This window comes from Petromyzon marinus, chromosome 62 (genome assembly GCF_048934315.1).
Source record: "Petromyzon marinus isolate PM22_M1 ecotype Great Lakes invasive population chromosome 62, UKy_Petmar_22M1.pri1.0, whole genome shotgun sequence".
NCBI lineage: Eukaryota > Metazoa > Chordata > Hyperoartia > Petromyzontiformes > Petromyzontidae > Petromyzon > Petromyzon marinus.
In genome coordinates, this window is record NC_133728.1 from 1276682 (window position 1) to 1420860 (window position 144179).

Below are 144179 nucleotides of genomic sequence, written 5' to 3' on the forward strand. Positions count from 1 at the left end.
CGGGCGCGGCCCGGGCTAGAGAAGAGATGGAGTGATGTGGTACAGGAGGACGTGGAGCTGAGTGGACTTGCCGATGACTGGTACCAGCGGTGTCAAGATCGGCCTCTGTGGAGGAGGCTCGTGAAGGACGCTACTGGGCAGTTGGAGGCAGTCGCCCTCCAACAACAACGGAGGGCGGAGGAGCGACGCTCACAACAACGAGCGGAGCGCCGGGTGGCTAAATCACAGCAGGTTGGCACAGTAGGGGGCACAGGTGGTGCATCAGCCACTCATCTCAGTCATCTCAGTCAGTCGACCCGTGGCACCTGCTGGGTCTGCCCCGTGACCTCCTGCCAGCGGGCGTTCGACACTTCACGTGGCCTCAAGGTGCACATGGCCTGGCACAAGCGTCGTGGTGACGTCACCGCCACTTAGTGGCGAATGGCGGTTATTGTTGTTGTGTGTGTACGTGTAGCGGTCGTGTAGCGGTTACCGCTACGCTGCGCTGTGAACCTGGCAATCCGGGTTCGATTCCCGCTCACGGCCAACACCGCCGGTGACGATGATCCGAACCGGCCCTGGGCCTCCCCTAGGTCGACTCGGCCTCAAATGAGTACCTGGTGCGGTGTGTAGTCAACATCGCCACTGGGGAGACAAAGGCGGCCGGGCGTGGTGCTGGCAACCCACTTCGCTAACAGCACTTGCCCCTACAGTCTGTTACAGGCTACACGGGCGATCTTTTGTCTTTGTTTTGTCTTCGTGTGCACAATTTCTCTCGCACGTGGCCAACCGACGCTCACGAGAGGTGTTCGCCTCTTTGACGTTTTTCTTTGCTGTGACACTGGTGGGGAGGCGATGCCGTCAAAAAGGATGCTGCTGCTGCTGCCTCTGCTGGAGGACAGTCCGTTTCAAAGACAATGCATCATGTATTATTATTAATAATAATATTATCGGAGCACGTTTTGTTTGCACGTTAAACACAGGCACCGTGGTGTGGTTAACGCAGTCACTTGATTCCTTGCAAAAGCCATAATCTATTTGGTGTGTGCGCCTCTTAACACAACTGCTGTTTGAGTGCCAGAAAGGGCTGCATACTTTGATACTCGCAAGGTAGAAAAAAAATTGTTCCAGGGATATTGTAGAGCTCTTGTCGTGCTGGTGACCCAGGCGATCCTTGCAAATGAGCTTATCCCTTCATTACTTGCATTCTCGACTCGTTTAAAAAAACATTTTTTTACCAAAGATAATTGAACGCGATGTCCGTGTGCGCTTATAGTGTGGTTGAACGTACAGTGAGGGGGATAAAAAAGTATTTGATCCCCTTGCTGATTTTGTACGTTTGCCCACTGACAAAGAAATGATCAGTCTATAATTGTAATGGTAGGTTTATTTGAAGTGTGTGTGTTAGTGCGCGTCGCACGGACGCTGTGAGATTCAGAGGGAGAAGGACTTCACCCATCACTGCCTCGTAGCGGCACTCGCTGGCATCACACGGAGGCAGGACGGCAGGGAGAGGGTCTCGGCGGCCCGGAGGTTGAAGACAAGAGACCAAAATCGTCCCGGGCCACTCTTTATATTCCCTTTACTTCAAAGGCGTGTACCTACCTGTACTTACCGCCTTACCCCCCCACCGTTACCTCGTCCTCCCCCCCCCCCCCCCCCCCAATGTCGTGAGTAACTCATTGCAGTTGGCCCAGGGAATCTTTTTATTTCTGCGCCCATACTTGAAGCCAATTCTAATGGCACCGCAAAGTGACCAGTCTTGTGAGGGGCGGTCAGTTTCCCGGCGCCGGGAAACCCTGGGACTCTCCCTCTAAGGGCCCTTCGGATTAAAATTCCTGCTGCTGCTGTATATTTGGAGTTTGCGTGTCGCTGTCTCTCATCATCATCACGGTGGCTAGGAGATGTTAACTACCTCGCCTGGTGTACAGGAGGTCGCCTGCTGTATATTTGGAGTTTTCGTGTCTCTCTCTCTCTCATCATCTTCACGGTGTCTAGGAGATGTTAACTACCTCGCCTGGTGTACAGGAGGTCGTGGGTTCCATCCCTACGCTGACTGATGCCTGCTGCTGTATATTTGGAGTTTGCGTGTCTCTCTCTCATCATCATCACGGTGGCTAGGAGATGTTAACTACCTCGCCTGGTGTACAGGAAGTCGTCTCTCTCTCTCATCATCATCACGGTGGCTAGGAGATGTTAACTACCTCGCCTGGTGGTATGCAGGAGGTCGTGGGTTCGATCCCTACGCTGACTGATGCCTGCTGCTGTATATTTGGATTTTGCGTCTCTCTCTCTGTGGTCGCGTGGATATTTCTCCGTGTCCTCCGGTTTTCCCCTCCACATTTAGACTCCACATCACCACCACCACGCCTTTGGAGTATTTGACTGCTGTGAATTTCCACACGTTGATGACGAGCTATAATGTGTGATGGCCAGGTGGCTTCACGGCTCAGTGAGACCCGACACCCAGTAACAATAAAACGATTTTAGTTCCTGGTAGAGTATACGTTTATTACTCCCAGGCCGTACCGGTCTAGCTACCAGCCTCCTCCCCAGTGACCGGTCTCGCATAGCGGCAAACACAAAGATCCCCCATGCAGCCTACACAGACTGCTGTCCGTGAGCACCTATTAAGGCCAGGACGGTGGCGTGGTCGAGACCGCCGATGTTCACATACCACGCCAAGCGCTCGTTCTAGGCCCAGTGGATCCCGGGGGAGGCCTCGGGCAGATTCAGATTCTTCGCTGGAATGTTGGGGCCCGTGAGCGGGAGTGGAAGTGGCGTGGCCGGGTTCGAGACGCGGCGCGCATCTCTGCTGGGCCACCGTTCCCAACCCACACCGCGTCACGGAGGCGCTGCTCGCTAACAGCACTCGGCCCGAACCGACACGGGCTGATCTTCGTGTTTCGTGGCCAAATAAAACACACAGACAAAAGCCCCCCCCCCCCCCCCCCCGTGTAGCCTTAACAGACTGTTGGGGCAAGTGCTGTCAGGGAGTAGCAGCAGCAGCAACTATGAAGGCCGGTAGGGCACACGGGGGGGGGGGGGGGTGGCCAACACTACGCCCGGCCGCCTTTGTCTCCCCCACTCACTCATTCGCGCACACGGACTCACAAAATGAAGGCAAAGGTCCCCCGTGTAGCCTTAACAGACTGTTGGGGCTAGCAGCACCCTTGAAGGCTACCGGCACTGTGGCACACGAGGGGGTTGGTGGCCAGCAACGCGCCCGGCCGCCTTTGTCTCCCCAGTGGCGATGTTTACTACACACCGCACCAGGTACTCAATTGAGGCCGAGTCGACCTAGGGGAGGCCCAGGACCGGTTCAGATAATCGTCACCTGTGGTGTTGGCCGTGAGCGGGAATCGAACCCGGGTGGCCGTGTTCGTAGCGCAGAGCGCTAACCAATACCCCCTATCGTCTTTACACAATACACACCCTCAGCACACACAATCACACACGCAGGGGTGTCTGTTGGTATAATGAGGCTTATCGGGCAAGTGGTGTTTGCGAGCGCCTATTAGCGCCAAGACAAACACGGGCTCGCACTCGAGCACACTCAGCAGACAGTCGCTACCATCCAAAAACAATATTTACTTTCGGCATTTCTTGTTCCCTTGCAACACTTGGCACGGGAATTCTCCCGCCCGTGGGCGCGTGGGGGGTGGTGAGAGAGGCAATGTCACCACCACAGAGCCGTCAACCCCTTGTGCCTCACCCTTACGACAGACCAAGTGAGACAAGCCACTCCGGTGCCTCTTGTACGTCTCAACGTTCATCCTGCAAAGTGCCATCACAAGGGATAAACACAAACACATCGACAACTAAGTTCTTGTTGTTGTTGCTGCTGCCCGCATTGATTGAAGCGGCCGTGTGCCGCATGGAGCTGCACGGGGAATGTCCCCGTGCAGGAAGACGCGGGGGTGAACCCCGCGGGGGTCCTCACGGCACGGGGGTCCTCACGGCACGGGGGTCCTCACGGCACGGGGGTCCTCACGGCGCGGGGGTCCTCACGGCGCGGGGGTCCTCACGGCGCGGGGGTCCTCACGGCGCGGGGGTCCTCACGGCGCGGGGGTCCTCACGGCGCGGGGGTCCTCACGGCACGGGGGTGAACCTCGCGGGGGTCCTCACGGCACGGGGGTGAACCTCGCGGGGGTCCTCAGGGCACGGGGGTCCTCACGGCACGGGGGTCCTCACGGCACGGGGGTGAACCTCGCGGGGGTCCTCACGGCACGGGGGTGAACCTCGCGGGGGTCCTCACGGCACGGGGGTCCTCACGGCACGGGGGTCCTCACGGCACGGGGTGAACCTCGCGGGGGTCCTCACGGCACGGGGGTGAACCCCGCGGGGGTCCTCAGGGCGCGTGTTGCGAGCCGCGTTAACGCGACGGGACAGCGAGGACGTTGGGGAAACCACAATGATAATAAACGTCTGGGGATGAGGGCGTTGGGACCAGTGGATGGGTTTAAAACAAGAGAAAACACATCTTAAAGCACGTGCCCTCTTTACATTGCCTTTTTAATTCGGATGCACCTGACGGTGTGCTCAGTGCGCTTTTTATTACACCTTTATTACACCTTTACTTCATTGTAACGTCTCTCTTTGTTTTTGTTGTTCACGTATTCCATCTTATTGTCGCTGAAATTGTGTCGGTGGCTTTTGAGTTGTCTTGTAAAGCACTTTGCGTTGCCATTTCATGCACGAATTGTGCTACGTGAGTCGAGTTCGATTTGATTCACAGGCAGCTTGCTTCTCAACCTTGACAGAACCTCCTCTTAACGACGGCAATTGGAGCGATTCCGTCGTGAAGCTCGTCATTGGCAAGTGCAAGCGACACCTGCAATTCAAGAGATATTTGTACACTTCAAAGCACAGCGGATGTCGAATGTAAACTATTCCCCCCCCCCCCCCCCCCGTTACAAGGCTCATGAATGGACGACGCCGATTGGCCGAGGCTTGGACAGACCACTTCATAGCTCACCGATTGGCCGAAACTGGCGATTGCATGCTCGTCATTAAGCCACGAGTCGTGAACAGGGGGATGGTCACTGAGCGAACAACACGGGGCTCTAAGGAGGTCGTTAAGCGAACAACACAGGGCTCTAAGGAGGTCGTTAAGCGAACAACACGGGGCTCTAAGGAGGTCGTTAAGCGAACAACACGGGGCTCTAAGGAGGTCGTTAAGCGAACAACACGGGGCTCTAAGGAGGTCGTTAAGCGAACAACACGGGGCTCTAAGGAGGTCGTTAAGCGAACAACATGGGGCTCTAAGGAGGTCGTTAAGCGAACAACACGGGGCTCTAAGGAGGTCGTTAAGCGAACAACACAGGGCTCTAAGGAGGTCGTTAAGCGAACAACACAGGGCTCTAAGGAAGTCGTTAAGCGAACAACACAGGGCTCTAAGGAGGTCGTTAAGCGAACAACACGGGGCTCTAAGGAGGTCGTTAAGCGAACAACACAGGGCTCTAAGGAGGTCGTTAAGCGAACAACACAGGGCTCTAAGGAGGTCGTTAAGCGAACAACACAGGGCTCTAAGGAGGTCGTTAAGCGAACAACACGGGGCTCTAAGGAGGTCGTTAAGCGAACAACACGGGGCTCTAAGGAGGTCGTTAAGCGAACAACACGGGGCTCTAAGGAGGTCGTTAAGCGAACAACACGGGGCTCTAAGGAGGTCGTTAAGCGAACAACACGGGGCTCTAAGGAGGTCGTTAAGCGAACAACACGGGGCTCTAAGGAGGTCGTTAAGCGAACAACACGGGGCTCTAAGGAGGTCGTTAAGCGAACAACACGGGGCTCTAAGGAGGTCGTTCAGCGAACAACACGGGGCTCTAAGGAGGTCGTTAAGCGAACAACACAGGGCTCTAAGGAGGTCGTTAAGCGAACAACACAGGGCTCTAAGGAGGTCGTTAAGCCACGAGTTGTGAACAAAAGAATGGTCAAGAGCGGTTCTACTGTACTGTGACCCCACTTTGTTGAATTTAGTTTCAACCGAGTAACCAACCCAGCCTCTCCCTTTTCCTGACCCAACATGGTTCTGAGAAACAAATGTATGAATTGATGAACATCGACATTTTCATAGCCAGTTGTCCATTTGTGAGGTATATCCCTAACTAGCGACGCAACTTGCAAGCGAATACAAAAACTAAATTTAAACGGACCACATGCATGACGTTATTTGTGTACTCTTTGAAACCACATTGTTTACGAGTTTATAAAAAGGTCTTTTTAGATTGTTCTAGGTTCCCATTTTACAATTTTTTTTCATCATCGTCATTTTATTGCTGGCAGATTCGTACAACATGACCATACACCAATGGCTCTCGCGTGCGACGACTTCACGCACATTTATCAATCACCTCGCGTACCACCACCCCCAATAGGGGTCCCACCACGTAGCCTCCCCACCTGAGAAGCACACCGAGTTACACGACCCTCCCCCCCCGCCTTCAATCCGCTGCTGGATGAAGGCACCACCACTTAGCCGCTTTGCTCTGTAGGACCGCCATCTCGTTGGCTCAACATTGCGCCAACGTTGGTTTTTAACTGCTGGACTCACGTTGGTCTGAACGTTGGCATGTAGTTGGAACCACTAGGCCAAGGTTAGTTCAACGTTGGGATATGGTTTGAACCGATAGACCAACGTTAGCATGTGGTTGTAACGGCGAGACCGACGTTGGTCCAACGTTGGTCCAACGTTGGTATGTGGCAAGAACCGCTAGGCCAAAGTTGGCATGGGGTTGGAACCGCGAGACCAACGCTGGGCCCACTTGCCTCCGCAGCGCAACCGATTGGCTGATAGCGATGATCCACTACATGGAGTCTGGCTCCGCGTGGCTTCGCGTGGCTCCGCAAGTCTCCCACTCGAATCACATTCCTGTTATCTTTGTGCTCTGGTCTGGCTCTGTGAGCCACAGGTTGTACAAAACGCTTGATATATATACCTTTCTCATTTAAACTTAAACCACAACTTTAAAAAACAACACGAAATTAAAATATATATAAAATCATCCGAATCCATATTTGTAAAAAGCCGACGAGATTGCCACGTTTTCACAGGCATCATAGTCCATATGTGCCGGTTTATCGACCGGATATGTCGGTCACATTCAGATTGATACATTGGCCACACGAATACCATCCTTACATCTATGGAATCGTGCCAATCTTTTGATATACGGTATATATCAGTCAGATTCTGGTTGATAGACCGGCCATGTGTAAATAATAACGATGATGATGATACTACTATCCGCGTAAACTTGGTTGCTGCTTTAGCGGCAGTGTGTGACCAGAATTTGTTGACATGAAAAACGACCATGGACCGCGTGGCCTAACTCTGGAGAGAAAACAAACATCATTGCATCGACTATGAAATCCTATGCTTTAAATATTATATTCCAAAATCCCTTTTATGTACATAAAAAAGTATTCCCTTCAGAACCGGGGTGGGGAAACTACACCCCACAACTTCATGCGGCCTACACGAGGCCTATGGGCCTTCATGAGACTTTTGGCCTATGCGAGGCCTGGGGGGGGGTGACACGAGGCCTATGGCCTACACGAGACCTATGGGTCTACACGAGACCTATGGGTCTACACGAGGCCTATGGGCCTACACGAGACCTATGGGCCTACACGAGGCCTATGGGCCTACACGAGGCCTATGGGTCTACACGAGGCCTATGGGTCTACACGAGGCCTATGGGTCTACACGAGGCCTATGGGTCTACACGAGGCCTATGGGTCTACACGAGGCCTATGGGTCTACACGAGACCTATGGGTCTAAACGAGGCCTATGGGTCTACACGAGGCCTATGAGTCTACACGTCATCAGCAGCATTAGCAGAAGCAGAAAACCTCTCAGCCTTCTAAAGACAGCCTTCTAAAAAAGGATGTTTCTCTTCAAAGGAATGCTGTCTCTGGTGTAGGTCAATCAGTTTCAAATACAATACATAATATATTATCAGTTTCTTTGCATGTTCACCACAAGTACCGTGTGTGGTTAATGCAGATGTTTCCTTGCAAAAGGTGTCTATTTGGTGTCTGAACATCTTAACACCTGTTTTATTGACAGAATGAGTAAAATCTATTTTTATTTTTCATAACGAGCAAATTGTTCGCAGAACCTATATCAGTTGTTAAGCGAGACGCTGCCCGTGTAATGTCTATAAAATAAAAGTCTACGTTCGGTCAGGCCACGTGTGGTGGGGGTAAAGCGGCGGTAACTCGCACGCCCTCTTCGAGATTCTCCCACACCCCCTGTTATGTACACAGAAGAACCACCAGCACCACCGTCACCACCACCACCCCCCCCCCCCCCCCGGCTGCTGCTGCTCTTGCCAGATGGGCAACTGCAGGGGCTTGCTCCTTTAAGCTTCCACCACAATATATATTTTAAAAGTATATCTAAATCACATTTTAAGACTTTATTCACCCACTCTACCCCACACACGCACGTCTTTAACCCCACAAGTAAACATCCCGAAATGTGAATTAATTAACAATCGTTACATAATTTTTAGAAATAATAATTATATTAAAATTCATAAACGCCATAGGGAAGTATATGGGTGGATCTTTGTACAATGGTTTGGATGTCTACAATGGGGGAGAGTGTCATACCTGGAGTTCATCCCCTAGGGTTCACAGTGGTTTGGATATCTAACATGGGTGGAGTGTTGTATATGGAATTCATCCCCTGGGGTTCAGTGGTTTTGATGCCTACAATAGGGGAGGGTCATATCTGAAGTTCATCCAGTGGGGTTCACAGTGGTTTGGATGTCTCAATAGGGGGAGTATTGTAGCTGGAGTTCATGCAGTGGGGTTCACAGTGGTTTGGATGTCTCAATAGGAGGAGCATTGTATCTGAAGTTCATCCAGTGGGGTTCACAGTGGTTTGGATGTCTCAATAGGGGGAGTATTGTAGCTGGAGTTCATGCAGTGGGGATCACAGTGGATGTGCATCTTGACAGTAGATGGTGGCAGTTGTTGATATATGTTGAGTGTGTGTTGAACCTCTTTCGCACCACCGTACGTAGCCAACCGTGCTAATTGCAGGTGCGGGGGAAAAGGACAAAAAAACTGTCGGATGATGCGTCAACACCACAGCCGCTGTCATCGTTACCACCATCGTTGTCATCACCAACAGCACCATCATCAACACCACCAACATTATCACCACCACCATCACCATAATCAAAGGCACCATAATAGTGCGTCTAATGCAGCTGCTGGTCCCGATTCTGCTGCTGCTGCTGATGTTGTTTGTGTGTCTGATGTAGCAGCTGCTGCTGCTGATGATGATGATAGTTGTGCTCGTCGGGTTTGCTGCTTCTGCTAATGCTGCAGCTGCTGCAGCCGACGCCGAGACAGGAGAACCCTCGCTCAATGAGGAGGTGGATGAGGAGGCGGAGGAGGTGGCGGTTGCTGCTGCGTCCCGGTTGAGCCGAGCATCCACTGCTCCTCCGCAGAGTCGCCCGGAAGGTCTGGCGAGCTCTGACCTTCGACCCCCGTGAAGCCATAGCCAGTGCTGATTGCTCCAAATATGTAGCCCTAGAGGAGGAGGAGGATACATCAGCATCAGAATAAGGGACTCCTCTACGTATGAACGAGACGGGGAGAGAGAGACACGGGGACAGAGAGACGCACACGGGGAGAGAGAGACAGAGTGAGTTAGCGAGCAAGTGATGAAGACTGTGATGGTACTGCTGATGATGACGCTGATTATATTGATGCTGCTGCTACTGATGCTGCTGCTGACACTGCTGATGCTACTGCTGCTGCCGATGCTGCTACTGATGACACTGCTGCTGATGATGACGCTAGTGACGACGCTGATAATGAAGCTGCTGGTGATGCTGCTGGTGATGCTGCTGGTGATGCTGCTCCTGCTGCTGCTGGTGATGCTGCTGGTGATGCTGCTGGTGATGCTGCTCCTGCTGCTGCTGGTGATGCTGCTCCTGCTGCTGCTGGTGATGCTGCTCCTGCTGCTGCTGGTGATGCTGCTGGTGATGCTGCTGGTGATGCTGCTCGCCTCACCTCGGGCAGCGTCTCCCTGCCCGCGTCCGCGTGGCCGACGCTCAGGTCCAGGAGGCCATCGTGGACCTCCCCCTGGGGGCTGTAGGCGGATGGGCCCCCCCCACTCAGGAACCCCTCGAATCCGGCGTAGGGGGCCCCCAGGCCGACCCGGGCGGACGCGCTGTACAGGGGCGCCTCGAACACGCGCGCCTGCACGCACGGACACGGGAATGACAGATTGTGTAGCCTGTGACGCACTGTTGGGGCAAGTGCTGTTAAGCGAGCAGCATCTATGAAGGTGATGGTGCTGCTGCCGATGATGGTGGTGGTGTTGATGATGATGGTGGTGATGTTGATGATGGTGGTGGTGTTGATGAAGATGGTGGTGGTGTTGGTGATGATGGTGGTGGTGTTGGTGATGATGGTGGTGGTGTTGGTGATGATGGTGGTGGTGTTGGTGATGATGGTGGTGGTGTTGGTGATGATGGTGGTGGTGTTGATGAAGATGGTGGTGGTGTTGATGAAGATGGTGTTGATGAAGATGGTGGTGGTGTTGATGATGATGGTGGTGGTGTTGGTGATGATGGTGGTGGTGTTGATGAAGATGGTGGTGGTGTTGATGAAGATGGTGGTGGTGTTGATGAAGATGGTGGTGGTGTTGATGATAATGATGGTGGTGGTGTTGATGATAATGATGGTGGTGGTGTTGATGATAATGATGGTGGTGGTGTTGATGATAATGATGGTGGTGGTGTTGATGATAATGATGGTGGTGGTGTTGATGATAATGATGGTGGTGGTGTTGATGATAATGATGGTGGTGGTGTTGATGATGGTGGTGGTGTTGATGAAGATGGTGGTGTTGATGAAGATGGTGGTGGTGTTGATGAAGATGATGGTTGTGTTATAGATGATGATGGTGGTGTTGATGATGGAGCCACTGCCTCATTAATCCGCGCAAATAAACAACTACGACACTCTCGATTCTCCGTGCTCATGACGTGGAGGATGGGCGCAGATTATTAAAAAATCACGGGGATAAAAAAAAAGGTCTATCTGCCAACAACCGCCAATGCAGGTAAACATGTAAGTTAAGAAAGTTGAGTTTCCTAATGAACAAAGCAAACATTTGTAGTAAAGAATGTATTGATCTCGTTTAATTAGTCCATATACAATGCATTCTAGCAATGTATTTATAATATAATTATTCGTAATTTGATTGTTATGCTGAGTGTCTGCTGAGTGGATGATTACAGAGCTGCAGCCAATCAACATCCATCAAACTCAGCCCACTAAGTGGATGATTACAGAGCCGCAGCCAATCAACAGCAATCAAACTCGGCTCACTGAGTGGATGATTACAGAGCCGCAGCCAATCAACATCAATCAAACTCAAGCCCACCGAGTAGATGATTACAGAGCCGCAGCCAATCAACATCCATCAAACTCAGTCCACTAAGTGGATGATTACAGAGCCGCAGCCAATCAACATCAATCAAATTCAGCCCACTGAGTAGATGATTACAGAGCCGCAGCCAATCAACATCAATATTTTTTCTTTTCAAGTGAAAGACTTAAGGACTGACCTCCAACACCATCTCCTCCTTATAAGAATAGGTTTTTACCCTTTTTGGCAATAAAACTGTTGTGTTAAGATGTTTAAACACCAAACAGAAACCTCTTTGCAAGGAATCCTGTCTGCATTAACCGCACGTACTTGTGGTGAACATGCAAACATAAAACGATGCTCTGGCAGTACATGATGATGCGTTGTCTTTGAAACCGATTGGTACACACAAGAGACAGCTTCCTTTAGAGCCTCGTCTCACTAACAGCGTTAGAGACCAGAGGACAATGCCAAGAGGCGAACAGCACAAAGACAATGCCACTATCAGGGCATTGAGAGCTCGGGGCGGGCAGCTCCATCATGAGACCTCCCATCTCCTCCTTTACTGCTGTGCTTTTGGCTCATGTTGACTTTCGCCAGTAAGACATCAATCAGTGAGCGAGGGCTGCCACACATTTAAAACCACTGGGGGGTTTGACAGCAGGCCGACGACGATGACGTCGACGACGATGACAATGACGATGATGACAATGACGACGATGACAATGACGATGACGATGACGATGACAATGACGAGGACAATGACGATGACGAGGACAATGACGATGACGAGGACAATGACGATGACGAGGACAATGACGATGACGAGGACAATGACGATGACAAGGACAATGACGAGGACAATGACGAGGACAATGACGAGGACAATGACGAGGACAATGACGAGGACAATGACGAGGACAATGACGAGGACGAGGGGTGTTCTCACTCTTTGTGTACTGTCAGGGAGGGCCGCACTGAAGGCCACACCAGGGGCCGCCAGTGACCTTGGCAATGAAGAATGCCGCCTTACCGTGTAGGTGGTTCCGCTGTTGATCGGCCCCTCCTGGTGGAGGCTGTGCAGGTTGTGGGCGAGGTGGTGGTGGTTGTGGTGGCTGTTGTGGTGGTGGTGGTTGTTGTCCAGCCCTTGGTCGAGATTGGCCGAGTGGAAGGCCGGGAACTGCGAGAGGCCGTAGGGAGGCCCCGCTGACTCCACCAGGCCAACCTCGCCTATGTAGGCCGCAGGCTGCTCGCAGTACTGGAAGGCGATCTGGGGAGGGGTTAATTTAGAAGACGGAGAGGATTAGCCGGACGATGGCGGCGGCGGCGGCGGTGCTAGGGAGCGATGGGGCAGTGGTCAGCGCGCTGCTACGCTACAAACCTGGCAAAGGCCCGAGTTGGATTCCCGATCGCGGCCACCAACAGCTTCTGAGTGCTCGCTAACGGCACTTGCCCCAACAGCCCATTGAGGCTACGCCGGGGGGGGTCGTGGGGCTTGCCCCTAGGTCGACTCAGCCTCAAATTGAGCACCTGGTGCGGTGTGTAAACACCAGCACTGGCGGAGACAAAGGCGGGTGGGCGTGCTGGACAACACCGCACCGATAGGCGTCCCCCTCCACAGCTGCTCGCTCCCAGCACTTGACCCCCAAGGAGCCCGGTAAAGCCTACACAGGGGGGGGGTACTTTTGTCTTTGTGTGTGAGGGCCCCCCCCGGGGGGGAGGAGGAGGGGAAGGAGGACGACGAGGAGGAGGAAAATGGAGGGGGAGGACGACGAGGAGGAGGAAAATGGAGGGGGAGGAGGAGGATGAGGAGGAGGGGATCACCTCTGGAGGCAGGCAGTCGGCGTAGTGGGTGGGCGTGAGTCCGGGCGTGAGTCCGGGCGTCCCCCCGGGGCACGGCTGAGTTCCGTACAACGCCCCCTCGGCCATGGCGGCGCCCCCACCCGGGTGGTGAGGGTGGTGGTGAGGGTGGTGGTGAGGGTGAGGCTGGTGGTGAGGGTGGTGGTGAGGGTGGTGGTGAGGGTGGTGGGGACAGTGGGCAGCCTGTGGGGTGGGCCGGTCTGCGGGGTGGAGGGCGACATCACAGCGGGCACGGGCAGAGGGCAGGGTTAGAGGGCGGGGTCGAGGGTGGGGTCAGAGGGTGGGGGGTCAGAGAGTGGGGGGTCAGAGGGCATGGTCAGGGCGGGGTCAGAGAGCGGAGTCAGATGGTGGGTTCAAAGGGCGGGGTCAGAGGGCGGGGTCAGAGGGTGGGGTCAGAGTGTGGGGGGTCAGAGGGTGGGAGGTCAGAGGGCATGGTCAGAGGGTGGGGTCAGAGTGTGGGGGGGTCAGAGTGTGGGGGGGTCAGAGGGCATGGTCAGAGTGTGGGGTGGTCAGAGGGCCGACTCCTCCGCTGGTTTCCACCGAGTGTGCCGGTGCAGCAGGCTTCCTCGTCTTCCCGCCGACTTCTCGTTGCTTCTCTCCGCTCTCATATCCACTCGACTGTCTCGGCTCTGATTTATGCTTCGGTGGGGAGACAAAGGCGGCCGGGCGCGGTGTTTGTTGCACCAAGGCCCCCATCCGGGCGCCGTGCCGGCCTTTGTAGGCGCCAGCTCGATACTCGCTCGCAGCACTTGCCCCAGCGGGCTCTGTATACCGCACGGGTGAGCTTTGTCTGTGTCTGCGTGTCTGCGTGCACTCCTGCGGATGGTTGTTTGGCAATGAATTATGAAGATAATGGCCTCACCTCGGAAGTCTGCGCAGTAATTCAGAGAATCTTGCGCCTGAAATGAAAGGAACATTGCCCGAGTTTAGTGAGCGACTGGTTTCGTGAGTGATGGCCGAGTTGGTGGGTGGGTGAGTTGGTGGGTGAGTGAGTGAGTGGGTGGGTGAGTGGGTGGGTGAGTGAGTGAGTGAGTGGGTGGGTGAGTGAGTGGGTGAGTGAGCGTGCGAGTGAGTGGGTGAGTGAGTGGGTGAGTGATTGAGTGAGTGGGTGAGTGGGTGAGTGAGTGGGTGAGTGAGTGAGTGGGTGAGTGAGTGAGTGGGTGATTGGGTGAGTGAGTGGGTGAGTTAGTGAGTGAGTGGGTGAGTGAGTTGGTGGGTGAGTGAGTGAGTTAGTGAGTGGGTGGCTGAGTGAGTTGGTGAGTGGGTGAGTGGGTGATTGGGTGAGTGAGTGGGTGAGTGAGTGAGTGGGTGATTAGGTGAGTGAGTGAGTGGGTGAGTGGGTGATTGGGTGAGTGAGTGAGTGGGTGAGTTAGTGAGTGAGTGGGTGAGTGAGTTGGTGGGTGAGTGAGTGAGTTAGTGAGTGGGTGGCTGAGTGAGTTGGTGAGTGGGTGAGTGGGTGATTGGGTGAGTGAGTGGGTGAGTGAGTGAGTGGGTGATTGGGTGAGTGAGTGAGTGGGTGAGTGAGTGGGTGATTGGGTGAGCGTGTGAGTGAGTGGCGAGCGCGTTAAGCTACGAACCCAGCCCCCCCCCCCCCCGAGTTCGATTCCCGCTCACAGCCACCAAAATCAGTGAACATTATCTGAACCGGTCTTGGGCCTCGCCTAGGTCGACTCGGCCGCAAATGGCAGTGTAAACACCGCCGGGGAGACAAAGGCGTCCGGGCCGTTTTTTACGGTCACTCCTCCCCGCTCCTGTGCCTTTTCCGGCCTTCGTAGGCGCTCCTCGCTAAGCAGAACTTGCCTCACCGGCCTGCGTGAGCTACCTCAGGGGGGACCTTTGTCTGTGCGGCAGCTACCACGTGGCGGTGCGGTTGGCGTGCGGCCGCCGCGGGGGCCTTCCGGTGGCCCCCCGGGCCTCTGCGGCCGCTGCTGTGGCCCCCCTCCTCCCGCACGGCCGCCAGCAGCTCCTTGACGGTGTTGCGGACTCGCACGCCCTGGTAGACGCGGCGCGGCGGTGCGGGGCGCGGAGCTCCTGCGTGGCGACAACACGCACAGGCACATACACACATACAGGTACATACACAGGTACACACACACACAGGTACACACACACACAGGTACACACACACACAGGTACACACACACACAGGTACACACACACACACAGGTACACACACACACACAGGTACACACACACACAGGTACACACACACACACACACAGGTACATACACACACACACACAGGTACATACACACACACACAGGTACATACACACACACGTACATACACACACAGGTACATACACACACAGGTACACACACACACGTACACACACACACGTACACACACACACACAGGTACACACACACGCAGGTACACACACACGCAGGTACACACACACACAGGTACACACACACAGGTACACACACACGCACAGGTACACACACACACGCACAGGTACACACACAGGCACACACACACGCACAGGTACACACACACACGCACAGGTACACACACAGGTACACACACACACACACACGTACACACACACACACAGGTACACACACAAACACAGGTACACACACAAACACAGGTACACACACAAACACACACACACAGGTACACAAAGATCCCCCGTATAGCCTTAACAGACTGTAGGGGCAAGTGCTGTTAGCGAGCACCTATGAAGGCCGGGACGGTACACGAGGGGGTGGGTGGCCAGCACCACGCCCGACCGCCTTTGTCTCCCCAGTGGCAATGTTTTTATCCACCGCACTAGGTACTCATTTGAGGCTGAGTCGACCTAGGGGAGGCCCAGGACCGGTTCAGATAATCGTCACTGATGTTGGGCGTGAGCGGGAATCGAACCCGGGTCGCCAGGTTCATAGCGCAGCGCGCTAACCGCTACACTATCGCTCCCCACTCAGGTACACAAAGATCCCCCGTATAGCCTTAACAGACTGTAGGGGCAAGGTACACACACACACGCACAGGTACACACACACACGCACAGGTACACACACAGGTACACACACACACACAGGTACACACACACACACACGTACACACACACACACAGGTACACACACAAACACAGGTACACACACAAACACAGGTACACACACACACACACAGGTACACACACACACACGTACACACACACACACACAGGTACACACACAAACACAGGTACACACACAAACACAGGTACACACACAAACACAGGTACACACACACACACACAGGTACACACACACACACAGGTACACACACACAGGTACACACACACATGTACACACACGCGTAGTACACACACACAGCTCTGTGGCACACGAGGGGGTGTATGGGTGGGGTGATCAGCGCGGTGTACAGGCAGCGTGGTCACCACCACCACCACCAGACTTTCTCTTTCGCGGGGGTTCTGCATCATCTCGCGCAGAGAGCTTCCCCCGGAACGCGAGGAGTTTGAGAGGCGCGAGGAGTTTGAGAGGCGCGAGGAGTTTGAGAGGAGTTTGAGAGGCGCGAGGAGTTTGAGAGGCGCGAGGAGTTTGAGGAGTTTGAGAGGCGCGAGGAGTTTGAGAGGCACGAGGAGTTTGAGGAGTTTGAGGAGTTTGAGGAGTTTGAGAGGCGCGAGGAGTTTGAGAGGCGCGAGGAGTTTGAGGAGTTTGAAAGGCGCGAGGAGTTTGAGGAGTTTGAGAGGTGCGAGGAGTTTGAGAAGTGAGAGGAGTTTGAGGCGCGAGGAGTTTGAGAGGCGCGAGGAGTTTGAGGAGTTTGAGAGGCGCGAGGAGTTTGAGGAGTTTGAGAGGCGCGAGGAGTTTGAGGAGTTTGAGAGGCGCGAGGAGTTTGAGAGGCGCGAGGAGTTTGAGAGGAGTTTGAGTTCGGCTCCGGCGCGTGCAGCGAGCGACGACCGAGGAGAAATTTTGCCCGACCCCAGGCGGGAGCGGTGGCGCGGGGGGTCAGCGGCCACGTCGCCACACCACGGCACGGCACCCGGCATGGCACGGCACTCGGCACGACACCACGCCACGACATCGGCACGGCACGGCACCGGCACGGCACGGCACCTGGCACGACACCGGCACGACACCGGCACGGCACGACACCACGCCACGACACCGGCACGGCACGGCACGACACCGGCACAACACGCCACTCGGCACGACACCGGCACGGCACGACACCACGCCACGACACCGGCACGGCACGGCACGACACCGGCACAACACGCCACTCGGCACGACACCGGCACGGCACCGGCACGGCACCACGGAACGACACCGGCACGGCACGGCACGACATCGGCACGGCACCCGAGTTGGACTCTGCGGTCGCGGCTAGCGAGCGATGCATCGGCACCAGTTCCTGGGCTGTCTACGCAGGCCCGAGATCGACTCGGCCTTGACGAATACCCGCTGCTGTGTGGTGGAAGTGAGCGGTGGGCGAGTGACGAGTGGCGAGTGAGCAGTGGGTGAGTGAGTGGGCGAGTGGCGAGTGAGTGGCGAGTGAGCGGTGGGTGAGTGAGCGGTGGGTGAGTGAGCAGTGGGTGAGTGAGTGAGTGGGTGAGTGCCAGAGGCTGGACAAGAGATGGAGTGATGGGTGTGTTGGTGAGTGAGTGGGTGAGTGGGTGGGTGAGTGGGTGAGTGGGTGAGTGAGTCGGTGAGTGACCAGTGGGTGAGTGAGCAGTGGGTGAGTGAGTGAGTGAGTGCCAGAGGCTGAACAAGAGATGGAGTGATGGGTGTGTTGGTGAGTGAGTGGGTGAGTGAGTGGGTGAGTGGGTGAGTGAGTGGGTGAGTGGGTGAGTGAGTGGGTGAGTGTGTGGGTGAGTGAGTGAGTGAGTGGGTGAGTGAGCGAGTGAGTGGGTGAGTGAGCGAGTGAGTGAGTGAGTGGGTGAGTGAGTGAGTGGGTGAGTGAGTGAATCAGCGGTGAGTGCAGATGGAGGAGACGACAAGGAAATGAAACTGTGTTAGACATTGACACAACGTTGGAGCGTCTGGGCAACAGATGATGTTGATGTTGACGATGCTGATCATGCTGATGATGACGATGTTGATGCTCATGCTGATGCTGACGATGGTGACGATGCTGATGATGATTATAGTGACGATGCTGACGATGATGATAGTGACGATGCTGATGATTTGTTTTCATTCCTGACGATCGCCGAGATGTGGCGATGCGTAGCGACAGCGCTGGAGGGAGGCGCTGCTGACGACGCACAGACAAAGGTGCCCCACACCGCCCAGGTAGCCGCCAACCCACCGTTGGGTCAAGTGCCTCGCTTCTCCCCCCCCTAGATCGACTCGACCTCAAAAACCGAGTACCCGGCGCGATGCGGAGGCATCGGCTCTACGGGGGGGGGGGGGGGGGGGAGACAAAGGCGGCCGGGCTTGGTGGGACTGCCCCAGTTGACGTTCTTGGTAGGGGCTGCTGCTGCTGCTGCCTGTCACAGGGCCCACACGGTGTGGGATCTTTGTCTGTGTTGTGCAAAGTACACCTAGCCTGGCACGAGTCGCCGTGGTGACGTCACCGCCCACTTGGTGTGCGTGGGAGCGGTGGCGCAGCGGTTAGCGCGCTCCGCCGCTGAACCCTCCGCTCCCCGCGAATGGCACTTGCCCCCAGCGTGCTGTTGAAGGCTACACGGGGGACCTTTGTCTGTTGTGCAGCGGCGCGGGCACTGCGAGCCGAGTTCGATCCCCGCTCACGGCCGCCGCCGACGGCGAGCGGTGACGGATTATCCGAACCGGCACGGGGCCTCCCCTAGGTCGACTGGGCCTCAACAGACAAAGTCGCACAGACGCAAAGTCACACAGACGCACGGACACAAAGTCGCACAGACACAAAGTCGCACAGACACACGGACACAAAGTCGCACAGACAGAAAGTCGCACAGACACAGACACAAAGTCGCACAGACACAGACACAAAGTCACACAGACACACAGACACCAAGTCGCACAGACACAGAGACACAAAGTCGCACAGACACAAAGTCACACAGACACACAGACACAAAGTCACACAGACACAAAGTCACAGACACAAAGTCGCACAGACACAAAGTCACACAGACACACAAAGTCACACAGACACACAGACACACAGACACAAAGTCGCACAGACACAGACACAAAGTCACACAGACACACAGACACACAGACACAAAGTCACACAGACACAAAGTCACACAGACACAAAGTCACAGACACAAAGTCGCACAGACACAAAGTCACACAGACACACAAAGTCACACAGACACACAGACACACAGACACAAAGTCGCACAGACACAGACACAAAGTCACACAGACACACAGACACAAAGTCGCACAGACACAAAGTCGCCCAGACACAAAGTCACACAGACACAAAGTCACACAGACACAAAGTCGCACAGACACAGACACAAAGTCACACAGACACAAAGTCACACAGACGCACAGACATAAAGTCGCACAGACACAAAGTCGCACAGACACACAGACACACACACACAAAGTCACACAGACACAAAGTCACACAGACACAAAGTCACACAGACGCACAGACACAAAACCACACAGACACAAAGTCGCACAGACACACAGACACAAAGTCGCACAGACACACAAAGTCACACACACACAAAGTCACACAGACACTTGAACCTGGGGTGAGGCTCGCGGTTCACTCCCAGGCGAGGGGGGGTACACGAGGGGTGACGTGGGGGTCGGGGTGACAGGAGTGGTGACGGGGTGGGGGTGACACGGGGGCGGGGGGTTTCCTATAAGTGGTCGCATGGCTGCTTGCAGTAGCACCACCACGAGCAGCAGCAGCAGCGAAAGCAAAAACACCTCGCGTCGACTCGACAGAGAGAGGGGGGGAGAGGGGGAGGAGGGGGAAGTGAGAGAAGGAGATAGAGAGGGGGAGAGAGAGGAGTGGGGAGAGAGAGAGAGGGGGAGAGAGAGGAGTGGGGAGAGAGGGGAGAGAAAGAGAGAGAATCAGGGACCTAATTGCGGTGTCCCAGAGGTCGGGCATCCCAATCGCGTTTCTGGCCCTTGACCAGGAAAAGGCTTTTGACAGAATGGACCACCACAAGTACCTGCTGGGAACCCTCAACACCTTTGGTTTTGGGGATGACTTTGTCCGAACGATCCGCCTACTCTACACCGAGGCGGAGTGCGTGATCAAGGCCAACGACGCCCTCACTGCCCCGGTCAAATTCGAGCGAGGAGTGAGACAGGGATGCCCATTGTCGGGCCAACTTCATGCCCTGGCATTCGACCCTTTCCCGAGTCTCATCAGGCGGAGACTCAGCGGCCCGGTGCTCAGGGAACCAAGCGTCAAGTTGGTCCTGACGGCGTACGCCGACGACGTCCTCCTCATCATCCTGCGCTCCCCTGGATGATGTCGCCCTGCTGCACGAGTGCCAGGAGGTCTTTTCGAAGGCCTCCTCATCAAAAATTTACTGAGAAAAGTGCAGCGGCCTGCTGGTTGGGACATGACCGAGTGTCCCGAGAAGGTAAAAGCCATCAATTGGAGCACAACATCGCTGCTGCACCACCTGGGGGTGTTCCTGGGACCAGAGGAGGAACCACCGCAGAGGAACTGAGTTGAGCTGGAGTAGAAGGTGAAGGAGCGGCTGGGCACCTGGAGTTGCCTGTGCAAGTTCCTCACCTTCGGGACAAAGACGTTGGTGGTGAACCAGCTGGTGACGTCCATGCTGTGGCACCGACTCTTCTCCCTGCACCCCCCCCATGAGCCTCGTCAACGCACTTCAGAAGCGAGTCCTCGACTTCTTCTGGTCGGGTGGAGGACACCGGGTCGCGGCTGGGGTCCTGGCCCTGCCACTGGACGAGGGCGGTCACGGGCCGGTGTGCGTGCGGAGTCAGCCGGCCACCTTCCGACTGCAGGCAGCGCAAAAGTTCCTGAACGCCGCCCCTGCACCGGCCTGGAGCGTCACGGCCTCCTTCCTCCTGAAACAGCTGGGGGGTCTGCAGTGCTCCAAGCAACTATTCTACATGGACCTGCAGGGCCTCCCACTGGGACAGCTGCCACCCTTCTACAGGAGCGTCCTGCAGACGTGGAGCTCCCTCGCCGTCAGGAGGCTGAACCAACCGCGATCGGTCGAGGATCTGGTCTTCGAACCGATCCTCAGGAACCCGCAGACAAAGCTGCCATCCACCACCGCCGCCACCCCAGGCATGGAGAGGCGCCTCGCCAACGCGCGGCTCACCAGGATGGGAGATCTGGTGGAGCCTGAAACACGGGGCCGGTGGCACGGACCGGCAGGCATGGCCGCAAAGACAGGGGGGCTGCAGTCGCTCCGGGTGGCTGCCCGGATCCTGGCCGAAGCCAAGGGGGAAATCTCAGCGGCAGCGGGGAGAACGCCCCCCATCGGCGTTGGGGATGACGAGGCCCCTCTCGGTCCCCCTCCACCGGAGCTCTCAGTCGTGCCGCTGCATCGCCAGTGCCGACAAACGAAGGCGGATCACGACCTGTGCCGGCTGGAAGACCTGCCGGAGGTGGCCTTCGCAAATGTAAAGGGGAAGGTGCTCTATTCCTACATGGTCCGGTTTCACCAACAGGACACCCTGAGGAGCCACAAGGACTATGCCTGGAGGAAAGCCCTGCCCTGCGTCTCTCCGGAGAGGCCTCGCTGGAGGCAACTCTACTCCAGCCCGACGTACAACCGCATCGGCCACCTCAGCTGGAGCATCGCCCACGGCACCGTCACCACCGACGCCTCCCCGGCGCGCTTCACCGACACGTCCCCGGAGTGCCGGTTCTGCGGTAAAATGGAGACGGTGGCGCACCAATACGTGGAGTGCAAGAGCCTGGACTTGCTGTTCAAGGTCCTGAGAAACATCCTCCTAAGGTTCAGCCTCCACTTCTCCCCGACGGTCCTCATCTTTGTATACCCGAAGGGCGATGGACCCCAACATCTTCAGGGGCTGGTCAACGTGCTCGTCGGCCATGCCAAGCTCGCCATATACAGGGCGAGGAAGGTGGCCCTGGAGGGGCAACGTCCGGCCAGCAGCCTGGGCATCTTCCGTGCTCTGGTCGGAGCCAGGGTGTGGCCGGAGTTCCGCCGTGCACGGCTGACCCACGCCGTGCCGGCCATCAAGGAGCAGTGGGCGCTGGAGGAGGCCGTGTGCTCGGTGGCAGAAGACGGTAGAGAGCTCTGCATGCAGATCTAAGCTACCCGTCGGAGGCCGTTTGACTGTGGGAAGGGCTGGGTGCAGATGCAGCACTTGTCGTAGTTTAAAACATTTCTTTTACAAATATTACATAGAAAACAGGGGGAACACAGACATAGAGTAGAGAGAGAGGGGGTAGAGAGAGTGCGTAGAGAGAGGGAAGGTGTAAGAAGGAGAGCAGAGCGTGAAGTCTTTTGTGAAATATTTCATTAAAAAGGGGGGGGGGTCTACATAAAGCAAAGCATTGAAAAAAAACCGAAATGATGAAAGATGCAAAGTGCCGACTACACCGAGCATCTTTTTGTTTCCTCTGATCGTACGAAAAGAGAGAGATGGCGAGAGAGACAGAGTGGGGAGAGGTAGGTAGTGAGAGAGAGAGAAGGGGAGAGATATGGGGGGGGAGAGAGAGGGGCCAAACTCGCGGGGCGACTCGCTGCCAATGCGAGTTCACGCCTCGCGTGCCCACTCACTCACACTCACACAGAGAGACAAAGGTCCCCCGTATATTGTAGCCTTAAAATAATGTTGGGGCGAGTGCTGTTGGTAGCGAGGCGCAGCAGAAGCGCCTATGAAGGCCACCGGCACTGCGGCACATGAGGGGGTGGGTGGCCAGCACCACCACGCCCGTGATAGACACCGTAACAAAGACACAGGTCCCCCGTATAGCCTCACCGGGCTGTCGGGGAAGGGGGGGGGCAAAAGAGCCCAAAGACGTTGCCAGCAGACGAGCTGAATATCACCGCGGGCGCTCGCGGGGCACGGGGAAATGTCCTCGTGACACGTGAGACACGGGGAGATGTCCTCGTGAGACACAGGGAGATGTCCTCGTGACACGTGAGACACAGGGCGATGTCCTCGTGAGACACGGGGAGATGTCCTCGTGAGACACAGGGAGATGTCCTCGTGACACGTGAGACACGGGGAGATGTCCTAGTGAGACACAGGGAGATGTCCTCGTGACACGTGAGACACGGGGAGATGTCCTAGTGAGACACAGGGAGATGTCCTCGTGACACGTGAGACACGGGGAGATGTCCTCGTGAGACACAGGGAGACACAGGGAGATGTCCTCGTGACACGGGGAGATGTCCTCGTGAGACACAGGGAGATGTCCTCGTGAGACACAGGGAGACACGGGGAGATGTCCTCGTGACACGTGAGACACGGGGAGATGTCCTCGTGAGACACAGGGAGATGTCCTCGTGAGACACAGGGAGACACAGGGAGATGTCCTCGTGACACGTGAGACACAGGGAGATATCCTCGTGAGACACAGGGAGATGTCCTCGTGAGACACAGGGAGACACAGGGAGATGTCCTCGTGACACGTGAGACACAGGGAGATATCCTCGTGAGACACAGGGAGATGTCCTCGTGAGACACAGGGAGACACAGGGAGATGTCCTCGTGACACGTGAGACACAGGGAGATGTCCTCGTGAGACACGGGGAGATGTCCTCGTGACACGTGAGACACAGGGAGATGTCCTCGTGAGACACAGGGAGACACGGGGAGATGTCCTCGTGACACGTGAGACACGGGGAGATGTCCTCGTGAGACACAGGGAGACACAGGGAGATGTCCTCGTGAGACATGAGACACAGGGAGATGTCCTCGTGAGACACAGGGAGATGTCCTCGTGAGACACAGGGAGATGTCCTCGTGAGACACGGGGAGATGTCCTCGTGACACGTGAGACACGGGGAGATGTCCTCGTGACACGTGAGACACGGGGAGATGTCCTCGCGGGCCTCGTGAGACACGGGGAGATACAGGGAGACACATGGAGACACAGGGAGACGGGGAGACACAGGGAGACACATGGAGACACAGGGAGACACATGGAGACACATGGAGACACGGGGAGACACAGGGAGACACGGGGAGACACATGGAGACACAGGGAGACACATGGAGACACAGGGAGACACATGGAGACACAGGGAGACGGAGAGACACAGGGAGACACGGGGAGACACAGGGAGACACATGGAGACACAGGGAGACACAGGGAGACACATGGAGACACGGGGAGACACATGGAGACACGGGGAGACACATGGAGACACGGGGAGACGTCCTCGTGGGACACGGGGACACGGGGATGGCCTTTGTCGGCACGCGCAGGGGGTGGTTGGCTGAGCACGCTGACGATGGCATCACGTGGTGGGGTGGGCCGGGTTCAACGTTTCCGTCAACTTTGTTGTTGTTTTTGTTGTTGTTGTAAACATCGTTTGTACACCTGCCCAGAGACCGCGCGCCGCGTGTCCACGCGAGGGTGGTCGCAGCGGCGGTCACGAATCCCCACGAGACACTCGTGGAGAGAATTAAACAAATACAATTAAACAAATACAATTAAACAAATACAATTAAGCAAATACAATTAAACAAATACAATTAAACAAATACAATTAAACAAATACAAGTAAAAATACAATTAAGCAAATACAATTAAACAAATACAATTAAACAAATACAATTAAACAAATACAATTAAACAAATACAATTAAAATTGTTTTATGGGAGGGTTAGATCGCGTAAATATATGAATGTGTCGTCGTTAAACCCGCCACCACCACCACCCGACACAGCCAACTAGTTGAGGGGTTTGTCACGTAAACAGAACGTGGCCAATTCATCACGAATGCAGCACTAGTGTGTAGTGTAGTGTGTAGTGTATAGTAGTGTATAGTGTAGTGTGTAGTGTATAGTAGTGTATAGTGTAGTGTAGTGTATAGTGTAGTGTATAGTGTAGTGTATAGTGTAGTGTATAGTGTAGTGTATAGTGTAGTGTATAGTAGTGTAGTGTATAGTAGTGTAGTGTATAGTAGTGTAGTGTATAGTAGTGTAGTGTATAGTAGTGTATAGTGTAGTGTATAGTAGTGTATAGTGTAGTGTATAGTAGTGTATAGTGTAGTGTATAGTAGTGTAGTGTATAGTGTAGTGTATAGTAGTGTACTGTATAGTGTAGTATACTAGTACAGCACTAGTGTGTAGTATATAGTGTAGTGTATAGTAGTGCATTGTGTATAGTAGTGTAGTGTATAGTGTAGTATACTAGTACAGCACTAGTGTGTAGTGTATAGTGTAGTGTATAGTAGTGTAGTGTATAGTAGTGTAGTGTGTATAGTAGTGTAGTGTATAGTAGTGCATTGTGTATAGTAGTGTATAGTAGTGTATTGTGTATAGTAGTATAGTGTAGTATACTAGTACAGCACTAGTGTATAGTGTAGTGTATAGTAGTGTAGTTTATAGTGTAGTGTATAGTAGTGTAGTGTATAGTAGTGTAGTGTATAGTACTATATTGTATAGTGTAGTGTATAGTGCAGTATACTAGTACAGCACTAGTGTATAGTGTAGTGAATTGTGTATAGTAGTGTAGTATATAGTAGTATAGTATATGGTAGTGTAGTGTATAGTAGTGTAGAGTGTAGTGTATAGTAGTGTAGTGTATAGTAGTGTAGTGTATAGCAGTGTATAGTGTAGTGTATAGTAGTGTAGTGTATAGTAGTGTAGTGTATAGTGTTTAGTAGTGTAGTATATAGTAGTGTAGTGTATAGTAGTGTAGTGTAAAGTAGTGTATACTAGTGTATAGTACTATATTGTGTAGTGTATAGTAGTGTATAGTACTATATTGTGTAGTATAATGTATAGTGTAGTATACCAGTACAGCACTAGTTTATAGTAGTGTATAGTGTACGGTAGTGTAGTGTATAGTAGTGTAGTGTATAGTGTAGTATACCAGTACAGCACACCGCTTGTGTGTTGGAGAGCCAAGCCACAACATTTACAATCGGAGTACGACGTTTCGCCAGTAATCACAACCAGCTTCATCAGGCGACAGCCAGATCTGCTGACGTGACACAACCTGGCTAGCTGGCCGTGTCGGGTGGTGGCGGGTTTAACGACACAACATTTACATATTTACGCGATCTAACCCAAACGAACCTCTATCACGGATGATTTTGTTCGCGAAAGCCGACGTGTTAAACTTATTAAGGTTCATGGCTATCACAAATGACAGCTCAGCGGGACTCTGTCTCGTCATCGTCACGTGGACATTCGTGGCAGCCCAACAGCTCGAAACGAGAAACTCGAAGAGACCGGGATGAGTCGCAGCTCGATGCGACTCAAGGATGAGCGAGCCGGGCGATTGATTCAGTGAGATGATAATGGGGAGTGAGTGAGCGAGTTCATTTTCTTCACGATTCATTTTTGTAGCGATATTTTATTGTAAGCGGCTAAGTACCCCCACGCCCCCCAACTTGCTGCTATGTCGCTCTGTCTCTCTTTTGTTTGTCAGAAGCGACCCTGGCTTATCAGAAATGATAGCTAAACGAAGTTGGTTTATCATCATCATCATCACCACGTGGAAATGTATAAAATCCACGCGGCCACGGGGAGAGAGAGAGAGACAGGCAAACTCCAAATATACATCAGCAGGCGTCAGGGGTCGGGATCGAACCCACGACTTCCTGTATACCAGGCAAGGTAGTCAACATCTCATAGCCACCGTGATGATGAATGTGAGGGTGAGAAACGACCTCCTGTATACCAGGCGAGGTAGTCAACATCTCATAGCCACCGTGGGACCTCTGAATTGGTCTGCCTCACCACCCCCACGAGGGCCCCCCCCTCACCCCGCCCCCCACTTTACTAACCCGCATTGACCGAGCTGGTGAAGTATGGTCAAACAACCCCCTACGATCCACACGGTGTTGGGGAGGCATTCATCCAGCAGTGGATTTACTCAGCATAATCGTTCATTAGTATTGCTTACAAATGTCAGTCTGTGTGTACAATGTCAGTCTGTGTGTACAATGTCAGAGTATGAACAATGTGAGTCTGTGTGTACAATGTCAGTCTGTGTGTACAATGTCAGTCTGTGTGTACAATGTCAGTCTGTGTGTGCAATGTCAGTCTGTATGTACAATGTCAGAGTATGGACAATGTGAGTCTGTGTGTACAATGTCAGTCTGTGTGTACAATGTCAGTCTGTGTGTACAATGTCAGTCTGTGTGTACAATGTCAGTCTGTGTGTGTACAATGTCAGTCAATGTGTACAATGTCAGTCTGTGTGTACAATGTCAGTCTGTGTGTACAATGTCAGTCTGTGTGTACAATGTCAGTCTGTGTGTGTACAATGTCAGTCAATGTGTACAATGTCAGTCTGTGTGTACAATGTCAGTCTGTGTGTACAATGTCAGTCTGTGTGTGTACAATGTCAGTCTGTGTGTGTACAATGTCAGAGTATGGACAATGTGAGTCTGTGTGTACAATGTGAGTCTGTGTACAATGTTAGTGTGTGTGTACAATGTCAGTTTGTGTGTACAATGTCAGTCTGTGTGTGCAATGTCAGTCTGTGTGTACAATGTCAGAGTATGGACAATGTGAGTTTGTGTGTACAATGTCAGTCTGTGTGTGCAATGTCAGTCTGTGTGTACAATGTCAGTCAGTGTGTATAATGTCAGTCTGTGTGTACAATGTCAGTCAGTGTGTACAATGTCAGTCTGTGTGTACAATGTCAGTCTGTGTGTGCAATGTCAGTCAGTGTGTATAATGTCAGTCTGTGTGCAATGTCAGTCTGTGTGTACAATGTCAGTCAGTGTGGACAATGTCAGTCTGTGTGTGCAATGTCAGTCTGTGTGTACAATGTCAGTCTGTGTGTGCAATGTCAGTCTGTGTGTGTACAATGTCAGTCTGTGTGTGTACAATGTCAGTCTGTGTGTGTACAATGTCAGTCTGTGTGTGTACAATGTTAGTCTGTGTGTGTGCAATGTCAGTCTGCGTGTACAATGTTAGTCTGTGTGTACAATGTCAGTCTGTGTGTGTACAATGTCAGTCTGTGTGTGTAAAATGTTAGTCTGTGTGTACAATGTCAGTCTGTGTGTACAATGTTAGTCTGTGTGTGTACAATGTTAGTCTGTGTGTACAATGTTAGTCTATGTGTACAATGTCAGTTTATGGACAATGTCAGTATATGGGCAATGTTATGGGCAAATTTTTACTTTCGTGACTGCAGGAATTCGTATTCTTTGGTTCTTTCGGTAAAGTCACGTAGATAGAAAAATAATGAAAATAAAATATTTTTTACTTCTATTTTTTGTATATTAAAATTACTGAAAGAACCAAGAATAAGTCTCCAATATAGACTGCCAGTACACTCAGGTGAATAAACCACGACGTTAGTGACGTATAAACACGCCGTTAGTGATGTATAAACCACGATGTTAGTGACGTATAAACACGACGTTAGTGACGTATAAACCACGACGTTAGTGACGTATAAACCACGACGTTAGTGACGTATAAACCACGACGTTAGTGACGTATAAACCACGACGTTAGTGACGTATAAACCACGACGTTAGTGACGTATAAACCACGACGTTAGTGACGTATAAACCACGACTTTAGTGACGTATAAACCACGACGTTAGTGACGTATAAACCACGACGTTAGTGACGTATAAACCACGACGTTAGTGACGTATAACCATGAAGTTAGTGAACTGGCAGCACTGTCGGTGGCTGACGTCACGGAGTCAATGTTTATGCAAATTAGTTGGTGACGTCACGTGTGAGTCACTGGGTTTGGCCTCGTCACTGAGTGGGTCCCAGCTCACACGGCTGGGGCAGGTGTGACTCAGCTAATTAGCTATGCACGCGGGGGGCGGGGCGATGGGTGGGGGGGGCGGGGCGAGTGAGTCAGTTAATTAATTATGCACACGGAGGTGGTGGGGGGAGGGGTGGCACGTGTCATCCGCATTCAGTTGGCCCCAACTTACACGGTGGGGGGTGGGGGCACGTAGGGGCGGGGCGAGTGGTGGGGGGGACTGATGGGGGGGGGGGTGAATCAGCTAATTAGCTATGCACACGCGGGAATGGGGGGCATGTGGGGGCGGGGCGTGTGGTGGGGGGCGGGGTGAGCGAATCAGCTAATTAGCTATGCACACACGGGGGGTGGGGGGAGGCTGTATGTATGTGTGTGTATGTATGTGTGTATGTGTGTGTATGTATGTGTGTGTATGTATGTGTGCATGTGTGTGTATGTATATGTGCATGTGTGTGTGCATGTTGAACTTCTTTCGCGCCGTACGGAGCCAACCGTGGCAAATCGGAGGTGCCGGGGGAAGGACAACAAACTAACACACCACAACAACAACACAACAACACCACAACAACAACACAACAACAACAACAAGAGGCGGTTCTCAAGGAATGAGATTTCAATCTGCAGGATTTTAAAGTGCAAAGCTGCCCCGTGGCTTCCGAACGGAGCAGCACCGATGCAGACCGGCACTGTGGCACACGAGGGGGTGGGTGTCCAGCACCACGCCCGGCCGCCTTTGTCTCCCCGGTGGCGATGTTTACTACACACCGCACCAGGTACTCATTTGAGGCCGAGTCGACCTAGGGGAGGCCCAGGGACCGGTTCATGATAATCGTCACCGGTGTTGGCCGTGAGCGGGAATCGAACTCGGGTCGCCGGGTTCGTAGCGGCAGCGTAGCGCTAACCACTACACCCACCGCTCCCCACAGACACACACACACATATACATAGACAAAGCTCCCCCGTGTAACCTCGAACAGACTGTTGGGGCAAGTGCTGTTAGCGAGTAGCAGTTATGAAGATCGGCAACGTGGGGGTGGGTGACCAGCACATGAACACACACAGATCGTAGACACACACATACATACGGACAACACACCTACCTACACACAGACTCACATTTACACAAGACAAACTAAAAATATAGGTATACAAAGACACACACAGACATTTACAAACACATACACAGTCCAGACAGAGACATGTACACATTAAATACACAGAGACACATTTACATACACAGACACACAGACACATTTACATACACAGATATTTCAAGACAGACACATTTACATACACAGACAGAGACACATTTACATACACAGACAGAGACACATTTACATACACAGACACAGAGACACATTTACATACACCGACACAGAGACACATTTACATACACAGACACACAGACATACAGACACATTTACATGCACAGACAAACAGACACATTTACATACACAGACATAGAGACACATTTACATACACAGACACACAGACACATTTACATACACAGACATAGAGACACATTTACATACACAGATATTTCAAGACAGACACATTTACATACACAGACACAGAGACACATTTACATACACAGACACAGAGACACATTTACATACACAGACACAGAGACACATTTACATACACAGACACAGAGACACATTTACATACACAGACACAGAGACACATTTACATACACAGACATAGAGACACATTTACATGCACAGACAAACAGACACATTTACATACACAGACATAGAGACACATTTACATACACAGACACACAGACACACATTTACATACACAGTCACATACAGCGACGTTTATACAAACAGACATATATACACATGTACATACAGACATATATACACAGACACATTTACATACGCATACATTTATACACATATACATACACGGACAAATATCTAAATACAGACACATATACATACACGGACATATATATACACAGACACATTTACATACACAGACAGACACATGTACATATACAGATATACAGACACATATACATACATACACATTTAGATACACAGACAGACAAAGGCACATGCAGACACATTTACGAAGACAGACACACATTCAAAGGCAAACACAAAGACCCCCTGTAGACTTAACGGGAATCGAACCCATGTAGCCGGGTTCGTAGCGTAGCACTAACCACTACACTACCGCTCCCCACACACACACGCACAACCACACACACGCACAATCACACATACACGCAGACACACACAACCACACGCAGACATACACGCACAACCACACATACACTTAGACATACACGCACAACCACACATACACAACCACACATACACGCAGACACACACAACCACACGCAGACATACACGCACAACCACACATACACGCAGACACAAACACACAACCACACATACACGCAGACACACACACACACACGCACAACCACACATACACGCAGACACACACACACAACCACACACGCACAGACACACACAGACACACACACGCAGACACCCACAACCCTGTGCGCGTTAACGTGTCACCGAAACGGAACGGGTGAAGAATTATTGTTCGCCGTTTGTACGCCGCTAAAGCAGCCAGAGCATCACATGATGATCATGATCATCATCATCATGAGATGTTTGACAATATGTAAGATATAGGGTAGATATACAGAATACTATTTGAGCTTTTCTTCATTTCACCCGGTGTAAGGCCCCACTTAGCTCTTTGTCAGAAGCGACCTGGCCCATCACGAATGAAAGCTCAGCGAAGTTGACGCATCATCATCATCGCGTGGAAATTTATAGCCGCAGCCGAATTAGGCTAAACGCGTGGTGGTGGTGGTGATGTTGATTCTAAGTGCGGAGGGTAAACCAGAGGACCCGGATAAAAATCCACGCGACCACAGAGAGAGAGAGAGACACGACCGATTCCAAATATACAGCAGCAGCAGGCATCGTCAGGATCAAACCCACGACCTCCTGCATACCAGGCGAGATAGTTAACATCTCATAGCCACCGTGATGATGATGATGAGAGACACAAACTCCAAATATACAGCAACAGCAGGCATCGTCAGGATCAAACCCACGACCTCCTGCAGACCAGGCGAGGTAGTTGACATCTCCTAGCCACCGTGATGATGATGAGAGAGAGAGACACGACCTCCTGTATTCTAGGCGAGGTAGTTAACATCTCATAGCCACCGTGATGATGATGAGAGAGAGAGACACGACCTCCTGTATACCAGGCGAGGTAGTTAACATCTCATAGCCACCGTGATGATGATGAGAGACACGACCTCCTGTATACCAGGCGAGGTAGTTAACATCTCATATCCACCGTGATGATCATGAGAGAGAGACACAGACCTCCTGTATACCAGGCGAGGTAGTTAACATCTCATAGCCACCGTGATGATGATGAGAGACACGACCTCCTGTATACCAGGCGAGGTAGTTAACATCTCATAGCCACCGTGATGATGATGATGAGAGAGAGAGAGACACGACCTCCTGTATTCTAGGCGAGGTAGTTACCATCTCATAGCCACCGTGATGATGATGAGAGAGAGAGACACGACCTCCTGTATACCAGGCGAGGTAGTTAACATCTCATAGCCACCGTGATGATGATGATGATGAGAGAGAGACACGACCTCCTGTATTCTAGGCGAGGTAGTTAACATCTCATAGCCACCGTGATGATGATGAGAGAGAGAGACAGACCTCCTGTATACCAGGCGAGGTAGTTAACATCTCATAGCCACCGTGATGATGATGATGAGAGAGAGAGACACGACCTCCTGTATTCTAGGCGAGGTAGTTAACATCTCATAGCCACCGTGATGATGATGAGAGAGAGAGACACGACCTCCTGTATTCTAGGCGAGGTAGTTAACATCTCATAGCCACCGTGATGATGATGAGAGACATGACCTCCTGTATACCTGGCGAGGTAGTCAACATCTCATAGCCACCGTGATGTTGATGATGAGAGAGAGACAAAGACCTCCTGTATACCAGGCGAGGTAGTTAACATCTCCTAGCCACCGTGATGATGATGAGAGAGAGAGAGACACGACCTCCTGTATACCAGGCGAGGTAGTTAACATCTCATAGCCACCGTGATGATGATGAGAGAGAGAGACACGACCTCCTGTATACCAGGCGAGGTAGTTAACATCTCATAGCCACCGTGATGATGATGATAGACACGACCTCCTGTATACCAGGCGAGGTAGTTAACATCTCATAGCCACTGTGATGATGATGAGAGAGAGAGACACGACCTCCTGTATACCAGGCGAGGTAGTTAACATCTCATAGCCACCGTGATGATGATGATGATGAGAGAGAGAGAGACACGACCTCCTGTATTCTAGGCGAGGTAGTTAACATCTCATAGCCACCGTGATGATGATGAGAGAGAGAGACACGACCTCCTGTATACCAGGCGAGGTAGTTAACATCTCATAGCCACCGTGATGATGATGAGAGAGAGAGACACGACCTCCTGTATACCAGGCGAGGTAGTTAACATCTCCAAGCCACCGTGATGATGATGAGAGACACGACCTCCTGCATACCAGGCGAGGTAGTTAACATCTCATAGCCACCGTGATGATGATGAGAGAGAGAGAGACACGACCTCCTGTATACCAGGCGAGGTAGTTAACATCTCATAGCCACCGTGATGTCCTGGCCATGACGTAAGAACCCAGTTAGATCCTGGAGCTTCGCTCGGATATTGAAACTTCATCATATCGATTCACTTGTAACAGCGCTAATGTGACGATGCCTTCCCAGGCTTCGTAACTTACCAGTCATAGAGTAAACAAAGGCATTGCTCAGAATAATATTATATTTTATCAGTTAAAAACGTACGTGACTTAAAGGAAGCGTGTTGCTGAATACATCTCTTAGTATAATTGTATTATATTGATATCGTGCTGTAGATCGATACGCGTACTATGTATGAATTATTTTCAGTGTCCGCATTTTCTTATTTAATTTGAACGTTTATTCTAGAATGAGAATAAAATAATACTTTTAATTATTTTTTTCATTCTACGTAGTGACTTTACCGAAAGAACCAAAGAAGATGAATCCTTGCAGTCACGAAAGCTTTAAATGGAAATTCACGTTCATTGTTTTGCGTGGCTTCTGTGTTTGACACAACACAGCGATGCGTCCAAAGATCGATTACGCAGAGTTTGATTATTCCACGAATATCGTGGAATAATCGTACGGGGTGAAAGAAGTCCACTGCACCTTGTGGTACCTCTGATGACCGCCGCTCGCGTGTCACCAAGTACCTACTGTACTGAGACTTTGCCGCACACCGCCGCACAGGGACGCCTCGTTTCAAGGCCGAGTATACCTAGGGCAAGCCCACGACCCCGTCAGGTATTTCGATGTCACACAAAGTGACGAAGATCCCCCACACCCCCGTGTAGCCTCACCAGGCTGTAGGGGCAAGTGCTGTTAGCGAGCACCTATTGAAGGCCGGCACTGTGGCACACGAGGGGGTGGGTGTCCAGCACCACGCCCGGCCGCCTTTGTCTCCCCGGTGGCGATGTTTACTACACACCGCACCAGGTACTCATTTGAGGCCGAGTCGACCTAGGGGAGGCCTAGGGACCGGTTCAGATAATCGTCACCGGCGGTGTTGGCCGTGAGCGGGAATCGAACTCGGGTCGCCGTGTTCGTAGCGCAGTAATCTCTGCACTATCACACTCACTCACGCGCACACTCACTCACACTCATCACACACTCACTCACTCACGCGCACACTCACACTTACCACACACTCACACCACAAACACACTCACGCGCACACTCACACACTCACACTCACCACACACTCACGCGCACACTCACGCGCACACACACACCACAAACACACTCACGCGCACACACACACACCACACACTCACGCGCACACACTCACACCACACACTCACACCACAAACACTCACTCACGCGCACACTCACACACTCACGCGCACACACCACAAACACACTCACTCACGCGCACACACACACACCACACACTCACTCACGCGCACATCACTCACACTCATTCACGCGCACAAACACACTCACTCACGCGCGCACACTCATACCACACACTCACTCATGCGCACACACTCACACCACAAACACACTCACTCACGCGCACACTCACACACCACACACTCAATCACTCACGCGCACACACTCACACCACAAACACACTCACGCGCACACTCACACACCACACACTCAGTCACTCACGCGCACACACTCACACCACAAACACACTCACTCACGCGCACACACACCACACTCACTCACGCGCACACTCACGCGCACACACATGCGCACACACTCACACTCACTCACGCGCACACACTCACACTCACTCACGCGCACACACTCACACCACACACTCACTCACGCGCATACACTCACGCGCACACTCACGCGCACACACACACACTCGCAGAGATCCATAGACTCACACAGAGACCCATAGACGTCACACAGAGACCCATAGACTCACACAGAGACCCATAAACTCACACAGAGACCCATAGACGTCACACAGAGACCCATAGACTCACACAGAGACCCATAGACGTCACACAGAGACCCATAGACTCACACAGAGACCCATAGACTCACACAGAGACCCATAGACGTCACACAGAGACCCATAGACTCACACAGAGACCCATAAACTCGCACATAGACCCATAGACTCACAATGAGAACCCATAGACTCAGACAGAGAGCCATAGACTCAGACAGAGACCCATAGACTCACACAGAGACCCATAGACGTCACACAGAGACCCATAGACTCACACAGAGACTCATAGACTCACACAGAGACCCATAGACTCACACAGAGACCCATAGACTCACAATGAGACCCATAGACTCACACAGAGAGCCATAGACTCACCACACAGAGACCCATAGACTCACACAGAGACCCATAGACGTCACACAGAGACCCATAGACTCACACAGAGACCCATAAACTCGCACATAGACCCATAGACTCACAATGAGACCCATAGACTCAGACAGAGAGCCATAGACTCAGACAGAGACCCATAGACTCACACAGAGACCCATAGACTCACACAGAGACTCATAGACTCACACAGAGACCCATAGACTCACACAGAGACCCATAGACTCACAATGAGACCCATAGACTCACACAGAGAGCCATAGACTCACCACACAGAGACCCATAGACTCACACAGAGGCCCATAGACGTCACAGAGACCCATAGACTCACACAGAGACCCATAAACTCGCACATAGACCCATAGAGTCACAATGAGACCCATAGACTCAGACAGAGAGCCATAGACTCAGACAGAGACCCATAGACTCACACAGAGACCCATAGACGTCACACAGAGACCCATAGACTCACACAGAGACTCATAGACTCACACAGAGACCCATAGACTCACACAGAGACCCATAGACTCACAATGAGACCCATAGACTCACACAGAGAGCCATAGACTCACCACACAGAGACCCATAGACTCGCACAGAGACCCGTAGACGTCACACAGAGGTGAACTCTTACTCGGGTTGGATAACGTTTGAGACGGGATCGCGCAGCGCAATAAGATCGCGTGGAACAACTCCGTTTTAAAAGTAAATGTTTGAGTCACGGTACTCGACGGAGGCTATCGTGGGTCAATATATGACTAACGGCGTAGTTATTACAATAATAAAATATAATAATAAAATATAATAATAAAATATAATAATAACATCATCGGCGGCGGCGGCGTGTGGGTTAGACCGAGGACCCATGGTGATTCATAGCGGCCCAGCGATTTGCCACTCTCACTTGGGATTTCCGATCGCCCCAAAGGGGTTGACGTTGAATCGCAACTCGCTCGCCAACTTGTGTCAAATACCCCAGGCACCTGGGCACCATAGACTCACCACACAGAGACCCATAGACTCACCACACAGACAGAGACCCATAGACTCACCACACAGACAGAGACCCATAGACTCACCACACAGAGACCCATAGACTCACCACACAGAGCCCCATAGACTCACCACACAGAGACCCATAGACTCACCACACAGAGCCCCATAGACTCACCACACAGAGAGCCATAGACTCACCACACAGAGACCCATAGACTCACCACACAGACAGAGACCCATAGACTCACCACACAGACAGAGACCCATAGACTCACCACACAGAGACCCATAGACTCACCACACAGAGACCCATAGACTCACCACACAGAGACCCATAGACTCACCACACAGAGACCCATAGACTCACCACACAGAGACCCATAGACTCACCACACAGAGACCCATAGACTCACCACACAGAGACCCATAGACTCACCACACAGAGACCCATAGACTCACCACACAGAGCCCCATAGACCAACCACACAGAGACCCATAGACTCACCACACAGAGACCCATAGACTCACCACACAGAGACCCATAGACTCACCACACAGAGCCCCATAGACCCACCACACAGAGACCCATAGACTCACCACACAGAGACCCATAGACTCAGCACACAGACAGAGACCCATAGACTCACCACACAGAGACCCATAGACTCACCACACAGAGAGCCATAGACTCACCACACAGAGACCCATAGACTCACCACACAGAGCCCCATAGACTCACCACACAGAGAGCCATAGACTCACCACACAGAGACCCATAGACTCACCACACAGAGACCCATAGACTCATCACACAGAGACCCACAGACTCACCACACAGAGACCCATAGACTCACCACACAGAGCCCCATAGACTCACACAGAGACCCATAGACTCACCACACAGAGAGCCATAGACTCACCACACAGAGACCCATAGACTCACCACACAGAGACCCACAGACTCATCACACAGAGACCCACAGACTCACCACACAGAGACCCATAGACTCACCACACAGAGCCCCATAGACTCACACAGAGACCCATAGAATCACCACACAGAGACCCATAGACTCACCACACAGAGCCCCATAGACTCACCACACAGAGAGCCATAGACTCACCACACAGAGACCCATAGACTCACCACACAGAGACCCATAGACTCACCACACAGAGAGCCATAGACTCACCACACAGAGCCCCATAGACTCACACAGAGACCCATAGACTCACCACACAGACACCCATAGACTCACCACACAGAGCACCATAGACTCACCACACAGACACCCATAGACTCACCACACAGAGACCCACAGACTCACCACACAGAGCCCCACAGACTCACCACACAGAGAGCCACAGACTCACCACTCACACAGAGACCCACAGTCTCACCACTCACACAGAGAGCCACAGACTCACCACTCACACAGAGAGCCACAGACAGACTCACCCCTCACACAGAGAGCCACAGACTCACCCCTCACACAGAGACTCACCACGCAGAGACCCACAGACTCACCACCTACACATAGAGCCACAGACTCACCACTCACACAGAGACTCACCCCTCACACAGAGACCCACAGACTCACCACTCACACAGAGAGCCACAGACTCGCCACTCACACAGAGCCACAGACTCACCCCTCACACAGAGACTCACCCCTCACACAGAGAGCCACAGACTCACCACTCACACAGAGACCCACAGACATCACCACTCACACAGAGAGCCACAGACTCACCACTCACACAGAGAGCCACAGACTCACCACTCACACAGAGAGCCACAGACTCACCACTCACACAGAGAGCCACAGACGCACCACTCACACAGAGAGCCACAGACTCACCACTCACACAGAGAGCCACAGACTCACCACTCACACAGAGAGCCACAGACTCACCACTCACACAGAGAGCCACAGACAGACTCACCACTCACAAACAGAGCCATAGACTCACCACGCAGAGACATACAGACTCACTACTCACACAGAGAGCCACAGACTCACCACTCACACAGAGAGCCACAGACAGACTCATCACTCACACACAGAGCCACAGACTCACCACTCACACAGAGACCCACAGACTCACCACTCACACAGAGACCCACAGACTCACCACTCACACAGAGAGCCACAGACTCACCCCTCACACAGAGACTCACCCCTCACACAGAGAGCCACAGACATCACCACTCACACAGAGAGCCACAGACATCACCACTCACACAGAGACCCACAGACTCACCACTCACACAGAGAGCCACAGACTCACCACTCACACAGAGAGCCACAGACAGACTCACCCCTCACACAGAGAGCCACAGACTCACCCCTCACACAGAGACTCACCACGCAGAGACCCACAGACTCACCACCTACACATAGAGCCACAGACTCACCACTCACACAGAGACTCACCCCTCACACAGAGACCCACAGACTCACCACTCACACAGAGAGCCACAGCTCACCACTCACACAGAGACCCACAGACTCGCCACTCACACAGAGCCACAGACTCACCCCTCACACAGAGACTCACCCCTCACACAGAGAGCCACAGACTCACCACTCACACAGAGACCCACAGACATCACCACTCACACAGAGAGCCACAGACTCACCACTCACACAGAGAGCCACAGACTCACCACTCACACAGAGAGCCACAGACTCACCACTCACACAGAGAGCCACAGACGCACCACTCACACAGAGAGCCACAGACTCACCACTCACACAGAGAGCCACAGACAGACTCACCACTCACAAACAGAGCCATAGACTCACCCCTCACACAGAGACTCACCACGCAGAGACCTACAGACTCACTACTCACACAGAGAGCCACAGACTCACCACTCACACAGAGAGCCACAGACAGACTCATCACTCACACACAGAGCCACAGACTCACCACTCACACAGAGACCCACAGACTCACCACTCACACAGAGACCCACAGACTCACCACTCACACAGAGAGCCACAGACTCAGCCCTCACACAGAGACTCACCCCTCACACAGAGAGCCACAGCCATCACCACTCACACAGAGAGCCACAGACATCACCACTCACACAGAGAGCCACAGACATCACCACTCACACAGAGTGCCATAGACTCACCCCTCACACAGAGACTCACCACGTAGAGACCCACAGACTCACTACTCACACAGAGAGCCACAGACTCACCACTCACACAGAGACTCACCCCTCACACAGAGAGCCACAGACTCACCACTCACACAGAGACCCACAGACTCACCACTCACACAGAGAGCCACAGACTCACCACTCACACAGAGACCCACAGACTCACCACTCACACAGAGACCCACAGACTCACCACTCACACAGAGACCCACAGACATCACCACTCACACAGAGAGCCACAGACATCACCACTCAACCGACTCATCTATTTCAGCGACTGGGACGCCTTGGGCCGATGCCCTCTGACGCTGCACGCGGCTTTGTGCCTCGGCTCTGGGAGGACGAAGCCATCGAGCCCCGAGTAAGCTGAACACAGAGAACATGGTGGAGCGAGAGAGAGGACACACACACGACCTGCTAGCGAGTAGCAGCACCTACGAAGGCCGGCACTGTGGCACACGAGGGGGTGGGTGGCGAGCACCACGCCCGGCCGCCTTTGTCTCCCCAGTGGCGATGTTTACTGCACACCGCACCGAGTACTCGTTTCAGGCTGAGTCGACCTAAGGGGAGGCTCAGGACCGGTTCAGATAATTGCTAACCGTTGCACCACCGCTCCCCACAAAGACAAAGACCCCCCCCCCACCGTGTAGCCTTAACAGACTGTTGGGGCAAGTGCTGTTAGCGAGTAGCAGCTCACACAAAGACAAAGATCCCCCGAGTAGCCTTAACAGACTGTTGGGGCAAGTGCTGTTAGCGAGTAGCAGCTCACACAAAGACAAAGATCCCCCGAGTAGCCTTAACAGACTGTTGGGGCAAGTGCTGTTAGCGAATAGCAGCTCACACAAAGACAAAGATCCCTCGAGTAGCCTTAACAGACTGTTGGGGCAAGTGCTGTTAGCGAATAGCAGCTCACACAAAGACAAAGATCCCCCGTGTAGCCTTAACAGACTGTTGGGGCAAGTGCTGTTAGCGGAGAGCAGCTCACACAAAGATCCCCCGTGTAGCCTTAACAGACTGTTGGGGCAAGTGCTGTTAGCGGAAAGCAGCGTCTATGAAGGCTACCGGCACTGTGGCACACGGGGGGCTGAGATTGTCTGCATCTCACGCCCGACCGCCTTTGTCTCTCTCTCTCTCTCCCGTGAGTAACTCACGCGGACGCCAGCAACTCCGAGGGGGGAGGGGGGGTCGGGTCTCGTGCTCTGAACGTATTTTGAACGTGCGTTTTTTTTTTGCGGCGATGGCGTAGTGTGATAACGCACGGTTTCAAAATAAGTGAAACTTAGTACTAACTAAATAGGCGTGTTGACAAACATCGTTTGTTTCGTAAAAATAATTACACGTTTGTGCTTTTTCAAGGAATGAACCTTGAAGCGAAACGGGAAAAGGGCTCCCCAAAAGTGTCTACTAATAATATCAACATATAAGCATGCGATACACAACGTGCATTACTATATGTAGACGACGTTTCGGGCGATGGCCCTTCTTCAGAGGCACAGTGGACACTAGTGGCTGGGGAGAGGGGCTCGCTTCCCCCATATCGGGGTTTGGGGTCACTTTGCAATAACCGCAGACGACGACACCCAATCAATCAATCAACGACTCCCAATCAATCAACGACTCCCAATCAATTAATCAACGTCTCCCAATCAATCAACGACTCCCAACCAATTAATCAACGACTCCTAATCAATCAACGTCTCCCAATCAATCAACGTCTCCCAATCAATCAATCAACGTCTCCCAATCAATCAACGACTCCCAACCAATCAACGACTCCCAACCAATCAACGACTCCCAATCAACGACTCCCAATCAACGACTCCCAATCAACGACTCCCAATCAATCAACGACTCCCAATCAACCAATCAACGACTCCCAACCAATCAACGACTCCCAACCAATCAACGACTCCCAACCAATCAACGACTCCCAACCAACCAACGACTCCCAACCAACGACTCTCAACCAATCAACGACTCTCAACCAATCAACGACTCTCAACCAATCAACGACTCTCAACCAATCAACGACTCCCAATCAACCAACGACTCCCAACCAATCAACGACGTTCACAAACTCGTGCGCGTGGTACTCAGCGCGTGCACAACGCAGCAACAGCGCGATACACGAGCATGGGGCTGTTGTTGTTGTTGGTGCTGTGTTGGTGCTGTATTGTTGTTGGTGCTGTGTTGTTGGTGCTGTGCTGCTGTTGTTGTTGCTGTTGTTGTTGGTGCTGTGTTGTTGTTGTTGGTGCTGTGTTGTTGTTGGTGCTGTGTTGTTGTTGTTGGTGCTGTGTTGTTGTTGTTGGTGCTGTGTTGTTGTTGGTGCTGTGTTGTTGTTACACCTCGCTGGCAGCGAGAAGGACAGGAGGTGTGTGAAGATGTTCGCAACACCAAGAAGAGGATCCCTACGAGTGAGGAGGCGAGCGACTGACCACACGCGGCACCGGTGGTGAAGCGTGCACACGGGACATGCTGCGATCATAATTTACAACTCGTAATAGTTCATAATAAAGGGTTTTTTTGGGTTAGATCGCGTTATTTATAAATGTGTCGTAACCCTGCACCACCCGACACGGCCAAACAGTACAAAAAATGCGTCACGTTTACAAAGGACAAAATAGTTCACTACTTTAGCCCACCGGTGTGTTGAAGAGTGAATCAACATCATTTGAAATTTGAATAGTACGACGTTTCGCTGGTAATTACATCCAGCATCATCAGGCGATTTGCCAAACATATACATATATGATGCATCATAAATACACACACATATATGACGCATCATATATATACACGCATACACACATATGATGCATCTTCTTTGGAACCGACTGGCCTACAGCCGAGAGAGGCAGCCACCTTCACGGCTAAGTCTTTCTCTCTCTCTGTACCAGCGTCAGGCCCAGAGATGAACGCCACGGGGCGGACAGCACCAAGGCAATGCACGGATCGGAGCGTCCATCAGCTCGTGGTGTGCAGCTGTAACAATGGGGGTCGACGTTGCTCCAGGAACGTGTCCGCATTACATACAGCACCGTGATCATCAGTTACGATCAACTATTGATCATTTGCAACGCATTCCAGTACCCGGCGGTGTACGTACACATCGTAATCTTTGGTTCTTTCGGTAAAGTCACGTAGTAGGTATGAAATAAAATGAATCACGACGTTTCGGGCGCAACACAAGCGTCCGTAATCAGGGGGGGGGAGAAAGCACGGCCTGCTGATCGTGATTTATTTTATGTTTCTACCTACGTGATTACTTTACCGAAAGAGCCAACGAGTATGGGATTCCTGTAGTCACGAAAGCTTCAAATCAACATTGTACATACATACTCTTTGGTTCAATTCGGTAAAGTCACGTAGGTAAAAAATAAAACAACAAAAATCACGACGTTTGGTTGTTTAATTTTTTTACCTACGTGACTTTACCGAACAGAACCAAAGAGTATGGATCCTTGCAGTCACGAAAGATTTAAATCTAGAATTGTACACACATCATGTTTAGAAGGTACATTGTACGAATATTGTACGATGTATACTGGACATAGACACTGTCTATGTACTGCATATACTCAGTGCCGAATTATCCTAGTAGCACAAGTAGCTACACGTGCAGTAGTAGTAGCACAAGCAGCTACACGTGTTGTAGTAGCAGCAGCTACACGTGCAGTAGCTGGCAGCTACACGTGCAGTAGCAGCAGCTACACATGCAGTAGCAGCAGCTACACGTGCAGTAGTAGTAGCGCAAGTAGCTACACGTGTTGTAGTAGCAGCACAAGTAGCTACACGTGTTGTAGTAGCAGCAGCTACACGTGTTGTAGTAGCAGCAGCTACACGTGCAGTAGTAGCAGCAGCTACACGTGCAGTAGTAGCAGCAGCTACACGTGCAGTAGTAGCAGCAGCTACACTTGCAGTAGTAGTATCTACACGTGCAGTAGTAGCAGCAGCTACACGTGCAGTAGTAGCAGCAGCTACACGTGCAGTAGTAGCAGCAGCTACACGTGTAGTAGTAGTAGCTACACGTGTTGTAGTAGTAGTAGCTACACGTGCAGTAGTATCAGCAGCTACAGGTGCAGAAGTATCAGCAGCTGCAGGTGCAGTAGTATCAGCAGTTGCACGTGCAGTAGTTGTAGTAGCACGTGTAGCTACACGTGTTGTAGTAGTAGCTACACGTGCAGTAGTAGTAGCAGCAGCTACACGTGCAGTAGTAGTAGCAGCAGCTACACGTGCAGTAGTAGCAGCAGCTACACGTGCAGTAGTAGCAGCAGCTACACGTGTAGTAGTAGTAGCAGCAGCTACACGTGTAGTAGTAGTAGCAGCAGCTACACGTGTAGTAGTAGTAGCTACACGTGCAGTAGTAGCAGCAGCTACACGTGTTGTAGTAGTAACTACACGTGTTGTAGTAGTAGTAGTAGCTACAGGTGCAGTAGTAGCAGCAGCTGCACGTGCAGTAGTAGCAGCAGCTGCACGTGCAGTAGTAGCAGCAGCTGCACGTGCAGTAGTTGTAGTAGCTGCACGTGCAGTAGTAGCAGCAGATACACGTGCAGTAGTAGCAGCAGCTACACGTGCAGTAGTAGCAGCAGCTACACGTGCAGTAGTAGCAGCAGCTACACGTGCAGTAGTAGCAGCAGCTACACGTGCAGTAGTAGCAGCAGCTACACGTGCAGTAGTAGCAGCAGCTACACGTGTTGTAGCAGCAGCTACACGTGCAGTAGTAGTAGCAGCAGCTACACGTGCTGTAGCAGCAGCTACACGTGCAGTAGCAGCAGCTACACGTGCAGTAGCAGCAGCTACAAGTGCAGTAGCAGCAGCTACACGTGCAGTAGTAGTAGCTACACGTGCAGTAGTAGTAGCTACACGTGTTGTAGTAGTAGCTGCAGCTACACGTGTTGTAGTAGCAGCAGCTACACGTGTTGTAGTAGCAGCAGCTACACGTGTTGTAGTAGCAGCAGCTACACGTGTTGTAGTAGCAGCAGCTACACGTGCAGTAGTAGCAGCAGCTACACGTGCAGTAGTATCAGCAGCTACACGTGTAGTAGTAGTAGCTACACGTGCAGTAGTAGTAGCTACACGTGTTGTAGTAGCAGCAGCTACACGTGCAGTAGTAGCAGCAGCTACACGTGTTGTAGTAGTAGCTGCAGCTACACGTGTTGTAGTAGTAGCTACACGTGTTGTAGTAGTAGCAGCAGCTACACGTGTTGTAGTAGTAGGAGCAGCTACACGTGTTGTAGTAGTAGTAGCTACACGTGCAGTAGTAGCAGCAGCTACACGTGTTGTAGCAGAAGCAGCTACACGTGCAGTAGTAGCAGCAGCTACAGGTGCAGTAGTAGTAGCTACACGTGCAGTAGTAGTAGCAGCAGCTACACGTGTTGTAGTAGTAGCTACACGTGTAGTAGTAGTAGCTACACGTGTAGTAGTAGCAGCAGCTGCTACACGTGCAGTAGTAGCAGCAGCTACACGTGCAGTAGTAGTAGCTACACTTGCAGTAGTAGTAGCTACACGTGCAGTAGTAGCAGTAGCTACACTGCAGTAGTAGCAGCAGCTACACGTGCAGTAGCAGTAGCACAAGTAGCTACACGTGCAGTAGTAGTAGCAGCTACACGTGCAGTAGTAGTAGTATCTACACGTGCAGTAGTAGCAGCAGCTACACGTGCAGTAGTAAGTGTATCTACACGTGCAGTAGTAGCAGCAGCTACACGTGCAGTAGTAGTAGTAGGTACACGTGTTGTAGTAGTAGCAGCAGCTACACGTGCAATAGTAGCAGCAGCTACACGTGCAGTAGTAGTAGTAGCTACACGTGCAGTAGTAGTAGCTACACGTGCAGTAGTAGTAGCAGCAGCTACACGTGTTGTAGTAGTAGCTACACGTGTAGTAGTAGTAGTAGCTACACGTGTAGTAGTAGTAGCTACACGTGTAGTAGTAGCAGCAGCTGCTACACGTGCAGTAGTAGCAGCAGCTACACGTGCAGTAGTAGTAGCTACACTTGCAGTAGTAGTAGCTACACGTGCAGTAGTAGCAGTAGCTACACTGCAGTGGTAGCAGCAGCTACACGTGCAGTAGCAGTAGCACAAGTAGCTACACGTGCAGTAGTAGTAGCAGCTACACGTGCAGTAGTAGTAGTATCTACACGTGCAGTAGTAGCAGCAGCTACACGTGCAGTAGTAAGTGTATCTACACGTGCAGTAGTAGCAGCAGCTACACGTGCAGTAGTAGTAGTAGGTACACGTGTTGTAGTAGTAGCAGCAGCTACACGTGCAGTAGTAGCAGCAGCTACACGTGCAGTAGTAGTAGTAGCTACACGTGCAGTAGTAGTAGCTACACGTGCAGTAGTAGTAGCTACACGTGCAGTAGTAGCAGCTACACGTGCAGTAGTAGCAGCAGCTACACGTGTTGTAGTAGCAGTTACACGTGCAGTAGTAGTAGCAGTAGCTACACGTGTTGTAGTAGCAGCAGCTACACGTGTTTTAGTAGCAGCAGCTACACGTGTTTTAGTAGCAGCAGCTACACGTGTTGTAGTAGCAGCAGCTACACGTGTTGTAGTAGCAGCAGCTACACGTGTTGTAGTAGCAGCAGCTACACGTGTTGTAGTAGCAGCAGCTACACGTGTTGTAGTAGCAGCAGCTGCACGTGTTGTAGTAGCAGCAGCTACACGTGTTGTAGTAGCAGCAGCTACACGTGTTGTAGCAGCAGCTACACGTGTTGTAGTAGCAGCAGCTACACGTGTTGTAGTAGCAGCAGCTACACGTGTTGTAGTAGCAGCAGCTACACGTGCTGTAGTAGCAGCAGCTACACGTGCTGTAGTAGCAGCAGCTACACGTGCTGTAGTAGCAGCAGCTACAGGTGCAGTAGTAGCAGCAGCTACACGTGTTGTAGTAGCATCAGCTACACGTGTTGTAGTAGTAGCATCAGCTACACGTGTTGTAGTAGTAGCATCAGCTACACGTGTTGTAGTAGTAGCTGCAGCTACACGTGTTGTAGTAGTAGCTGCAGCTACACGTGTTGTAGTAGTAGCTGCAGCTACACGTGTTGTAGTAGTAGCTGCAGCTACACGTGTTGTAGTAGTAGCTGCAGCTACACGTGTTGTAGTAGTAGCTGCAGCTACACGTTTTGTAGTAGTAGCTGCAGCTACACGTGTTGTAGTAGTAGGAGCAGCTACACGTGTTGTAGTAGTAGTAGCTACACGTGCAGTAGTAGCAGCAGCTACACGTGCAGTAGCAGAAGCAGCTACACGTGCAGTAGCAGAAGCAGCTACACGTGCAGTAGCAGCAGCAGCTACACGTGCAGTAGTAGCAGCAGCTACAGGTGCAGTAGTAGTAGCTACACGTGCAGTAGTAGCAGCAGCTACACGTGCAGTAGTAGCAGCAGCTACACGTGCAGTAGTAGCAGCAGCTACACGTGCAGTAGTAGTAGCTACACTTGCAGTAGTAGTAGCTACACTTGCAGTAGTAGTAGCTACACGTGCAGTAGTAGTAGTAGTAGCTACACGTGCAGTAGTAGTAGCTACACGTGCAGTAGTAGTAGTAGCTACACGTGCAGTAGTAGTAGTAGCTACACGTGCAGTAGTAGTAGTAGCTACACCTGCAGTAGTAGTAGTAGTAGCTACACGTGCAGTAGTAGTAGTAGCTACACGTGCAGTAGTAGCTACACGTGTTGTAGTAGTAGCAGCTACACGTGTTGTAGTAGTAGCAGCTACACGTGCAGTAGTAGTAGCTACACGTGTAGTAGTAGCAGCTACACGTGTAGTAGTAGTAGCTACACGTGTTGTAGTAGTAGCTGCACGTGTTGCAGTAGTAGCAGCTACGGGCCCCGCACTTTCAAGCGGCCCACGCTAAACCCTTTCAAGCTATCCATTCTGGTTCAGGGATTCTGCACTTGCTCTACTACTATAGTACTATACCGCCTTCAACTTTTACAAGCGACTGGGTGTTTAAGGTTGGCGATTTGTCGTATTATCTGGCCGTAGAGCAAATGAAAAAATACAATTACTTGATCGTGCAAGTAAAAAATGCGCGTGTTTTAATATTCGTGTTTTTTTTTTATTTAGGGCCCCTTTATAACCACACACGCTCCAACCCCGCACTCGCTTCATGCGGCACCGCAGATGCTTTATATGCCTCTAAAACAGTGGTTAGCAGTTCGACTTGCGATGCGGTACCGGTCAAAGTGTAACCAGTGATGGGATTCTTGTACATTTTGTATGTGCGTGCTTTTAATTAAGGAAGACAAAGGCGGCCCGGCGTGGTGCTGGTCACCCACCCCCTCGTGTGCCGTGCCGGCCTTCAATAGCCGTTGCCACTCGCTCGAACAGCACTTGTCCCCAATAGTCTAACGAGGCTATACGAGAGACCTTTGACTTTGTTTTATCGTTCACATTCCGTGTAATGTGTACGAGTCATATGCACAACATTTAAATTAATTTAAATAAATTTACATTGTCCAGAACGTTGGGAATTCCATAGCGTACCTGGATGATTGTTTTAACCACGCAGTTGGGAATTCGAGAGGCGAAAACGTGTCTCATTTGCAAGAGTGGATAGGTGAGCGGGTGGATGGGTGAGCGGGTGGGTGAGTGAGCGGGTAGTTCAGATGGTGAGTTGAATGAGTGAATGTGTGAGTGGGATGGTGAGTGGGATGATGAGTGGGTTGGTGAGTGGGATGGTGAGTGGGATGGTGGATGAGTGAACGAAATATTGGCCGAGTGAGATGGTGGGTGAGAGATTGAGTGAATTAATGAATGAGTGAATGAACGAGGGAGTGAATGAACGAGGGAGTGAATGAGTGAGTGGGTGAGTGAAATGGTGAGTGGGCGAGCGAGTGAGCGAGTGGGTGAATGATTGGTGAGTGAGATGGCTGGTGAGTGATCGAGCGAATGAATGAGGGCGTGAATGAGGGCGTGAATGGGTGAGTGAGTGAGTGGAATAGTGGGTGAGCGGATGAGCGAGTGGGTGAATGAGTGGTGAGTGAGATGGTGGGTGAGTGAGCGGGTGAGCGAGCGGGTGAGTGAGATGGTGGGTGAGTGAGCGGATGAGCGAGTGGGTTAATGAGTGGTGAGTGAAATGGTGGGTGAGTGAGTGGGTGAGTGAGATGGTGGGTGAGTGGTTGAGTGAGCGGATGAGCGGTGAGTGAGATGGTGGGTGAGTGAGTGGGTGGATGAGTGGTGAGTGAGATGGTGAGTGAGTGGATGAGTGAGTGGGTGGGTGAGTGAGTGGGTGGATGAGTGGTGAGTGAGATGGTGGATGAGTAACGTGTCCCGTGAGAGAGAGAGAGAGCAGACGGCTCGCATTGACGTGACGAATGTGGTCGATGCACTCGGAGTATTAATCAGGGCGGCCGTTCGATTCGAACCCTGAACTATCTTCAACCTTCCATGACAGTAGACATACAATACAACGCACCCACTCCACGTACCACAACGCGCACTAATCGTTGATATAGATTATAAATATATCTGTACATGATGTACTTATCGCACGCGCGTATAATCCACACATGTACGCAGTGTGTCTGTGTGTTGTTGTGTAATTTACGCATTGCATTGCATGCACCCATTATAAACACACGTGATCAATGTCGGTTTAGAGGCTTTTTGGGTCAGATCGCGTTAATTTGAATGTGGTGTCGTTCAACCCGCAACAAATACGACACAGCAATCCAGTAAGGGGTTGTCACGTTAACAAAACGTGGCAAATTCGTGACTAGTACAGCCACACACCGCTTGTGTGTTTGAGAGTAAACTCACTACAACATTTACAATTGTAGTGTCGTGTATAGTGTAGTGTATAGTGGAGTCTATAGTGGAGTCTATAGTGTAGTGTATAGTGTCGTGTATAGTGGAGTCTATAGTGTAGTGTATAGTGTAGTATGTAGTTTATAGCAGTGTAGTGTATAGTGTAGTACACTAGTTCAGCACTAACTGGTTGTGTGTTGGAGAGTAAACCCACTACAACATTTACAATTGTAGTGTATAGTGTAGTATGTAGTTTATAGTAGTGTAGTGTATAGTGTAGCACACTAGTTCAGCACTAACTGGTTGTGTGTTGGAGAGTAAACCCACTACAACATTTACAATTGTAGTGTATAGTGTAGTATGTAGTTTATAGCAGTGTAGTGTATAGTGTAGTACACTAGTTCAGCACTAACTGGTTGTGTGTTGGAGAGTAAACCCACTACCACATTTACAATTGTAGTGTATAGTATAGTATGTAGTTTATAGGAGTGTAGTGCATAGTGTAGTACACTCGTTCAGCACTAACTGGTTGTGTGTTGGAGAGTAAACCCACTACAACGTTTACAATTGTAGTGTATAGTGTAGTATGTAGTTTATAGTAGTGTAGTGTATAGTGTAGTACACTAGTTCAGCACTAACTGGTTGTGTGTTGGAGAGTAAACCCACTACCACATTTACAATTGTAGTGTATAGTGTAGTATGTAGTTTATAGTAGTGTAGTGTATAGTGTAGTACACTAGTTCAGCACTAACTGGTTGTGTGTTGGAGAGTAAACCCACTACAACATTTACAATTGTAGTGTATAGTGTAGTATGTAGTTTATAGTAGTGTAGTGTATAGTGTAGCACACTAGTTCAGCACTAACTGGTTGTGTGTTGGAGAGTAAACCCACTGCAACATTTACAATTGTAGTGTATAGTGTAGTATGTAGTTTATAGTAGTGCAGTGTATAGTGTAGTACACTAGTTCAGCACTAACTGGTTGTGTGTTGGAGAGTAAACCCACTACCACATTTACAATTGTAGTGTATAGTGTAGTATGTAGTTTATAGTAGTGTAGTGTATAGTGTAGTACACTAGTTCAGCACTAACTGGTTGTGTGTTGGAGAGTAAACCCACTACAACATTTACAATTGTAGTGTAGTATGTAGTTTATAGTAGTGTAGTGTATAGTGTAGCACACTAGTTCAGCACTAACTGGTTGTGTGTTGGAGAGTAAACCCACTACAACATTTACAATTGTAGTGTATAGTGTAGTATGTAGTTTATAGCAGTGTAGTGTATAGTGTAGTACACTAGTTCAGCACTAACTGGTTGTGTGTTGGAGAGTAAACCCACTGCAACATTTACAATTGTAGTGTATAGTGTAGTATGTAGTTTATAGTAGTGTAGTGTATAGTGTAGTACACTAGTTCAGCACTAACCGGTTGTGTGTTGGAGAGTAAACCCACTACAACATTTACAATTCCAGTAGCCGTGACGTTTCGCCAGCAATCACAACAACAACAACCAGCATGGACACATTCATACTTACGCGATTCGACGCAAGATGAAAACCACCTCCGTCATGGATAATATTGGTAGAGAAATCCTCGTGAAATGTTCAACGACGATACAGCAATCAGCGTGTACATTATTCAGTAAACGTATGGTGTGATTAAAACCACGCTTCACTCGAAGCCACTGACGTTAGCCGTGAGTGGCAATTCGCGATCGCAAGGCAGAGCGGTGCGCTAACCGCAGCGCCACCGCTCCCCACCTCTCTCTCTCGTCCAGATAATCATCACTCGGGAGCCACTGATGGTAGCCGTGGTCGAGGAATGACGCTGAGAATTACGGGTATTCACGTGCCATGAAGTAGGAGCAGTGCTTGAAACGTCGCATATCATCAAAGCCGGGCACGCGCAGCGGTGTCGTTACCGAGTTCACGCCACGCAGTGCGCTAACCGCTGCACCACCGCTCCCGCCCACAACCCACCTCGCATTCAATAATCGTAGGGCAGGGCCTTCATCCAGCAGTGGATAGTCCACGGTGGACCGGCGAATCGTAAACAACACGTTGAACAAAACAAAAATCGCCACTGATGTTAGTCGTGCGTTGGTTCGAGGGGCACTGCTAACCCAGCTCACCAATAACGTGTGTTGGGGGGGGGGGGGGTGTTTGACCATACTTCACCACGCCGGTTCGGCGGTGGGGGGGGGGTCTGATCATCACGTGGAGGCGCTTGGTGCGAGTCGCCACGGCACTGCGCTAACCACTGCGCCACCGCTCCCCTCCCCACCCACGGTGTTGAGTAACAACATCGACATGCAAATGAGCCGATCGAGCAGTCAGTCAAGCACGTAGCCGTCGCAGTGTTCGACCGATATCATTCAACAATGCAGGGCGTTTGTGTGGGGTTAGATGGCGTAAATATATGAATGTGTCGTCGTTAAGCCCGCCACCACCACCACCCGACACAGACAACTAGTTGAGGGGTTTGGCACGTAAACAGAACGTGGCCAATTCGTCACGAATACAGCACTAGTGTGTAGTGTATAGTCGTGTAGTGTATAGTGTAGTATACTAGTACAGCACTAGTGTGTAGTGTAGTGTGTAGTGTATAGTGTAGTATACTAGTACAGCACTAGTGTATAGTGTAGTATACTAGTACAGCACTAGTGTGTAGTGTAGTGTGTAGTGTATAGTAGTATAGTGTTTAGTGTAGTGTATAGTAGTGTAGTGTATAGTAGTGTAGTGTATAGTAGTGTATAGTAGTGTAGTGTATAGTGTAGTATATAGTGGTGTAGTGTATAGTAGTGCATAGTGTAGTGTATAGTAGTGTAGTGTATAGTGTAGTGTATATAGTAGTGTATAGTGTATATAGTAGTGTATAGTGTAGTGTATAGTAGTGTAGTGTATAGTGTAGTGTATAGTAGTGTAGTGTATAGTGTATAGTAGTGTAGTGTGTAGTGTATAGTGTAGTGTATAGTAGTGTATAGTGTAGTATACTAGTACAGCACTAGTGTATAGTGTAGTGTATAGTGTAGTGTATAGTATAGTGTATAGTAGTGTATAGTGTAGCGAACTAGTACAGCACTAGTGTATAGTGTAGTGTATAGTAGTGTATAGTGTAGTGTATAGTGTAGTGTGTAGTGTATAGTAGTGTATAGTGTAGTGTATAGTGTAGTATACTAGTACAGCACTAGTGTATAGTGTAGTGTATAGTGTAGTGTATAGTAGTGTATAGTGTAGTGTATAGTAGTGTATAGTGTAGTGTATAGTGTAGTCTACCAGTACAGCACTAGTGTATAGTGTAGTGTATAGTAGTGTATAGTGTAGTGTATAGTGTAGTGTGTAGTAGTGTATAGTGTAGTGTATAGTGTAGTATACTAGTACAGCACTAGTGTATAGTGTAGTGTATAGTGTAGTGTATAGTAGTGTATAGTGTAGTGTATAGTAGTGTATAGTGTAGTGTATAGTGTAGTCTACCAGTACAGCACTAGTGTATAGTGTAGTGTATAGTAGTGTATAGTGTAGTGTAGTGTATAGTAGTGTATAGTGTAGTGTATAGTGTAGTGTATAGTGTAGTGTATAGTAGTGTATAGTGTACTGTAGTGTATAGTGTAGTGTATAGTGTAGTGTATAGTAGTGTATAGTGTAGTGTATAGTGTAGTGTGTAGTGTATAGTAGTGTATAGTGTAGTGTATAGTGTAGTATACTAGTACAGCACTAGTGTATAGTGTAGTGTATAGTGTAGTGTATAGTAGTGTATAGTGTAGTGTATAGTAGTGTATAGTGTAGTGTATAGTGTAGTCTACCAGTACAGCACTAGTGTATAGTGTAGTGTATAGTAGTGTATAGTGTAGTGTATAGTAGTGTATAGTGTAGTGTAGTGTATAGTAGTGTATAGTGTAGTGTAGTGTATAGTGTAGTGTATAGTGTAGTGTATAGTAGTGTATAGTGTACTGTAGTGTATAGTGTAGTGTATAGTGTAGTGTATAGTAGTGTATAGTGTAGTGTATAGTGTAGTCTACCAGTACAGCACACCGGTTGCGCTGGAGTGCCCAGCCACAACACTAACGATACGAGTACGACGTTTCGCCAGTAACTACAACCGGCTTCATCAGGCGACAGCCGGCGACGTGGCTGTACCAGCGACCAACTGGACACGTTCTGTTCGTGTGACAACCCCCTCGCTGAATTGGCTCAGTCGGGTGGTGGCGGGTCTGACGACACCGCATTGATTATATTCACGTGATCTCACCCGCCCCTCCCGAACGAACAAAAACCGCCAACCCTTACAGTGGAACCGAGAAGTCTCACGTGGTGTGGACGCGTGGGGAGCGGTGGCGGTGCGGTTAGCGCACGGAGGGACCCTGCCCCACCCCCTTCCCCGTGTTCGAATCCCGCTCACGGCCCCCGCCGCAGCAAAACATCGAACCGGTGCCTGCGCGGCTCTCCCCTAGGTCGGCTCAGCCATAAACAAACAGAACAACCCGCCGCCGCTGGAGAGACAAAGGCGGCCGGGCGTGGTGCTGGTCGCCCACCCACGTGGTGCTGGTCGCCCACCCACGTCCATCTCTACTCGCGAGCAGCACTTGCCTCGACAGTCTGACAAGCCTATACGGGGGATCTTTGCCTTATTTTCGCGCACTTGTGAGCGTGATATGTTTTATTGTATATCTATGCCTATATAAAGTACATCTATATATACACATAAATACGTTGTGTGCATTTAATGTATTGATCTCTGCATAATGCATACGTGTGTGTGTCTGTATGTATACCTGTGTATGTGTACCTGTGTATGTGTACCTGTCTGTGTGTGTCTCTGTGTGTACCTGTGTCTGTGTGTGTCTCTGTGTGTATGTATGTATACCCGTGTATGTGTGTATGTGTACCTGTGTATGTGTGTATGTGTACCTGTGTATGTGTACCTGTCTGTGTGTGTCTCTGTGTGTACCTGTGTCTGTGTGTGTCTCTGTGTGTATGTATGTATACCCGTGTATGTGTGTATGTGTACCTGTGTATGTGTGTATGTGTACCTGTGTATGTGTACCTGTCTGTGTGTGTCTCTGTGTGTACCTGTGTCTGTGTGTGTCTCTGTGTGTACCTGTCTGTGTGTGTCTCTGTGTACCTGTGTCTGTGTGTATGTGTACCTGTGTATGTGTACCTGTCTGTGTGTGTCTCTCTGTGTGTGTGTCTGTGTGTATGTGTACCTGTGTATGTGTACCTGTATGTGTGTGTCTCTGTGTGTACCTGTGTCTGTGTATGTGTACCTGTGTCTGTGTATGTGTACCTGTCTGTGTGTGTCTCTGTGTGTACCTGTGTCTGTGTGTATGTGTACCTGTGTATGTGTACCTGTCTGTGTGGGTCTCTGTGTACCTGTCCGTGTGTGTCTCCGTGTGTACCTGTGTCTGTGTGTATGTGTACCTGTGTATGTGTACCTGTCTGTGTTTATCTCTGTGTGTACCTGTCTGTGTGTGTCTGTGTGTACTTGTGGGGAGCGGTGGTGTAGCGGTTAGCGCGCTGCGCGATGAACCCGGCGACCCGAGTTCGATTCCCGCTCATAGCCAACACCGATGACGATTATTTGAACCGGTCCTGGGTCTCCCCTAGGTCGACACAGCCTCAAATGAGTACCTGGTGCGGTGTGTAGTAAACATCGCCACTAGAAAGACAAAGGCGGTCGGGCTGGCCACCCACCCCCTCGTGTACCGTGCCGGCCTTCATAGGTTCTCGCTAATAGCACTTGCTCCTACAGTCTGTTAAGGATATACGGGGGATCTTTGTATGTGTGTATGTATGTCTGTGTGTGGGTGTGTATTTCCCAGTGTATTTGTGCATAAATTAGTGGATTGCGTGTTAACTGCACTTGGCCCGAGGATTCTGTGTAGGCTTCACGTCTCTCTCTCTGTGTGTGTCTCTCTGTGTGTGTGTGTGTGTCTCTGTGTGTGTGTGTGTCTCTCTGTGTGTGTCTCTCTGTGTGTGTGTGTCTCTCTGTGTGTCTGTGTGCTCTCTAACAGCACTCGCCTCTGCAGTCTGTTAAGGCTACACGGGTGGTCTGTGTTGCCTTGTGGGGAGTGGTGGGTGTAGTGGTTAGCGCTACGAACCCGGCGACCCGAGTTCGATTCCCGCTCATAGCCAACACCGATGACGATTATTTGAACCGGTCCTGGGCGGTGTGTAGTAAACATCGCCACTGGGGAGACAAAGGCGGTCGGGCGTGGTGCTGGCCACCCACCTCCTCGTGTACCGTGCCGAGCAAAAACTTGCCCCAACGGTCTGGACGACGGTTCAGGATTATTTCAAATACCCTGTCAGTTTTTTTTCCCCGAACATAAAAACAATAAGCCCCTTCACATAAATAATACTGATCACATAAATCATACTGATCACATAAATAATACTGATCACATAAATAATACTGATCACATAAATCATACTGATCACATAAATCATACTGATCACATAAATAATACTGATCACATAAATCATACTGATCACAACGCACACACGCACAGAGACACACTTTGTACATGAGACGTGTGGATCATACGCGTTGTGTGATAAGTACATCGTGGATAGATATACTTACAATCGATATATTGAAAATCTATAATTTATTAGGAGCACGTTGCGATGTCAGTGTCGTGGCGTTTCGCGGTTACAACTCCACGGACGCCGCTGACGTTTGTTCATTCAAGGCCGAGCCGACGGTTCAGACCACGAGCCGGGGATCGATCCCAGGGTCACCCCTAAGAGACCCAGAATGGTCGCGCGGCGCTGCGCTAACCGCTGCACCACCGCTCCCACCGCCGTAGCGGACCGGGAACCCCCCCCCCCCCCCCCCCCACGATGTGCCACCACCGTGCACGACAAGCCGGGGGCAGCAGTAACTCGCCACCAGCACCACCAGCAACACCACCAGCAGCAGCAGCAACACCACCACTAGCACCACCACCACCAGCACCACCACCAGCAGGACCATCACCACCACCTCCACCACCACCAGCACCATCACCACTATTATCACCAGCACCAGCACCACCAGCACCAGCACCACCACCACCAGCACCACCAGCACCACCACCAGCACCATCAGCACCATCAGCACCATCAGCACCATCACCACCAGCACCATCACCACCAGCACCACCAGCACCAACACCACCAACACCACCAACACCACCACCAGCACCACCAACACCACCACCAGCACCACCACCACCACCAGCAGCACCACCAGCAGCACCACCAGCTGGCTGAGTGTTTTTCGTGATGATTGAGTCAGAAGGGGTTCTAGGAACGACAGCGAGCCAGGAGGGGGGTGGGTGGGTTACAGTGTTAGGGGAACTCGCCACATTTAGACGCGGTTGGGGGTCATCGGATGTCAACTCGAGACTGTCCACCCCTAGACTGTACACAGTCCACCCCTAGACTGTACACAGTCCACCCCTTGACTGTTCACAGTCCACCCCTAGACTGTGTACAGTCCACCACGAGACTGTACACAGTCCACCACGAGACTGTACACAGTCCACCACGAGACTGTACACAGTCCACCCCTAGACTGTACACAATCCACCACGAGACAGTCCACCCCTAGACTATACACAGTCCACCACGAGACTGTACACAGTCCACCCCTAGACTGTACACAATCCACCACGAGACAGTCCACCACGAGACTGTACACAGTCCACCCCTAGACTGTACACAGTCCACCACGAGACTGTACACAGTCCACCCCTAGACTGTACACAATCCACCACGAGACAGTCCACCACGAGACTGTACACAGTCCACCCCTAGACTGTACACAGTCCACCCCTAGACTGTACACAGTCCACCACGAGACTGTACACAGTCCACCCCTAGACTGTACACAATCCACCACGAGACAGTCCACCACGAGACTGTACACAGTCCACCCCTAGACTGTACACAGTCCATCCCTAGACTGTACACAGTCCACCACGAGACTGTACACAGTCCACCCCTAGACTGTACACAATCCACCACGAGACAGTCCACCACGAGACTGTACACAATCCACCACGAGACAGTCCACCACGAGACTGTACACAGTCCACCACGAGACTGTACAGTCTTCATCCACCTCATGTTGGTGCCGCGCCCGGAGATCGGGCAGCGTTGTGTCCGCCACTGTGGTAGCATCCACCTCCACCACCACTCCACCACCACTCCACCACTCCACCACCACTCCACCTCCACCACCACTCCACCTCCTCCACCACTCCACCACCACTCCACCTCCACCACCACTCCACCTCCTCCACCACTCCACCACCACTCCACCACCACTCCACCACCACTCCACCTCCACCACCACTCCACCACCACCACTCCACCTCCACCACCACTCCACCTCCACCACCACTCCACCACCACTCCACCTCCACCACTCCACCACCACTCCACCTCCACCACCACTCCACCTCCACCACCACTCCACCACCACTCCACCACCACTCCACCTCCACCACTCCACCTCCACCACCACTCCACCACCACTCCACCACCACTCCACCACCACTCCACCACCACTCCACCACCACTCCACCTCCACCACCACTCCACCACCACTCCACCACCACCACCACTCCACCTCCACCACCACTCCACCTCCACCACCACTCCACCTCCACCACCACTCCACCACCACTCCATCACCACCACCACCACCACTCCACCTCCACCACTCCACCACCACTCCACCTCCACCACCACTCCACCACCACTCCACCTCCACCACCACTCCACCACCACTCCACCACCACTCCACCTCCACCACTCCACCTCCACCACCACTCCACCTCCACCACCACTCCACCACCACTACCAACAACACCACCACTTCACCACTGCCACCACCACCACCACTCCACCGGATTAATTCGATCTCCACGACGCGGTTGTTAGAACCGTGGGCACATTCAGTGAGCGCGCAAGCGAGACAGTGGGCGAGTGAGTGAGTAGGTGAGTGAGTGAGTAGCTGAGTGAGTGAGTGAGTAGGTGAGTGAGTGAGTAGGTGAGTGAGTAGGTGAGTGAGTGAGTGAGTAGGTGAGTGAGTGAGTGAGTAGGTGAGTGAGCGAGTGAGTGGGCGAGTGAGTGAGTAGGCGAGTGAGTGAAACAGTGACTGAGTGGGTGAGTGAGTGAGCCATCGAGAGAGTGAGTAGGTGAGTGAGTAGGCGAGTGAGTGAGTAGGTGAGTGAGTAGGCGAGTGAGTGAGTAGGCGAGTGAGTAGGTGAGTAGGTGAGTGAAGAAGTGAGTGACTGAGTGGGTGAGTGAGTGAGCCATCGAGAGAGTGAGTAGGTGAGTGGGTACGCGAGTGAGTGAGTAGGCGAGTGAGTAGGTGAGTAGGTGAGTGAAGAAGTGAGTGACTGAGTGGGTGAGTGAGTGAGCCATCGAGAGAGTGAGTGGGTGAGTGAAACAGTGACTGAGTGGGTGAGTGAAACAGTGACTGAGTGGGTGAGTGAGTGGGTGGGTGAGTGGGTGGGTGAGTGAGTAGGCGAGTGAGTAGGTGAGTGAGTAGGTGAGTGAGTAGGTGAGTGACTGAGTAGGTGAGTGAGTCAGTAGATGAGTGAGTAGGCGAGTGAGTGAGTAGGTGAGTGAGTAGGCGAGTGAGTGAGTAGGTGAGTGAATAGGCGAGTGAGTGAGTAGGTGAGAGAGTACGTGAGTGAGTGAGTGAGAAGGTGAGTGAGTAGACAAGTGAGTAGGTGAGTGAGTAGATGAGTGAGTGAGTAGGTGAGTGAGTAGGCGAGTGAGTGAGTGAGTAGGTGAGTGAGTGAGTGGGTGAGTGAGTACGTGAGTGAGTGGGTGAGTGAGTGAGGTGAGTGAGTAGGCAAGTGAGTGAGTAGGTGAGTGAGTGAGTAGGTGAGTGAGTGAGTGAGTAGGTGAGTGAGTAAGCGAGTGAGTGAGTAGGTGAGTGAGTGAGTAGGTGAGTGAGTGAGTGAGTAGGTGAGTGAGTGAGTGAGTAGGTGAGTGAGTAGGCGAGCGAGTGAGTGAGTAGGCGAGCGAGTGAGTGGGTGAGTGAGTGAGTAGGTGAGTGAGTAGGCGAGTGAGTGAGTGAGTAGGTGAGTGAGTAGGCGAGCGAGTGAGTGAGTAGGTGAGTGACTGAGTGGGTGAGTGAGTAGGCGATCGAGTGAGTGAGTAGGTGAGTGACTGAGTGAGTGAGTAGGTGAGTGACTGAGTGGGTGAGTGAGTAGGTGAGTGAGTAGGCGAGTGAGTGAGTGAGTAGGTGAGTGAGTAGGCGAGCGAGTGAGTGAGTAGGTGAGTGACTGAGTGGGTGAGTGAGTGAGTAGGTGAGTGAGTAGGCGAGTGAGTGAGTGAGTAGGTGAGTGAGTAGGCGAGCGAGTGAGTGAGTAGGTGAGTGAGTAGGCGAGTGAGTAGGCGAACGAGTGAGTGAGTAGGTGAGTGACTGAGTGGGTGAGTGAGTAGGCGAGCGAGTGAGTGAGTAGGTGAGTGACTGAGTGAGTGAGTAGGCGAGCGAGTGAGTGAGTAGGTGAGTGACTGAGTGGGTGAGTAAGTAGGTGAGTGACTGAGTGAGTGAGTAGGTGAGTGACTGAGTGGGTGAGTGAGTGAGTAGGTGAGTGACTGAGTGGGTGAGTGAGTAGGTGAGTGACTGAGTGGGTGAGTGAGCGAGTGACTGAGTAGGTGAGTGACTGAGTGGGTGAGTGAGTGAGTAGGTGAGTGACTGAGTGGGTGAGTGAGTAGGTGAGTGACTGAGTGGGTGAGTGAGTAGGTGAGTGACTGAGTGAGTGAGTAGGTGAGTGACTGAGTGAGTGAGTAGGTGAGTGACTGAGTGAGTGAGTAGGTGAGTGACTGAATGGGTGAGTGAGTAGGTGAGTGACTGAGTGGGTGAGTGACTGAGTGGGTGAGTGAGTAGGTGAGTGACTGAGTGGGTGAGTGAGTCAGTAGGTGAGTGACTGAGTGGGTGAGTGAGTGAGTAGGTGAGTGAGTGAGTGGGTGAGTGAGTGAGTAGGTGAGTGAGTGAGTAGGTGAGTGACTGAGAGGGTGAGTGAGTGAGTAGGTGAGTGACTGAGTGGGTGAGTGAGTGAGTGAGTAGGTGAGTGACTGAGTGGGTGAGTGACTGAGTGGGTGAGTGAGTAGGTGAGTGACTGAGTGGGTGAGTGAGTGAGTAGGTGAGTGACTGAGTGACTGAGTGAGTGAGTAGGTGAGTGACTGAGTGGGTGAGTGAGTAGGTGAGTGACTGAGTGGGTGAGTGAGTAGGTGAGTGACTGAGTGGGTGAGTGACTGAGTGGGTGAGTGAGTAGGTGAGTGACTGAGTGGGTGAGTGAGTGAGTAGGTGAGTGACTGAGTGGGTGAGTGAGTGAGTAGGTGAGTGAGTGAGTGGGTGAGTGAGTGAGTAGGTGAGTGAGTGAGTGAGTAGGTGAGTGACTGAGAGGGTGAGTGAGTGAGTAGGTGAGTGACTGAGTGGGTGAGTGAGTGAGTGAGTAGGTGAGTGACTGAGTGGGTGAGTGACTGAGTGGGTGAGTGAGTAGGTGAGTGACTGAGTGGGTGAGTGAGTGAGTAGGTGAGTGACTGAGTGACTGAGTGAGTGAGTGAGTAGGTGAGTGACTGAGTGGGTGAGTGAGTAGGTGAGTGACTGAGTGGGTGAGTGAGTGGGTGAGTGACTGAGTGGGTGACTGAGTAGGTGAGTGACTGAGTGGGTGAGTGAGTAGGTGAGTGACTGAGTGGGTGACTGAGTGAGTGAGTGAGTAGGTGAGTGACTGAGTCGGTGGGTGAGTGAGTGAGTAGGTGAGTGACTGAGTGAGTGACTGAGTGGGTGAGTGACTGAGTGAGTGACTGAGTGGGTGAGTGAGTGAGTGACTGAGTGAGTGACTGAGTGGGTGAGTGAGTGAGCCATCGAGACAGTGAGCGAGTATAAACGGCCACGCCACAGTTCAGAACGCGCGTGCGGAATAAATCGTCCGGGGCTCTACGAGCCTGGGGCCTGTCGGTTCTACGACTCCTATCTCCCGGCGCGGCACCTGACACAAGAAGGGTGGGCCCGTCTTGATTTGACTGCAGGAATCCTTACTCTGTGGTTCTTTCAGAAACTCGCCCACAAGGGCGGGAGAGTTTCTGGAATTCTACCCCCCCCGAAGTGTTAAACAGCAGAAAAAAATGATCGCGCTGTCCGTCAGCTGATGGCAAGTGCCACGTGGTGCAGCCTGTGACGTCACGCAGCCCCCACATTTATTTATTTATTTGTGTGGGGGGGGGGGTGGGGAGGGAAATCCGATGAGCTATGAAGCTCTTTTTGGTTTTCTCTCTCTCTCTCTCTCACAGATGTTCACGTAGGGGCCACGGGGTTAAGACTATTGCAGCAAACGATGGCGTGCGAGACGCATCGGAAAGATGACGGAAAAAAAAGGTTTTAAAAAGTCTATATATACAATATAAAAATGTGTTTATTTATTTACCAGGCAAGGCTCACAGAGATATATATTCGATAGATATTCGATATATAGTATGTATAATATGGTAAGTAAAAAAAGATAGTATTTTTATTTGCATATTTTAGAATATAGTTCTATATATATAATTCTATATATAGAATTCTATATATATAGAATTATATTATCTTACACGGATAGAATATATTGTGGAACAAAGACAAAGATCCCCCGTACAGCCTTAACAGACTGTAGGGGCAAGTGCTGTTAGCGAGCACCTATGAAGGCCGGCACGGCACACAAGGGGGTGGGTGGCCAGCACCACGCCCGACCGCCTTTGTCTCCCCAGTGGCGATGTTTACTACACACCGCACCAGCTACTCATTTGAGGCCGAGTCGACCTAGGGGAGGCCCAGGACCGGTTCAGGTAATCGTCACCGGTGTTGGCCGTGAGCGGGAATCGAACTGGGGTCGCCGGGTTCGTCACGCAGCATAGCGCTAACCGCTGCACCACCGCTCCCCCCCCGCCACCACCACCACCACCACCCCGCCAGCACCACCACCACCACCACCACGTGTACAACAACAGCAACAACCGGTGGTGACGTCACCACGGCGCTTGTGCCAAGCTAGGTGCACACGCACGCGCGCGCGCGTGACTGAGTGGGCACATGGGAGCGGTGACGAACTACAACACCAACAACAACAACACCAACAACAAACACAAACACGAGAAACTTTTACTCAAACCGAAGTAAAACGTTTCGTGAGTCAAAATGAGGACAGCTTCCGTGCGGCTGGTTGCTGGACGCTCGGCGTCTTCGCGCCACGTGACGAGCAATTTGCCCGACATTTGCGTCGAAATTCTGCCAAATCGCCCGATCGCGATGCTGCTGGATAACTATCGATTGATAATCGATGGTGATGCTGCATACTCGATGGTGATGCTGAATAATCGATGGTGATGCTGCATTATCGATCGGTAATGGATGGTGACGCTGCCTAATCGATGGTGATGCTGATGATGATGCTGCTGCTGCTTTCAATGTCATCACCGGCGAAACTTGACGGCACTCAGATAATATTTTATACTGGTAGGAACGAAGTTGTGAACTGAGTGTACCAGCCTGCAATAGATTAATGTGTCCGTCCGTCCGTCCCCTTTCAATACTTTAACGAAGTGAAATCTCGTGCTGTTGGGTGTAAAAAAAATATTCCACTGTTCCTACCAGCCCACCCTGCAAGGACCTGTTTATTTTATTCTCATTCCACGTGGGTGACTTTACCGAAAGAGCCAAGGAAGACGAATCCTTGCGGTCGCGAAAGCTTTAAAATGGAAACACTGTCCAAGTTGTGTGGTGTCTTGGCAGTGGCGAAACAAACGGGCGCCGGGTCGCTCCTCCGTCGTGTGGTGGACGGGCATCACGACACATTTGTACCCACAAAGCGGACGCGTGAATGGGACGCGAATGTTGTTCCGCTCCGTTGCCCGCCGCAACTCGCAGCGATTAGCGCGCGGTTGGCTACGTACGGTGCGGAAGGAGTTCAACTACACAGACTCAACACTACCCATAGACTCAACACTACCCACGTAGACGTTGAACTAGAAACTCAGCAAATTCCGTTTCGCATTTTACGTTACCAGCTAAGGCCATGTAACGAATGAGATGCTTTGCGGTTTGTTTTTTTTATTGTTAGAAGCGACCTTGACCATGACGGATGAGAGCTCGCTCGTCATCATCATCATCGCCACCACCACGTGGACACGCGCAGCAGACAGATACTCGAAACGTGTGACGTTGAGTTTCAATGTGGAGGGGAAATCCGGAGGACCCGGAGAACAAACCACGCCGACACGGGGAGAGAAACACGGCACGTTTCAAATGTACAGCGGCAGGCGTCAGGGTCGGGATCGAACACACGACTTCCTGTATACCAGGCGAGGTAGTGAACATCTTCCACGCCCTGCCCCCCCCCCGATTCGCCCGCTACCCCTTAGCGGAACGGCTCTAATGAGACGTTAAGAGGCGATGCGAGGTAGCGGCCATGGACTGACGCTGCACATGGAGTGACACTACACATAGACTCAACACTGCCCATAGACTGACACTACACATAGGCTCAACTCTACCCATAGACTGACACTGCCCATAGACTCAACACTACCCATAGACTGACACTACCCATAGACTCAACACTTCCCATAGACTGACAATGCACATGGACTGACACTGCCCATAGATTCAACACTACCCATAGACTGACACTGCCCATAGACTGACACTACCCATAGACTGACACTACCCATAGACTGACACTACCCATAGACTGACACTACCCATAGACTGACAGTGCCCATAGACTGACACTACACATGGACTGACACTACCCATAGACTGACAGTGCCCATAGACTGACACTACACATGGAGTGACACTACCCATAGACTGACACTACCCATAGACTGACACTACCCATAGACTGACACTGCCCATAGACTGACACTACCCATAGACTGACACTACCCATAGACTGACACTACCCATAGACTGACACTACCCATAGACTGACAGTGCCCATAGACTGACACTACACATGGACTGACACTACCCATAGACTGACAGTGCCCATAGACTGACACTACACATGGAGTGACACTACCCATAGACTGACACTACCCATAGACTGACACTACCCATAGACTGACACTGCCCATAGACTGACACTGCCCATAGACTGACACTACCCATAGACTGACACTACCCATAGACTGACACTACCCATAGACTAACACTACCCATAGACTGACACTACCCATAGACGGACACTGCCCATAGACTGACACTGCCCATAGACTGACACTACCGATAGACTGACACTACCCATAGACTGACACTACCCATAGACTGACACTACCCATAGACTGACAATGCCCATAGACTGACACTGCCCATAGACTGACACTGCCCATAGACTGACACGGCCCATAGACTGACACTACACATAGACTGACACTACCCATAGACTGACACTACCCATAGACTGACACTACCCATAGACTGACACTGCCCATAGACTGACACTGCCCATAGACTGACACTACCCATAGACTGACACTACCCATAGACTGACACTACCCATAGACTGACACTACACATAGACTGACACTACCCATAGACTGACACTACCCATAGACTGACACTACACATAGACTGACACTACCCATAGACTGACACTACACATAGACTGACACTACCCATAGACTGACACTACCCATAGACTGACACTACCCATAGACTGACAGTGCCCATAGACTGACACTACACATGGAGTGACACTACCCATAGACTGACACTACCCATAGACGGACACTACCTATAGACTAACACTACCCATAGACTGACACTACCCATAGACTGACACTACCCATGGAGTGACACTACCCATAGACTGACACTACACATAGACTGACACTACCCATAGACTGACACTGCCCATAGACTGACACTAGACACAGACTGACACTACCCATAGACTGACACTACCCATAGACTGACACTACCCATAGACTGACACTGCCCATAGACTGACACTACCCATAGACTGACACTACCCATAGACTGACACTACCCATAGACTAACACTACCCATAGACTGACACTACCCATAGACGGACACTGCCCATAGACTGACACTGCCCATAGACTGACACTGCCCATAGACTGACACTACCGATAGACTGACACTACCCATAGACTGACACTACCCATAGACTGACACTACCCATAGACTGACACTGCCCATAGACTGACACTACCCATAGACTGACACTACCCATAGACTGACACTACCCATAGACTGCCACTACCCATAGACTGCCACTACCCATAGACTGACACTACCCATAGACTGACACTACCCATAGACTGACACTGCCCATAGACTGACACTGCACATAGACTGACACTGCCCATAGACTGACACTGCCCATAGACTGACACTGCCCATAGACTGACACGGCCCATAGACTGACACTACACATAGACTGACACTACCCATAGACTGACACTACCCATAGACTGACACTACCCATAGACTGACACTGCCCATAGACCGACACTGCCCATAGACTGACACTACCCATAGACTGACACTACCCATAGACTGACACTACACATAGACTGACACTACCCATAGACTGACACTACCCATAGACTAACACTACCCATAGACTGACACTGCCCATAGACTGACACTGCCCATAGACTGACACTACCCATAGACTGACACTACCCATAGACTGACACTACCCATAGACTGACACTACACATAGACTGACACTACCCATAGACTGACACTACACATAGACTGACACTACCCATAGACTGACACTACCCATAGACTAACACTACCCATAGACTGACACTGCCCATAGACTGACACTGCCCATAGACTGACACTACCCATAGACTGACACTACCCATAGACTGACACTACCCATAGACTGACACTACCCATAGACTGACACTGCCCATAGACTGACACTGCCCATAGACTGACACTACACATGGACTGACACTACCCATAGACTGACACTACCCATAGACTGACACGGCCCATAGACTGACACTACCCATAGACTGACACTGCCCATAGACTGACACTACCCATAGACTGACACTACCCATAGACTGACACTACCCATAGACTGACACTGCCCATAGACTGACACTGCCCATAGACTGACACTACACATGGACTGACACTACCCATAGACTGACACTACCCATAGACTACACGGCCCATAGACTGACACTACCCATAGACTGACACTACCCATAGACTGACACTGCCCATAGACTGACACTACACATCGAATGACACTGCACATGGAGTTACACTACCCATAGACTGACACTACCCATGGAGTGGCATTCCACCACCGATTCGCACGGCTGGCCACGTCACGGTGTCGGATTGTGAAAAGGAATCACTTTGTGATCACTTTCAGGACGAGAGAGAGATCACTTTGTGATCACTTTGTGATTGCGAACCTCGGCTCACCCAGCGACGCCGACCTTTGGAAGCCACTCAGAGCCGCACACTTTTACATCTCAATTGGAAACTATAATTTAATGTTGGACAAACTCCACTCACTCTACAGAACAGGGCAGGAGAGAGAGAGAGAGAACACACAAACTCCACACACTCTGTAGTACAGGGGGAGACCACACAAACTCCACTCACTCTGTAGAACAAGGTGAGAGAGAGAACACACAAACTCCACTCACTCTGTAGAAGAGGGTGAGAGAGAGATCACACAAACTCCACTCACTCTGTAGAACAGGGGGAGATCATACAAACTCCACTCACTCTGTAGAACAGGGGGAGATCACACAAACTCCACTCACTCACTCTGTAAAACAGGGGGAGATCACACGAACTCCACTCACTCACTCTGTAGAACAGGGGGAGATCACACGAACTCCACTCACTCACTCTGTAGAACATGGGGAGATCACACAAACTCCACTCACTCACTCTGTAGAACAAGGTGAGAGAGAGAACACACAAACTCCACTCACTCTGTAGAACAGGGTGAGAGAGATAACACACAAACTCCACTCACTCTGTAGAACAGGGTGAGAGAGATAACACACAAACTCCACTCACTCTGTAGAACAGGGTGAGAGAGAGAACAGACAAACTCCACTCACTCTGTAGAACAGAGGGAGATCATACAAACTCCACTCACTCACTCACTCTGTAGTACAGGGGGAGATCACATAAACTCCACCCACTCACTCTGTAGAACAAGGTGAGAGAGAGAACACACAAACTCCACTCACTCTGTAGAACAGGGGGAGATCACACAAACGCCACTCACTCTGTAGAACAGGGGGAGATCACACAAACTCCATTCACTCACTCTGTAGAACAGGGGGAGATCACACAAACTCCACTCACTCTTATTCTGTGGAACAGTGGGAGATCACACAAACTCCACTCACTCACTCTGTAGAACAGGGGGAGATCACACAAACTCCACTCACTCACTCTGTAGAACAGGGGGAGATCACACAAACTCCACTCACTCACTCTGTAGAACAGGGGGAGATCACACAAACGCCACTCACTCTGTAGAACAGGGGGAGATCACACAAACTCCATTCACTCACTCTGTAGAACAGGGGGAGATCACACGAACTCCACTCACTCACTCTGTAGAACAGGGAGAGATCACACAAATACCACTCACTCACTCTGTAGAACAAGGTGAGAGAGAGAACACACACACTGCACTCACTCTGTAGAACAGGGTGAGAGAGAGAAAACACAGAAACTCAACTCACTCTGTAGAACAAGGTGAGAGTGAACACACAAACTCCACTCACTCTACAGAACATGGTGAGAGAGAGAACACAAACTCCACTCACTCTGTAGAACAGGGTGAGAGAGAGAACACAAACTCCACTCACTCTGTAGAACAGGGTGAGACAGAGAACACACAAACTCCACTCACTCTGTAGAACAGGGGGAGATCTCACAAACTCCACTCACTCTGTAGAACAGGGGGAGATCATACAAACTCCACTCACTCTGTAGAACAGGGGGAGATCACACAAACTCCATTCACTCTGTAGAACAGGGGGAGATCACACAAACTCCACTCACTCTGTAGAACAAGGTGAGAGAGAGAACACACAAACTCCACTCACTCTGTAGAACAAGGTGAGACAGAGAACACAAACTCCACTCACTCTGTAGAACAGGGTGAGAGAGAACATACAAACTCCACTCACTCTGTAGAACAAGGTGAGAGTGAACACACAAACTACACTCACTCTGTAGAATAGGGTGAGAGAGAGAACACAAACTCCACTCACTCTGTAGAACAGGGTGAGAGAGTGAACGCAAACTCCACTCACTCTGTAGAATAGGGTGAGAGAGATAACACACAAACTCCACTAACTCTGTAGAACAGGGTGAGAGAGTGAACACAAACTCCACCCACTCACTCTGTAGAACAAGGTGAGATCACACAAACTCCACTCACTCTGTAGAACAAGGTGAGATCACACAAACTCCACTCACTCTGTAGAACAAGGTGAGAGAGAGAACACAAACTCCACTCACTCTACAGAACAGGGTGAAAGAGAGAACACACACACTCCACTCACTCTGTAGAACAGGGTGAGAGAGAGAACACACAAACTCCACCCACTCACTCTGTAGAACAGGGCGAGAGAGATCACACAAACTCCACTCACTCTACAGAACAGGGTGAGAGAGAACTCAATCTAACACGGACAATTGCATTCGGAAGTCATTTACCTGGGAACTGAAGGCAACTTGACCTCGCCTTGTGCACCACGTGCTGCTCTGAGGCTCTGTCCTCCAGCATGACGCGCGTCAACACCGCCAAAGCCTCGCGTGCTGAGTTCAACACCGGCTACCGGCTATTGCCTATCGCGTGCACTGCAGATGCACCGTCTCACAAACTTACGGGGGGGGGGGTTAAGTTCAAGTCGTGGGGAACCTTCTGGGGGTTCTTGTCAGGGGGGCTTCGAAGTTTAAAAAAAAAAGTTTTTTTCGTTTGCTGCCCATGCAATTTGCAATTCGCCACCCACCCGGGGCCACGCTCTGAGACCTACAAATTTTGACCGGCGCGCGGCTGCCCACGCGCTCTTTGATAGCGCGCCGAGGCCGCTCCTTATATAGGGGCCGTCCGCCCTTCTGGGGGGGGGGAATGGGCGGAGCGAGGAGTGGGCGTGGCCGTTCGCCTTATATGGGGGTTTTCGTGGGAGGGCGGCGCTTGGAGATGGTTGGGTGGGGGGGGGAGTTACTCAGTGGGCGTGGTCGTTGCCGTATGTGGGGCTGGGGGCGGGGGCTGGAATCGCGAGGGGTGTAGTGGAGTTGAGGTGGGCGTTGTCATTGCCATATATGGGGTGTGGGGGGGGGTTGGGGAATGTGAGGGGGCGTAAGGGAGTGGAGGTGGGCGTGGTAACCACTTGGAATCCCTCGGGGTCTCTACGTCGCTCAGTCTCTGTGTGTCTCTGTGTGTGTCTGCGTGTCTGTGTGTCTGTCTCTGTGTGTGTCTGTGTGTGTGTCTGTGTGTCTGTGTGTGTGTCTCTGTGTGTGTCTGTGTGTGTGTCTGTGTGTGTGTCTGTCTCTGTGTGTGTCTGTGTGTGTGTCTGTCTGTGTGTGTCTGTGTGTGTCTGTGTGTGTGTCTGTGTGTGTGTGTCTGTCTGTGTGTGTCTGTGTGTGTCTGTGTGTGTGTCTGTGTGTGTCTGTGTGTGTGTCTGTGTGTGTGTGTGTGTGTCTGTCTGTGTGTGTCTATGTGTGTTTGTGTGTGTGTCTGCGTGTGTGTCTGTGTGTCTGCGTGTGTGTCTGTGTGTCTCTGTGTGTGTGTCTGTGTGTGTGTGTCTCTGTGTGTGTGTCTGTGTGTGTGTCTGTGTGTCTGCGTGTGTGTCTGTGTGTGTGTCTGTGTGTGTCTGTGTGTCTGTGTGTGTGTCTCTGTGTGTGTCTCTGTGTGTGTCTGTCTGTGTGTCTGCGTGTGTGTCTGTGTGTGTCTGTGTGTCTCTGTGTGTGTCTCTGTGTGTGTGTCTGTGTGTGTGTCTGTGTGTGTCTCTGTGCGTGTCTGTGTGTGTGGTCTGTCTCTGTGTGTCTGTGTGTGTGTCTGTGTGTGTCTGTGTGTCTGTCTGTGTGTGTCTGTGTGTATGTCTGTGTGTGTGTGGTGTGTCTCTGACCTTGTCAAGGCCTATGTTACCATCAGAAGGCCTGGGCGCTGGGTTGTTCTTCGTGCTTTTGGAGTCCCTGACCCTCTGCTCACGATCATTAAGGACCTTCATGATGGTGAGCGGGACCGGGTAAATCTACGTGGCCGGGAGTCAGAGCCATTCCCTGTACACCTTGGGGTGCGACAGGGATGTCCTCTGGCTCCCACATTATTTAACATCTATTTTGACCACGTAGTTCGTGAAGCCTTCAATAGCTGTACCGGGGGAATCTCCATATGGTACAGATATAATGGGAGACTGATCGATGCCCGGGTGCGGTCAAGGGATGGCTCCCTATTGCTCAACCACGTTATGTATGCCGATGATTTGGTAATAGCTGCTCATTCAGAGGAGGAGTTGGAGACGCTGCTGCTGAGACTGGAGCGTGCCACTAAGAGGTGGGGCCTTACCATCAGCCCCACCAAACTAAGCACCTGCCTGGGTATTTTGTACCATCGGACACTCCACCCCCACAACTCCCAATCGGTGATGGGGCAGTTGTGGGGAGAGTGGAGAGTTTCCCATACCTGGGCAGTGTGCTCATGACCGGCTCCAGTTTAACAGCAGAGGTCTCACTCCGAATCAGTCGAGCGGCAATATCTTTTCATTGGTTGCGTAACGCTGTGTGGAAGCTACCTGGTCTGTCGCTCTGCACTAAGCTTCAGGTCTTCTCGGCCTCGGTCATTCCCTCCCTTCTCTACGCTTGCGAAACGTGGACCCCCCTAATGGAACATCTTCGCCTGTTAGAAACATTTAGGCTGTACTGCCTACGATCCATCCTGGGTTTCACCATGCTGGATTGTGTGAGGAGCTCACAAATCCTTGAAAGATCTGGGCACGGTTCCATCGGTGAGCTCTTCCGGCAGGCAAGTCTGCATTGGCTGGGTCATGTAGCCCGCATGCCCAGCCACCGCATGCCGAAACAGCTTTTGTTCGGCCGGATCGAGGGGGCTAAACGGGCGCGGCACGGGCTAGAGAAGAGATGGAGTGATGTGGTACAGGAGGATGTGGAGCTGAGTGGACTTGCCGATGACTGGTACCAGCGGTGTCAAGATCGGCCTCTGTGGAGGAGGCTCGTGAAGGACGCTGCTACTGGGCAGTTGGAGGCAGTCGCCCTCCAACAACAACGGAGGGCGGAGGAGCGACGCTCACAACAACGAGCGGAGCGCCGGGTGGCTAAAGCACAGCAGGTTGGCATAGTAGGGGGCACAGGTGGTGCACCAGCCAGTCATCTCAGTCAGTCGACCCGTGGCACCTGGGTCTGCCCCGTGACCTCCTGCCAGCGGGCGTTCGATACTTCACGTGGCTTCAACGTGCACATAGCCTGGCACAAGCGTCGTGGTGACGTCACTGTCACTTAGTGGCGAATGGCGGTTGTTGTTGTTGTTTTCTCTGTGGGATTACCGTGCGGTCCATAGTTTGGGTTGCATGACTCACAATCTCGCTGCTGTGGCATTCTCGCGCCGCGGTGGCGAGGAGATGTTAACCACCTCGCCTGGTATACAGGAGGTCGTGGGTTCGATCGCGACCCTGACGATGCCTGCTCATGTATATTTGGAGTTTGTGTCTCTCTCATCATCATCACGGTGGCTATGAGATGTTGACTACCTCGCCTGGTCTACAGGAGGTCGTGGGTTCGATCGCGACCCTGACGATGCCTGCTGCTGATGTGTATTTGGAGTTTAAGGTGTCTCTCTCCCCGTGGTCGCGTGGATTTCTATCCGTGTCCACCGGATTTTCCCTCCACGTTTAGAATCAGCGTCACCACGCGTTTAGAGAATTTAGCTGCTGCTGTAAATATTCACGTGATGATGATGACGATCCCACCCTGTTGATCTATAATCTGTGGTCAGGTCACTTCTGAAATCTCTACGCATCTCTCAGGTTATCGCCAAACCCCTTTGCCCCTGATGAACGATATTGCCCCATAGATTTAGCACTGCACCATAGACTCATCACTACACCATAGAGTCAACACTGCCCACAGACTCATCACTACACCATAGACTCTTCACTACATCATAGATTCAACACTGCCCATAGACTCATCACTATACCATAGACCCAACACTGCACCCGGAACTCAACACTGCCCATAGACTCAGCACTAACCATAGACTCAGCACTGCCCCATAAACTCAATACTGCCTATACATTCAACACTGCACCATATACTCAACACTGCCCATGGACTCACCACTGCACCAAAGACTCACCACTGCCCCATAGACTCAACACTGCACCAAAAACTCAACACTGCACCATAAACTCAACACTGCCCATAGACTCATCACTACACCATATACCCTGCACTGCCCCATAGACTCATCACCGCCTAAAGACTCACCACTGCACCATAGACTCATCACTGCCCCATAGGCTCACCACTGCCCATAGACTCAACACTGCCCCATAGACTCAGCACTGCCCATAGACTCACCACTGCCCATAGACTCAGCACTGCCCCAAAGACTCACCACTGCCCATAGACTCAGCACTGCCCATAGACTCAGCACTGCACCATAAACTCAACACTGCCCATAGACTCACCACTGCCCATAGACTCATCACTACACCATAGACCCAGCACTGCCCCATAAACTCCACACTGCACCATAGACTCAACACTACCCATAGACTCAACACTGTCCATAGACTCTAAACTGCCCATAGACTTATCATTGTCCATAGACTCACCACCGCCGATAGATTCAGCACTGCCCCATAGACCCAGAACTGCCCCATAGACTCAGCATTGCACCATAGACCCAGAACTGCCCATAGACTCACCACTGCACCATAGACTCAACACTGCCCATAGACTCAACACTGCCCATAGCCTCAACACTGCACCATAGACTCAACACTGCCCATAGACTCAACACTGCACCATAGACTCAACACTGCACGATAGACTCAACACTGCCGATAGACTCAACACTGCACAATAGACTCAGTACTGCACCTTAGACTCAACACTGCACCATAGACACAGCACTGCACCATAAACTCAACACTGCCCATAGACTCAACACTGCCCATAGACTCAACACTGCACCATTGACTCAACACTGCCCATAGACTCAACACTGCACCATAGACTCAACACTGCCCATCGACTCAATACTGCCGATCGACTCAACACTGCCCATAGACTCAACACTGCACCATAGACTCAGCATTGCACCATAGACTCATCACTGCCCCATAGACTCAGCACTGCCCATCGACTCAATACTGCCCATCGACTCAATACTGCCGATCGACTCAACACTGCACCATAGACTCAGCACTGCACCATAGACTCATCACTGCCCAATAGACTCAGCACTGCACCATAGACTCAGCACTGCCCACGTCTCGGGGTTGCCCTGCTGTGGTTGCTGTGTCGGGGTTGCAGTGTCGGGGTTCACGTTCACCGAGCTTGTCGCAGGTGTAGCGTGCTTCGGAATGGGGAGTGGAGGGTGGTGGGGGGGGTGAGGAGTAGGGGGGTGAGGAGGGGGGAGGCGATTCCCGGAATGGGCTTGGCGTGCTGCTGATGTATCTATGGTGGACTTCTTTCGCGCTGTACGCAGTCAACCGTACTTTTCGGAGGTGCGGGGGTGGGGAAGTACAACAAACACAGCAGTGGTGAGTCGATGGTGCAGTGGTGAGACTATGGGCAGTGGTGAGTCTATGGTGCAGTGTTGAGTCTATGGGCAGTGTTGAGTCTATGGGTAATGCTGAGTCTATGGGCAGTGATGAGTCTAAGGGCAGTGATGAGTCTATGGGCAGTGTTGAGTCTATGGGCAGTGTTGAGACTATGGTGCAGTGTTGAGACTATGGTGCAGTGTTGAGTCTATGGTGCAGTAATGAGTATATGGGGCAGTGTTGAGTCTATGGACAGTGATGAGTATACGGGTAGTGTTGAGTCTATGTTTAGTGTTGAGTCTATGGGTGGTGTTGATTCTATGGCCAGTGTTGAGTCTATGGACAGTAATGAGTCTAAGGGCATTGGTGAGTCTATGGTGCAGTGTTGAGTCTATGGGTAGTGTTGAGTTTATGGGTAGTGTTGAGTCTATGGGTAGTGTTGATTCTATGGGTAGTGTTGAGTCTATGGGGCAGTGATGAGTCTATGGGCAGTGTTGAGTCTATGGACAGTGTTGAGTCTATGGGCAGTGTTGAGTCTATGAGCAGTGTTGAGTCTATGGGCAGTGTTGAGTCTATGGGCAGTGGTGAGTCTATGGGTAGTGTTGAGTCTGTGGGCAGTGCGGAGTCTGTGGGCAGTGTTGAGTCTATAGGCAGTGTTAAGTCTATGGTGCAGTGCTGAGTCTAGGGGCAGTGTTGAGTCTATGGGCAGTGTTGAGTCTATGGTGCAGTGTTGAGTCTATGGGCAGTATTGAGTCTATGGTGCAGTGTTGAGTCTATGGTGCAGTGTTGAGTCTATGGGCAGTTTTCATCTTCTTTGGTTCTTTCGGTAAAGTCACGTAGAATGAGAATAAAATAATAAATTGATAAAATAAAATAACACAATAATATTCTCACGACGTTTCGGCCACAACACAAGCGGCCTTCATCAGGTGAAGGGACGAGATTGTCTGGTAGGACAGCGCTGGAGTGAAAAAGCCACGTTCAGATCACGACCTTTAAGCTGTGTGAGAGGAAACAAAGCGCCTTGACAAAGGAATTAGCATAGAATTTAGCATTGAAATGGCTGAGTGATTAGCTTGTGACTGGTCACAGAAATGGCTATGTTAAAAGTTAAAGCATACACATCCGCAGAGGCATCCCTTGACAAAGGAATTAGCATAGAATTTAGCATTGAAATAGCTGAGTGATTAGCTTGTAACTGGTCACAGAAATAGCTATGTTAAAGTCAGAGCATACACATTCACCGAGGCACTTAGTACAAATCAAACAGGAGAATTTAGCGTTGAAATAACTAGGCGAATTTAGCATTGAAATAACTGAGTGATTAGCTAGCCAGTGACTAATCATTCAGTTATTTCAATGCTAAATTCGCCTAGTTATTTCAATGCTAAATTCTCCTGTTTGATTTGTACTAAGTGCCTCGGTGAATGTGTATGCTCTGACTTTAACATAGCTATTTCTGTGACCAGTTACAAGCTAATCACTCAGCTATTTCAATGCTAAATTCTATGCTAATTCCTTTGTCAAGGGGTGCCTCTGCGGATGTGTATGCTTTAACTTAGCTATTTCAATGCTAAATTCTATGCTAATTCCTTTGTCAAGGGGTGCCTCTGCGGATGTGTATGCTTTAACTTTTAATATAGCCATTTCTGTGACCAGTCACAAGCTAATCACTCAGCCATTTCAATGCTAAATTCTATGCTAATTCCTTTGTCAAGGCGCTTTGTTTCCTCTCACACAGCTTAAAGGTCGTGATCGGAACGTGGCTTTTTCACTCCAGCGCTGTCCTACCAGACAGTCTCGTCCCTTCACCTGATGAAGGCCGCTTGTGTTGTGGCCGAAACGTCGTGGGAATATTATTGTGTTATTTTATTTTATCAATTTATTATTTTATTCTCATTCTACGGGACTTTACCGAAAGAACTAAAGAAGATGAATCATTGCAGTCACGAAAGCTTTAAATCGAAATCTATGAGCAGTGTTGAGTCTATGGTGCAGTGTTCAGTCTATGGTACAGTGTTGAGTCTATGGATAGTAATGAGTCTATGGGCAGAGTTGAGACTATGGTGCAGTGTTGAGTCTATGGGCAGTGTTGAGTCTACGGTGCAGTGTTGAGTCTATGGTGCAGTGTTGAGTCTATGGTGCAGTGTTGAGTCTATGGACAGTAATGAGTCTATGGGCAGTGTTGAGTCTATGGTGCAGTGTTGAGTCTATGGTGCAGTGTTGAGTCTATGGTGCAGTGTTGAGTCTATGGGCAGTGTTGAGTCTATGGTGCAGTGTTGAGTCTATGGGCTGTGTTGAGTCTATGGTAGTGTTGAGTTTATGGTGCAGTGTTGAGTCTATGGGCAGTGTTGAGTCTATGGTGCAGTGTTGAGTCTATGGTGCAGTGTTGAGTCTATGGGCACTGTTGAGTCTATGGTGCAGTGTTGAGTCTATGGGCAGTGTTGAGTCTATGGTGCAGTGTTGAGTCTATGGACAGCAATGAGTCTATGGGCAGTGTTGAGTCTATGGTGCAGTGTTGAGTCTATGGGCAGTGTTGAGTCTATGGTGCAGTGTTGAGTCTATGGTGAAGTGTTGAGTCTATGGACAGCAATGAGTCTATGGGCAGTGTTGAGTCTATGGTGCAGTGTTGAGTCTATGGGCAGTGTTGGGTCTATGGTGCAGTGTTGAGTCTATGGTGCAGTGTTGAGTCTATGGGGCAGTGATGAGTCTATGGTGCAGTGTTGAGTCTATGGTGCAGTGTTGAGTCTATGGACAGCAATGAGTCTATGGGCAGTGTTAAGTCTATGGTGCAGTGTTGAGTCTATGGGCAGTGTTGAGTCTATGGTGCAGTGTTGAGTCTATGGTGCAGTGTTGAGTCTATGGACAGTGATGAGTATATGGGTAGTGTTGAGTCTATGGGTAGTGTTGAGTCTATGGGTAGTGTTGATTCTATGGCCAGTGTTGAGTCTATGGACAGTAATGAGTCTAAGGGCAGTGGTGAGTCTATGATGCAGTGTTGAGTCTATGGGTAGTGTTGAGTCTATGGGTAGTGTTGAGTCTATGGGTAGTGTTGATTCTATGGGTAGTGTTGAGTCTATGGGGCAGTGATGAATCTATGGGCAGTGTTGATTCTTTGGACAGTGCTGAGTCTATGGGTAGTGTTGAGTCTGTGGGCAGTGCTGAGTCTGGGGGCAGTGTTGAGTCTATAGGCATTGTTAAGTCTATGGTGCAGTGCTGAGTCTATGGGCAGTGTTGAGTCTATGGGCAGTGTTGAGTCTATGGTACAGTGTTGAGTCTATGGTGCAGTGTTGAGTCTATAGGCAGTGTTGAGTCTATGGGGCAGTGTTGAGTCTATAGGCAGTGTTGAGTCTATGGTGCAGTGCTGAGTCTATGGGCAGTGTTGAGTCTATGGGCAGTGTTGAGTCTATGGTACAGTGTTGAGTCTATGGTGCAGTGTTGAGTCTATGGCCAGTGTTGAGTCTATGGTGCAGTGTTGAGTCTATGGTGCAGTGTTGAGTCTATGGGCAGTGTTGAGTCTATGGTGGAGTGTTGAGTCTATGGGCAGTGTTGAGTCTATGGTGCAGTGTTGAGTCTATGGTGCAGTGTTGAGTCTATGGGGCAGTGATGAGTCTATTGTGCAGTAATGAGTATATGGGGCAGTGTTGAGTCTATGGACAGTGATGAGTATATGGGTAGTGTTGAGTCTATGGGTAGTGTTGAGTCTGTGGGCAGTGCTGAGTCTGTGGGCAGTGTTGAGTCTATAGGCAGTGTTAAGTCTATGGTGCAGTGCTGAGTCTATGGGCAGTATTGAGTCTATGGGCAGTGTTGAGTCTATGGTACAGTGGTGAGTCTATGGTGCAGTGTTGAGTCTATGGGCAGTATTGAGTCTATGGGGCAGTGTTGAGTCTATGGGCAGTGTTGAGTCTATGGTGCAGTCCTGAGTCTATGGACAGTAATGAGTCTATGGGCAGTGTTGAGTCTATGGGCAGTGTTGAGTCTATGGTGCAGTGTTGAGTCTATGGTGCAGTGTTGAGTCTATGGTGCAGTGTTGAGTCTATGGACAGTAATGAGTCTATGGGCAGTGTTGAGTCTATGGTGCAGTGTTGAGTCTATGGGCATTGTTGAGTCTATGGTGCAGTGTTGAGTCTATGGTGCAGTGTTGAGTCTATGGTGCAGTGTTGAGTCTGGACAGTAATGAGTCTATGGGCAGTGTTGAGTCTATGGTGCAGTGTTCAGTCTATGGTGCAGTGTTGAGTCTATGGACAGTAATGAGTCTATGGGCAGTGGTGAGTCTATGGTGCAGTGTTGAGTCTATGGGCAGTGTTGAATCTACAGTGCAGTGTTGAGTCTATGGTGCAGTGTTGAGTCTATAGTGCAGTGTTGAGTCTATGGACAGTAATGCGTCTATGGGCAGTGTTGAGTCTATGGTGCGGTGTTGAGTCTATGGGCAGTGTTGAGTCTATGAGCAGTGTTGAGTCTATGGGCAGTGTTGAGTCTATGGGCAGTGGTGAGTCTATGGGTAGTGTTGAGTCTGTGGGCAGTGCTGAGTCTGTGGGCAGTGTTGAGTCTATAGGCAGTGTTAAGTATATGATGCAGTGCTGAGTCTATGGGCAGTGTTGAGTCTATGGGCAGTGTTGAGTATATGGTGCAGTGTTGAGTCTATGGTGCAGTGTTGAGTCTATGGGCAGTGTTGAGTCTATGGTGCAGTGTTGAGTCTGTGGGCAGTGTTGAGTCTATAGGCAGTGTTAAGTCTAGTGATGAGTCTATGGGCAGTGATGAGTCTAGGGCAGTGTTGAGTCTATGGTGCAGTTTTGAGTCTAGTGATGAGTCTATGGGCAGTGATGAGTCTATGGGCAGTGTTGAGTCTATGGTGCCGTGTTGAGTCTATGGTGCAGTGTTGAGTCTATGGACAGTAATGAGTCTATGGGCAGTGTTGAGTCTATGGTGCAGTGTTGAGTCTATGGGCAGTGTTGAGTCTATGGGCAGTGTTGAGTCTATGGGCAGTGCTGAGTCTATGGGCAGTGATGAGTCTATGGTGCAGTGCTGAGTCTATGGGCAGTGTTGAGTCTATGGGTAGTGTTGAGTCTATGGTGCAGTGCTGAGTCTATGGGCAGTGATGAGTCTATGGGCAGTGTTGAGTCTATGGTGCAGTGCTGAGTCTATGGTACAGTGTTGAGTCTAGTGATGAGTCTATGGGCAGTGATGAGTCTATGGGCAGTGCTGAGTCTATTGTGCTGTGTTGAGTCTATGGTGCAGTGTTGAGTCTATGGGCAGTGTTGAGTCTATGGGCAGTTTTGAGTCTATGGGCAGTGCTGAGTCTATGGGCAGTGATGAGTCTATGGTGCAGTGATGAGTCTATGGGCAGTGCTGAGTCTGTGGTGCTGTGTTGAGTCTATGGTGCAGTGTTGATTCTATGGACATTAATGAGTCTATGGGCAGTGTTGAGTCTATGGTGCAGTGTTGAGTCTATGGGCAGTGTTGAGTCTAGTGATGAGTCTTGGGGCAGTGATGAGTCTATGGGCAGTGTTGAGTCTATGGTGCAGTGCTGAGTCTATGGTGCAGTGTTGAGTCTAGTGATGAGTCTATGGGCAGTGATGAGTCTATGGGCAGTGCTGAGTCTATTGTGCTGTGTTGAGTCTATGGTGCAGTGTTGAGTCTATGGGCAGTGTTGAGTCTATGGGCAGTGTTGAGTCTATGGGCAGTGCTGAGTCTATGGGCAGTGTTGAGTCTATTGTGCAGTCCTGAGTCTATGGACAGTAATGAGTCTATGGGCAGTGTTGAGTCTATGGGCAGTGTTGAGTCTATGGTGCAGTGTTGAGTCTATGGTGCAGTGTTGAGTCTATGGTGCAGTGTTGAGTCTATGGACAGTAATGAGTCTATGGGCAGTGTTGAGTCTATAGTGCAGTGTTGAGTCTATGGACAGTAATGCGTCTATGGGCAGTGTTGAGTCTATGGTGCGGTGTTGAGTCTATGGGCAGTGTTGAGTCTATGAGCAGTGTTGAGTCTATGGGCAGTGTTGAGTCTATGGGCAGTGGTGAGTCTATGAGTAGTGTTGAGTCTGTGGGCAGTGCTGAGTCTGTGGGCAGTGTTGAGTCTATAGGCAGTGTTAAGTATATGATGCAGTGCTGAGTCTATGGGCAGTGTTGAGTCTATGGGCAGTGTTGAGTATATGGTGCAGTGTTGAGTCTATGGTGCAGTGTTGAGTCTGTGGGCAGTGTTGAGTCTATAGGCAGTGTTAAGTCTAGTGATGAGTCTATGGGCAGTGATGAGTCTATGGGCAGTGTTGAGTCTATGGTGCAGTTTTGAGTCTAGTGATGAGTCTATGGGCAGTGATGAGTCTATGGGCAGTGTTGAGTCTATGGTGCCGTGTTGAGTCTATGGTGCAGTGTTGAGTCTATGGACAGTAATGAGTCTATGGGCAGTGTTGAGTCTATGGTGCAGTGTTGAGTCTATGGGCAGTGTTGAGTCTATGGGCAGTGTTGAGTCTATGGGCAGTGCTGAGTCTATGGGCAGTGATGAGTCTATGGTGCAGTGCTGAGTCTATGGGCAGTGTTGAGTCTATGGGTAGTGTTGAGTCTATGGTGCAGTGCTGAGTCTATGGGCAGTGTTGAGTCTATGGGCAGTTTTGAGTCTATGGGCAGTGCTGAGTCTATGGGCAGTGATGAGTCTATGGTGCAGTGATGAGTCTATGGGCACTGCTGAGTCTGTGGTGCTGTGTTGAGTCTATGGTGCAGTGTTGATTCTATGGACATTAATGAGTCTATGGGCAGTGTTGAGTCTATGGTGCAGTGTTGAGTCTATGGGCAGTGTTGAGTCTAGTGATGAGTCTTGGGGCAGTGATGAGTCTATGGGCAGTGTTGAGTCTATGGTGCAGTGCTGAGTCTATGGTGCAGTGTTGAGTCTAGTGATGAGTCTATGGGCAGTGATGAGTCTATGGGCAGTGCTGAGTCTATTGTGCTGTGTTGAGTCTATGGTGCAGTGTTGAGTCTATGGGCAGTGTTGAGTCTATGGGCAGTTTTGAGTCTATGGGCAGTGCTGAGTCTATGGGCAGTGATGAGTCTATGGTGCAGTGATGAGTCTATGGGCAGTGCTGAGTCTGTGGTGCTGTGTTGAGTCTATGGTGCAGTGTTGATTCTATGGACATTAATGAGTCTATGGGCAGTGTTGAGTCTATGGTGCAGTGTTGAGTCTATGGGCAGTGTTGAGTCTAGTGATGAGTCTTGGGGCAGTGATGAGTCTATGGGCAGTGTTGAGTCTATGGTGCAGTGCTGAGTCTATGGTGCAGTGTTGAGTCTAGTGATGAGTCTATGGGCAGTGATGAGTCTATGGGCAGTGCTGAGTCTATTGTGCTGTGTTGAGTCTATGGTGCAGTGTTGAGTCTATGGGCAGTGTTGAGTCTATGGGCAGTGTTGAGTCTATGGGCAGTGCTGAGTCTATGGGCAGTGTTGAGTCTATGGTGCAGTGTTGAGTCTATGGTGCAGTGTTGAGTCTATGGTGCAGTGTTGAGTCTATGGACAGTAATGAGTCTATGGGCAGTGTTGAGTCTATGGTGCAGTGTTGAGTCTATGAGCATTGTTGAGTCTATGGTGCAGTGTTGAGTCTATGGTGCAGTGTTGAGTCTATGGTGCAGTGTTGAGTCTGGACAGTAATGAGTCTATGGGCAGTGTTGAGTCTATGGTGCAGTGTTCAGTCTATGGTGCAGTGTTGAGTCTATGGATAGTAATGAGTCTATGGGCAGTGGTGAGTCTATGGTGCAGTGTTGAGTCTATGGGCAGTGTTGAATCTACAGTGCAGTGTTGAGTCTATGGTGCAGTGTTGAGTCTATGGTGCAGTGTTGAGTCTATGGACAGTAATGCGTCTATGGGCAGTGTTGAGTCTATGGTGCGGTGTTGAGTCTATGGGCAGTGTTGAGTCTATGAGCAGTGTTGAGTCTATGGGCAGTGTTGAGTCTATGGGCAGTGGTGAGTCTATGGGTAGTGTTGAGTCTGTGGGCAGTGCTGAGTCTGTGGGCAGTGTTGAGTCTATAGGCAGTGTTAAGTATATGATGCAGTGCTGAGTCTATGGGCAGTGTTGAGTCTATGGGCAGTGTTGAGTATATGGTGCAGTGTTGAGTCTATGGTGCAGTGTTGAGTCTGTGGGCAGTGTTGAGTCTATAGGCAGTGTTAAGTCTAGTGATGAGTCTATGGGCAGTGATGAGTCTATGGGCAGTGTTGAGTCTATGGTGCAGTTTTGAGTCTAGTGATGAGTCTATGGGCAGTGATGAGTCTATGGGCAGTGTTGAGTCTATGGTGCCGTGTTGAGTCTATGGTGCAGTGTTGAGTCTATCGACAGTAATGAGTCTCTGGGCAGTGTTGAGTCTATGGTGCAGTGTTGAGTCTATGGGCAGTGTTGAGTCTATGGGCAGTGTTGAGTCTATGGGCAGTGCTGAGTCTATGGGCAGTGATGAGTCTATGGTGCAGTGCTGAGTCTATGGGCAGTGTTGAGTCTATGGGTAGTGTTGAGTCTATGGTGCAGTGCTGAGTCTATGGGCAGTGTTGAGTCTATGGGCAGTTTTGAGTCTATGGGCAGTGCTGAGTCTATGGGCAGTGATGAGTCTATGGTGCAGTGATGAGTCTATGGGCAGTGCTGAGTCTGTGGTGCTGTGTTGAGTCTATGGTGCAGTGTTGATTCTATGGACATTAATGAGTCTATGGGCAGTGTTGAGTCTATGGTGCAGTGATGAGTCTATGGGCAGTGTTGAGTCTAGTGATGAGTCTTGGGGCAGTGATGAGTCTATGGGCAGTGTTGAGTCTATGGTGCAGTGCTGAGTCTATGGTGCAGTGTTGAGTCTAGTGATGAGTCTATGGGCAGTGATGAGTCTATGGGCAGTGCTGAGTCTATTGTGCTGTGTTGAGTCTATGGTGCAGTGTTGAGTCTATGGGCAGTGTTGAGTCTATGGGCAGTTTTGAGTCTATGGGCAGTGCTGAGTCTATGGGCAGTGATGAGTCTATGGTGCAGTGATGAGTCTATGGGCACTGCTGAGTCTGTGGTGCTGTGTTGAGTCTATGGTGCAGTGTTGATTCTATGGACATTAATGAGTCTATGGGCAGTGTTGAGTCTATGGTGCAGTGTTGAGTCTATGGGCAGTGTTGAGTCTAGTGATGAGTCTTGGGGCAGTGATGAGTCTATGGGCAGTGTTGAGTCTATGGTGAAGTGCTGAGTCTATGGTGCAGTGTTGAGTCTAGTGATGAGTCTATGGGCAGTGATGAGTCTATGGGCAGTGCTGAGTCTATTGTGCTGTGTTGAGTCTATGGTGCAGTGTTGAGTCTATGGGCAGTGTTGAGTCTATGGGCAGTGTTGAGTCTATGGGCAGTGCTGAGTCTATGGGCAGTGATGAGTCTATGGTGCAGTGCTGAGTCTATGGGCAGTGCTGAGTCTATGGGCAGTGATGAGTCTATGGGCAGTGATGGCTACTTGGGGCGCCTCTATTGTTGCTTCACCACCACCACACAAGATGCTATCTCACGCACACAACCTGTAACCTGTTGAACAAAGTGCAGACATTTATTTACGTATTTCGCATGAACGTTTTTACTCCGCTACCCCCCCTCTGCCCCCCCCCCTGCCCTTCCCGCTGCGGCGATTTGCTGGTGATGATCATCAATGTGCATGGTGTTGGGGTGGAAGGCGCTGGCTGCGATGAGATGTCGTGTCGCGTGTCGCGTGTGAGACGATGAGAGACAAAGAGGGGCTAAAGGAATGTTATGAAACGCTGTCCGTTCGCGGCACTTGGCATTTCATTGTCAAGAAGTGGGAAATATTTTTTCGGCTCCGTCTCATTTGTTACGGGAAAGGAAAGTTGCGCAACGAGCACCCTCACCTGGCACGGAGATGAAAGCCACTGACTTATTACTCCTCAACCACCACCACCACTACCACCACTACCACCACCACTACCACCACCGACTCATTACTCCTCAACCACCACAACCACTACCACCACCAATGCCACCACCAATGCCACCACTGACTCGTTACTCCTCAACCACCACTACCACCACCACCACTACCACCACCAATTCCACCACCAATGCCACTACCACTACCAATGCCACCACTGACTCATTACTCCTCAACCACCTCAAACACCACCACCACTACCACCACCAATGCCACCACCAATGCCACCACTGACTCATTACTCCTCAACCACTACAACCACCACCACTACCACCACCAATGCCACCACCAATGCCACCACTGACTCATTACTCCTCAACCACCACAACCACCACCACCACCACCACTACCACCACCAATGCCACCACCAATGGCACCACTGACTCATTACTCCTCAACCACCATAACCACTACCACGACCACTACCACCACCAATGCAACCACCAATGACACCACTGACTCATTACTCCTCAACCACCACTACCACCACCAATGCCACCACTGAATCATTACTCCTCAACCACTACAACCACCACCACTACTACCACCACTACCACCAATGCCACCACTGACTCATTGCTCCTCAACCACCACTACCACCACCAATGACACCACCAATGCCACCACCAATGCCACCACTGACTCATTACTCCTCAACCACCACAACCACCACCACTACCACCACCAATGCCACCACCAATGCCACCACTGACTCATTACTCCTCAACCACCACTACCACCACCACTACCACCACCAATGCCACCACCAATGCCACCACTGACTCGTTACTCCTCAACCACCACTACCACCACCACCAATGCCACCACCAATGCCACTACCACTACCAATGCCACCACTGACTCATTACTCCTCAACCACCACAAACACCACCACTACCACCACCAATGCCACCACTGACTCATTACTCTTCAACCACCACAACCACCACCACTACCACCACCAATGCCACCACCAATGCCACCACTGACTCATTCCTCCTCAACCACCACAACCACCACCACCACTACCATCACCAATGCCACCACCAATGCCACCACTGACTCATTACTCCTCAACCACTACAACCACCACCACTACCACCACCAATGGCACCACCAATGCCACCACTGACTCATTACTCCTCAACCACCACAACCACCACCACCACTACCACCACCAATGCCACCACCAATGCCACCACTGACTCATTACTCCTCAACCACCACAACCACCACCACTACCACCACCAATGACACCACCAATGACACCACCAATGCCACCACCAATGCCACCACTGACTCGTTACCCACAACCACCACTTCAGCCACGAATACCACCACCGGCTTGTTACACCATCACCACTTCCACCAGTGCCACTACCACCACCACCACCACAATCACTACCACAACTACGACCGCCACCAAAATAAAAGACAAAGATCCCCCGTATAGCGCTAACAGGCTGTAGGGGCAAGTGCTGTGAGCGAGCAGCAGCACCTATGAAGGCCGGCACGGCACACGAGGGGGTGGGTGGCCAGCACCACGCCCGGCCGCCTTTGTCTCCCCAGTGGCGATGTTTACTACACACCGCACCAGCTACTCATGTTGAGGCCGAGTTGACCTAGGGGAGGCCCAGGAACCGGTTCCAATAATCGTCACCGGTGATGGCCGTGGGCGGGAATCGAACTCGGGTCGCCGGGCTCGGAGCACAGCGCTAACCACTACACTACCGCTGCCCTGCGTTTACAAATCTGTTCAAACACTGCCCATAGACTAACATTGCCCATAGACTAACACTGTACATAGACTAACACTGCCCATAGACTAACACTGCCCATAGACTCACATTACCCATAGACTAACATTACCCATAGACTAACATTACCCATAGACTCACATTACCCATAGACTAACAGTACCCATAGACTAACATTACCCATAGACTCACATTACCCATAGACTAACATTGCCCATAGACTAACATAGCCCATAGACTAACATTACTCATAGACTCACATTACCCATAGACTAACATTACCCATAGACTAACACTGCCCATAGACTAACATTACCCATAGACTAACATTGTCCATAGACTCACATTACCCATAGACTAACACTGCCCATAGACTAACACAACCCATAGACTAACATTGCCCATAGACTAACACTGCCCATAGACTAACATAGCCCATAGAATAACATTGTCCATAGACTAGCACTGCCCATAGACTAACACTGCCATAGACTAACATTGCCCATAGACTAACATTGTCCATAGACTAACACTGCCCATAGACTAACACTGCCCACAGACTAACACTGCCCATAGACTAACATTACCCATAGACTCACATTACCCATAGACTCACATTACCCATAAACTAACATTACCCATAGACTAACATTGCCCATAGACTAACACTGCCCATAGACTAACATTACCCATACACTAACATTGCCCATAGACTACCACTGCCCATAGACTAACATTGCCCATAGACTCACATTACTCACAGACTAACACTGCCCATAGACTCACATTGCCCATAGACTAACACTGCCCATAGACTCACATTGCCCATAGACTACCACTGCCCATAGACTAACATTGTCCATAGACTAACATTACCCATAGACTAACACTGCCCATAGACTAACATTACCCATAGACTAACACTACCCATAGACTAACATTACCCATGCACTAACATTGCCCATAGACTAACACTGCCCATAGACTAACATTTCCCATAGACTAACATTGCCCATAGACTAGCATTGCCCATAGATTAACATTACCCTTAGACTAACATTGCCCATAGACTAACATTGCCCATAGACAAACATTACCCATAGACTAACACTACCCATAGACTAACATTGCCCATAGACTAACATTGCCCATAGACTAACATTGCCCATAGACTGACATTGCCCATAGACTAACATTACCCAAAGACTAACCTTGCCCATAGACTAACATTGCCCATAGACTAACATTTCCCATAGACTAACATTACCCATAGACTAGCATTGCCCATAGATTAACATTACCCTTAGACTAACATTGTCCATAGACTAACATTGCCCATAGACTCACATTACCCATAGACTAACACAACCCATAGACTAACATTGCCCATAGACTAACATTGCCCATAGACTAACATTGCCCATAGACTAACATTGCCCATAGACTAACACTGCCCATAGACTAACACTGCCCATAGACTAACATTGCCCATAGACTAACATTACCCATAGACTAACATTGCCCATAGACTAACATTACACATAAACTAACATTGCCCATAGACTAACATTGCGCACAGACTAACATTGCCCATAGACTAACATTGCCCATAGACTAACATAACCCATAGACTAACCTTGCCCATAGACTAACATTGCCCATACACTCACATTGCCCATAGACTAACATTACCCATAGACTAACATTACCCATAGACTAACATTGCCCATAGATTAACATTACCCATAAACTAACATTGCCCATAGACTAACATTGCCCATAGACTCACATTGCCCATAGACTAACACTACCCATAGACTAACATTGCCCATAGACTAACATTGCCCATAGACTAACATTACCCATTGACTAACACTACCCATAGACTAACATTGCCCATAGACTCACATACCCATAGACTAACATTACCCATAGACTAACATTGCCCATAGACTAACACTGCCCATAGACTAACACTGCCCATAGACTAACATTGCCCATAGACTAACATTGCCTATAGACTAACATTGCCCATAGACTAACATTACCCATAGACTAACCTTCCCCATAGACTAACATTGCCCAAAGACTAACATTACCCATAAACTAACATTGCCCATAGACTAACACTGCCCATAGACTAACACTGCCAATAGACTAACATTGCCCATAGATTAACATTGCCCATAGACTCACATTGCCCATAGACTAACATTACCCGTAGACTAACACTACCCATAGACTAACATTGCCCAAAGACTAACATTACCCATAAACTAACATTGCCCATAGACTAACATTGCCCATAGACTAACATTGCCCATAGACTAACACTACCCATAGACTAACATTGCCCATAGACTAACATTGGCCATAGACTAACATTACCCATAGACTAACACTACCCATAGACTAACATTGCCCATACACTAACATTGCCAATAGACTCACATTACCCATAGACTAACATTGCCCATAGATTAACATTACCCATAAACTAACATTGCCCATAGACTAACATTGCTCATAAACTCACATTGCCCATAGACTAACACTACCCATAGACTAACATTGCCCATGGACTAGCATTGCCCATAGACTAACATTACCCATTGACTAACACTACCCATAGACTAACACTGCCCATAGACTAACATTGCCCATAGACTAACATTGCCCATAGACTCACGTACCCATAGACTAACATAACCCATAGACTAACATTGCCCATAGACTAACACTGCCCATAGACTAACACTGCCCATAGACTAACATTGCCCATAGACTAACATTGCCCATAGACTAACATTACCCATAGACTAACCTTGCCCATAGACTAACATTGCCCATAGACTCACATTGCCCATAGACTAACATTACCCATAGACTAACACTACCCATAGACTAACATTGCCAAAGACTAACATTACCCATAAACTAACATTACCCATAGACTAACATTGCCCATACACTAACATTGCCAATAGACTCACATTACCCATAGACTAACATTGCCCATAGACTAACATTGCCCATAGACTAACATTACCCATAAACTAACACTGCCAATAGACTAACATTGCCCATAGACTAACATTACCCATAGACTAACATTACCAATAGACTAACATTGCCCATAGACTCACATTACCCATAGACTAACATTACCCATAGACTAACAATACCCATAGACTAACATTACCCATAGACTAACATTGCCCATAGACTAACATTGCCCATAGACTCACATTACCCATAGACTCACATTCCCCATAGACTAACATTGCCCATATACTAACCCTGCCCATAGACTAACATTGTCCATAGACTCACATTTCCCATAGACTAACACTGCCCATAGACTTACATTGCCCATAGACTAACACTGCCCATAGACTCACATTGCCCATAGACTAACACTGCCCATAGACTAACATTGCCCATAGACTAACATTGCCCATAGACTCACATTGCCCATAGACTCACATTGCCCATAGACTAACACTGCCCATAGACTAACATTAACCATAGACTACCATTAACCATAAACTAACATTGCCCATAGACCAACATTACCCATAGACTAACACTGCCCATAGACTAACATTACCCATAGACTAACATTGCCCATAGACTAACAATGCCCATAGACTAACATTGGCCTTAGACTAACATTACCCATAGACTAACATTGCCCATAGACTAACACTGCCCATAGACTAACATTGCCCATAGACTAACAATGCCCATAGACTAACATTGCCCATAGACTAACATTACCCATAGACTAACATTACCTATAGACTAACATTACCCATAGACTAACATTACCCATAGACTAACATTACCCATAGACTAACATTACCCATAGACTAACATTGCCCATAGACCAGCCCATTGACTCAGGCAGATATTTTTCAAGGCCGGCAGACGGCTTCAAAGCATTCCACAATTACAGATTTACAAAACACAAACTTACAATATAAACACAGCAGTAACGTTGTCGTGTTCACAATCATAGTCACACTCACACGGAGACGTCAGATCGGAGATGTCAAGGGACGAAGAAGAAGCTTGGGTCGGTTTGAACCCTTTGGGGCACCACGGTGGCTAGGAGATGTCAACTACCTCGCCTGGTGTACAGGAGGTCTGTGTCTCTCATCATCATCACGGTAGCTAGGAGATGTCAACTACCTCGCCTGGTGTACATAAGGTCGTGGGTTCCATCGCGACCCTGATGCCTGCTGTATATTTGGAGTGTGCATGTTCTTCCCAAGGTGAGATGTCAACTACCTCGCCTGGTGTACAGGAGGTCGTGGGTTCCATCGCGACCCTGATGCCTGCTGTATATTTGGAGTGTGCATGTTCTTCCCAAGGTGAGATGTAAACTACCTCGCCTGGTGTACAGGAGGTCGTGGGTTCCATCGCGACCCTGACGCCTGCTGTATATTTGGAATTTGCGTGTCTCTCTTCCCAAGGTGAGATGTCAACTACCTCGCCTGGTGTACAGGAGGTCGTGGGTTCCTTCCCGACCCTGACGCCTGCTGTATATTTGGAGTTTGTGTGTTCTTCCCAAGGTGAGATGTTAACTACCTCGCCTGGTGTACAGGAGGTCGTGGGTTCCATCGCGACCCTGACGATGTCTGCTGCTGCTGCTGTGTATTTGGAGTGTGCATGTCTCTCTCTCTCTCTCCCCGTGGTCGCGTGGATTTTTCTCCGGTTTTTCCTTCCATATTCATAAATCAACGTCACGCGTTTAGAGCATTTGTCTGCTGCAATGATTGTCCCCTTGATGTTGATGATGTTGATGATGATGTTGATGATGTTGATGATGATGTTGATGATGTTGATGATTGTTGTTGATGATGTTGATGATGTTGATGATGATGATAATGTTGATGATGATGTTGATGATGATGTGGATGATGATGATGATGTTGATGATGATGTTGATGATGTTGATGATGATGTTGATGATGATGTTGATGATGTTGATGATGTTGATGATGATGTTGATGATGATGTTGATGATGATGTTGATGATGTTGATGATGATGATGTTGATGATGATGAGCCACTTTCGTTGAGCTCTCATTTGCGACAATTAAAGAGCTAAGTCGCAGCTCAGTGGGGCCTTACCTGATAAAAAACGTGTTAAACCAACAAAAAATGAGTTTAACACTTAGGCTTTCACGACGAATATCATCCATAATACAGTTTTGTTGGGTTTGATCGAGTAAGTATAGATGTGTCGTTAAACCCGCCACCACCCGACACAGCCAATTCGTAAGGGCTTGTCACGTTGACAGAACATACAAATTCGTTACTAGTACAGCACAAAGGTGTGTTGGAGAGCAAATCCACAACATTCCACAACAGAAACTGTAGTTTAGTTTCAAATTAAACGCTTTTGATCCAAACTGCGTGTGAAACCTGAGGACTGTTAACCGTGGTAACAACAACCACAACGTGAGGTCACACACGTAAAGAGAATATTTATTTACGGACAAGATCCTTGAAAATAAAGATGATAAGTTGAAAGTTCAATCCCGAACTCCTTCCGCCTCCCATGAGTCTCTATGCATCTGATACTGGTGGGGAACCCTTCTTACTCAGTTGCCCCCCTAGGCGATGGACTAGGGCTGAATGATTAATCGATTTCAAATCGAAATTTGAAACAATGCGATTAGCAAATCGCAAAGGCAGCGAATTTTTTTGCGATTTGAAAAGTCCAATTATTTCTTATTGGAATGCTTTGATTTCGTATTATTATAACTTTATTTATTCAACTTAACAATTGTTCTATGTTTGATTGTTCCATTTGCATTAAAACGTTTTAATAAATGCACGTTGGAGACAATTCATATCTTTTAACTTCTCATCTTTGCATTAGAACGTATCGAGAGAGCACTTCATATTGTGATGGTATCACGTGGTAATGCTCCATCACGTGTTTTAAATCTATTACACAGTGAATATTGAACTGAAGCTTGACTTTAAAAAATGTAATCGCAAATTAAATCGCTAATCGCAACGTTTGTCAGAAACATCGCGATTATAAAAGATGTTCCCCAAATCGTTCAGCCCGACTTTCTCACCTGTACGTGACGTCACGCGCCACCCCCCCCCCCCCCCCCCAGGTGTGACGGAGAAGGAAAAACCACGGCTGACGTCATCGTCTCCAGTGGAACAATTTACATTCCACTGCGATGACGTCACCTTCCCCGAAATCTTTATTTAGAACGCAGCAACAGCAGCAGAAATCCGATGAGCGATAAAGCTCTTTTTTTTACAACAGACGTTATCAGAATCTTGTATTTAGACTGCAGGAGGAATCCGATAAAGCTCTTTACTTACAGATGTCCAGTCATGGGCACGGGGTCACAGCAAAGTTACAACAGCAAAACACAATGCAAACATAGAGAAAATGGTAAGAACGTCGATACATACAAATACGTACTCCATACGTTAATTATATACAAGTCCGCTTTACCAACATTGAGGCAAGCCAGCAGAAACAACAACATCAACAGCAATACAACAGCAGCAGTCTCGCAATAGAACGGAGACATTGACATTGAACGATCGATAACCGCACAGCAGGTGAATACAGTTACAAAGCCGCATTTGTAACGAACGAACGAACAATAAGTGACCGCTGTGTCCCAGCACGACACTTCAGGAGATATTCTCTCTTCATCGGCGAAGGACAATTTACGATGTCAACAAAACATCCGACAGAATCTTCAATTGCTTCCGGTGGGGACGAAACCCAATGAGCTGTAAAGCTCTTCGCTCACAACACGTCCAGCTCGGGGCGGTGCGGCCGTGGGGGTGGTTGTGTGGTGCCCATCGTGTCTTCATAACTTGTCTCTGGAGTGGAACTCGTGACAAGAATAGACTCCTGGCCCGCCGAATCAGTCCAAATGTGTAACATTCCATACACCGGGGCACGCGCCACGAGTTAGCGTCGTTGCGGTGTTGAACCCGGATCCCCCCCGTGTCCGACGGAGTTGCAAGGGGCCCATCGCTGGTCAACATGACGCTTGACAATAGGCGTCTTCTTAGCTCTTTCGGTGAAGTCACGTTGAAGGGAAACAATAAAATAATAAAAAAATATATAAAACAATAACAATTCTCACGGCGTTTCGATCATAACACAAACGGTCATCATCAGGTGGGCCCTTTGTGTTATGGTCGAAACGTCGTGAGAATTTTTATTGTTTTTATATATATATTTTATTATTTGTATTGTTTCCCTTCAACGTGACTTTACCGAAAGAGCTAAGAATATGAATTACTGCAGTCACGAAAGCTTTAAATCAAAATTTGATAGGCGTCTTGCCCTGTCCAGCAATGCAACAGGCGTTCAGATGTTAATTTAAAGCTTTCGTGACTGCAGTGATTCATATTCTTGGTTCTTTCGGTAAAGTCACCAAGTAGGAGGGAAGCAATAAAATAATACAAATGTAAAACAATAAAATAATTTTATTGTTTCCCTTCTACGCGACTTTACCGAAAGAACCAAGAATAGGCGTTCAGATATAGTAATAGGTTTTACCCTTTTAACTGGAACAAAAACTGACACCTTTATTCAAGGCATCATGTTTGCAATAACCACAACACAAGCAGTCAAAATGCAAACAAAAGAGACAACTCTGATAACGATATGCACTGTCCTTGAATTTGATTGGTCCACACCCGAGACGGCTTTTCTTAGAGCCTAGTCTCCACTGGTGTTGGACCAGATTTTTGTGCCAGTTAAAAGGGTAAAACCTATTACTATATCCTGTTACTGGCAAAGGAGGTCTCATAAAGGCGTTCAGATGTTGAAACGAAACGAAAACTAAACTAATGTTTTTTTGGTTTGCCAGGCAATGCCCCCCAACTGAGCTACCTGTTCGGCTCTCTGTGGGGGTTTTGCAGTGTTCAGGGAAGGCCTGCTCAAGGCGCGGCTCCGGCTGGAGCAGCGCGTCTTCTTCGAACGCTGGGGAGCCCGGGCAAGCCCCCCTCTCTGTTACCAGCGTGCACGGCACCCCACGTGATCACCTTCTGACGCGCTCGCTCGTCACCGTGGCGTGCGCGATGAACACCACCACCACTGCCACCACCACGTGGCTTTTATTTCGTGTTGTGCGCGTGGATTTATCGCGTTTGTTACGCATTCGCTGGTGGCTTTGTGTATTTCGTATCGGAATCGCCGCCAGTGCTGTCGCTGAAGGCGGCAATAAAAGTTGTTTTGAAAGTCTGTGGGGGGATTTTTGTTTTGCGTTGTCCCAGAAGCGACCACTGACTATTCGCTAACGGCCGCCCAGAGATGACGCTCGTCCCTGCGTGGACGTTTCTAGCAGCAGGCAAATACTTGAAACTCTCGGTGACGCAGAGCCTCATAGAGATGCACAGACACACATCAGAGACACGTAGAGAAACACAGAGACACGTAGAGATACACAGACACATAGAGATACACAGAGACACGTAGAGATACATAGAGACTCATAGAGATACACAGACACAGAGAGACACGCAGAGATACATAGAGACTAACAGAGATACATAGTGACTCATAGAGATACATAGAGACTCATAGAGATGCACAGACACACAGAGACACGTAGATATACATAGAGACTCATAGAGATACACAGAGACTCATAGAGATACACAGACACACAGAGACATGTAGAGATACATAGAGACTCATAGAGATACACAGACACACAGAGACACGTAGAGATACATAGAGACTCATAGAGATACACAGACACACAGAGACACGTAGAGATACATAGAGATGCATAGAGATACATAGATACACAGAGACACGTAGAGATACATAGAAACTCATAGAGATACACAGACACACAGAGACACGTAGAGATACATAGAGACTCATAGAGATGCACAGACACACAGAGACACGTAGAGATACATAGAGACTCATAGAGATACACAGATACACAGGGACACGTAGAGATACATAGAGACTCATAGAGATGCACAGACACACAGAGACACGTAGAGATACATAGGGACTCATAGAGATACACAGACACACAGAGACACGTAGAGATACATAGAGACACGTAGAGATACATAGAGACTCATAGGGATGCACAGACACACATTAGAGACACGTAGAGATACATAGCGACTCATAGAGATACACAGCCACACATTAGAGACACATAGAGATACACAGATACACAGAGACATGTAGAGATACATAGAGACCCATAGAGATACATAGAGACTCATAGAGATACACAGACAAACAGAGACACGTAGAGATACATAGAGACTCATAGAGATGTACAGACACACAGAGACACGTAGAGATACATAGAGACTCATAGAGATGCACAGACACACAGAGACACGTAGAGATACATAGAGACTCATAGAGATACACAGACACACATTAGAGACACTTAGAGATACATAGAGACTCATAGAGATACACAGAAACACAGAGACACGTAGAGATACATAGAGACTCATAGAGATACAGACACAGAGACACGTAGAGATACATAGAGACTCATAGAGATAGACAGAGACTCATAGAGATGCACATACACACATTAGAGACACGTAGAGATACATAGAGACGTATAGAGATACATAGAGACACGTAGAGAGGCATAGAGACTCATAGAGATACACAGACACACAGAGACCCGTAGAGATGCACAGAGACACGTAGCGATACATAGAGACTCATAGAGATACACAGACACACAGAGACACGTAGAGATACATAGAGACTCATAGAGATACACAGATACACAGAGACACGTAGAGATACATAGAGACTCATAGAGATGCACAGACACACAGAGACACGTAGAGATACACAGAGACACGTAGAGATACATAGAGACTCATAGAGATACATAGACACACAGATACATGTAGAGATACACAGAGACTCATAGAGATACACAGACACACAGAGACACGTAGAGATACACAGAGACACGTAGAGATACATAGAGACTCATAGAGATACACAGACACACAGAGACACGTGGAGATACATAGAGACTCATAGGGATGCACAGATACACAGAGACACGTAGAGATACATAGAGACTCATAGAGATACATAGACACACAGAGACACGTAGAGATACATAGAGACTCATAGAGATGCACAGACACACAGAGACACATAGAGATACATTGAGACTCATAGAGATACATAAACACACAGAGACACGTAGAAATACATAGAGACTCATAGAGATGGACAGATGCACAGAGACACGTAGAGATACATAGAGACTCATAGAGATACATAGACACACAGATACATGTAGAGATACATAGAGACTCATAGAGATGCACAGATACACAGAGACACGTAGAGATACATAGAGACTCATAGAGATACACAGCCACACATTAGAGACACGTAGAGATACATAGAGACTCATAGAGATACACAGATACACAGGGACACGTAGAGATACATAGAGACTCATAGAGATGCACAGACACACAGAGACACGTAGAGATACATAGGGACTCATAGAGATACACAGACACACAGAGACACGTAGAGATACATAGAGACACGTAGAGATACATAGAGACTCATAGGGATGCACAGACACACATTAGAGACACGTAGAGATACATAGCGACTCATAGAGATACACAGACACACATTAGAGACACGTAGAGATACACAGAGACTCATAGAGATACACAGCCACACATTAGAGACACGTAGAGATACACAGAGACTCATAGAGATGCACAGATACACAGAGACACGTAGAGATACATAGAGACTCATAGAGATACACAGACACACATTAGAGACACGTAGAGATACATAGAGACTCATAGAGATACACAGCCACACATTAGAGACACGCAGAGATACATAGAGACTCATAGAGATACACAGACACACATTAGAGACACATAGAGATACTTTATCTGTTGTACGCATTAAATTGTCGTGATTCCCTTTCCTATCCTGTAAACTCCCGTTGTGTTGTTTTGTAATGCAGTTACTTGATTCCTTGCAAAACATTTATATTTGGTGTTTGAACATCTTTACTGCTGCTGTGTTTTTGCCACAAAGGGTGAAACATATTACAATTTTTGTTCCCATATTGATACTGGCAAAAAAAGGTCTCATGTTGCAGCTGCTCGCTCCCCGAGCTAATAAACGCTCTGATATGTGGCATTGTCCTTGTGCTGTGCGCCTCTTGGCGTCGTTCCCTGGTCTCACACTCGTGGTGAGACTAGGCCCCTAAGGAAGGCTGCTGGTGTAGGCCAATCAGTCTCAAAGACAATGCCGGTAGATCATCACAGCGTGTTGGTTTTACATCATTAGACCTCCTTTGCCAGTACCAAAATGTAATAATAGGGGTTTTCCCCTTTTTTCTGGCAACAAAACTGAAACCTTTTTTTACGAGGAAAGCCGTCCCTTGGTGTGGACCAATCAGTTTCAAGGACAATGCATATATTATCATAGGATGTTTTTTGTTGGCATTTTGACTGCAGGTATTGTGGTTAATGCAGACAATGAATCCTTGTAAAAAGGTTTCAGTTTTGTTGTCAAAAAAAGGGGAAAAACACTATTATTAGCGTGTTGGTTGTTTGCATGTTCACCACGGGCACTGCGTGTGGTTCATGCGAACTTGATCCCTTGCAACATGTTTCTGCTTAGTGTTTGAACATCTTAGCACAATTCCGGTTTTATTGGCAGAAAGGGTAAGGGGCCGTCCATAAATGACGTCACGCGATTTTGGAGGATTTTTGACTCTCCCCCTCTCGTCACACGGCGTCGCAAAAAGTCAGACCACCCCCCCCCCCCTAAAAAAAACCTATAAAACATGCTTCAAATCGCTTTAAACTATTGTCATTGTAGTGCGTATTTAATGTGCCCATACACTCTGATGTTGTAGGAGAAAACATTTATTAAAATGTATATTTAATTATGTAGAACGTGTTGTCTATAGTTACTTAAAGTTGCGCATTTTGATGTGACGTCACATTTCTCAAACCCCCTCCCCCCCCTCGTCACACATCGTCACAAATGTCTGACCCCCCCCCCCCCCTTAGGTGCGTGACGTCATTTATGGACGGTCCCTAAAACCTATTCTTATTTGTCATACTTTTGTAATGCGCGACTTCTCACTCTGAGTACAACACTTCGATGCTCGCGTCTCTGTGGGCTTTTTAATCCGGCCCGCCGAACTTGTCCAAATATTATTATTATTATTAAATTAAATTTTACCTTTCTCCTGTAATGCCCCCATTTCCCCATTAGATGGCGCACTTTGACCGGGAGTGTGGTGTGTAACTGCTACCTGCTACCTGTTAAAGGCAAAATCCTTTCATGTAATGATTTTTACACGTCATTTATATGAGTTCACACAAACACTCCGTCCATCTGTTCCTGGCCCAGCCCCTCTGTCAAAATTTTTGGAACCCATTGTGGCCCCACGAGTCAAAAAATTTGCCCACCGATGGGCTACACAGACACACACGGCCCATCACTCGGCGTGGTTCCACCGTCCGCACCCGGCCGAGCCGCTGGCCGGCGGCGTGCCGGGGATGGCGATGGATGCCCTCAGGAGGTCTTCCACGTGGCCGGATGACGGAGAGCAGCAACTTGATCCCTTGCAGAATGTTTCCATTTGGTGTTTGAACATCTGAACACAACCCCTGCTGTTTTTTTGCCAGAAAGGGAGAAAACCTCTTCTCATTTTGCGTCATTGTTTGCGTTGTGTTTGTTGTTGTTGATGTCACTTTTCTGACCCCGTGCCCACCCCCTTTAGTGGACATCTGTGAAGAAAAATAGCTTCATGGCTGATCGGATTTCTCATCCTGCTGCAGTCTGAACAACAGATTGTGATTCACCCCCCCCCCCCCATCGCCTAGGAACAGTCCCTCCGAGACCACAAATCTGTCTTTCCGCCTGATGCTGCTGATTGAAACGTCATACTCAGATTATAAATGTCGTGGATTTGCTCTCCAATACACAACCGGTGTGTGGCGGTACCAGTAACGATTTGGCATGTTCTGTTCACGTGATAAACCTTTACTAATTTATAATTACGCGATCTAACCCAAAAACCTTATGGATAATATTTGTCGCGAAAGCCCTACTACTATAATAATAGGGGTTTTCCCCTTTTTTCTGGCAACAAAACTGAAACCTTTTTACAAGTATTCATGTCTGCATTAACCACGCCTTTTGGCGTCCTCTGGTAGAGCACCAATTGGGTCGAGGCTCAAAAGAAAGCCATCCCTTGGTGTGGACCAATCAGTTTCAAGGATAATGCATATATTATCATAGTGTGTTTTACGTTTGCATTTGACTGCAGGTATTGTGGTTAATGCAGACATGAATCATTGTAAAAAGGTTTCAGTTTTGTTGCCAAAAAAAGGGGGAAAAACCCTATTATTATATTTTGGTACTGGCAAAGGAGGCCTAATGATGTAGCCCTACTACTATTCTTGATTTGAAGCTTTCGTGACTGCAGGAATCCATACTCTTTGGTTCTTTCGGTAAAGTCACTTACCTACGTGACTTCACCGAAAGCACCAACGAGTACTACTACGAGTTGTTAAATCATACCTCTCCCTGCCATCCTGGCATCGCACATCTCCCTCTCACCCTTTGTGCTGCGGATGCTGGGCCCTACAGGACAGGGCCACGTGGCCATTTCGGGCTGGGCCCGACCGGGTCACGTGGGGTTACCCGGCCACCACGCTGAGGCCGGTCCAGGACACGCTGGCGGGACTGTGTCGCTCGGCTGGTCTGGGAACGCCTGGGAATTCTCCCAGGAGTCTGTGTATAGTAGTGTATAGTGTAGTGTATTGTATAGTGTAGTGTATTTTACTGTATAGTAGTGTATAGTGTAGTGTATAGTAGTGTATAGTGTAGTGTATTGTAGTGTATAGTAGTGTACAGTGCAGTGTATTGTAGTGTATAGTGCAGTGTATAGTAGTGTATAGTGTAGTGTATAGTGTAGTGTATAGTAGTGTATAGTGTAGTGTATGGTTGTGTATAGTGTAGTGTATAGCAGTGCATAGTGTAGTGTATAGTAGTGTATAGTGTAGTGTATTGCAGTGTATAGTAGTATAAAGTAGTGTATAGTGTAGTGTATTGTAGTGTATAGTGTAGTGTATAGTAGTGTATAGTGTAGTGTATAGTGTCGTATATAGTAGTGTATAGTGTAGTGTATTGTAGTGTATAGTAGTGTATAGTAGTGTATAGTGTAGTGTATTGTAGTGTATAGTGCAGTGCATAGTAGTGTATAGTGTAGTGTATAGTAGTGTATAGTGTAGTGTATAGATGTGTATAGTATAGTGTATAAGTGTATTGTGTTGTATATAGTAGTGTATAGTGTAGTGTATTGTGTTGTGTATAGTAGTGTATAGTAGTTTATAGTGTATACGTGTATTGTGTTGTATATAGTAGTGTATAGCATAGTGTATTGTGTTGTATATAGTAGTGTATAGTAGTGTATAGTGTATAAGTGTATTGTGTTGTATATAGTAGTGTATAGTAGTGTATAGTAGTGTATAGTGTATAAGTGTGTTGTATATAGTAGTGTATAGTATAGTGTATAAGTGTATTGTGTTGTATATAGTAGTGTATAGTATAGTGTATTGTGTTGTATATAGTAGTGTATAGTGTATAAGTGTATTGTGTTGTATATAGTGGTGTATAGTATAGTGTATAAGTGTATCGTAATGTAGTGCTGGAATCTGTCGCCAGGGAAAGGGAGGTGTGGACCGCCACTACTCAACGCGCTGCTGCCACTGCAACCCTCACCGGGACAAGCGGACTGAGAAATGAACGAACAAATTAACCAGGGAGGACTGCCGGACCCAAACCGCTAAAAACAAACTAACAACAACAAATCTTTGCAACAACAAAGCGGCTAATGCGCCACCCACCTCCTCATTTGTCACTTTTCCGTCTTACATTTATTTGGGGGGGGGGGGGGGAGGATTAAAATTGTCAAAAAAATAATGTTGCGTACAGTACAATACAGTGTGTAATGTATTTTTTGTTCAAAGATTTGGACGATACCCCCCCCCCCCCCGTTAGAAAGCTTTCGATTGGCTGTAGGCCACGTGCCGGCCAGCCAATATCTGTCGGCCACGTGCCGCCCAACCAATGGCTGTAGGCCACGTGCCGCCCAGCCAATGGCTGTAGGTCACGTGCCGCCCAGCCAATGGCTGTAGGTCACCTGCCGCCCAGCCAATGACTGTAGGTCACCTGCCGCCCAGCCAATGGCTGTAGGTCACGTGCCGCCCAGCCAATGGCTGTAGGTCACGTGCTGCCCAGCCAACGTCTGTAGGCCATGTGCCGGCCAGCCAATGGCAACGCTCCCCGACTTGACACGTGTGAACATAGAGCTTCAGGGGTCATCGGATTCCCACTCATGTAGTCTGGTAGGATGGGGATGGTTGAGTGTTGTATATCTGCGTGTGTCTGGGGGATTCGTTTAGGGGCCGTCAATAAATTACGTCACACACCTGGGGGGGGAGGGGGGTCAGACATTTGTGACGATGTGTGATGAGGGGGGGAGGGGGGGGGGTTTGAGAAATGTGACGTCACATCAAAATGCGCAACTTTAAATAAATATCAACAATAGAATTGTTCTAACAACACTAATTTTGATTTAAAGCTTTCGTGACTGCAGTAATTCATATTCTTAGCTCTTTCGGTAAAGTTACGTTGAAGGGAAACAATAAAATAATAAAATATGTATAAAACAATAAAAATTCTCACGACGTTTCGACCACAACACAAACGGTCATCATCAGGTGTCGAAACGTCGTGAGAATTATTGTTTTATATATATTTTATTATTTTATTATTTCCCTTCAACGTGACTTTACCGAAAGAGCTAAGAATATGAACACTAATTTTGATACATTTTCATTATTAACTATTTGATTATTTAAATTTACTCAGGTCACCTTTTATTTATTCCATGAAGGAGCATTTTGCTTCTCCATGGAAGAATGGAGAACCATAAATTTTGTATTTTTTTAAATGATTGTTGTTAAACATTTTTTTCTAATGATTCTACCAGGGATTTTCATTATGTGGAATGAATATGATTGTTATAATTGTACTCTCGATTTAGCTTCGTTCTACTGCAAGGTTTCAAGTATTTTTCATAGTCATAATTACTTTTAATATTTTATAATGGGGTGGTCACTCTGTAAACTCACACACGCTACACAGTACCTACCAGAGCGGGGTCATTGACTAGGTGCCTCGGTGAATGTATATGCTCTGACTTTAACATAGCTATTTCTGTGACCAGTTACAAGCTAATCACTCAGCTATTTCAATGCTAAATTCTATGCTAATTCCTTTGTCAAGGCGCTTTGTTTCTTCTCACACAGCTTAAAGGTCGCGATCTGAGCGTGGCTTTTTTCACTCCAGCGCTGTCCTCCAGACAGTCTCGTCCCTTCACCTGATGAAGGCCGCTTGTGTTGTGGCCGAAGCGTCGTGATAATTTTATTGTGTTATTTTATTTTATCAATTTATTATTTTATTCTCATTCTACGTGGTGACTTTACCGAAAGAACCAAAGAAGATGAATCCTTGCAGTCACCAAAGCTTTAAATCGAAATAGATTTTCATCCTGATTTGTCTAAATATAGATTCCGAATTCTGTTTTTTGCTAGGAATCGATTCCATCCCGCTCAAATAATTTTGTTGAGATAGGGAATCGCGACTAAATGAATCTATAACTCATTAATGTTAAAGTTTCGATTCCGTCAACAGTTTTCCCCGCATCTAAATTAATCGATTGCATGCCCCCTCCCCCCATCAACTGCCGTTACGAAATCAATTCCCGCCCACGACAGCCGAACCGTTCGGAAATCGATTTCGATCGCGCGCTCCAAAACTGTCGGATCGATCCTCTTCCCGCGGCAATCCGTAGGGCCAAGGTATCGATTCCCTCGGTATGAATCCCTTGAATCGATTCGCCGCTTGTAATTTGTCATGGACCGCGGCTTCTGTTCGCGCGCGCAAGCGCCGCCGCCGCCTCCGCCGTTCCTCGGTTGCTTCTGTCTGTCAGGCCCCGGGCCCTCTTGAATTGTATCGCAACAACAGCAGCAGCAGCCACGCCGTAGGACAACAACAACAACAATGGAGGCGATGGATCGGCAGTCGGGCGAGCCGACGTCCAGCACGTGGCACGGCGCCCTCTGACGAGGTAAGAGGCCTCGCTGTACGCGCGTGTCCGGGGGCGACGTTTCGGCTCGAACCTCCCGCAGTCTCGAAACTGTGGACCGGTTTCGACGTTCAAGTGTCTCATCAGCGGCGGTGGTGGAGTCAGGCTGTACATGAACCATCGGTACCCACACGAGGGACACTGTGGACCGGCTTCGACGTTCAAGTGCCTCATCAGCAGCGTTGGTGGAGCCAGGCTTTGATTGAACCATCGGTACCCACACGAGTAACACTGTGGACCGGCTTCGACGTTCAAGTGTCTCATCAGCAGTGGAGCCAGGCTTTGATTGAACCATCGGTACCCACACGAGTAACACTGTGGACTGGCTTCGACGTTCAAGTGTCTCATCAGCAGTGGAGTCAGGCTGTACTTGAACCATCGGTACCCACACGAGGGACACTGTGGACCTATTTTGACATTCAGTGCCAATTCATGTTTTTGACTGAATTTTTATAATTAATAATCACACATTTTAACCCCCCCCCCACTTACCCCCCCCCCCCACTTACCCCCCCACTTACCCTCCCGCGTTTTTCAAATCTCTAACGGTCGCGCCCAGACCACGAGGGGAAAACGTCTCGTCCAATCAGAGCGGCGGCTGCCGCCGCTGTTGCTGGGACGCCTCTGACCAATGGGAGGCCGCCGCTTCGAGCCGCCGCTCGTCATGGCGCCGGAGCGGCCGCTGTTTTTCCCCCTCGTGGCGCGAGACCAACAATCACAACAGTAACGAGTGCTGCCATTGCAGTTGTTGTTAAAATAACTGGGTAGTTATCACCTCAACGAACGATATTATCGCTCGCTTCTGTGACCACGCCCGTTCTGACACGCCGAGGGCAACGTGGACCGTGCCGAGGTCGAGCGAACTGGCGGGAAAACGTGATCACTATTTTACGATTGAATGCCGCGATGCTGTCGCGATTCTAATTGCCTGAGGTAAATGATGATCGTTGGGATCAACGCTTGAGGTTAAAGTGTTAAATCTGCGCTATGTCGAGTACGGTGTCATGCAAATGCACTGGTGTACACACACGGGCACTGTCCCCGGAGCGTTACAGTCGATAAAGAGTCGTGGCGTCTTTAGTACGGTACACAACTTAATGATCGCTAACACGACGATCGCAAACGCCTTGTGCGTCTCGTTCTAAGTGCCATTTCACGACTTTGCCGTCGGAGCCATCGTTAGTCTGATTGTAATAGTCGCCGTGCGTGCTGTCAACCGTTCATTTCGCGGACTGCTGATGGTTTAACACGCAGGAGGCAGGGGCTATCGCGACCGACATCCGTAAGAGGATGTCGTTTTTGGGGTTAGACCGCGTAAATATATAAATGTGGCGTCTTTAAACCCGCCACCACCACCACCCGATACAGCCCAGTCAGTAAGGGGTTTGTCACGTAAACGGAACGTGCCCAATTCATTGCTAGTGCAGCCACACATCGCTTGTGTGTTGGAGAGTAAACCCACCACGACATTTACAATTGTAGTGTAGTGTATAGTGTAGTATATAGTGTAGTGTATAGTGTAGCATATAGTAGTGTATAGTAGTATAGTGTATGGTAGTGTAGTGTATAGTAGTGTATAGTAGTGTAGTGTATAGTAGTGTAGGAAAAGTGTAGTGTAGTGTATAGTAGTGTATAGTGTAGTGTATAGTAGTGTAGTGTACATTGTAGTTTACTAGTACAGCCACACACCGCGTGTGTATTGGAGAGTGAACCCACCGCAACATTTACAATCTGTCTCTTTATACCGACTGCGTGATGACTTTACCGAAAGAACCAAAAATCAACATTTACAATCTAACTGCTGTTTAACACAGAAGCTTTCGCGACCAATATCATCGGTCGATTATGGATGACTACTGTTGTAGCAATGTGCACGTTTTTATTTATTGCATGGACAAGGGTTGTCGTCTCTACAGGGTCATTACAAAAATTAGGTAACAAAAATTGACCAAGGTTTTCAATGCACGCAATTTCATTTGCGTTCTAAAGTACAAAACCAATGATTTTGACCCCAGAATTCATCGAATTTCACGTGCCGAATGAAAGTGGGTTGATAAAGTATTAACGCTTTCGTGACTGCATAAAATTACCCATTGTTTTTTTTTCGGTAAAGTCACGTATGTAGAAATGCAATAAAATTATATCAAAACAAAAACAATCACGACGTTTCGATCACAACACAAGCGATCTTCATCAGGTGTCAAGAACAAATCACGGAGGTAAATACAACAAAAAGATGAGAGACGAGAATTCAACAAACCTGAAAAAATATTACGTGAAGCACATCCAGTCAGGCCAACAACACAGTTAGACACTTCCTGGCGGACCACGAATTTCAGAAGTGTTAAATTTCGTGTTCAACCTCTGGATTGCACATACCAGCATAGACAGAGTGAAAAAATACGAGGTTTGTTGAATTCTCGTCTCTCATCTTTTTGTTGTATTTACCTCCATGATTTGTGCTTGACACCTGATGAAGATCGCTTGTGCTGTGATCGAAACGTCGTGATTGTTGTATTTCTACATGCGTGACTTTACCGAAAAGACCAATGAGTAAAAGTGGGTTGCTTGCATAAAGAGACAAATTTTGCGAAAGGATGCCACCCACTTTTAATTGGCACATCCAATGCGATTAATTCTGGGGTCAAAATAATAGATGTTGTACCTTAGAGTGAAAATGAAAGTGTGTGTGTGCATTGAAAAACTTTTTTTTACCAACTATTTTTTTTACTTCTCAACTCAAGACGGACGCTTGTGTTGCGACCGAAACGTCGTATTTTATTTGATTATTTTTTTCTTCTACCTACGTGACTTTACCGAAAGAATCAGAGAGTATGGATTCCTGCAGTCATGAAAGCTTCAAATCAAGATTTTTTTTTATTTAAACCAAAGAGGCATTTTTCGTCAGGTTTTGTGTGTGTGTGTGTTTTTTTTCCCACCTCCCCCCAAATGATCCGGAGTCCGCGCATTTCGATGCGAGTAGCCGAGGACTTTGGGTGAAATGGAGGTGACTTTTTGGTCCACTTGCAATGCCGCTTGACACCTTTGCTAAATTTTGGAGTTTTCGCGTCCCTCCCTCGCTCTCGGTCTCCGTGACCGCGAGGATTGTTCTCCGGGTCCTCCGGTTTTTTCCCCCTCCACATTTGGAATGACATCACCACGCGTGGAGTTTAAGAGTATTTTCACAGCTGCTGCTAACGTGATGATGATGATAAGCCGCTGCGTTGAGCTATCGTTTTTTGGCAGCCAGGCTGCTTCTAAAAAAAAAGAGCTTTACAGCTCAGTGGGGCCGTACCTGGTAAAATAAATATAGTTTATAGTTTAGTTTTTCTGCTGTGTAGTTGACACTACCACTCCCCACACACACAGGGATCTTGAGGCATTATCGCTTCGGAGTGACATGCGAACTGGAGTGTGACATCGTCCTCGGAGATGGATTATTATTTGAAAAAGACGTTTGTTTTTTTTAGCTGGCACTTGCAATACTGGTTTAGTGGGGTGTGAGTTCTGTACGCACGCGCGCGAGTGAGTGATTTGTGGATTCACGCGGCGTACGCGCGTGTATTTGTGTGTGCCAGTATATCCCACTCACGCTTGCTTACATGTGTGTATGAATGTGTGTGGGTGGGTGTTTTCCAAGCGTGTATTTGTGCATAAATTGGTGGCTTGCGTGGTAACTACAATTTCCCCCCAGGGTTCTGTGTAGGCTACGCGGGAGACCTTTGTCTTGGTGTGTGACTCCGCAGGGATGAATGCCCTCCCAATGCGTCTCCTCCGCGGATGGCCCTCGCTCCTCGCCACGGCCGCCGTGCTCATCTGGATCACGGTGCGGGCACCGTCCCTCCGTCCGTGGCCGCGTGTCCGTCTGAGTGAGTGTGCGTCCGTGTGAGTGTGTCTGAGTATGTTCGTCCATGTGGTGTCCATCTGTGTGTGTGTGTCCGTCTGTGTGACCTCCTGCCAGCGGGCGTTCGACACTTCACGTGGCCTCAAGATGCACATGGCCTGGCACAAGCGTCGTGGTGACGTCACCGCCACTTAGTGGCGAATGGTGGTTGTTTTTGTTGTCCTTCACATCCTCCGGCAGGCGAGGCTGCGTTGGCTGGGTCATGTAGCCCGCATGCCCAGCCCCTACATGCCTAAACAGGTTTTGTTCGGCCGGATTGAGGGGGCTAAACGGGCGCGACACGGGCTAGAGAAGAGATGGAGTGATGTGGTACAGGAGGATGTGGAGCTGAGTGGACTTGCCGATGATCGGTACCAGCGGTGTCAAGATCGGCCTCTGTGGGGGAGGCTTGTGAAGGACGCTACTGGGCAGTTGGAGACAGTCGTCCTTCAGCAACAACGCGGGGCGGAGGAGCGACGCTCAGAACAACGAGCGGAGTGCCGGGCGGTTAAAACGCAGCAAGTTGGCACCATAGGGGGTACGGCAGGTGTGCATCTACCGGTCGTCTCAGTCAGCCAACCCATGGCACCTGCCAGGTCTGCCTCAAGACCTGCCGTCAGCGAGTCTTGACACTTCACGTGGCCTCAAAGTTCACCTGGCCTGGCATAGTCGCCGTGGTGACGTCACTGTCACTTAGTGGCGAATGGCGCGGGTATCGGTATTGGTGGGGGGGAGTGGTAGTGCAGCGGTTGGCACGCTGCGCTACGAACCCGCCAGTGACCCGAGTTCGATTGCCACTTACACGGCCACCGCCCACCATTTGTGACGATTATCTGAACAGGTCGTGGGCCTACCCTAGGTCCACTCGGCCTCATGGCGAGTACCTGGTGCGACGTGTAAAAGATCCTCTCCCTTGTGGGGGGGGGGGGGGAGATAAAGGCGGCTGGGCTGGCGTGGTGGTGCCGGCCACCCACCCATCCTCACGTGTGCCACAGTGCCGTCGCTTCACCGGTGCCGCCGCTGCCACTCCACGAACAGCACTTGCTCAGGCAGCCCGTGAGAGGCTACCTACACGGTGGGGGCGTGGGGCCTATGTCTTTGCCTGCGTGCTTGCGTTTGCAGGTGCACTGGAAGCTTCCCGGACAGCCGGTGCTAGAGGAGGCCTGGCGCCGCGCGCAGCCTGGGACTCGCCTGGCGGGTCCCCCGACCCCGAGCCCCCGGGAGCGGGCCGAGGAGGAGGCCCTGTTGCGGGACCTACGCTGGCCCTCTCCGCCACGGTGGCCCGTGGCCTACGAGGTTTGGGATGCCGGGTTTCATCCCCCGCCTCTCCGCATTAAGAATCAACGTTTGTATTATTGAGATTGTTTGGCTGCCGCTATGCCTAAAAATAACTAAACAGATTTTTATTTTATTTTAGCAGGTGTAAGGATGCTGGGTAGCTCTTTTTTCAGAAGTTACCTGGCTATCGCCAATGATAGCTCTACGAAGTGGCTCATCATCACCACGTGGACATTGCAGATGCATAGAGACCCATAGAGATACAGAGACCCATAGATCACACAAAAACTAAAGTTTTTAATATTTATTTTACCAGGTAACAGCCACCACAGAGCTGCTTTGTAGCTCTTTCTCAGAAACGACCTGGTTGTCGCAACTGAGAGTTTAACGAAAGTGCCTTATCATCATCATCATCACGTGGACATTTATAGTAGTAGCCAAATAAATATAAACGCGTGACGTTGAGAGACACCGCAGACTCCAAATAAATATACAGCAGCAGGCGTCATGGTTGGGATCGAACCCACGGCCTCCTCCATACCTGGCGAGGTAGTTAACATCTCCTAGCCATCGTGGGATCGAGCCCACGACCTCCTGTATACCTGGCGAGGTAGTTAACATCTAGCCACTGTAGGATCGAGCCCACGATCTCCTGTATACCTGGCGAGGTAGTTAACATCTCCTAGCCACCGTAGAATCGAGCCCACGACCTCCTGTATACCAGGCGAGGTAGTTAACATCTAGTCACGGTAGGATCGAGCCCACGATCTCCTGTAAACCTGGCGAGGTAGTTAACATCTCCTAGCCACCGTAGAATCGAGCCCACGACCTCCTGTATACCAGGCGAGGTAGTTAACATCTAGCCACGGTAGAATCGAGTCCACGACCTGTATACCTGGCGAGGTTAGTCACCATCTGGAATAAAGTGAATCCAGGTTGCCGACCTCTGCGCGAGGACTTCCCTGTGCTTGCTTTTCACTCCACCCAAACAACCGCATCACCCAGCTGCACAAACCGTGGCGGCGGCAGCAGCAGCAGCAGTAGCAGCTGCGGATGATGCCTGATGATGCACAAATAGGAAATTAAAAACTCTCCGCTAGCGGTGGTGGGACGGTCGGTAAATCCGGAACGAGAGACCGCACAACAGCGCGAAACGACGCAACGCCCCAGTCCACAATCATGAAGAAGACATCGCAGCAGCGACGACGACGACGATGATGATGGTGATGATGATTTACTACTCCGCTACTGCTCCTGCTGACTCGGTTATCTGGGCTTGACCACCTGGATGTGATGACCTTGTCGTTGCTGCTGCTCCGCATCCAACATCAGTCATACAAAAGAAGAACACTGCCCATAGACTAACACTGCCCATAGACTAACACTGCCCATAGACTAACATTGCCCATAGACTAACATTGTTCATAGATTATCATTGTTCATAGACTAGCACTGCCCATAGACTAACATTGCCCATAGACTAACATTGCCCATAGACTAACATTGCCCATAGACTAACATTGCCCATAGACTAACATTGCCCATAGACTAACATTGCCCATGAAACATTACAAACTCTCCAGTAGTGATGCTGCCACTGTGGTCATCCAGAACAGAGACCGAAGTCCAACTTCTAACGATGCAACGCCCCCATCCACAAATACGAAGATGGAGACATCACAGCGATGATGATGATGATGGCGACGGTGATACACTGACTACTCCGCTACTGCCCCTGCTCATGTGGTTGTTGTCTGGGCTTGACCAGCTGAATGCGTCTTACTACATCATCAGCAGCCGTACAACAGAAGCAGAAGAAGAAGAAGCTGTTTACTCGGTTTGGGAAAAGCAAGATCGCCCCCTGCTGGCAGGCTCATGCCCAGTTCTCATCAGAGGGAAAAGAACTGGAGGATCTGGAGAAAAATCCACGCGACCATGGAGAGAGACACGCAGACTCCAAATATACATCAGCATGCATCGTCAAGGTCGTGATTGAACCCACGACCTCCTGTATACCAGGCGAGGTAGTTAAAATTTCCGAGCCACCGTGATGATGAGAGAGAGAGACGCAAACTACAAATATACAGCAGGTATCATCAAGGTCGTGATCGAACCCATGACTTCCTGTATACCAGGCGAGGTAGTCAACATTTCCTAGCCACCGTGATGATGAGAGAGAGAGAGAGACACGCAAACTACAAATATACGGGAGCAGGCATCTTCAGGGTCGCGATCGAACCTATGACCTCCTGCATACCAGGCGAGGTAGTTAACATCTCTGAGCCACCGTGGAGAGAAACCAGAGACAAACCGATGCATGCAAAGGGGGTGGGGGGGGGGTAACATTCAAATCCCCAGTGATTGCCCAAGCTCTGTGGTTGTATAATGTGGCGTAAGGCACGCTGGGGATTTATTACATATGTATTGACACATCGCAGAACGGTCGCCGACCTGGTAGTCAAAATACGTTTGGATGGTGGCAAACATGCAAACGTATAAGCAAATGTATATATGTTTTATTTTGACCTGGGTTTATCCACGGTGGGTGGTTGCGTGGGTGGTTGAGAGTGTGGGTGGTTGTTTGGTGGGTGTGTGGGTGGGTTCTTGAGTGAGTGGGTGAGTGAATAAGTGAGTTGTGGGTGCGTGTGTGGGTGAGTGGGTGGGTGGTTGTTTGGTGGGTGTGTGGGTCAGTGTGTGAGTGGGTGGTTGAATGAGTGGGTTTGTGAGTGAATGAGTGGCTTAGTGAGTGAATGAGTGGGTGTATGTGATTCCTGGGTTTCTCAACAGTGGAGTATCTAACAGCAACATAACTTCACCCCAGAGTTTCACTCAGATCAGATAAACTCTGCAAGAGTTATCATAACCCAATATTACTCTGTGTGTGAGAGGGTGAGCGTATAGGTGAGTGTGTGAGTGGGCAAGTGGATAAGTGAGTGGCTGGGTGAGTGGCAAGTTAGTGGGTGGATGTGTGAGCATGTAGTTGAGTATGTAAGTGGGCGAGTGCATGAATGAGTAGGTGGGTGAGTGGATAAGTGAGTGGCTGGGTGAGTGCATGAGTGAGTGGGTGCGTGAGTGAGTGTGGGGAGCGGTGGTGTAGCGGTTAGCGTGCTGCGCTATGAACCCGGCGACCCGGTTTCGATTCCCGCAAACACCCAGTGACGATTATCTGAACCGGTCCTGGGCCTCCCCTAGTTCGACTCAGCCTTAAATGAGTACCTGGTGCGGTGTGTAAACATCGCCACTGAGGAGACAAAGGCGGTCGGGCGTGGTGCTGGCCACCCACCACCTCGTGTACCGTTCCGGCCTTCATAGGTGCTCAATAACAGCGCTCGCCCCTACAGTCTGTTAAGGCTACACGGGGGATCTTTGTCTTTTTGTATAGGTGAGTGTAAGTGTGTGGGTGGGTAGATGGGTGAGTTGGTGAGTGAATGTGTGGGTGAGTGGGTGCGAGAGTGGGTGTGTCAGTGGGCGAGTGCATGAATGAGTGAGTGGGTGAGTTTGTAAGTGGGTGTGTGAGTGGATATGTGGGTGAGTGAGTGAGTGGGTGAAAGTGTGGACCAGAGCGTCACTTAAAGAAGAAGAAGAGGAGGAGGGGACCTCGGAGGTAGCTCCGTGATGTCCGCTTCCTTGCTTCGCGACGCCGATAGCGGTGCAAGCGGGACGAAGTTACTTTTCAATGTTTATTTTAGTTTTAAACGACTGCAGATTTCGAGTCGATGTTTGTTGTGAGTTGGTTAAGAAGAAAAAAAAAACGAGATTGGGGGTGGTGAGGGGGGGGCGGTAGAGGGAGTTCGACCCTCCACCGTCCAACGCGTCACCGAATGGACGACAGAAAGCGATGATGATGACCGCCTCCACGTTCCATACAGCAGGGGCTGTCTGGTAGTGCAGGAAGACGGGAGGAGAGCCAAGGGAGAGACGATCCGTGGGGATGAATGCGGGAAGAGAAGTTCCGCTGCACAATACCCAACCAGACCCCCCCCCCCCCGCGCCCTCCCTTCCCCCCCCCTCCCCCCCCCCCCTCCCAGGCCACCACGTCCGCAGCGCGCAGCTGGGTGGAGGTGACGGCCCAGGCGGGGCGGCTGGCGGTGGGCGGTACGCTGGAGGTGACGGTGCGGGCGCACGACCACCTCGGCCGCCCTAAGAGCTATGGCGGAGACTTCCTAGAGGTGGGTGCAGCCACCACGCAGGCCCTCCTCCCCCCCCCTCCCCCCCCCTCCTCCCCCCCCTCCCCCCCCCTCCTCCCCCCCCCTCCCCGCCCCCTCCTCCCCCCCCCCCCCTCCCCGTGACGTCTCCCGCCAAGGTGACGATGCGACGGGACGCCAAGCCGCTCATCCGGAAGCAGCAGATTCCATGGGAGCCACGGTAACGGCGGGGCTTGAGAGTCGCTGTTGGGGTCTCTCCAGGCGCGCTCTGCCGACAGCCCGGCTGCCATGGTTACCTGCGGCGGCCGAGCCGGCGCCGTCATACCACCGCGTTCGCCGACGTGCGAGGAAGCCGTCCCCTCCCCCTCCTCCGCCTCTGTTTTTGTCGTCGTCGCTATCGTCGCCATCGTCGTCGTCATCGTCGTTGTCGTTTTCCATCTCCGTGATGCTGGGCGGGATCCCGAACGGTTCCCCGGAGCCGCTGGGACGTGGCGCGGTGTCGCCGGGGAAGTCGCGGGGTGACGGTGACCGCGGTGGTGACGGTGACCACGGTGGAGCTGACCACGGAGCTCGGCACACGCCCCCCGCCGAGCCATCTACGGGAGACATCGCGCCCGGGAGCACGTCGTCGCCTCCTCCTCCTCCTCCCCCCGCTGCTCGTTGTTGGTAGTGGGATGGCGGTGGCTCCCGGCGGGAGTCGGTGAGCATGGCATGACCAATTCCCCCGTGGGCTAGCGCGGAGCGCACGGCGCCCACCGTGGCCCATTGCTCCAGGACGGCACCAGGTATCCCCGTTGAGCCGGGCGTGGCGGAACTCCAGCCACACCCTGGTGGAGAGCCGGGCCCTGAAGATGCCAGCGGAGGTTCGGTGAGCGGCTCGCGTCCACCGCCGCCTTTCCTGCCCTGTCAATTGCCGGCTTGGCATAGCTCATCAGAGCGTTCAGAAGTCCGTCCCTCCGTTTGTCTTCCCTCTGCCTCCCCCTTCGGCCGCAGGCGAGCATTGTGGGGGAGCGGCGCAGGTTGAATTTCAGCAGGACGCTTCCGCAGGAGCTTGAAAAGTGAGTCCAGCGCCTTGCACTGGGTGTACGGGTACCTCGAGCATTTCCACCTGCTCGCCGCAGAGAGCGCACCGAGGTTCTGTGTCCGTGACCCTGGCCAGGAACGCGCTGGCGGTGATGTTGCCGTGGGCCAGGCACCAACCGAGGTCCACGTGACTCCTGTCGGACGGCTTGGAGTAGAAGGCCCTCCACAGAGGCTTCTCTTGGGCCTCACAGGGCAAGGGGGGTCTCCCTCCAGGCGTGGTCCTTGATGGCGGAACTGCACCGTGAATTAGTCGCAGGTTTCTCCCCGCTCGTGCCTGTCGAAGGTCCCCCGCTGGCGGTTCGAGCAATGCTCTGCATCCAACGAGGTTGGGCGATGGCTCTCCGGCACGACGGAGACGTACGGAGGCACGGGAAGGGGCTCCGCTTCGGGGGTGTACAGTTGCCCCGACATGGGATGAGACAACCCTGCCAAACACCCCTCCTGAAGCTGACGGGAGCAGTGACGGTGCCGTTAACCTGGATCGGGCATTGGGCTTCAGTGCAGAGCGGGTGGATCAGTCCCAGGACACCGATCTCAAATTCCGAAAGCACTTAGTGTTCCCATCATGCACCTGTGGTCGATCCTGTCGAACGCGTTCTCCTGGTCGAGAGAGAGGAGCGGGAGCCCCTTCCTCTCGGAGAGGGTGATGAGGCCTCTGACGAGGAAGACGCCATCGTGACTTGTTCTCCCCGGTGCCCGTTTAGGCCTGGTCACTGCCACCATTCGAGCCAGCGCCGTCTTCAGCTTTGGGGACGGCGCTTTGGCAAGGATTTTTGTAGTCGGTGCGGAGCACTGACACCGGTCACCAGTCCTTCCAGGCGCCTCAGGTCGTCCTTCTTAGGGAACAGGGCGATCACCGCCCTTCTCTACGACTGAGGCATGGTCCCCGCACGCACGGCCTTCCCCAGAAACTGCTGCGCAGTCCTCGCAGAGCGTTGGAAAAAAGGAGTAGAATTCTCCTGTGAGGCCGTCAATCGCCGGACACTTGTTTTTGCCCAGTGCCTTCACCGCTGTGCCCAGATCGCTCGGCGTGAATCTTTGTTCCAGCAGCCCCTTTGCCTCGTCCCCCTTAGTGGGTCGGTCTCTACAGATCGCCTCTTGGGCAGGCATAGACGTTTCATCGGGAGAGAAGAGGTCACTATAAAATCGCCCGGATTATTGATATTACGTCCTCACTCTGTGTTTTAAGAGTGCTTCCTTTGTTGAAGACGCACTCCATGGTCTTCTGCCTGCCCTGTTGCCTCCTCAAGGAGAGTCGAAGGGGGATGAACCGGAGTGCCGGTCGAGGTGTTGCTTGACCCTGGAACGTATGAACGCTCCCTTGGTTCTCTCCGCTTGCAACCCCTTGGGATGCTCCTCCTTCTCGACGTACTCCTGTAGGAGGGCCGGGCTGTCTCTCTCGTTGAGCTACCCCTCTAGTTCAAGGACCTGCACCTCCATGTCGGTGATGTAACCGTTTCTTTGGTGCGTGCCGCCCCAGGCGTAAGTCTGGCAGAGTTTATTTATTTATTTATTTATTCACACCTCACCCACGTCCCAACGCTGGGCCAGGTTGTCAAACAAGTCCTTCTGCTGTCGCCGCTGCTCCCAGCACTCCCTAAAGAGCTCGGTGAAGTTTCTGTCCACCAGCAGGGCGCTGAAGTGCCGGTAGGTCGCACCACTTGGTGTTTCCCCCGCTGCCTACGCTCCAGCGGGATCAGGCTGTGGTCTGTTAGTGGTGCAGCCCTGATGTTAGCGGTCCCGACTCTCGAGACGAGACTTCTGGAGACATAGAAGCGGTCGATCCTGGACCGGGTGGCTGGTTCACTGCCCCCCGTGTCCGCGTGCAGGCGAAGCTTCGCTGCCCAGGGCGGTGAAGCCGCCACGCCGCCACCAGATTGGAGGCGTCCAGAAGGTCTCGGAGCTCCTCCCTGGAGCGTGGTGTTGCAGTGCTCCTTCCCCCGTGTGGTCCAGGGCACCCGGCGTGCAGTCGTAGTCACCTCCCATGACCGCACACTCGTCGCCTGGCAGGCCACTGGGATGGTTCCGTTAGAAGTGGCAGGGCAGGAACCCGGGTCCCTCACTGTCGGCGGTGCACGTTCACGAGGTGGGTGGTGGTGTCGCCGGGCTGCGCCGTGACGTCAAGGACCCTCCCCTTGACCACTTCCGCCTGCCTGACGGTGTCCGGGGTGAAGTTCGGTGACCGCACGGTGGCTGAAGAAAGGTCTCCCCTCTTCACTCCAGCCTTGAGGCAGCCTCGTTGGTGTGCGGTGCTTTTTTCAGGAATATTTTTTACGGTTGTTTTTTCCGCGGATTTTCTGTTTGCGCATTCACACAGAGTCACTTTAAGATGTTTTTCTTGTTCGTGTTTTTGGTTTTTTTTTGTTTGTTGCAGTTGCACCCGATTCAAGAGCCGAATGGCTCACAGGGCTATACCAAAATAAACTGAACTGAACTTATTGCCCGTGGTGAGATGAGTCTCCAGCACGAAACAGCACGGAGACCTAAAGCTGCTTAGCAAGGGACGCTGCATCGTATCTCCTCAGCGCCCCTCTGCACCCATTCATGTCGAGGGAGGCGATGCTCGGCGTCAACGTGGTTGAGCGTTCGCCTGTTCCAGTCAGTCGCCTTACTAAGGAGGCTCCTTCCGTCCCGCTGGAGCTCCGCGAGGATGTGTCGGGAGGGAGGCCTCCATGGCGTCTGCGTATCGCCATCTTGACGAGGCCTCCGTCGCCTTGTTTGGTTTCCCCGTGGGTTTCTTAAAATAATCTCCACCAGGTCTTCCTGGCAGGAGGTGCGCGCCCATGAAGGTGACCTCATTGAGACCTGGCCAGCCTCACCACCCACACCGAGGTCATCATCCGAGTCACCCTTCTGGCTTCCGTGCCCTGCACGTTGGGGCCCAAGAGTCGGGGCCCACGGTTGTCTCCTTGTGCCCCTCCCCCTGGGTCCGTGCCAAGTGGAATGCCACCGCACGCCTCTCCCACAGTAGCAGGGCACTCTGCGAGGCTTGCAGAGTGCCCTGCTGCACACGCCTTGAGAGGAAGGAAGCAGCCTCTGCAGACACGGCGTCGGCATCCCCGGCCGCTCCTCCAGGAGGTGCCCAGGAGACATCACCCACACCCCCAAGGCTTCCCTCCTTCTCAGGCGTCTTCTCCTGCCTCTGCCGCTTCCCGCCCCCCCCCCCCCCCCCCACCCCCCCAGCATGCTGCTGATGGAGATGACTGCGGCGGCGGGCAGCTCCTGCACGCCGCCACAACCATCCAGCCCGCCACCCAGATGGTTCCGTTGGCTCCGGGAGATCCTGAAGCTCATCCTCCTCGGCGCTCCCCCTTCCGATCTGGAGGCCTGAGAGAAGGAGGCGTCCCGATCCCCCTTCCGATCTGGAGGCCTGAGAGAAGGAGGCGTCCCGATCCCCCTTCCGATCTGGAGGCCTGAGAGAAGGAGGCGTCCCGATCCCCCTTCCGATCTGGAGGCCTGAGAGAAGGAGGCGTCCCGATCCCCCCTTCCGATCTGGAGGCCTGAGAGAAGGAGGCGTCCCGATCCCCTTCCGATCTGGAGGCCTGAGAGAAGGAGGCGTCCCGATCCCCCTTCCGATCTGGAGGCCTGAGAGAAGGAGGCGTCCCGATCCCCCTTCCGATCTGGAGGCCTGAGAGAAGGAGGCGTCCCGATATTTTCTCTTTGAGGCATCCCGGCAGCGCGAAATGCTCCGTGGGGGGGGGGGGGGGCGGGGGGGAGGGGGGGGGGGGGGGGGAGGGGGGTGGGGCTACCCCTCTTCTCCGGTAGCAGGAGTCAAGCTGGACCCTGGTTCCTCGTCATCCGGTAGACTCGGAGCCGCAGCGGTCTGCTCCTCCTCCACCCGCTGAGTCTCGGCGGGCGCCGCTCTCTCCCCCCAGACGGCCGCGGGTGCCGGCGTCGACGGGCGACGCATTGGGGCGCTCCGCTCCTTTGAAGCGGCTCTCGGGCCCTGTAGAGGCGGCACCTGATTCCGCGGGTGTCCGTCCCCCCCCCCTCGCCACCGCAAACGAAACGCTTTCCTCCGGTTGCCCCGCCTTGAGCAGCACGTGCACCGGCCGCCTGGAGGGACGGCAGCGTCGTGCTGCAGTGCCGGGCCCCTGCAAACCCAGCGGCGCCGGGCGAGGCTGACGGCGGCCCCCAGCTCCGGCCACGCGCTGCCGGACGTCCCCCGTCCGGGCTGTGGGGGCGGCACGTCGGAGAGCGGTCGCCCCACGTCAGCCCCTTGGCCACGGCCGCGCAGGCGGCTACTCTCTCCGACTCCCGAGGAGGGTCACGGGCCTGCCGGTCATCTTGGAGGCGAACCTCGATGGCCTCCACGTAGGCGTCGATGGGGACGTCGGCGGAGGCCTGGCAGCGCACGCCGCAGCGGCGAGATGGCCGCCGCCGCCGCCGCCGCTTCCTGGCGACCCCGGGCCGGTTGCTGCCGATGGCGACGTTGTTGAGTGAGGCGGTGGCCTGGGCGGGGCCCGTGGCCCCATCGCGACCAGCGGTGGCCGCTTGGGCATCCTCACCCACTCCAGCCACTCTCATTGACCTGCATTTAAGTCGCCTTTTACAGTGGAGGAGGGGGTGAGAGTTTATTGCCCTCCTCCTCCTCCCCCCTCCCTGTGTCTCTCCCCGTGTCTCTCCCCGTGTCTCCGCCAGTGTGTCCCTCTTCCTGCCCGTGTCTCCCCGTGTCCCAGGCCCATCTGCTCTCTCTGTAGCCCCACGTGTCCCCGTGCGTGTCTTCCTTCGCACGTGTCCCCGTGTCTCCCCCAGTGTCTCCCCCCGTGTCACCCCCCGCGTCTCCCCCCGCGTCTCCCCGCGTCTCCCCGTGTCTCCCCGCGCGTCTCCCTGCGCGTCTCCCCCCGCGTCTCCCCCGCGTTTCCCCCCGTGTCTCCCCCCGTGTCTCCCCCCGTGTCTCCCCCCGTGTCTCCCCCGCGTCTCCCCCGCGTCTCCCCCGTGTCTCCCCCGTGTCTCCCCCGCGTCTCCCCCCGTGTCTCCCCCGCGTGTCTTCCTGCGCGTGCCTTCACATCTCCCCGCGTCCCCCGTGTCTGCCTACGTGTCTCCTCGCGTCTCCCCGTGTCTCCCCCCCGTGTCTGCCTACGCGTCTCCCCCCGCGTCTCCCCCCGTGTCTCCCCGGGCGTGTGTCCACTTCTCCCCCACATCTCCCCCCATGTCTCCCTGCATCTCCCCACATCCTCCCCCCGCGTCTCCCCCCGCGTCTCCCCCCGCGTGTCTCCCCGTGTCTCCCCCCGTGTCTGCCTACGTGTCTCCCCGCGCGTCTCCCTGCGCGTGTGTCCACTTCTCCCCACGTGTCCCCCCGTGTCTCCCCACGTCTCCCCGCGTGTCTCCACATCTCCCCACGTGTCCCCGTGTCTCCCCACGTCTCGCCGCGTGTCCCCACATCTCCCCCCGTGTCCCCCCGTGTCTCCCCACGTCTCCCCGCGTGTCTCCACATCTCCCCACGTGTCCCCGTGTCTCCCACGTCTCGCCGCGTGTCCCCACATCTCCCCACGTGTCCCCCCGTGTCTCCCCACGTCTCCCCGCGTGTCTCCACGCGTCCCCCCCAGGCCCGTCTGCTCTCGGTCCCCGTAGGCCGTGCGGCCGTCCCCGCCGTGCGGTACTCGGACCGAGGGGACGGCACCTACGGCGTGGCCTTCCCCCTGCCGTGGGCCGGCGTCGCCACCGTGGCCGTGAGCCTCGTGCACCCCGCGGAGGCCGTGCACCTGCTGGCGCGCCTGCGGGAGGAGCGGCCCGACAAGGTCTACTTCAGGTCGAGTGCGGAGCGACGACGATGACTGAGATGACTGAGATGACGTTGATGATGATGATGACGACGATGATGATGACGATGACGGCGGTGGTGATGGTGATGACCATGGTGATGACTGATGACGTTGATGATGATGATGATGACGATGACGGCGGTGGTGATGATGGTGATGACGACGATGATGATGACAACGATGACGACGATGACAGTGATTACCATGATGACGACGACAATGGTGACGATGATGATGACAATGATGACGACGACGATGACGACGATGATGATGACGACGACAATGGTGATGGTAATGACGACGATGACAACGATGATGATGGAAATGACGGTAGTGATGTTGGTGATGGTGGTGGTGATGGTGATGACGATGTTGGTGGTGGTGGTGATGATAATGACGGTGGCGACGATGACAACGGTAGTGGTGGTGGTGATGGTGGTGGTGATGGTGGTGGTGATGACAGTGTTGGTTGTGATGATGGTGGTGGTGATGATGATGGTGGTGGTGTGATGATTGAGGTGGTGACAGTGTTGGTTGTGATGGTGGTGGTGGTGATGATTCAGGTGGTGATGATTCAGGTGGTGGTGATGACAGTGTTGGTTGTGATGGTGGTGGTGATGATGGTGATGATGGTGACGGTGATGACAGTGTTGGTTGTGATGGTGGTGGTGATGATGATGGTGGTGATGATTCAGGTGGTGGTGATGACAGTGTTGGTTGTGATGGTGGTGGTGTTGGTGATGATGGTGATGACAGTGTTGGTTGTGATGGTGATGGTGGTGATGATGATGGTGGTGTTGATGATTGAGGTGGTGGCGATGACAGTGTTGGTTGTGATGATGGTGGTGGTGGTGATGATGGTGATGATGGTGATGGCAGTGTTGATTGTGATGGTGGTGGTGGTGATGATGGTGATGATGGTGATGACAGTGTTGGTTGTGATGGTGGTGATGATGGTGGTGATGATTCAGGTGGTGGTGATGACAGTGTTGGTTGTGATGATGGTGGTGGTGGTGATGATGTGATGACAGTGTTGGTTGTGATCGTGGTGGTGGTGATGATGATGGTGGTGATGATTCAGGTGGTGGTGATGACAGTGTTGGTTGTGATGGTGATGACAGTGATGGTGGTGGTGGTGATGATGATGGTGGTGTTGATGATTGAGGTGGTGGCGATGACAGTGTTGGTTGTGATGATGGATGGTGGTGATGATGGTGGTGGTGGTGGTGATGATGATGGTGGTGATGATTGAGGTGTTGGTGATGACAGTGTTGGTTGTGATGGTGGTGGTGTTGGTGATGATGGTGGTGGTGGCGGTGATTAACGACCCTGCCTGGACCTATTGGTCAACCTTGTAGTGCAGATGAATGGGTGTGGGGGTGAGTGTGGGGGTGAGTGTGCGGGTGAGTGTGGGGGTGAGTGTGGGGGTGAGTGTGGGGGTGAGTGTGGGGGTGAGTGTGGGGGTGAGTGTGGGGGTGAGTGTGGGGGTGAGTGTGGGGGTGAGTGTGGGGGTGAGTGTGGGGGTGAGTGTGGGGGTGAGCGAGCGAGTGAATGGGTGAGTGTGGGGGTGAGCGAGCGAGTGAATGGGTGAGTGTGTGGGTGAGCGAGCGAGTGAATGGGTGAGTGTGTGGGTGAGCGAGCGAGTGAATAGGTGAGTGTGGGGGTGAGCGAGCGAGTGAATGGGTGAGTGTGGGGGTGAGCGAGCGAGTGAATGGGTGAGTGTGTGGGTGAGCGAGCGAGTGAATGGGTGAGTGTGGGGGTGAGCGAGCGAGTGAATGGGTGAGTGTGGGGGTGAGCGAGCGAGTGAATGGGTGAGTGTGGGGTGAGCGAGCGAGTGAATGGGTGAGTGTGGGGGTGAGCGAGCGAGTGAATGGGTGAGTGTGGGGATGAGCGAGCGAGTGAATGGGTGAGTGTGGGGGTGAGCGAGCGAGTGAATGGGTGAGTGTGGGGGTGAGCGAGCGAGTGAATGGGTGAGTGTGAGTGTGAGCGAGCGAGTGAATGGGTGAGTGTGGTGGTGAGCGAACGAATGAATGGGTGAGTGTGAGCGAGCGAGTGAATGGGTGAGTGCGGGGGTGAGCAAGCGAATTAATGGGTGAGTGCGGGGGTGAGCGAGTGATTGAATGGGTGAGTGTGGGGGTGAGCGAGCGAGTGAATGGGTGAGTGTGGGGGTTGAGCGAGCGAGTGAATGGGTGAGTGTGGGGTTGAGCGAGCGAGTGAATGGGTGAGTGTGAGTGTGAGCGAGCGAGTGAATGGGTGAATGTAGTGGTGAGCGAGCGAATGAATGGGTGAGTGTGAGCGAGCGAGTGAAGGGGTGAGTGTGGTGGTGAGCGAGCGAATGAATGGGTGAGTGTGAGTGTGAGCGAGCGAATGGGTGAGTGTGAGTGTGGTGGTGAGCGAATGAATGGGTGTGAGTGTGGTGGTGAGCGAATGAATGGGTGAGTGCGGTGGTGAGCGAGCGAGCGAATGGGCGAGTGCGGTGGTGAACGAGCGAACAAATGGGCGAGTGCGAGGCTGAGCGAGCGAGCGGGCAAAAGCAACAATGAGTCCAACAATAATAACAACAATGGGCAACGTAACATTTCGGTGACAATTGCTCCGATCATCATAACAATTGTTACCGTCGTCCCTTCTCCCGGCAGGAGTCTCTTCCGGCTGGGCAGCCTGTCGGAAACCACCGAGTGCAACGTCCTCCCGGAATACCTCTCGTCCCCGTCGCCGTCCCCGTCGCCGTCCCCGTCACGGTGGTGGTGGTGGTGGTGGCCGTCACGGTGGTGGCCGCGGTGGCCGTCACGGCGGCGGCGGTGGCCGCGCCGGGGCCCCCGGGGGCCGGGCACTCTGCGACTTGTCTGGGCGGAGCGAGCCGAGCGAGCGCTGGGTGTGTGTGCGTCCCCGGGCCCCCGAGCTGCCCTGCTCCTCGCGCCGGGACCACTCGAAGGGGGGCTACCACGACGGCCTGCTCACGCCGGGGGACGAGCGGCTGCTCCAGACGTGAGTGGGCGCGGCGGTGGGCGGGTGGGTTGGTGGGTGAGGGTGGGTTGGTGGGTTGGTGGGTGGGTGGGTGGGTTGGTGAGTGAGTGTGGGTGGGTTGGTGTGTGAGTGTGAGTGGGTTGGTGGGTGAGTGTGGGTGGGTGGGTGAGTGTGGGTGGGTGGGTGGGTGAGGGTGGGTGGGTGGGTGAGGGTGGGTGGGTGGGTGAGGGTGGGTGGGTGGGTGAGGGTGGGTGGGTGGGTGGGTGAGGGTGGGTGGGTGGGTGGGTGAGGGTGGGTGGGTGGGTGGGTGAGGGTGGGTGGGTGGGTGGGTGAGGGTGGGTGGGTGGGTGGGTGAGGTGGGTGGGTGGGTGGGTGAGGGTGGGTGGGTGGGTGGGTGAGGGTGGGTGGGTGGGTGGGTGAGGGTGGGTGGGTGGGTGGGTGAGGGTGGGTGGGTGGGTGGGTGAGGGTGGGTGGGTGGGTGGGTGAGGGTGGGTGGGTGGGTGGGTGAGGGTGGGTGGGTGGGTGGGTGAGGGTGGGTGGGTGGGTGGGTGAGGGTGGGTGGGTGGGTGGGTGAGGGTGGGTGGGTGGGTGGGTGAGGGTGGGTGGGTGGGTGGGTGAGGGTGGGTGGGTGGGTGGGTGAGGGTGGGTGGGTGGGTGGGTGGGTGAGGGTGGGTGGGTGGTGGGTGAGGGTGGGTGGGTGGGTGGGTGAGGGTGGGTGGGTGGGTGGGTGAGGGTGGGTGGGTGGGTGGGTGAGGGTGGGTGGGTGGGTGGGTGAGGGTGGGTGGGTGGGTGGGTGAGGGTGGGTGGGTGGGTGGGTGAGGGTGGGTGGGTGGGTGGGTGAGGGTGGGTGGGTGGGTGGGTGAGGGTGGGTGGGTGGGTGGGTGAGGGTGGGTGGGTGGGTGGGTGAGGGTGGGTGGGTGGGTGGGTGAGGGTGGGTGGGGTGGGTGAGGGTGGGTGGGTGGGTGGGTGGGTGGGGGGGTGGGTGGGTGGGGGGTGGGGGGGGGGTGGGGGAGGGTGGGTGGGGGGTGGGGTGGGTGGGTGGGGGGTGGGGTGGGGGGGGTGGGTGGGGGGTGGGTGGGTGGGTGGGGGGTGAGGGTGGGTGGGTGGGTGGGTGAGGGTGGGTGGGTGGGTGGGTGAGGGTGGGTGGGGGTGGGGTGAGGGGGGTGGGTGGGTGGGTGAGGTGGGTGGGTGGGTGAGGGTGGGTGGGTGGGTGAGGGTGGGTGGGTGGGTGAGGGTGGGTGAGGGTGGGTGGGTGGGTGGGTGAGGGTGGGTGGGTGGGTGGGTGGGGGTGGGTGGGTGGGTGGGTGGGTGAGGGTGGGTGGGTGGGTGGGTGAGGGTGGGTGGGTGGGTGGGTGGGTGAGGGTGGGTGGGTGGGTGGGTGAGGGTGGGTGGGTGGGTGAGGGTGGGTGAGGGTGGGTGGGTGGGTGAGGGTGGGGTGGGTGGGGGGTGGGTGAGGGTGGGTGGGTGGGTGAGGGTGGGTGGGTGGGTGAGGGTGGGTGGGTGGTGGGTGAGGGTGGGTGGTGGGTGAGGGTGGGTGGGTGGGTGGGTGAGGGTGGGTGGGTGAGGGTGGGTGGGTGGGTGGGTGAGGGTGGGTGGGTGGGTGGGTGAGGGTGGGTGGGTGGGTGAGGGGTGGGTGAGGGTGGGTGGGTGGGTGGGTGAGGGTGGGTGGGTGGGTGGGTGGGTGAGGGTGGGTGGGTGGGTGGGTGAGGGTGGGTGGGTGGGTGGGTGGGTGAGGGTGGGTGGGTGAGGGTGGGTGGGTGGGTGGGTGAGGGTGGGTGGGTGGGTGAGGGTGGGTGGGTGGGTGGGTGAGGGTGGGTGGGTGGGTGGGTGAGGGTGGGTGGGTGGGTGGGTGAGGGTGGGTGGGTGGGTGAGGGTGGGTGGGTGGGTGGGGTGGGTGAGGGTGGGTGGGTGGGTGGGGTGAGGGTGGGTGGGGAGGGTGGGTGGGTGGGTGGGTGAGGGTGGGTGGGTGAGGGTGGGTGGGTGAGGGTGGGTGGGTGGGTGGGTGAGGGTGGGTGGGTGGGTGGGTGGGTGAGGGTGGGTGGGTGGGTGGGTGAGGGTGGGTGGGTGGGTGGGTGAGGGTGGGTGGGTGGGTGAGGGTGGGTGGGTGGGTGGGTGAGGGTGGGTGGGTGGGTGGGTGAGGGTGGGTGGGTGAGGGTGGGTGGGTGGGTGGGTGTGGGTGGGTGGGTGAGGGTGGGTGAGGGTGGGTGGGTGGGTGAGGGTGGGTGAGGGTGGGTGGGTGGGTGAGGGTGGGTGGGTGGGTGAGGGTGGGTGGGTGTGGGTGGGTGGGTGGGTGTGGGTGGGTGGGTGAGGGTGGGTGGGTGGGTGAGGGTGGGTGAGGGTGGGTGGGTGGGTGAGGGTGGGTGGGTGGGTGAGGGTGGGTGGGTGGGTGAGGGTGGGTGGGTGGGTGAATGAGTGAACGATTGGGTGAATGAGTGAACGATTGGGTGAATGAGTGAACGATTGGGTGAATGAGTGAACGATTGGGTGAATGAGTGAACGATTGGGTGAATGAGTGAACGATTGGGTGAATGAGTGAACGATTGAGTGAATGAGTGAACGATTGAGTGAATGAGTGGATGAGTGAGTGAGTGAATGGGTGAGCGATTGAGTGAGTGAATGGGTGAGCGATTGAGTGAGTGAATGGGTGAGCGATTGGTGAGTGAGTGAATGAGTGAGCGATTGAGTGAATGAGTGAGCGATTGAGTGAATGAGTGAGCGATTGAGTGAATGAGTTAGCGATTGAGTGAATGAGTGGGTGAGTGAGTGAATGGGTGAGCGATTGAGTGAATGAGCGATTGAGTGAGCGGGTTTGAGGATTGACGCTCATCTCTCTGTCGTGATCTTTGTGATCACTCAACGAGAAACATGCACACATACACACGCGCACACACACGCACGCACGTACGCACACGCACACACACAACAACAACAACCGCCATTCACCACTAAGTGGCGGTGACGTCACCACGACGCTTGTGCCATGCTATGTGCACCCTGAGGCCACGTGAAGTCTCGAACGCCCGCTGGCAGGAGGTCACGGGGCAGACCCAGGTGCCACGGGTCGACTGACTGAGATGACTGGCTGATGCACCACCTGTGCCCCCTACTGTGCCAACCCGCTGTGCTTCAGCCACCCGGCGCTCCGCTCGTTGTTGTGAGCGTCGCTCCTCCGCCCTCCATTGTTGTTGGAGGGCGACTGCCTCCAACTGCCCAGTAGCATCCTTCACGAGCCTCCTCCACAGAGGCCGATCACCAACAGCATAGATAAATGACTGGTACCGCTGGTACCAGTCATCGGCAAGTCCACTCGGCTCCACGTCCTCCTGTACCACATCACTCCATCTCTTCTCTAGCCCGTGCCGCACCCGTTTAGCCCCCTCAATCCGGCCGAACAAAAGCTGTTTCGGCATGCGGTGGCTGGGCATGCGGGCTACATGACCCAGCCAACGCACACATACACGCACGCGCGCGCGCACGTATGCACACACAAACACACGTGTGCATAATGTATTTAAATGAGCGTTTATTTAAATTAGCCTCATTTGCTATTCACAAAACCTAAGGCCTACACCCGGGCACTTTTGCACATTTGACTTTTGTGTAAATGTGCAGAAGGATTCAGTTTTTTTTTTTAAGACTCACGTGTTATTTGTGCGTGTCGCAATAAGTTCAGGAGCTTAATGCCAATGTTGAGTTCCCCTGATGGTCTTCCATGGTCTCTGTGGGTCTCCGTGTATCTCTATGGGTATCTCAATATCTCTCTGTGGATTTGCATATTGCTGTGGGTCTCTGTGTATATCTATGGGTATCTCAATATCTCTCTGTGCATTTGCATATTGCTGTGGGTCTCTGCGTATCTCTATGGGTATCTCAATATCTCTCTGTGCATATGCATATTGCCATGGGTCTCTGTGTACCACTGGATCTCTGTATATCTCTATTGGTCTAAATATTTATCTATGCTGTTGGTGATGATTGGTTATCGGTGGCATCAGCATCATCATCATCATTGGCAACATCGACATCATCAACGGCAACACCATCATCGGCACCATCATCATCGTCATCAACATCGTTATCATCATCGTCACCATCATCGGCAACATCATCATCGTCATCATCAACATCGTCATCATCAACATCATCATCGTCACCATCATCGGCAACAGCATCATCGTCATCATCAACATCATCATCATCGTCACCATCATTGGCAACATCATCATCATTGAAACATCATATGCAGTATCATCATCAGCATCATCATCATCAGCAGCAGCATCGTCGCTGTTGTCAGCAGTAATCGTCACTGCTGCTGTGGCCAGGATTGTGGTATTGTGTAGGATGTTACAAGCGAGCCACGGTGGCTAGGAGATGTTAACTACCTCGCCTGGTGTGCAGGAGGTCGTTGGTTCGATCCCGACCCTGACGATGCCTGCTGCTGTATATTGGAGTTTGCGTCTCTCTCCTCGTGGTGGCGTGGATTTTTCCCTGGGTCCTCCGGTTTAGAATCGACGTCACCACCGCGCGTTTTAGAGCATTTGGCTGTTGCTCTACATTTCCACGCGGCGATGACGATGATGATCCACTTCGTTGAGCTATCATTTGCGATAGCAAGGTCGCTTCTGACGGAGAACTACATAGCTCAGTGGGCCTTACCTGGTATAACAAAGATTGTTTCTAGTTTAGTTTGAGGTGTTTCACGGCTCAAGGTGTGAGACACGCTGCTAGCATCGACTCTGTTTTTTTGTGGCACAAAGAGGGGCGGGGTGGGGGCATCTTAATCGCATTTCTCAGAGGCCTTCATCCAGCAGTGGATAGACCATTCCTGCTGCTGCTGCTGCTGAAGATGACGATGCTGACCATGATGCTGACGACGCCGCCGCTGCCGACGGCGCCCGGCGATGCCGATGTCGCGATTGGCGTGGACACGGTTCACGGCCGCGAGGACATTTGCATCTCCATCCGCGCGTGTGTCCACACGTGCCCTCGCACGTGTGGACACACGCGCGTGAAGGTGACGCACCGTCCTGTCGTGTGGTGGCGGCTCCAGGTGCTGCCGCTACCGGCGGGCGTGGCGGTGAGGACGCGGGGGGAGCGGCGGCGCAGCGGTTAGCGCCGCGGCTGCCGACCGCCGGCCCGCCCGACAGTCCCGGCCGCCGCTCACGGCCGCCCACGGCACCGGTGGCGGTTATCACGAACCGGTCCTGGGGCCTCCTCGCCTAGGTCGACTCGGCCTCAAATGAGTACCCGGTGCGGTAAACATCGCCACTGGGGAGACAAAGGCGGCCGGGCGTGGTGCTGGCCACCCGCCCCCTCGCGTGCCGTGCCGGCCTTCATAGGTGCTGCTCGCTAACAGCACTTGCCCCTACAGTCTGTTAAGGTTATATGGGGGATCTTTGTCTTTGAGGGTGTGGAGAGGTGAGTCTTTGGGTCTCTGCGTGAGTCTATGGGCCTCTATGAGTCTCTAGATCTCTGTGTGAGTCTATGGGCCTCTGAGTCTCTGGGTGTCTGTGTGAGTCTATCGGTCTCTGTCTGAGTCTATCGGTCTCTACTTGAGTCTCTGCGTCTCTGTGTGAGTCTCTGGATCTGTGTGAGTCTGTGGGCCTCTATGAGTCTGTGGGTCTCTATGCGAGTCTCTGGGTGTCTGTGTGAGTCTATCGGTCTCTACTTGAGATTTTGGGTCTCTGTATGAGTCTGTACGTCTCTCTGTGAGTCTGTGGGCCTCTATGAGTCTCTAGATCTCTGTGTGAGTCTATGGGCCTCTGAGTCTCTGGGTGTCTGTGTGAGTCTATCGGTCTCTGTCTGAGTCTATCGGTCTCTACTTGAGTCTCTGGGTCTCTGTGTGAGTCTCTGGGTCTGTGTGAGTCCATGGGCCTCTATGAGTCTGTGGGTCTCTATGCGAGTCTGTGGGTTTCTGTGTGAGTCTATGGGCCTCTGAGTCTCTGGGTGTCTGTGTGAGTCTATCGGTCTCTACTTGAGTTTTTGGGTCTCTGTGTGAGTCTGTGGGTCTCTGTGCGAGTCTATGGGCCTTCTGAGTCTATCGATCTCTATGCGAGTCTTTGGGTCTCTGTGTGAGTCTGTGCGTCTCTCTGTGAGTCTGTGGGCCTCTATAAGTCTGTGGGTCTCTATGCGAGTCTGTGGATTTCTGTGTGAGTCTATGGGCCTCTTGAGTCTCTGGGTGTCTATGTGAATCTATGGGCCTCTGTGTGAGTCTATTGGTTTCTATGTGAGCCTGTTGGTTTCCATGTGAGTCTGTGGGTCTCTGTCGGTATATTGCACTTCTTTCGCACCGTACGTAGCCAACTGCGTGAATCGGGATGTGCGGAGATGGGGCGGGGGGGGGGGACAGCAAACTAAACACAACAATAACAACAACAACAACAACGAGCACTTCATCTTCATGATGATTTAAAAGCGGAGCTCCCAGTGGCTTCCTGATATCGGAAGGAAAGAGCACTCCAATGCCGTGACCACCATCTTTGTTGGGCGGTGAGACGATGCGGTGTGTGTGTATAAAGAGTCAGCGCTGGGAGAGACAAAGGCGGCCGGGCGTGGCGCATAGACACCCATAGACTCGCATAGAGACCCAGAGACTGAGATAGAGACCCATAGACTCGCATAGAGACCCAGAGACTGAGATAGAGCCCCATAGGCTCGCACAGAGATACATAGACTTGCATAGAGACCCATAGACTGGCACAGAGACCCATAGACTGGTATCGACACCCATAGACTGGTATAGAGACCCGTAGGCTCGCACAGAGATCCATAGACTTGCATGGAGAACCATAGACCCACCCTTTGACTTTCAAGGAGACCCATAGACTCACAGATAGACCCCTAGACTCTCATAGAGACCCGTTGATTCTCATAGAAACCCATAGGATCACTCGGGGACCCATAGAGACCCGCCTGTGGTTGAACTGTGTTCTCGGGGTAGGGTGGCGTTGACAGGGTCAGTGCGGTCACCAATTCCTGCACGAACAAAAAAACAACTTCATCAGATTAAAGTTAGCTCTTGTTACTTTATTTGCATGAATTCTAAGAGAATTGTCATGATCAGCTGGCCTGCCATGCGTGGAACATTACTCCCATATGCTGGGGCGGTGTGAAAGTGCTGTTCAGTGAACCAGATGTCACTTGATGAAGGGGGCATCTCGGAGGCAGCTCTATGATAACCGCTTCCACGGGTTTTATTAGGAGTGGACCGGATCATCACTTGAAGGAGAAAGTGGTCTCAGTGGTAGTTCTGTGATGTCCGCTTCTGCGGGTTCTGTTTCGAGTGGACCGGAGCGTCACCTGAACGAGAAAGGCGTCTCAGCGGTAGCTCTGTGATGTCCGCTTCTGCTGGGTTTTCCGTTCCTGAGTGGATCGGAGTGTCACCTGAAGGAGAAAGTGGTCTCAGTGGTAGTTCTGTGATGTCCGGTTCTGCGGGTTCTGTTTCGAGTGGATCGGAGCGTCACCTGAAGGAGAAAGGCGTCTCAGCGGTAGCTCTGTGATGTCCGCTTCTGCTGGGTTTTCCGTTTCCGAGTGGACCGGAGCATCACTTGAAGGAGAAAGTGGTCTCAGCGGTAGCTCTGTGATGTCCGCTTCTGCGGGTTCTGTTTCGAGTGAACCGGAGCATCACCTGAAGGAGAAAGGCGTCTCAGCGGTAGCTCTGTGATGTCCGCTTCTGCGGGTTCTGTTTCGAGTGCACCGGAGCGTCACCTGAAGGAGAAAGGCGTCTCAGCGGTAGCTCTGTGATGTCCGCTTCCGTGGGCTCGCGCTGCTCTTCGGGGACTTCCCAACGGATTTCTCATCTCGCGATGTCGACAGCGGCGCAAGTGCGATGAAAATGGGTGGCACAAAATGTGCAGAAACTATTTTCTCTTTTTGCCTCTGGGAGTGGGATCATTTCAACAGTGTCACGATTCGCGCGCGGGCAGATCCACGTTCGGGTTTCGACGCACGGTGTCTCGTCAGCAGAGCCAGGGTTCGCGTGAATCGGTGCTGGCTAACTGCCCAGGTGTTTAGGGGCCAGGGATCAGTCCACCATTCAGTGTGCTCGTCAGCAGGGTCAGGGTCCCTTGCACCAATTCTGGTTGAACCGGCAGACGTTTATGGGCTCGGATCTTCACTTTGAGATACGGGGGTCACGGTTCATTGCCGAAACTATCCAGTGCGTAACACGAGACAGTCTCCATCTTGACTCGAGACTTTTTTTGGATGAAGTTGCGTTGGCTTTTCTCCTTCTCTCGGAGCCTCCGCGTTGCAGAAAGGCCCCGCACGGCGTCGCAAGCGGGGCGCGTCAAAAGAGGAAACGCGTGGCGATTACAACTCTTCATTTTATTGTTTTACACTCAAAGACAAAGACTCCTCCACCGTGTAGCCTGAACAGACTGTAGGGGCAAGTGCTGTTAGCGAGCAGCACCTATGAAGGCTGGCACGGCACACGAGAAGGTGGGTGGCCAGCACCACTCCCGACCGCCTTTGTCTCCCCAGTGGTCGACGTTTACTACACACCGCACCGGGTAGCTCATTGGAGGCTGATTCCACCTAGGGGAGGCCCAGGATCGGTTCAGATAATCGTCAGTGGTGTTGGCCGTGAGCGGGTATTTAACTTGGGTCGCCAGGTTCGTAGCGCAGCGTAGCGCTAGCCACTACACGACTGCTCTCCCACACACACACACACAGTGACTCGCACATTCGCCACTAAGTGGCGGTAACGTCACCACAGCCCTTGTGCCGGGCTATGTGCACGTTGAGGCCACGTGAAGTGTCAAATACCCGCTGGCAGGAGGTCACGGGGCAGACCCAGGTTCCATGAGTGGCCGATGCACCACCCGTGCCCCCTACTGTGCCAACTTTCTGCGTTTTAGCCACCCGGCGCTCCGCTCGTTGTTGTGAGCGTCGCTCCTCCGCCCTCCGTTGTTGCTGGAGGGCGACTGCCTCCAACTGCCCAGTAGCAGCGTCCTTCACGAGCCTCCTCCACAGAGGCCGATCTTGACACCGCTGGTACCGGTCATCGGCAAGTCCACTCAGCTCCACGTCCTCCTGTACCACATCACTCCATCTCTTCTCTAGCCCGTGCCGCGCCCGCCAGCCCCCTCGATCCGGCCGAACTGACACACAGACACACAGACACTGAAACGACGCAGAAGGGTTCACCACCTATCGCCCTTCTCTCGCCTGCTCTGCACTGCCCCAGGGCCCCGTGGCTCCGTGGGCATTGGAGGAAAGCGCAGAGCCCCCCACACCCACACGGAGACCCTCTCTCATAAACGCGTTGAGCCCTTCCATGCACTGCTGAGAAAGTTGTCTGCATTTTAATGATTTTGTAAGTCGCGACAACATATTGCGTTCTTTTTGTCTGTGTCTCTGTGTCTGTGTCTCTGTCTGTGTCTCTCTGTCTGTGTCTCTGTCTGTGTCTCTGTCTGTGTCTCTGTGTCTGTGTCTCTTTGTCTCTGTCTGTGTCTCTGTCTGTGTCTCTGTCTGTGTCTCTGTCACTCTCTCTGTCTCTGTCTGTGTCTCTGTCCGTGTCTCTGTCCGTGTCTCTGTCTGTGTCTCTGTCTGTGTCTCTCTGTCTGTCTCTCTGTGTCTCTGTCTGTGTCTCTCTCTGTGTCTGTGTCTCTGTCTGTTTCTCTGTCTCTGTCTGTGTCTCTGTGTCTCTGTCTGTGTCTCTGTCTGTGTCTCTGTCTGTTTCTCTGTCTGTGTCTCTGTCTGTGTTTATGTCTGTTTCTCTGTCTGTGTCTATGTCTGTTTCTCTGTCTGTGTCTCTCTCTGTGTCTCTGCCACTCGCCAACGCTGCTTGACCCGACAGTCTCACAGAGGCTACCCGGGGTGCCTTTGTCTTGCTCGTGAGTAACCGAGCCTAGCGAGCGATCACGGAAAACTCGCATCAATGAGCCCCCCCCCTCCCCCCCCGACAGATCTCCGCCGCTAAACTCCTCACGTCTCGCATCGGCCGTGCGGCATGCCACGGGCACAGTGTGGAGTTCGCGTTGGGCGTCTTGTTCAGGTGCAGAGACAGCTCTGTCTTCCGGAAGACAGAGCTGTCTCTTCACCTGAAGAAGGCCACTTGTGTCGTGGCCTTAAACGTCGTGAGAATGTTATCGTCTTATTTTATTTTATTATTTTTTTTATTCCCATTCCACGTGACTTTACCGAGGGAACCGAGAAGATGAATCCTCGCAGCCTCCTTCGGCGCCGCCGCACGTAGATAAACGCGCACATCGGATGTAGCGCGGGGTGGGGGGGGGGGAAGGTCGACAAAGTAAACACGCACGCAGACATTTACTTCTTAAAGAAATTTAAGAAATTACTTTTCGAGCGAGATTTTGAAAGAGGATTGCTCCCAGTTTCTTGCCGATATCGACGGCATGGCAAGAAAGCGACAGCTCAGCGGGCCTTACACCCTGGCAAAATACAAAAATATTCTTTAGATTCATTTCAGGAAGAACAAGACAGAGCGGGGGTCGTTTAAGGCGATGCCTGCATGTGGGCGCGTGTCGCGTGCCGTGTTTAGCGTGCCACGTGCTGTGTGCCACGTGCTGTGTGCCGTGTTTAGCGTGCCACGTGCCGTGTTTAGCGTGCTGTGTGCCACGTGCTGTGTGCCGTGTTTAGCGTGCCACGTGCTGTGTTTAGCGTGCTGTGTGCCGTGTTTAGCGTGCTGTGTGCCGTGTTTAGTGTGCTGTGTTTAGCGTGCCACGTGCTGTGTTTAGCGTGCTGTGTGCCGTGTTTAGCGTGCTGTGTGCCGTGTTTAGCGTGCTGTGTTTAGCGTGCCACGTGCTGTGTTTAGCGTGCTGTGTGCTGTGTTTAGCTTGCTGTGTGCCGTGTTTAGCGTGCTGTGTTTAGCGTGCCACGTGCTGTGTTTAGCGTGCTGTGTGCCGTGTTTAGCGTGTTGTGTGCTGTGTTTAGCGTGCCACGTGCTGTGTTTAACGTGCTGTGTGCCGTGTTTAGCGTGTTGTGTGCTGTGTTTAGCGTGCTGTGTGCTGTGTTTAGCGTGCTGTGTGCCGTGTTTAGCGTGTTGTGTGCTGTGTTTAGCGTGCTGTGTTTAGCGTGCCACGTGCTGTGTTTAGCGTGCTGTTTGCCGTGTTTAGCGTGTTGTGTGCTGTGTTTAGCGTGCTGTGTTTAGCGTGCTGTGTGCCACGTGCCACGTGGCCCCAGGACTTTTGTCCGCACCGCGCTCCGCCGATTTGCACGCGAAGCGGAACGCCACTTCGCGTGCCATGCAAAATGTGCGGTGCACGGAGCGTGGAGCAAGGGAGGTCGCTGAGTGGAGCGCGGAGACGATGAGGTGGGGGAGGTGGGGGAGGTGGGGGAGGTGGAGGACGATGAGGAGGGGGAGGTGGAGGACGATGAGGAGGGGGAGGTGGAGGAGGTGGAGGACGATGAGGAGGGGGAGGGGGGGGTGGCTGCCTTCAACTCCCCTCTCTGTGAACGCGAGAGGGGACAAAAGACTCCTCGAGACTACGATCATTCATCTAGCTCCCGAACCAACCGGGGATCACTTCCTCCACGCACTCCCCTGCCTCTCACCTCTCTTCTCACTCTCTTGCCTAACAGGCCGCTGTTAGCGAGTAGCAGCAGCAGCACCTATGAAGGCCGGCACGGCACATGAGGCGGTGGGTGGCCAACACCACGCCCGGCCGCCTTTGTCTCCCCAGCGGCGATATCTTTACACACCGCACCCTCTCCATCTGTCTCTCCATCTCTGTCTCATCTCTCTCTCCATCTCTCTCTCCATCTCTCTCTCCATCTCTGTCTCATCTCTCTCTCCATCTCTTTCTCCATCTCTCGCTCCATCTCTCTCCATCTCTCTCTTTTTTTACGATCAGAGGAAACAAGAAGATGCTCGGTGTAGTCGGCACTTTGCTTCGTTATTTGTTTTTTTATGCTTTGCTTTCTGTAACCCCCCCCCTTTTTAAATGAAAGACCCAACAAAATATTTTTTTAAACTACGACAAGTGCTGCATCTGCACGCAGCCCTTCCCACAGTCAGACGGCCTCCGACGGGTAGCTTAGATCTGCATGCAGAGCTCTCCGTCATCTGCCACCGAGCACACGGCCTCCTCCAGCGCCCAATGCTCCTTGATGGCCGGCACGGCGTGGGTCAGCCACGCACGGCGGAACTCCGGCCACACCCTGGCTCCGACCAGAGCGCGGAAGATGCCCAGGCTGCTGGCTGGACGTTGCCCCTCCAGGGCCACCTTCCTCGCCCTGTATATGGCGAGCTTGGCATGGCCGACGAGCACGTTGACCAGCCCCTGAAGATATTGGGGTCCGTCGCCCTTCGGGTATCCAAAGATGAGGACCGTCGGGGAGAAGTGGAGGCTGAACCTTAGGAGGATGTTTCTCAGGACCTTGAACAGCGAGTCCAGGCTCTTGCACTCCACGTATCGGTGCGCCACCGTCTCCACTTTACCGCAGAACCGACACTCCGGGGACGTCGGTGAAGCGCGCCAGGGAGACGTTGGTGGTGACGGTGCCGTGGGCGATGCTCCAGCTGAGGTCGCTGATGCGGTTGTACGTCGGTCTGCAGTAGAGTTGCCTCCAGCGAGGCCTCTCCGGAGAGACGCAGGGCAGGGCTTTCCTCCAGGCATGGTCCTTGTGGCTCCTCAGGGTGTCCTGTTGGTGGAACCGGACCATGTAGGAGTAGAGCACCTTCCTCTTTACATTTGCGAAGGCCACCTCCGGTAGGTCTTCCAGCCGGCACAGGTCGTGATCCGCCTTCGTTTGTCGGCATTGGCGATGCAGTGGCACGACTGAGAGCTCCGGTGGAGGGGGACCGAGAGGGGCCTCGTCATCCCCAACGCCGATGGGGGGCGTTCTCCCCGCTGCCGCTGAGAAGGCCCCCTTGGCTTCGGCCAGGATCCGGGCAGCCACCCGGAGCGACTGCAGCCCTGTCTTTGCGGCCATGTCTGCTGGTCCGAGCCACCGGCCCCGTGTTTCAGGCTCCACCAGATCTCCCATCCTGGTGAGCCGCGCGTTGGCGAGGCGCCTCTCCATGCCTGGGGTGGCGGCGGTGGTGGATGGCAGCTTTGTCTGTGGGTTCCTGAGGATTGGTTCGAAGACCAGATCCTCGGCCGATCGCGGTTGGTTCAGCCTCCTGACCGCGAGGGAGCTCCACGTCTGCAGGACGCTCCTGTAGAAGGGTGGCAGCTGTCCCAGTGGGAGGCCCTGCAGGTCCACGTAGAATAGTTGTTTAGAGTACTGCAGACCCCCCAGCTGTTTCAGGAGGAAGGAGGCCGTGACGCTCCAGGCCGGTGCAGGGGCGGCGTTCAGGAACTTTTGCGCTGCCTGCAGCCGGAAGGTGGCCAGCTGACTCCGCACGCACACCGGCCCGTGACCGCCCTCGTCCAGTGGCAGGGCCAGGACACCTCTCACCTGTGTCACCCACCCACCCTGACTCCTCTCACCTGTGTCACCCACCCACCCTGACACCTCTCACCTGTGTCACCCACCCACCCTGACTCCTCACCTGTGTCACCCACCCTGACACCTCTCACCTGAGCCACCCACCCACCCTGACTCCTCTCACCTGTGTCACCCACCCACCCTGACACCTCTCACCTGTGCCACCCACCCACCCTGACACCTCTCACCTGTGCCACCCACCCACCTTGACACCTCTCACCTGTGCCACCCACCCACCCTGACTCCTATCACCTGTGTCACCCACCCACCTTGACTCCAATCACCTGTGTCACCCACCCTGACTCCTATCACCTGTGTCACCCACCCACCCTGACACCTCTCACCTGTGTCACTCACCCACCCTGACTCCTATCACCTGTGTCACCCACCCACCCTGACACCTCTCACCTGTGTCACTCACCCACCCTGACTCCTATCACCTGTGTCACCCACCCACCCTGACACCTCTCACCTGTGTCACCCACCCACCCTGACACCTTTCACCTGTGCCACCCACTTACCCTGACTCCTCTCACCTGTGCCACCCACCCACCCTGACACTTCTCACCTGTGCCACCCACTCACCCTGACTCCTCTCACCTGTGCCACCCACCCACCCTGACTCCTCACCTGTGCCACCCACCCTGACACCTCTCACCTGTGCCACCCACCCACCCTGACTCCTCTCACCTGTGCCACCCACCCACCCTGACTCCTCTCACCTGTGCCACCCACCCACCCTGACACCTCTCACCTGTGCCACCCACCCACCTTGACTCCTCTCACCTGTGATGACACCTCTCACCTGTCACCCACCCACCCTGACACCTCTCACCTGTGCCACCCACCCTGACTCCTCTCACCTGTGTCACCCACCCACCCTGACACCTCTCACCTGTGCCACCCACCCACCCTGACTCCTCTTACCTGTGTCACCCATTCACCCTGACACCTCTCACCTGTGTCACCCACCCACCCTGACACCTCTCACCTGTGTCACCCACCCACCCTGACACCTCTCACCTGTGTCACCCACCCACCCTGACTCCTCACCTGTGTCACCCACCCTGACTCCTCTCACCTGTGCCACCCACCCACCCTGACTCCTCTCACCTGTGCCACCCACCCTGACACCTCTCACCTGTGTCACCCACCCACCCTGACTCCACTCACCTGTGCCACCCACCCACCCTGACTCCTCTCACATGTGCCACCCACCCACCCTGACACCTCTCACCTGTGCCACCCTGACACCTCTCACCTGTGCCACCCACCCTGACACCTCTCACCTGTGCCACCCACCCACCCTGACACCTCTCACCTGTGTCACCTACCCACCCTGACACCTCTCACCTGTGCCACCCACCCACCCTGACACCTCTCACCTGTGCCACCCACCCACCCTGACTCTTATCACCTGTGTCACCCACCCACCCTGACTCCTCTCACCTGTGCCACCCACCCACCCTGACACCTCTCACCTGTGCCACCCACCCACCCTGACACCTGTCACCTGTGCCACCCACCCACCCTGACTCCTCTCACCTGTGTCACCCACCCACCCTGACACCTCTCACCTGTGCCACCCACTCACCCTGACTCCTCTCATCTGTGTCATCCACCCTGACACCTCTCACCTGTGCCACCCACCCACCCTGACACCTCTCACCTGTGCCACCCACCCACCCTGACTCTTTTCACCTGTGTCACCCACCCACCCTGACACCTCTCACCTGTGCCACCCACGCCACTCCTGTGCACGTGCTGCGCGCACGTCAACCCCCACGACTCGCCGCGCTCTTCCCCCAGCTGCTTCGCTCATCATCTCACCTCGATATCCTCTCTGTCTCTTTCGCTTCTGTCAATCTGTCTCTGTCCCTCTGCACCTCGCGGGGTTTTGCCGCGCGAGCGACATTTGCATCGCTTCGCCCCCCACCACGGAGGTCCTGCGATCATCTCCCCTTTTAGCTTTGCCTTTTGCGGTCTCGTCTCGCCTTCTACACACATATATTTATATGGAGAGATGATGATGATGATGGAGAGTACGGGAGGGGGAAAACATTCCAAGTAATACTCAGGTTTGTTGGAGGGCGACGGCGGGTCAAGTTTCAGAGGTGATTTGCATCGTGGGGGGGGCGGGGGGAGGGCCGCGTGGTGAAAAGACGCGCAGGTCACGTGCGCAGAGAAACTGGGTCACACAGAGACTCGCAGACTCGCACAGAGACTCGTAGACCACACACACACAGAGACTCGCAAACTCGCACAGAGACTCGTAGACTCGCACAGAGACTCGTAGACTCGCACAGAGACTCGTAGACCACACACACACAGAGACTTGCAAACTCGCACAGAGACTCGTAGACTCGCACAGAGACTCGTAGACTCGCACAGAGACTCGTAGACTCGCACAGAGACTCGCAGACTCGCACAGAGACTCGTAGACCACACACACAGAGACTCGCAAACTCGCACAGAGACTCGTAGACTCGCATCAAGACTCATAGACTCGCACAGAGACTCGTAGACTCGCACATAGACTCGTAGACTCGCACAGAGACTCGCAGACTCGCACAGAGACTCGTAGACCACACACACACAGAGACTTGCAAACTCGCACAGAGACTCGTAGACTCGCACAGAGACTCGTAGACTCGCATCAAGACTCATAGACTCGCACAGAGACTCGTAGACTCGCACAGAGACTCGTAGACTCAGACTCACGTAGACACTCGTAGACTTACAGAGAGACTCGCAGACTCGCACAGAGACTCGTAGACTCGCACAGAGACTCGTAGACTCACATAGAGACTCATAGACTTACACAGAGACTCGTAGACTCGAACAGAGACTCATAGACGCGCACAGAGACTGATGGACTCACATAGAGACGATGTGAGTCTGTGTATCTCTATGGGTCTCTGTGTATCTCTATGTATCTCTGTGAGTGTCTTAGTATCTCTGTGGGTCTCTGTTGATCTCTCTGTGTTAGTTTATTTTGTTTTAAAACGGCAGCAGACTCTGGGGTGACTGAGGTGAGAGAGAGAGAGTGTGATTGAGATCTCAGAACACTCCATGTCGCGCTATTTGCATCTCAGACGGAGTTTGCCAAGCGCAGAGAATTTACTCAGCCGGGTATCGTTTGTTCACGTTTGATGCCAGCCAGCGATGTCTATCTTGATGCTGCACTGACTAGAAGATGTTAACTACCTCGCCCGGTATACAGGAGGTCGTGGGTTTGATCCCGACCCTGTACGTTTGGAGTCTGCGTGTCTCTCCCCGTGGTCGCGTGGATTTTTCTCCGGGTCCTCCGACATTTCGAATCGACGCCACGCGTTTAGGAACACTTGGGGCTGCCACTATAATTGTCCCCCTGATGATGATGATGAGTCCTCTTCGTCGAGCTATTATTTGCGTGTGATGAAGTTTTTTTTAAAATTACGAATGATATTGATCGCGAAAGCCTGCTACGTGTTCAACCATTATTTCTTGTGATAGCCAGAGTCGCGCTTCTGACGAAGAGCTATACAGTGGCTCAGCGGTGGGGCCTTGCCTGGTGAAATAACAAATAGTTACATAGTTACAGCCTACCCGTCCCCTCGTGTGCCGTGCTGGTCTTCATAGGTGCTGCTCGCTAGCAGCACTTGCCGCAAGAAGCTGTTAAAGCTATACGGGGGATCTTTGTCTTTGTGTGAGTGGGTGGTGGGTGGGTGAGTGAGTGGGTGGTGGTGGGTAGGTGTGTGTGTGTGTGTGGATGAGTTGGTGATAGGGTGATGAAAGTGTCTTGTGTGAGTGAGCGGTCGACACAGCCTCAAATGAGTACCTGGCATGGTGTGTGTACAACATCGCCACCGGGGAGACAAAGGCGGCCGGGCGTGGCGCTGGCCACCCAGCCCCTCCTGTTGCCACATTGTCGGCCTTCGCAGGTGCTCGCTCACAGCGCTTGCCCCCAACAGTCTGTTGAGGCTACACGGGGGGGGGGGGGGGGCGTGAGTGGGATCTTTGCGTGCCGTGCGTCCGTGCGTCGGACCGAGACTCGTCCCTGGCCCCCCCATCGCTGCCGCTGCTGATGTCAACCTCCGTAGGCAAATCCGTAAGTAACCCCGACGAGATTAGCGCCATCAGCCATCGCGTGGCAATCTTCTGTCGTTGTTTATACATCTGTGCGCACACGCGCGTGCACGCACACACGCGCGGTGTCACAAGGTCACGCAAAACCAGGAGCTTGATCACAATCGGAATCTTTATTTGGAATGGAGATGAAGGGGGTGGGAGAGGGGGGAAGAGGAGGAGGAGAGGAAAGAGGAGGACCCTGATGAGCTATGAAGTTGTTGTTCACACATCCAGTAGGGGTTTGGGGTGGCTAGGAGATGTTAACTACCTCGCCTGGCTACAGGAGGTCGTGGGTTCGATACCAACCCTGACGCCTGCTGCTACTGCTGTGTATTTGGAGTTTGAGGTGTCCCTCTCTCGCATTATCATCACGGTGGCTAGGAGATGTCAACTCCCTCGCCTGGTCTACAGGAGGTCGTGGGTTCGATACCAACCCTGACGCCTGCTGCTACTGCTGTGTATTTGGAGTTTGAGGTGTCTCTCTCCCCGTGGCCGTGCGGATTTGTCTCCGAGTCCTCCGGTTTTCCCCGCCACGTTTAGAATGAACGCCGCCACGCGTTTAGAGTGTGTGGCTGCTGCTACAGAATGTCCACGTGATGGCGATGACGGTGATGATCCACGTCCGTTGACCCATCATGCGTCACGGTGGCCCAGGGTCGCTTCTGCAGCATCTCAGTGGGGGCCTTGCACCTGGTAGAATAAACAAAAATAGTTTAAGGTTTAAAGTTACAACATGCAACGAACAGAAATGCCAACAACGATAGGAATAATAGAGGGTTTTGTCACGTAAACAGAACGTGACAATTCGTCACGAATACAGCACTAGTGTGTAGTGTATAGTGTATTGTATAGTGTAGTATACTAGTACAGCACTAGTGTGTAGTGTATAGTGTATAGTGTAGTGTATAGTGTAGTATACTAGTACAGCACTAGTGTATAGTGTAGTGTATAGTAGTGTAAAGTGTAGTGTATAGTAGTGTAGTGTATAGTGTAGTGTATAGTAGTGTATAGTGTAGTGTATAGTAGTGTAGTGTGTATAGTGTAGTATACTAGTACAGCACTAGTGTGTAGTGTATAGTAGTGTATAGTGTAGTATACTAGTACAGCACTCGTGTGTAGTGTAGTGTATAGTAGTGTATAGTGTAGTGTATAGTAGTGTAGTGTGTATAGTGTAGTATACTAGTACAGCACTAGTGTGTAGTGTATAGTAGTGTATAGTGTAGTATACTAGTACAGCACTCGTGTGTAGTGTAGTGTATAGTAGTGTATAGTGTAGTGTATAGTGTATTATACTAGTACAGCACTAGTGTGTAGTGTATAGTGTAGTATGCTAGTACAGCACTAGTGTATAGTGTAGTGAATTGTGTATAATAGTGTAGTGAATTGTGTATAGTAGTGTAGTATGTAGTAGTGTGTAGTGTATAGTATATGGTAGTGTTGTGTATAGTAGTGTAGTGTATAGTGTAGTGTATAGTATTGTAGTGTAGTGTATAGTATTATAGTGTATAGTGTAGTGTATAGTATTATAGTGTATAGTGTAGTGTATAGTAGTGTATAGTAGTGTAGTGTATAGTAGTGTATTGTGTAGTGTATAGTAGTGTAGTGTATAGTAGTGTAGTGTATAGTAGTGTTGTATATAGTATAGTGTAGTGTATAGTGTAGTGTATAGTCGTGTATACTAGTGTATAGTGTATACTAGTGTATAGTACTATATTGTGTAGTATAGTGTAGTATACCAGTACAGCACACCGCTTGTGTGTTGGAGAGCCAAGCCACAACATTTACAATCTGAGTACGACGTTTCGCCAGTAATCACAACCAGCTTCATCAGGCGACAGCCAGATCTGTTGACGTGACACAACCTGGCGAGCTGGCCGTGTCGGGTGGTGGCGGGTTTAACGACACAACATTTCCATCCTTACGCGACCTAACCCAAACGAACCTCTATCACGGATGATCTTGCTCGCGAAAGCCGACGTGTTAAACGGTAGAAACGCAAAATAGTTGAAAATGCTAAAAGCAAGTGGCAATGAATAAAGAACAAGTATTTACGTACAAATTGCACGCGGCTTGTACACTATGCACTACACACACGCATTCCCACCAATCAGCAGCAGCAGCAACAACAACAAAGCCATCAGCAGTTCCCGAAGAACTGCGTCGTGCTCAGCTTGATGTTGCTCTGGTGCTGCCCACCCACCCCCCACAGTGCCGGCCCTTCGTCGCCGCTGCTACTCGCTAACACCACTTGCCCCAACAGTCTGTTAAGGCTACGCGGGGGATCTTTGTCTTTGTGCGAGCTGCTACTCGCTAACAGCACTTTCCCCAACGGTCTGTTAAGGCTACGCGGGGGATATTTGTCTTTGTGTGAGCTGCTATTCGCTAACAGCACTTGCCCCAACAGTCTGCTAAGGCTACTCGGGGGATCTTTGTCTTTGTGTGAGCTGCTATTCGCTAACAGCACTTGCCCCAACAGTCTGCTAAGGCTACTCGGGGGATCTTTGTCTTTGTGTGAGCTGCTACTCGCTAACAGCACTTGCCCCAACGGTCTGCTAAGGCTACGCGGGGGATCTTTGTCTTTGTGTGAGCTGCTATTCGCTAACAGCACTTGCCCCAACGGTCTGTTAAGGCTACGCGGGGGATCTTTGTCTTTGTGTGAGCTGCTACTCGCTAACAGCACTTGCCCCAACGGTCTGTTAAGGCTACGCGGGGGATCTTTGTCTTTGTGTGAGCTGCTACTCGCTAACAGCACTTGCCCCAACGGTCTGCTAAGGCTACGCGGGGGATCTTTGTCTTTGTGTGAGCTGCTACTCGCTAACAGCACTTGCCCCAACAGTCTGTTAAGGCTACGCGGGGGATCTTTGTCTTTGTGTGAGCTGCTACTCGCTAACAGCACTTGCCCCAACGGTCTGCTAAGGCTACGCGGGGGATCTTTGTCTTTGTGTGAGCTGCTATTCGCTAACAGCACTTGCCCCAACGGTCTGTTAAGGCTACGCGGGGGATCTTTGTCTTTGTGTGAGCTGCTACTCGCTAACAGCACTTGCCCCAACAGTCTGTTAAGGCTACTCGGGGGATCTTTGTCTTTGTGTGGGCTGCTACTCGCTAACAGCACTTGCCCCAACGGTCTGTTAAGGCTACGCGGGGGATCTTTGTCTTTGTGTGAGCTGCTACTCGCTAACAGCACTTGCCCCAACGGTCTGTTAAGGCTACGCGGGGGATCTTTGTCTTTGTGTGAGCTGCTACTCGCTAACAGCACTTGCCCCAACGGTCTGTTAAGGCTACTCGGGGGATCTTTGTCTTTGTGTGAGCTGCTATTCGCTAACAGCACTTGCCACAACAGTCTGTTAAGGCTACTCGGGGGATCTTTGTCTTTGTGTGAGCTGCTATTCGCTAACAGCACTTGCCACAACAGTCTGTTAAGGCTACTCGGGGAATCTTTGTCTTTGTGTGAGCTGCTTTTCGCTAACAGCACTTGCCCCAACGGTCTGTTAAGGCTACGCGGGGGATCTTTGTCTTTGTGTGAGCTGCTACTCGCTAACAGCACTTGCCCCAACAGTCTGTTAAGGCTACGCGGGGGATCTTTGTCTTTGTGTGCGTGTTAGCGGCGTGAACTTGAGAACTCCAATTCCTGTGCTGGGGTCGGACCGGATCGCGGTTCATCCTCGCCCCTCCCGCACACCGCACGCAGGTGAGCACAAAGGCAAAGGTCCCCCGGGTAGCCTTTAACAAGCCTTTGCGGGGGGCAAGTGCTGCCAGCGGAGCAGCGAGAGCAGCGCCTCCCTAGGGGTCGGCGAGGCGGCGGTCGGGCGGCCAGCACCAGCCCCGCCCCCGGCCGCCTTTGTCTTCCCCGTGCTGACCTTCCGCCTCTGTTGCGCGCGCGTGGGGAGCGGTGGCGCAGCGGTCGGCGCGT

General features: G+C 51.7%; 2 protein-coding genes across 5 annotated transcripts in view; one reads left to right on the forward strand and one right to left on the reverse strand.

Moving 5' to 3' along the window:
• Positions 1-6038: 6038 nt before the first annotated feature.
• On the reverse strand, positions 6039-70044 carry LOC116955884 (uncharacterized). Of its 2 annotated transcripts, none has more exons than XM_032977213.2 (7): positions 69648-70044; positions 15064-15272; positions 14104-14140; positions 13206-13441; positions 12415-12651; positions 10016-10204; positions 6039-9529 (listed from the first exon to the last, which is right to left on the reverse strand). In XM_032977213.2, the coding sequence occupies exons 1-7, from the start codon at positions 69715-69717 to the stop codon at positions 9362-9364; spliced, it is 1146 nt and encodes a 381-aa protein (XP_032833104.2). In that variant the 5' UTR covers positions 69718-70044; the 3' UTR covers positions 6039-9361. The 2 variants fall into 2 exon arrangements, with proteins under 2 accessions (XP_032833104.2, XP_032833105.2); XM_032977214.2 differs by having other exon boundaries at positions 15097-15272; positions 69648-70042.
• Positions 70045-103355: 33311 nt separating this feature from the next.
• Positions 103356-144179, forward strand: part of LOC116955817 (NXPE family member 3-like) — a 53054-nt gene continuing 12230 nt past the window's right edge. The window contains exons 1-7 of one of the 3 annotated variants that reach the window (XM_076053778.1): positions 103511-103622; positions 104200-106647; positions 107387-107466; positions 108646-108819; positions 112830-112970; positions 119579-119770; positions 122434-122782. In XM_076053778.1, coding sequence (XP_075909893.1) covers positions 107389-107466; positions 108646-108819; positions 112830-112970; positions 119579-119770; positions 122434-122782 — 934 coding nt within the window. In that variant the 5' untranslated portion in view covers positions 103511-103622; positions 104200-106647; positions 107387-107388. Of the gene's footprint in view, positions 103623-104199; positions 106648-107386; positions 107467-108645; positions 108820-112829; positions 112971-119578; positions 119771-122433; positions 122783-144179 lie in introns of all 3 variants that reach the window. The other 2 variants (XM_076053777.1, XM_076053776.1) reach the window with 2 other exon arrangements.

Excerpts from the sequence above, each read along its gene's own strand:
- LOC116955884 (XM_032977213.2), bottom strand. The coding sequence starts at position 69,717 with ATGCTGGAGGACAGAGCCTCAGAGCAGCACGTGGTGCACAAGGCGAGG. Across the intron at positions 12,652-13,205 it reads CCGACTGCCTGCCTCCAGAG|ATCGCCTTCCAGTACTGCGA; the intron begins GTGATCCCCTCC and ends ACCCCTCCCCAG. Across the intron at positions 10,205-12,414 it reads ACAGCGGAACCACCTACACG|GCGCGCGTGTTCGAGGCGCC; the intron begins GTAAGGCGGCAT and ends CCGTGCGTGCAG.